Consider the following 142508-nt stretch of genomic DNA (forward strand, 5'->3'; position numbering starts at 1 on the left):
ACAAACAACGTGGGAATGCCACTCAAACGGCGTGGGTGGTGGGGGGTTGAAACCGCGGCACGGCTGGCGACCGGCGCGAGACGCCCGCTGGGAACGGCGCCAGGGTGGCAGCGCCTTCGCAGAAACCTCGTCGCCTGCGGTGAATACTGCGGGCGTATTGACGGGAGCATGCTCACACGCGCCACCCGCTTCACTCACGGGCGGACGCTAAAGGTCCCGCGACGCCGTTCGCCGAGCCTCAGGCCGTCGTGTGCCGTCCAGCAGACCCAGGCGCGCCAGACGTTCGTGGGGAAGGGCCCTCTCTATCCTAGATATGGCTCCTAGTTGAACTGCGATCGGACACCACGCGACCGCTGCGAATGCACGACTGCTCCCAAGGCACGGCCAGGCACCCCCCCCACCGCAAACTCACCGCGTCTCATCGGCTCCGCCGCTCCCCTCCTGGTCGCCCGCCCCCCATCCCCTCCCTCCCCCTTCACCCGGGCACCCATCTGTGGGCCCCGCCGGCCACCCCGCGGCTCGCGCTGGCCGCGGCCTGCACGTACGTGTCCAGGTCGACGTCCAGGAGGCCGCCGCCCTCTGTGAGCTCGTGCCGGATCATCGAGTCGAGGTCGCACTCGAGGCCTCCGCCGAACATGTCCGGGTCCAGGTCGCTGGGCAGCCTGGGCTGGGCCCCGCCGCAAGGCTGCTCCCCCAGCGGCGGCAGGAGGCCCGCGGAGGGGCCCCGGTCGGCCGGGCCGCACGGCAAGCGGCCGCGCTGGGGCGGCCCCGTGGCGGGGCCTCGTGGGCCCGCGGCCTCCGAGAACGCGGAAGGGAAGGCGGGCCGGTAGCGGATGGTGCGCGTCGGGTTGGCGAAATCGACGCCGCCACCGCCGCCCGGCAGCTGGAACGGTGGCTTGCCGAACACGGGGCCCCGCGTGAGCGCCGTCATATGGCGGTGCTGCTGTTGGTGGTGTCGGTGGTGGTCATGCGGGCCGTGGTACGGAGGCAGCGCCAGCTGCGTGCAGCTGTGGTGGTCCTGCCTGGCGCAGGCCGGGCCGTAGCCGGGTCCCAGGCACGGGCGGGTCGCGCTCAGGGCCTGCAAGCGCCGGCCGTCGAGAGCGCCGGCGTCCGCAGGCGGGGACTGCGTGAACAGCGCGTGGTGCTGCTGCTGGTGCTGCAGAGAACCGGGGCCGCCGCCGCCGCACCACGTGGGGTCTCCGGGGAGGAAGGCTGCGCCGTCGAAGCCGAAGGTGTAGCTGGCGCTGCGCTGCATCAGGCCAAAGGAGTGAGCGGAGTGCGCCGCGTCGGGCTGCGTCGTCATAACGTGAGGCCGCGCCGGCGGCGGCGGCGGCGGCTGCGTGCCCGGCGGCGAGGGCGAGTACACGCAGCCGTGCGGAGCCGGCGCGGACATCGCGATCTGCGCGAGCGGCACCGCGGTCGGCGCGGGGCCGAGGCGGCGGTGCGCGGCGAGGAACCGTGCCGCGTGGAGCTGCTGCTGCGCGTAGCCCGGCTGCGGCGACGCCAGCTCCTGTGGCGTCGCGGCCATGGCATGCCGGTGCTGCTGCCGGTGCTGCATCATCACGTCCTGCGACGCCGCCATGAGGTCGCGCGTCGGTGCCGGCGGCGCCACGTGCGCGTCCGCGAGGAGGCGCAGCGAGCCGCCGTCGGTCGAGGCGCCGTGGTCGGAGGGCGGCATATCCACGCTGAGGCTCTCGAGCAGCTCGTCCATGAGCTCCTCGCTCAGCTCGTCGTCGAAGCGCCGCTGCAGGCGCTCGTGCAGGCTCATCGAGTCGAGCGTCGGCACGAAGGAGGGGGTCCCCGCACCCCCGGGCCCCCCGTCCTCGCGTAGCTCCTCCGGCTCCTGGCTCGCCGGGATGGGCGACAGGCGGCCCCCGCCGCCGCCCAGCGAGCCGGCGCTGGCCGCGGAGCCGGCGCGAGACCGGAAGTCAGACCACGCGTCGAAGTCGTCGGGGCCCGGCGCGCCGGCCGGGCCGCCCCCCCAGCCGCCGGGGCTGCGGGTGCCCGGCTCCCCCGGCGGCCCCGCGGACGCCCCCCCGCAATTCCCCGTGGGGGCGGGGCCCCCCAGCGCCGCTTTCTTCTTGGCGACGGCGCGGGCGCGGCTGCGCGCCAGCTTGCTGCCGTTGGTCTCCATGGAGACGGCGCGGCGCCGAGGGGACTTGCCGCCCTTGCCGCCGTCGGGGTTGAGGACCCACCAGGAGCTTTTGCCGGTGCCCTCGTTCTGCACGCGGATGAACTTGCTGTGCAGAGAGAGGTTGTGCCGGATCGAGTTCTGCGGAGGGGGAGAAGGGGCCGGGGAGAGGCATTAGTCGGCTTGACGTGTCGCCGCCGGATGGAGGCGTCGCGAAATGGGTCGAGGGGTGCGGGGGACACCGGGAGACGCTTTGCCACCGTGTGAATGTGTCGCGTCGCTTGTGACGGCGCCATCGAGTGACGGCACCGACCTCCACCAGAGAGACGCGCGTCCTGATCAAGAGCAGTGCCTCACCGCAGCCTTGCACCCCTTTAAATAAGTAACATTAAAAAAACCTTTTTTTTAAACACGCTTTAATGAAATGTACCGTACTAGTAATGGAAGAAGTGGCCCCGAAGCTTGCTATAACATACGGGACCGTGGTGATTTACAGCCAACGTCAGTTTACAGTGGACAATTAGACCCAAGCCGAAACATAACATTTCAAAAATAATGTTTAAAAACATATTTTTTATGATAGAATATGGTATTGTCACCAGTAAGACATAAGTATACCAAGTTTGCAGTCGATACCACATTGGGAAGTGGGTTAAAATCGAGCTACATGATTTGAGGATACGACAACAAGAGTGAGTTAAATTAAAGCGTGTAAAAAGGTTAATAAAGACATCGGTTTGCTGAAACAAAGTATTTGTAGTAATGTGCCCGTGATGAACTTGTGTTTCGATGATAAAATCTGGCCGTGTCTCGCAACCCCATGGGGTGCGTGCACCCCAGGTGAAGCACCACTGATCTCGAGAGAGGGGTGGGTGGGGGGCTGCGGATTGAGTTCTGCATTGGGACATTGGATGAGGACACTCAATTAGGGACAACGCGGGGACACGGAGACACGGAGACAACGCGGGGACACGGAGAAACGTGGACACACGGAGAGACGTGGAGACACGGCCCTGCGAGAGAAAGTTCAAAATGCAGAGACAGAGAAGTGTGCTCTTGACAGGGGCAGTCGCACGTGTGTGTATGTGTGTGTATGTGTGTGGGTGTGTGTGTATGTGTGTGGGTGTGTGTGTGTATGTGTGTATGTGTGTGTATGTGTGTGTGTATGTGTGTGTGTGTATGTGTATGTGTGTATGTGTGTGTATGTGTGTGTGTATGTGTGTGTATGTGTGTGGGTGTGTGTGTATGTGTGTGGGTGTGTGGGTATGTGTGTGGGTGTGTGTGTATGTGTGTGTATGTGTGTATGTGTGTGTATGTGTGTGGGTGTGTATGTGTGTGTGTGTATGTGTGTGTATGTGTGTGGGTGTGTGTGTGTGGGTGTGTGTGTATGTGTGTGTATGTGTGTGTATGTGTGTGTGTGGGTGTGTGTATGTGTGTGTATGTGTGTGTATGTATGTGTATGTGTGTATGTGTATGTATGTATGTGTGCGGATGTATATGTGTGTATGTGTGTGCATGTGTGTATGTGTATGTATGTGTGCGGGTGTATATGTGTGTATGTATGTGTGTGTATGTGTGTGTGTATGTATGTGGTCCGGCAAAACAACCTCCTACCTCCTCGCGGTGCCGGACGGGCAACACTGTCGTGGGCAGTGCTGTGGGGGGAGGGCCAATGCCCATTGGCCTCTCCCCTCATGACGTCTGTGACCACCACAGTGGCTAAACGGGGGCTCTGGACGAGTGCGAGGGGCTGGTAACCCCTCCACCTTCAATTAACCACCACTAAACTACGAATTAAACATAAACCTGTAACTAATAAGCTTGTGCCGGAGGCCCCGGGGGGTCAGGCTTTTATGACGTCTCCTGGCCAAACCCCATTTGGCGGAGCCAGGAGATTGAATTTTCACCCTCGGGGCTCCTCCAGAAACAACGAAAAACCATTGCGGATGGCCACGTGGAATGTTCGAACGCTCAATGCGGAGGAGAGGCTGCCACTCCTCTGTCGGGAGCTGGACCGGTACCGCCTGGATCTCTGTGGCATTCAGGAGGTCCGGTGGACCGGTTCTGGATACTGCCACCATGAGGGGTGGACAGTCCTCTACTCGGGGCAGGAGACTGCCAAACAACAGGGTGTGGCTCTTCTTCTGAACAAAATAATGAAGGGGGCGTGGGAGCGTGGCGGTGAGGTGTGGGAAGCTGTAAGCCCCAGGATACTTTGGGCTCGCCTTCCCATCAATCAGAGACGAGGAGTGGTGGTCGTGGTTACTTATGCCCCCACCGAAGACGAACATCCGTGGAGGGATGCAGGCAAAGCCGATGAGTCAGACGCTTTCTATGACCTCCTGTCACAGGTGCTGGCTAAAGTGGCCACTCGGGACAGAGTCATCTTGTTGGGTGACTTCAATGCCCGAGTTGGTCATGATGCTGGCACCTGGTCTGGAGTGATTGGAAGGCATGGGCCAGATCAGCTCAATAATAACGGTAGGAGGCTGCTAGATTTTTGTGCAGCCCATGGGCTTGTAATTACCAACACGCTCTTCCGGCATCGGCGTATCCACACAACATCATGGATACATGCCGGGTCCAAGCAAGAACATCTGCTGGACTACATAGTGACGGACCAGCGGATGCGAGCCCATGTCCTTGACACCAGGACCTACCGTGGAGCTGATCTGCCCTCTGACCATCGACTAGTCATCTGTAAGATGCGCCTGCCATTCTTCCACTCCGGTGGTGGGTGTACACCCAGGATCCCATTCCAACCAAAAGTGGCCTGGTCTCAGTTAGCTGATGAAAGTTGCAAGCGAGAATTTCATCATCGCTTGCAGCTGGGGTTGGCATCGTCCCCCACTCCACCTGATGTCGAGGGTAAATGGGCGAGATTTAAGACTGTGACTCATGCAGCTGCAATGGCTGCTTTGGGTACGCGGTCCAGACCTCCCCAGAAACCCTGGCTGACAGAGGAGGTGTTCAGGTTAATTGAGAAAAAGCGACAGGCCCACTCTCATCGCCTACAGCATCCCACGTCAGAGAATGAGGAGGTTTACCGCAGCCTTCGCTCGGAGGTTCGGAGAGCCGTAAGGCGCTGTAAGGATGGGTGGTGGTCGCGGGTTGCTGAGGAGATGGAGTCTGCCTCAGTGGCCCGCGATCACAAATCACTATTTAACTCCATCAAAAAAGTAACCTGCAGCGCCACACCTATTACCATCATTAGAGGAAAAAAACGGTGATTCAATCTCCGACCCCCAGGAACAGGTTTGCAGATTTGCTGAGCATTTCTGTGAGGTCCTGGGGGAGGGAAAATCTCTCAGCCAGGAAAACATCATGGCACAAAGTGGGGATAACCCTGCTGAGGCTGCGGTGCCTCAAATATTGGAGGTCACCACGTGTGAGTGGCTGGCTGAGGTGCCAGCTGTTGAGGAAGTACTGAGGGCGATCCGGAGTCTGAGACCAGGGAAGAAACCGGGCAGAGATGATCTCCCAAGCGAAATGCTGAGGGAGGGTGGCGTTTGTGCACAGACTGCCCTATATGACATCATAACAACAGTCTGGACCACTGGACGGGTTCCGCAGGACTGGAAGGATACCCTGGTGGTCCCCCTCTTTAAGAAGGGGGACCGTACCGACTGTAACAACTACAGGGGCATCTCACTCCTCAGTGTGCCGGGTAAGGTCCTGGCAAGGATTATTCAACATCGCCTTGCTAGGCACGCTGAGGAGAGGCTTGCGGAGCCCCAATGCGGTTTCAGTAAAGGGCGGTCCTGCACAGATGCCATATTTTCTGTCCGTCTGCTACAGCAGAGGTGTAGGGAATTCCAAAAAGACCTACATCTCTGCTTTATTGACCTGGTCAAGGCATATGATACCATCAGTAGGACTGGGCTCTGGGTTGTTCTTCGTGCTTTCGGAGTCCCTGACCCTCTGCTCACGATCATTAAGGACCTTCATGATGGTGAGCGGGCCCGGGTAAAACTACGTGGCCGGGAGTCAGAGCCTTTCCCTGTACACCTTGGGGTGCGACAGGGATGTCCTCTGGCTCCCACATTATTTAACATCTATTTCGACTGCGTAGTTCGTGAAGCCTTCAATAGCTGTACCGGGGGGAATTTCCATTTGGTACAGATATAATGGGAGGCTGATCGACGCCCGGGTGCGATCAAGGGATGGCTCCCTATTGGTCAACCACGTTATGTATGCCGATGATTTGGTAATAGCTGCTCATTCAGAAGAGGAGTTGGAGACGCTGCTGCTGAGACTGGAGCGTGCCACTAAGAGGTGGGGCCTTACCATCAGCCCCACCAAAACTAAGCACCTGCCTGGGTATTTTGTACCATCGGACACTCCACCCCCACAACTCCCAATTGGTGATGGGGCAGTTGTGGAGAGAGTGGAGAGTTTCCCATACCTGGGCAGTGTGCTTATGACCGGCTCCAGTTTATCAGCAGAGGTCTCACTCCGAATCAGTCGAGCGGCAATATCTTTTCATCGGTTGCGTAACGCTGTGTGGAAGCTACCTGGTCTGTCGCTCCGCACGAAGCTTCAGGTCTTCTCGGCCACGATCATTCCCTCCCTTCTCTACGCTTGCGAAACGTGGACCCCCCTAGTGGAGCATCTTCGCCGGTTGGAAACATTTAGGCTGGCCTGCCTATGATCCATCCTGGGTTTAACCAGGCTGGATTGTGTGAGGAGCTCACAAGTCCTTGAAAGATCTGGGCAAAGTCCCATCAGTGAGCTCCTCCGGCAGGCAAGGCTGCGGTGGCTGGGTCATGTAGCCCGCATGCCCAGCCACCGCATGCCTAAACAGCTTTTGTTCGGCCGGATCGAGGGGGCTAAACGGGCGCGGCACGGGCTAGAGAAGAGATGGAGTGATGTGGTACAGGAGGACGTGGAGCTGAGTGGACTTGCCGATGACTGGTACCAGCGGTGTCAAGATCGGCCTCAGTGGAGGAGGTTCGTGAAGGACGCTACTGGGCAGTTGGAGGCAGTCGCCCTCCAACGACAACGGAGGGCGGAGGAGCGACGCTCACAACAACGAGCGGAGCGCCGGGTGGCTAAAGCACAGCAAGTTGGTACAGTAGGGGGCACAGGTGGTGCATCAGCCAGTCATCTCGGTCATCTCGGTCAGTCGACCCGTGGCACCTGGGTCTGCCCCGTGACCTCCTGCCAGCGGGCGTTCGACACTTCACGTGGCCTCAAGGTGCACATGGCCTGGCACAAGCGTCGTGGTGACGTCACCGCCACTTAGTGGCGAATGGCGGTTGTTGTTGTATGTATGTGTATGGGTGTGTGTGTACCGGGGGAATTTCCATTTGGTACAGATATAATGGGAGGCTGATCGACGCCCGGGTGCGATCAAGGGATGGCTCCCTATTGGTCAACCACGTTATGTATGCCGATGATTTGGTAATTGCTGCTCATTCAAAGGAAGAGTTGGAGACGCTGCTGCTGAGACTGGAGCGTGCCACCAAGAGGTGGGGCCTTACCATCAGCCCCACCAAAAATAAGCACCTGCCTGGGTATTTTGTACCATCGGACACTCCACCCTCGCAACTCCCAATCGGTGATGGGGCAGTAGTGGAGAGAGTGGAAAGTTTCCTATACCTGGGCAGTGTGTTTATGACCGGCTCCAGTTTAACAGCAGAGGTCTCACTCCGAATCAGTCGAGCGGCAATATCTTTTCATCGGTTGCGTAACGTTGTGTGGAAGCTACCTGGTCTGTCGCTCCGCACGAAGCTTCAGGTCTTCTCGGCCACAGTCATTCGCTCCCTTCTCTACGCTTGCGAAACATGGACCCCCCTAATGGAGCATCTCCACCAGTTGGAGACATTTAGGCTGGCCTGCCTACGATCCATCGTGGGTTTAACCAGGCTGGATTGTGTGAGCTCACAAATCCTTGAAAGATCTGGGCAAAGTCCCATCGGTGAGCTCCTCCGGCAGGCAAGGCTGCGGTGGCTGGGTCATGTAGCCCGCATGCCCAGCCACCGCATGCCTAAACAGCTTTTGTTCGACCGGATCGAGGGGGCTAAACGGGCGCGGCACGGGCTAGAGAAGAGATGGAGTGATGTGGTACAGGAGGACGTGGAGCTGAGTGGACTTGCCGATGACTGGTACCAGCGGTGTCAAGATCGGTCTCAGTGGAGGAGGCTCGTGAAGGACGCTACTGGGCAGTTGGAGGCAGTCGCCCTCCAACAACAACGGAGGGCGGAGGAGCGACGCTCACAACAACGAGCGGAGCGCCGGGTGGCTAAAGCACAGCAAGTTGGTACAGTAGGGGGCACAGGTGGTGCATCAGCCAGTCATCTCGGTCATTCGACCCGTGGCACCTGCTGGGTCTGCCCCGTGACCTCCTGCCAGCGGGCGTTCGACACTTCACGTGGCCTCAAGGTGCACTTGGCCTGGCACAAGCGTCGTGGTGACGTCACCGCCACTTAGTGGCGAATGGCGGTTGTTGTTGTATGTGTGTGTGGGTGTGTGTGTGGGTGTGTGAGAGATCCGGCTGCTATGCTTGGCACAGGGTCATGTCAGTGGTACATGCGGACCAACTCACGTGGTACACACTGTACAATGTACACACCACCCACGTGGTAAATGTACACACCACACACACGTGATATACACACGTGATATATAATTACACACACGTGATACAGTATATATATACACACACACACCGTGCCATGCACACGCCACCTTTCCCGTCATCGCCTACGGTCTATCCACCGCGAAACGCCCCGGGGCTCGGCAAACACCGGGGGGGGGGGGCTGCCCCCGTGCCCTGCCCGCACGATAAGTCCGTCTGGCTCAAGCCCTGAGCCTCCCTCTTCGTCTGCCGCAGCCGCCTTCGTGTTTCCTGCTCCGCCCACGCCGCCACAACAGCTGCCTCCGCCCTGCGCGGTCACAACACGGCGCGCCGAGAGGGAACACCCCGGGGGGTAACACGAGGGGGGGGGGGGGGGGGTAACACGAGGGGGGGGGGGGTAACACGAGGGGGGGGGGGGGCGGGTAACACGAGGGAGGGGGGGATAACACGGGGGGACTAAGGGGGCAACAGGGGGTCAGACATTTGTGACGATGTGTGACGAGGGGAGGGGGGGTTTAAGAAATGTGACGTCACATCAAAATGCGCAAATTTAAATATAGAATTGTTATAACAACACTAATTTTGATTAATTTTCATTATTTACTATTTGATTATTCTAATTTACTGAGGTCACCTTTTATTTATTCCATGAAGGAGCATTTTGCTTCTCCATGGGAGAATTGAGAAGCATACATTTAGAATTTTTTTAATGATTGTTATTAAACATTTTGATTATATTTATTCTACCAGGGCTTTTCATTCTGTGGAATGAATATGTGATTGTTATAATTGTACTCTCCATTTTGATCCGTTCTACTACAATGTTTCAAGTATTTTTTTTATAGTTATAATTACTTTTAATCTTTTATACTTAGAATATAATTTCAATATAATATTCTGAACATCTGCAGTTTTAGTTAGACGTTGAATATTTTCATGTGAATTTTATGCAAAATTTTAGCTTTCCAACGCCCCTTTTTTAATAAATGTGTTCTCCTACAACATCAGAGTGCAGCGCCACATTAAATACGCACTACAATGGCAATAGTTTAAAGCGATTTGAAGAATGTTTTATTTTCAAAATGTAAATATGGTTTTGGGGGGGAGGAGATCTTTGTGACGTCATATTTGAGGGGGGGTCTGACTTTTTGTGACACCCTATGACGTCATTTATGGACGGCCCCTACCACGGGGGGTAACAGGATGTACCCCACGAGGGACCAAGGGGGTAACAGGGGCTCCCTGGAGGATATCACGGGGACGTAGGGACTGGGCCGTAGGGGCTGGGACCCAGGGACTGGGCCGTAGGGGCTGGGACGTAGGGGCTGGGGCGTAGGGGCTGGGACCCAGGGGATGGGACGTAGGGGCTGGGCCGTATGGGCTGGGACCCAGGGGATGGGGCGTAGGGGCGGGGACCCAGGGGATGGGACGTAGGGGCTGGGACCCAGGGGCTGGGACGTAGGGGCTGGGACCCAGGGACTGGGCCGTAGGGGCTGGGGCGTAGGAGCTGGGACCCAGGGGATGGGACGTAGGGGCTGGGGCGTAGGGGCTGGGACCCAGGGGATGGGACGTAGGGGCTGGGACCCAGGGGCTGGGCAGGACACCTCGGGGTGAGCCCCCAGGGCCCCGAGGGGACTCCGCTCTCCGTCGTCCTCTTGGGGTCGCGGATGGGGGGCGGGGAGTTGCCCGGTGACGTCACAGGGGTGCGAGATCGGCTCAACGCGGCTGATTCGGGCCGGGTTGCCATGGGGACGGGGTATTTATAGGGGTATTTATGGCCGTAATTGGGGGTCACGAGGGCGAGGCACGTGCGGCGGTTCTGCTAAGTCGACTAGGCCTCAAATGAGCAGCACCCGGAAGAGCGGTAAGAAGACAAAGGCGGACAGGCGCGGAGCCTGCGAGCAGCACTTGCCCCCGACAGCCGGTGACGAAGCTTCCACTCGCGGAGCCGTCGTCGTCGTGTGCTGCGTGTGTCGGTGTCCCGCACGCTGTGTCGGTGTGTGCGTGTGTCGGTGTGGGCGTGTGTCGGTGTGTGTGTGTCGGTGTGTGCGTGTGTCGGTGCGTGCGTGTGTCGGTGTGTGCGTGTGTCGGTGTGTGTGTGTCGGCGTGTGCGCGTGTCGGTGTGCGTGTGTCGGTGTGTGCGTGTGTCGGTGTGCGTGTGTCGGTGTGTGCGTGTGTCGGTGTGGGCGTGTGTCGGTGTGTGTGTGTCGGTGTGTGTGTGTCGGTGTGTGCGTGTGTCGGTGTGTGCGTGTGTCGGTGTGTGCGTGTGTCGGTGTGGGCGTGTGTCGGTGTGTGTGTGTCGGTGTGTGCGTGTGTCGGTGTGGGCGTGTGTCGGTGTGTGCGTGTGTCGGTGTGGGCGTGTGTCGGTGTGTGTGTGTCGGTGTGTGCGTGTGTCGGTGTGTGCGTGTGTCGGTGTGTGCGTGTGTCGGTGTGGGCGTGTGTCGGTGTGTGTGTGTCGGTGTGTGCGTGTGTCGGTGTGTGCGTGTGTCGGTGTGTGCGTGTGTCGGTGTGGGCGTGTGTCGGTGTGTGTGTGTCGGCGTGTGCGCGTGTCGGTGTGCGTGTGTCGGTGTGTGCGTGTGTCGGTGTGTGCGTGTGTCGGTGTGTGCGTGTGTCGGTGCGTGCGTGTGTCGGTGTGTGCGTGTGTCGGTGTGTGCGTGTGTCGGCGTGTGCGCGTGTCGGTGTGCGTGTGTCGGTGTGTGCGTGTGTCGGTGTGTGTGTGTCGGCGTGTGCGCGTGTCGGTGTGCGTGTGTCGGTGTGTGCGTGTGTCGGTGTGTGCGTGTGTCGGTGTGTGTGTGTCGGCGTGTCGCACGCTCTGGCGGTGTGTTGTTCACTGTGTGGGGAGCGGTGGCGAAGTGGTTCGTGCACTTCGCTACTGCATCTGGCAATCCGAGTTCGATTGCCGTTAACGGACAAACTTTTGTGACAGATGCCAGAACCGGTCCTTCGGTCCCTGGTGCGGTGTACAGACATCAGTGTGTGGGAGACAAAGGCGGCCGGGCGCGTCTTGGCCCAACCGCCTGTTCAAGGCTGCACGGGGTATCTTTGTGTGATCACGTAATGTTTGCCGTGTATGGCACATGCACGTGTAGTAGTGGAGCCGTGGACACGTGCGTGTGTAATGAATGTAGCCGTGTGTTGTGTACGTCCAGCCACCACCGCATGCCCAAGTAGCTTCTGTTTGGCCGCATTGAGGGGGCGAAACGGGCGCGGCACGGGCTGGAGAAGAGATGGAGCTGATGTGGTACAGGAGGACGTGGAGCTGAGTGGACTTGTCCATGACTGGTACCAGCGGTGTCAAGATCGGCCTCTACAGAAGAGGCTCGTGAATAACGCCCATGGGCAGTCTGAGGCAGCCGCCCTCCAACAACAACGAGGGAGGAGCGTTGCTCACAAGGAGCGGAACGGGCGATAAAACGCAGCAAGTTGGCACCACTCAGGGCGGTACGGGTGGTGCATCTCAGTCAACCCACAGCACCTGGGTCTGTCCCGTGACTTGTCAGCAATGGTTCAAGTGATAGCCTCAGCGTGCACCTAGTCTGGCACAAGCGCCGTGGGGACGTCATCGGCAGTTGGTGGCGAATGGCGGCTGCTGCTGTTGTTGCGAGTCCTAACGCACGTGCTGTACTGTACACGCATGTGGCGTGGACACGCGTGTTGACAAGCAGCGCGCGCGCGTGCCAGTCACGAGTCGCCTTGACTCGTTCAGCCTGTGAGTCACCCCCCACACACCCCCACCAACACACCCCCACCAACACCCCCACCAACACACCCCCACCAACACACCCCCACCAACACACCCCCACCAACACACCCCCACCAACACACCCCCACCAACACACCCCCACAGACCCCGTGTCCCCCCCCACAGACCCCGTGTCCCCCCCCAGACCCCGTGTCCCCCCCCCAGACCCCGTGTCCCCCCCCCAGACCCCGTGTCCCCCCACAGACCCCGTGTCCCCCCCCCCAGACCCCGTGTCCCCCCCCCAGACCCCGTGTCCCCCCCCCAGACCCCGTGTCCCCCCCCCCCAGACCCCGTGTTCCCACACAGACCCCGTGCCCCCCCCCCAGACCCCGTGTCCCCCCCCCAGACCCCGTGTCCCCCCCCCAGACCCCGTGCCCCCCCCCCAGACCCCGTGTCCCCCCCCCAGACCCCGTGTCCCCCCCCCAGACCCCGTGTCCCCCCCCACAGACCCCGTGTCCCCCCCCCCAGACCCCGTGTCCCCCCCCAGACCCCGTGTCCCCCCCCCACAGACCCCGTGTCCCCCCCCCAGACCCCGTGTCCCCCCCCCAGACCCCGTGTCCCCCCACAGACCCCGTGTCCCCCCCCCAGACCCCGTGTCCCCCCCCCAGACCCCGTGTACCCCCCCACAGACCCCGTGTACCCCCACAGACCCCGTGTCCCCCCCCCAGACCCCGTGTCTCCCCCCAGACCCCGTGTCCCCCCCCACAGACCCCGTGTCCCCCCCCCAGACCCCGTGTCCCCCCCCCAGACCCCGTGTCCCCCCCCACAGACCCCGTGTACCCCCACAGACCCCGTGTCCCCCCCCCCAGACCCCGTGTCCCCCCTCACAGACCCCGTGTCCCCCCCCAGACCCCGTGTCCCCCCCCAGACCCCGTGTCCCCCCCCAGACCCCGTCTTCCCCCCCCAGACCCCGTCCCCCCCCCCCAGACCCCGTGTCCCCCCCCACAGACCCCGTGTCCCCCCCCCAGACCCCGTGTCCCCCCCCCCCAGACCCTGTGCCCCCCCCCACAGACCCCGTGTCCCCCCCCAGACCCCCGTATCCCCCCCACAGATCCCCCCGTGTCTCATTAAACTCATTCAGGCGGGGGGTGGGTGGTGAGTTTGGGAGGTGGGGGCAGGGGTGCGACTCTCCCCTCCCGCTCAGATCCCGGGAGAGTGATAATCTCCCCACGCTCTCCCCAAGCTCTCCCCACGCTCTCCCCACGCTCTCCCCACGCTCTCCCCAAGCTCTCTCCACGCTCTCTCCACGCTCTCCCCAAGCTCTCTCCACGCTCTCCCCACGCTCTCCCCACGCTCTCTCCAAGCTCTCTCCACGCTCTCCCCACGCTCTCACCCCAAGCTCTCTCCACGCTCTCCCCACGCTCTTCCCAAGCTCTCTCCACGCTCTCTCCACGCTCTCCCCAAGCTCTCTCCACGCTCTCCCCACGCTCTCCCCACGCTCTCCCCACGCTCTCTCCAAGCTCTCTCCACGCTCTCTCCACGATCTCCCCAAGCTCTCCCCACGCTCTCCCCACGCTCTCTCCACGCTCTCCCCACGCTCTCTCCAAGCTCTCTCCACGCTCTCTCCACGATCTCCCCAAGCTCTCCCCACGCTCTCCCCACGCTCTCTCCACGCTCTCCCCACGCTCTCTCCAAGCTCTCTCCACGCTCTCTCCACGATCTCCCCAAGCTCTCCCCACGCTCTCCCCAAGCTCTCTCCACGCTCTCCCCACGCTCTCCCCAAGCTCTCTCCAAGCTCTCCCCACGCTCTCCCCACGCTCTCTCCACGCTCTCCCCAAGCTCTCTCCACGCTCTCCCCACGCTCTCCCCAAGCTCTCTCCAAGCTCTCCCCAAGCTCTCTCCACGCTCTCTCCACGCTCTCCCCAAGCTCTCTCCACGCTCTCCCCACGCTCTCCCCACGCTCTCTCCAAGCTCTCTCCACGCTCTCCCCACGCTCTCCCCAAGCTCTCTCCACGCTCTCCCCACGCTCTTCCCAAGCTCTCTCCACGCTCTCTCCACGCTCTCCCCAAGCTCTCTCCACGCTCTCCCCACGCTCTCCCCACGCTCTCTCCAAGCTCTCTCCACGCTCTCTCCACGATCTCCCCAAGCTCTCCCCACGCTCTCCCCACGCTCTCTCCACGCTCTCCCCACGCTCTCTCCAAGCTCTCTCCACGCTCTCTCCACGATCTCCCCAAGCTCTCCCCACGCTCTCCCCACGCTCTCTCCAAGCTCTCTCCACGCTCTCTCCACGCTCTCCCCACGCTCTCTCCACGCTCTCCCCACGCTCTCTCCAAGCTCTCTCCACGCTCTCTCCACGATCTCCCCAAGCTCTCCCCACGCTCTCCCCACGCTCTCTCCAAGCTCTCTCCACGCTCTCTCCACGATCTCCCCAAGCTCTCCCCACGCTCTCCCCAAGCTCTCTCGGCGTCGTATCTTTGTTTATCGCGGCGCCCAGGCAGCCGGCTTCGCGTCACGGGGACCACGGAAGCGACACGGACTCCGGAGAGCTCCTCCCCCACACACAGAGACTCAGCCCCCCCGTGTGCTGTCCCCTCAGCGGCAGCTCCCCCACACACAGAGACTCAGACTCCCCGTGTGCTGATTTCAGCTGTGTGAGCCTTCTTCTTTCGTGTGGCTGTCGATGTCGATGCAGGGCAACAGGTACAATTTCACGTGCAGGTGGTCAAGCCAAAATAACCGTGTCAAGAGCAGCGGAGTGTATCACTGTGATGTCTCCATTTTCGTGGATCGGGGCATTGCGTCGTTATACATTGTACGGTCTATTCTGGATGACCAAGTCACACGAGTGATCATAGTTGAGTCGGAATTTGTGTCTAACCACCAGCGCTTCTCAACGTACGCCCCTCCCCCCAATACAGACCACTCGTCCCCGCGACTCCCACCCCCCACCATCACGTGTCCCACCTATGGAGAACTCCACTCACCACGTGCTCCACACACTGAGCTCCAGGCACCGCGCTCTGCAGGAGGGTGAATGTGTTTATCGGCACCGAGTGAACAAAGGGACCAGGAAGGGGACCCCCCCCCCCCGCAGCCCCCCAACGACCCCCCCTGCCAGACGCCGGCCACGCTCCGCCGCCAGGAAACGCTGCTGGCTGCTCAGCTATGCGGAGGAAGCCTGCGCGTTGAGATGGCAGTACAGAAAGTAGGTGCGTGAACACGTAATCTGTGTGGGTTTATTTCTATATAAAGACTGTTGCCGAGCAAAAGCTGAAAACGTAAAGCGGCCAGCAACGAGCAGCATTGTTAGAATTGTGATAAGTGCTCGCCCACTCAAACTCGCCCACCCACTCACTGGCACATTAACCCACTCACCCATTTACGCACCAAGCCACGTACACACCCATTCAACTCACCCACTCACATTTTCACTCACCCACTCACTCATCTGTCCACTTACACTCCCGCTCATTTAACGCACTCACCCTCTCACCACACTGCAGGTCACCTCAATTATCTTCCCTCGCACTTGGAATTCCCTCCTTCCATCATCACCACCATCGTCACCACCACCATCTCTTTCCACAACAATAATCTTGCTCAAGTCAAGAAACATCTCACGTTGTATAGACTACACCTTCAATAGCGCCAGTTGTTGCTGGCCGCATGGCGTTTTCTACCCTGTGTGCGGCAACGGTGTTTAAAATATAATTGCATCATCGCAAAAACCCGGTCGCCGGTTAGAAATGAAGAAAGCACAATTCAGTTTCTGGAGAAGCTTTCCAGAATGAAACGTCGGACACCACGCCGAATAACACGCGGTCGCGGCACTGAAAACAGGCAGCGCACGCGCGCACAGCAGGGAGCCAGACTAAAATATCCCTCGAGTGTTCCCGGTGGCCGGATAAAGAGCGGAAGGGGATCGATTGGAATTGATGCCGAGGCCCGGCCAAGCGGCCGGAGCCATGGGCATGGATGCGGAGAGTCGACAACAACAACAGCAACAACAACAACAGCAGCAACAGAGCGGCGGCGACACGGGACGGCACGCCGGGTCCCACGGGCATGAGCAGGACTCCGCAAGCCCGTCCCGGGCACGCACACGTGGGTACATTCTTCGTCATCGTCGTCAGCCATGGTCGATCCGCTGCTGGATGGACGCCTCTAATGGAGAATCTGCGCTGGTTTGAAATATTCAGGGTGGCCTGCCTACGATCCATCCTGGGTTTAACAGGGGTCATGAACTGGGGTCATGAGCAGGGGTCATGAACTGGGGTCATGAGCCAAGGGGTCAACAGGAAAAACAAAACCACGGACGGTGGATTACGCAACCAGGGCCAGGGGTTAGAGGTCAGTACAGGGGATGGGGAGAGATGAAACAAGCGTGATCCCTGAACCCTGACCCCAAACAGGGTTCAAACTCGCCAGCTCCCTCCCCCCGTATCAGTAGCGATGTCCAGGGCCCCCAAGGTTCCCTTTGCATCCCCTTTGTATACCCTCGTGCTCCCCCCCCCTGAATCGGCCAGTGGGGGTCAAAGTCCACGCGTGGCAGCAACATGGCGAGGGGGTGGGTGCTGGGGAGACGAGGTCGGAGGGGTGAGAGATGGGAGTGGTGAGGGAGGAAATAGGAGGGGGCCAGGTGAGGAGGGGTGCTCCACTCCGGAGGGAAAGGGGACCCCGAGAAAGTGGAGCCAGAGGGAGGAGACCCCAGCAGAGTGGCTGCCTGAGCCGTGAACAGTGAGCCGTGAACACTGCCACCGCGCCCTTCCCGAGGCGGGGACCCCAGGACCAGGGGAGGGGGGCAGGCGGGGGACCTCCCCGACCATTCTATCCCGATTGGCGGTGGGATGTCGACACCAAATGGAACAAAGACGAAGGTCCCCTGTATAGCCTGTAACGGACTGTTGGGGCACGCGCTGTCCGTGAGCACCTTTGAAAGCCAGCAAGGTACACGGCGGTGGGGCAGCATCACGCTCTGTCTGATGCCTTTGTCTCCCCAGTGGCGATCTTTACCACACACCGCACAGGTACTCATTTTGGGCTGAGGCGACCAAGGAGAAGCCCAGGACCGGTTCTGATAATCGTCACTAGTGTTAGCCATGAACGGGAATGGAACTCCAGCTGCCGTTCGCCACTAAGTGGCGGTGAGGTGACCACGGCGCTTGTGCCAGGCCAGGTGCACTTTGAGGCCACGTGAGGTGTCGAAGGTCGCTGACAACATATCCCGGAACAGACCCAGCAGGTGCCATGGGTTGACGGACTGAGATGACTGGCAGATGCACCACCTGTGCCCCCCTACTCTGACGTTTTATCCGTCCAGCGCTCCTCTGCCCTCCGCGGTTGTAGGAGGGCGACTGCCTCCAACTGCCCAGTAGCGTCCTTCACGAGCCTCCTCCACGGAGGCCGATCTTGAAACTGCTGGAACCAGTCTTCGGAATGTCCAATCAGCTCCACATCCTCCTGTACCACATCAGTCCATCTCTTCTCCAGCCCATACTAGCCCCGTCTATCCGGCCAAACAGAAGATGATTGGGCATGCGGTGGCTGGGCATGCAGGCTACATGGCCCAGCCAACGTAGCCTTGCTCTCCCGGAGGAGCTCACTGATCGGAATGTGTCCAGATCTTTCAAGGATGTGAGCTCCTCGCACAATCCCGCCTCAAACCGAGGATAGATTGTAAGCAGGCCAGCCTGAATGTTTCAAACTGACGCAGATGTTCCATTCGAGGGGTCCACATTTCGCAAACAATGAGAAGGGAAGGCATGACTGTGGCCAAGAAGACCCGGAGCTTCGTGTGGACTGACAGACCAGGGAGCTTCCATACAGTGCTATGCAGCTGACAAAAAGGCAATGCCGATAGACTGATTCGGAGTGAGACCTCTTCACTCTCCGCAACTATCACACCACTCATGGGGAGGGGGTGACGAGTTGGATATAAAATACCCAGGCAGGTACTTAGTTTGGTAGGTATAATGGTAAAGCCTAACCCCGTATTGGCATGCTCCAGGTTCAGCAGCAGAACCTCCAACTCCTCGGAGTGAGCAGCAACCACCTAGATCACAGTGTAGATCAATTACCGGGTTGACCAGTAGGGAGCATCCCTTTATCGCATCCGGGCACCGATCAGCCTCTCATCTATACCAGATCGAAATTCTTCTGGTACAGCCATTGGAAGGCTTCTCGAACTACATGGTCGAAGATTATGTTAAATAATATTACACACACACCTACTCACATACACTCACCTCCACAATGACAAAGATCCCTCGTATAGCCACTAACAGACTGTAGGGGCAAGTGCTGTTAGCGAGCACCTATGAAGGCCGGAACGGCACACGAGGGGGTGGGTGGTCAACACCACGCCCGACCGCCTTTGTCTCCCCAGTGACGATGTTCATATCGCACTAGGTACTCATTTAAGGCTGAGTCGACTTAGGGGAGGCCCATGACCGGTTCAGATAATCGTCACTGGTGTTGGTTGCTGGGTTCTGCACTGCTGCCTCCACAAACACACCTCACATCCAAAATAATGAAGACACCCTCCCCCCACCCCCTCCTTCACCCCCCCCCACCGCGGCCTCTGGGCGACACCACGTGGTGGAGACGCATCCCACCGACGCGCTTATGACTCCCGTGAGTCCCGTGTGAGTGATGGCGAGCGGTGGTGCAGTGGTTAGCGCTACGCTGCGCTACGAACCTGGCGACCCGAGTTCGATTCCCGCTCACGGCCAACACCAGTGACGATTATCTGAACCGGCCCTGGGCCTCCCCTAGGTCGACTCCGCCTCAAATTAGTACCTGGTGCGGTGGGTAAACATCGCCACTAGGGAGACAAAGGCGGCCGGGCGTGGGGCTGGCTACCCACCCCCTCGTGTGCCGTGCCTGCCTTTATAGGTGCTCGCTAACAGCACTTGCCCCGACAGTCTGTTCAGGATATACGGGGGATCTTCGTGCGTGTGTATGCGGGTGTGTGTGTATGCTGGTGTGTGTATGCGGGTGTGTGTGTGACGCGTGTGTGTGTATGCGGGTGTGTGCGTGTGTACACGTGCGTGTGTGCGTGTGTACACGTGCGTGGGAGGGAGGGGGGGTCAAGTTGCTGTTTGCGACTCGCGACCTGTATGACGGCCGGCCACATCACACCGAGGGGGTTGGGTGGTCAATCCCCCCCCAGTGTGTTTGTGGACGAGGGTCTGCGCTACGAACCCGGCGACCCGAGTTCGGTTCTCGCCCTCGGCAGACACCGGCGACGTCTCCTAGAAGCTGGTGCGGTGTGTCGTAAACATCAGCACTGGGGAGACAAAGGCGGCCGGGTGTGGTGCTGGCCAACCCACCCCCTCGTGTGCCGTTGCCGGCCTTCATTAGGTGTTGCTGCTCGCTAACAGCACTTGCCCCGACAGTCTGTGAAGGCTACACGGGGGAACTTTGTGTGTGGGCGTGTGTGCGAGTACAGGGGACCTTTGTTTTGACTGCGTGTGAGTGTGAGTGCTGTGTGTGTGAGTGTGTGCTGTGTGTTGTGTGTGAGTGCGTGTGTGTGCTGTGTGTGTGAGAGTGTGTGAGTGCTGCGTGTGTGTGAATGTGTGAGTGTGTGTGAGTGTGTGATGTGTGTGTTGTGTGTGAGTGCGTGTGTGTGCTGTGTGTGTGAGTGCTGCGTGTGTATAAGTATGTGTGCTGTGCGTGTGTGTATGCTGTGTGTGTGCTGCGTGAGTGTGTGAGTGCTGCGTGTGTGTGTGCTGTGCGTGTGCTGCGTGAGTGTGTGTGCTATGTGTGTGCTGTGTGTGTGCTGTGTGTGCGTGTGTGAGTGCTGCGTGTGTGTCCGTGTGTGTGTGTGTGCTGCGTGAGTGTGTGCTGTGTGCGTGCTGCGTGAGTGTGCTGTGTGTGTGTGCGTGTGTGTGCTGCGTGTGTGTGAGTGTGCGTGCTGTGTGTGTGAGTGTGCTGTGTGTGAGTGTGTGAGGGCGTATGTGTGTGTGCGCGTGTGTGCTGCGTGAGTGTGTGTGCTGTGTGTGAGTGCGTATGTGTGAGTGTGTGTGCGTGTGTGTGCTGTGTGTGAGTGTGTGCTATGTGTGTGTGTGCTGTGTGTGTGTTGTGTGTGAGTGTGTGTGTTGTGTGTGAGTGTGTTGTGAGTGTGCTGTGTGTGTGCTGTGAGTGTGTGTGCTGTGAGTGATGTGAGTGAGTGTGTGCTGCTGTGAGTGTGTGTGTGCTTGTGTGTGCTGCGTGTGAGTGTGTGTTGTGTGTGAGTGTGCTGTGAGTGTGTGTGCTGTGTGAGTGTGTGTGTGCTGTGTGTGTGCTGCGTGTGAGTGTGTGTATTGTGTGGGTGTGCTGTGTGTGTGCTGTGTGTGTGCTGCGTGAGTGTGCGCGTGTGTTTTAGTGTGTGCTGGGTGTGAGTGTGTGCGATTAAGCGTGTCTCTGCATTGTCTTTGATTGTGGTGTGCGTGTGAGTCTGTGTGTCTATGTAATTGTCTTTGTGTGTGCGTGTGATTACGTGTGATTATGTGTGTGCGTGTGATTACGTGTCTGTCATTCTTTGTGTCTGTGTGGAATTATAGTGTACAGAATGTACACTGTGTAAGCGGTACCACTGGGGAGACAAAGGCGGCCGGGCGTGGTGCTGGCCACCCACCCCCTCGTGTGCCGTGCCGGCCTTCATAGGCGCTCGCTGACAGCACTTGCCCCCAACAGTACATTGAGGTTATAGGGGGGATCTTTGTCTTTGGCGTGTACTCTATATAGAATGTGTGTAAACGTGTTGTGTGTACAGTGCGAGTAGTCTGTATACAGTGTGTACAGTGCGAGTAGTCTGTATACAGTGTGTACAGTGAGTCGTACAGTGAGCGCGAGTGGTGGTCTCGAATCGACTCGAGGAGTCAGAGCGAAACTCGAGCGCGTCTCCCTCTCACGCACCCCCATCACCCCCCATCACTCCTACACCACCCCCATCACTCCTACACCACTCCTACATCACCTCATCACTCCCCATCACACCTACACCACCCCCATCACTCCTACACCACTCCTACATCACCTCATCACTCCCCATCACACCTACACCACCCCCATCACTCCTACACCACTCATACATCACTCCTACATCACTCCCCATCACTCCTACATCACCCCCATCACTCCTACACCACTCATACATCTCTCCTACACCACTCATACATCACCCCCATCACCCCCATCACTCCTACACCACTCATACATCACCCCATCACTCCTACATCACCCCCATCACTCCTACACCACTCATACATCACTCCTACATCACTCCCCATCACTCCTACATCACTCCCCATCACTCATACATCACCCCCATCACCCCCATCACTCCTACATCACTCCCCATCACTCCTACATCACTCCCATCACTCCTACACCACTCATACATCACTCCTACACCACTCATACATCACTCCTACACCACTCATACATCACCCCCATCACTCCTACATCACTCCCCATCACTCCTACACCACCCCCATCACTCCTACATCACCCCCATCACTCCTACACCACCCCCATCACTCCTAAACCACTCATACATCACTCCTACACCACTCATACATCACTCCTACACCACTCATACATCTCTCCTACACCACTCCTACATCACCCCATCACTCCCCATCACACCTACACCACCCCCATCACTCCTACACCACTCATACATCACTCCTACACTACTCATACATCACCCCCATCACCCCCCATCACTCCTACACCACCCCCATCACTCCTACACCACCCCCATCACTCCTACACCACTCATACACCACTCATACATCACCCCATCACTCCTACATCACCCCCATCACTCCTACATCACCCCCATCACTCTTACATCACTCCCCATCACTCCTACATCACCCCCATCACTCCTACATCACCCCCATCACTCCTACATCACTCCCCATCACTCCTACATCACCCCCATCACTCCTACATCACCCCCATCACTCCTACACCACTCCCCATCACTCCTACATCACTCCCCATCACTCCTACACCACTCCCCAATCACCCCCATCACTCCTACATCACCCCCATCACTCCTACATCACCCCCATCACTCCTACATCACTCCCCATCACTCCTACACCACTCCCCATCACTCCTACACCACTCCCCAATCACCCCCATCACTCCTACATCACTCCCCATCACTCCTACATCACCCCCATCACTCATACATCACTCCCCAATCACCCCCATCACTCCTACATCACCCCCATCACTCCTACATCACCCCCATCACTCCTACATCACCCCCATCACTCCTACACCACTCCCCAATCACCCCCATCACTCCTACATCACCCCCATCACTCCTACACCACTCCCCATCACTCCTACACCACTCCCCAATCACCCCCATCACTCCTACATCACTCCCCATCACTCCTACATCACCCCCATCACTCATACATCACCCCCATCACTCCTACACCACTCCCCATCACTCCTACATCACTCCCCATCACTCCTACACCACTCCCCATCACTCCTACATCACCCCCATCACGCCTACAGCACTCCCCATCACTCCTACATCACCCCCATCACTCCTACATCACCCCCATCACTCCTACACCACTCCCCGTCACTCCTACATCACCCCCATCACTCCTACATCACCCCCATCACGCCTACATCACTCCCCATCACTCCTACATCACCCCCATCACTCCTACATCACCCCCATCACTCCTACATCACTCCCCGTCACTCCTACACCACTCCCCATCACTCCTACATCACCCCCATCACTCCTACATCACTCCTACATCACCCCCCATCACTCCCCATCACTCCTACATCACCCCCATCACTCCTACATCACTCTCCATCACTCCTACACCACCCCCATCACTCCTACACCACTCCCCATCACTCCTACACCACCCCCATCACTCCTACACCACCCCCCATCACTCCCCATCACTCCTACATCACCCCCATCACTCCTACATCACTCTCCATCACTCCTACATCACCCCCATCACTCCTACATCACTCCTACATCACCCCCCATCACTCCCCATCACTCCTACATCACCCCCATCACTCCTACATCACTCTCCATCACTCCTACATCACCCCCATCACTCCTACATCACTCCTACATCACTCTCCATCACTCCTACATCACTCCCCATCACTCCTACACCACCCCCATCACTCCTACATCACCCCCATCACTCCTACATCACTCCTACATCACCCCCCATCACTCCCCATCACTCCTACATCACCCCCATCACTCCTACATCACTCTCCATCACTCCTACATCACCCCCATCACTCCTACATCACTCCTACATCACTCTCCATCACTCCTACATCACTCCCCGTCACTCCTACACCACTCCCCATCACTCCTACATCACTCCTACATCACCCCCCATCACTCCCCATCACTCCCCATCACTCCTACATCACCCCCATCACTCCTACATCACTCTCCATCACTCCTACATCACCTCCATCACTCCTACATCACTCCCCATCACTCCTACATCACCCCCATCACTCCTATATCACTCCTACATCACCCCCATCACTCCCCATCACTCCCCATCACTCCTACATCACCCCCATCACTCCTACACCACTCCCCATCACTCCTACACCACTCCCCAATCACCCCCATCACTCCTACATCACTCCCCATCACTCCTACATCACCCCCATCACTCATACATCACTCATACATCACCCCCCATCACTCCCCATCACTCCTCATCACTCCTACATCGCCCCCATCACCCCGCATCACCACCCCTACAGACCCCCACTCCTACAGACCCCCACCCCACCCCTACAGACCCCCACCCCACCCCTACAGACCCCCACCCCACACCACCACACCTGCACACCTACAGACCCCCACACCTGCACACCCCACTGCGAGGGCAGTCCCCCGGTAGAAGAATCGAGACCCCTGAGACTAGCAACTCCTTTCGAAGCGAGACCCCTTCGAGTAGGGACGGCAGTGTGTGTGGGGGGGGGCGGTGAGTAATGGACGAGGAGTCGCTGGTCCTGGCAGGTTCCCGCGGTGACATCGACACGACCACGGTAGTGGTGGTGCTGGTGGTGATGGTGGTGATGGTGGTGGTGCTGGTGGTGGTGGTGCTGGTGGTGCTGGTGGTGGTGGTGCTGGTGGTGGTGCTGGTGGTGGTGGTGCTGGTGCTGGTGGTGCTGGTGGTGGTGGTGCTGGTGGTGCTGGTGGTGATGGTGGTGGTGCTGGTGGTGCTGGTGGTGGTGCTGGTGGTGCTGGTGGTGGTGCTGGTGGTGCTGGTGGTGCTGGTGGTGGTGCTGGTGGTGATGGTGGTGGTGGTGCTGGTGGTGCTGGTGGTGGTGGTGCTGGTGGTGGTGCTGGTGGTGATGCTGGTGGTGCTGGTGGTGGTGATGCTGGTGGTGGTGCTGGTGGTGCTGCTGGTGGTGGTGGTGCTGGTGGTGCTGCTGGTGGTGCTGGTGCTGGTGGTGGTGGTGCTGGTGGTGGTGCTGGTGGTGATGCTGGTGGTGCTGGTGGTGGTGGTGCTGGTGGTGGTGCTGGTGGTGCTGCTGGTGGTGCTGGTGGTGGTGGTGCTGGTGGTGGTGCTGGTGGTGCTGCTGGTGGTGCTGGTGGTGGTGGTGCTGGTGGTGCTGTTGGTGGTGCTGGTGGTGGTGGTGCTGGTGGTGGTGCTGGTGGTGGTAGTGCTGGTGGTGCTGCTGGTGGTGCTGGTGGTGGTGGTGCTGGTGGTGGTGGTGCTGGTGGTGGTGCTGGTGGTGATGCTGGTGGTGCTGGTGGTGGTGGTGCTGGTGGTGGTGCTGGTGGTGCTGCTGGTGGTGCTGGTGGTGGTGGTGCTGGTGGTGGTGCTGGTGGTGCTGCTGGTGGTGCTGGTGGTGGTGGTGCTGGTGGTGGTGCTGGTGGTGGTGGTGCTGGTGGTGGTGGTGATGCTGGTGGTGCTGCTGGTGGTGCTGCTTGTGGTGGTGCTGGTGGTGCTGCTGGTGGTGTTGGTGGTGGTGCTGGTGGTGCTGGTGGTGCTGCTGGTGCTGCTGGTGGTGATGGTGGTGCGGGTGGTGCTGGTGGTGGTGCTGGTGGTGCTGGTGCTGGTGGTGCTGGTGGTGCTGGTGGTGGTGGTGCTGCTGGTGCTGGTGGTGCTGGTGGTGATAGAGGCACGGGTGTTACCCTGCGACCCCCCCCACACCACCTCCCCTCGGGGTGGTGGTATGGGGGGGGGGCAAACATCTCTCTCGCTCTATCTCTTGTCTCCACCTACAATATACAACGTTGTTTTTTGACACATCCCATCAGCCCGGCGGGCGAGTGAATCATCTCACCCAAGCAGGAGCCACATCGTAAACAGACAGAGGGGGGGGGGGGGTCATTTACGGGGGGCAGTTCCCCAGCACCAGCGAACCCCTGCACTGCTGTCAGCCTCCCACCCCTCCACGTGCGCAGAGTTAACACCAAGTTGCTCACCCCCCCCCCATAGCCCCCCTCGGCTCCCCTCCTCTACCCCCCCCCCAGCCTCCGCTCGCCGCTCACCTTCCAGCCGGCGGAGCTGTTGCTGTCGCCCTTGTCCCTGAAGTAGGGCACGCTGCGCACCATCCACTCGTAGATCTGCGCCAGCGTGAGACGGTGCTCCGGAGCGCTCTCGATGGCGCTCGTGATGAGGTCCGCGTACGACAAATTGCCCCACGCGTTGCGTCGGGACGACCCCTTCTTGAGCCCCGCTCCCGCGCACGGCAGCGACGCGCCGCTGGGGCTCGCTCCGTCGATCCCCTCCTCGGTCCCCTCGGTCACGTCGACCCCCTCGACGGCTCCCTCCGAGCCCCGCTGGCCCGGGTCCCCATCCTTGATCGACAGGTCCGGGCGGCGCAGCGGCCACGTACACGAGCGTGGTCGACTCAGGGGCTCGAACTCGGGGTCGATGTCGATCGGGGGTTCGGCCATGGTGAAGAGAGAGAGAAAGGGAGGGACACAAGGGGGGTTCGTGGGGACCCCGTTGAGTCCCCCCCGAGTGGTCACACCAAAGTCCCCGCGGCGGTGCGAGGCGAGGATCAGCCGCTCCCCGCGGCTCCCATTGGGCCCCCGAGCGAGGCGACTCCGCCCAGGATGGGAGAGCGGAGTGAGACACGGGCGGAGAGACGGGACACGGGCGGAGAGAGACCTTGAGAGACACGGAGACTCCGAGAGAGACACGGAGACACGGGACTCTGAGAGAGAGAGAGAGACACGCAGGCACGGGGAGATGATACTCTTGAGAGACACGCGCAGAAACACGAGGCAGAGAGAGACGCGGAGGAGACACGAAGACGAACCCAGAGATACAGAAACGAGACTGCGAGAGAGAGGGACTCGGAGAGACACGGACACAGGCTGGACGCGAGAACACAGCGAGAGAGAGAGACAGAGATTCAGAGACAAACAGAGATCCCCCGGCCACCCCCACTGATCCCCCCCCCCCGACCTCCCCCCGGCCACGACGGGTCCCGTAAACACGAACCAAGTTGCGACACGCGGCCCCCTCCACGCGGGGGTGGCCGCCTCCTCCTCCTCCCCCCGTGTTTACCATCATAACCAACACCAGCAGCACCATCATCACCATCACCACCACCACTGCCAACACCATCACCAACAACACCACCACTGCCAACACCATCACCAACAACACGAAATAAAAATATAAAGATCCCCATGTAGCCTTAACAGGCTGTTGGGGCAAGTGCTGTTCGCGAGCTCCTATGAAGGCCGGCACGGCACACGAGGGGATGGGTGACAAGCACCACGCCCGGCCGCCTTTGTTACACACCGCACCAGGTATTCATTTGAGGCCGAGTCGACCTAGGGGAGGCCCAGGACCGGTTCAAGTATTCGTCACTGTTATTGGTCGTGAGCGGGAATCGAACTTGGGACGCCGGGTTCGTGGCGCAGTGCGCCAACCACGATACTACTGCTGCCATCATTATCACCACAAACACCACCACCATCATCATCACCACCACCATCATCATCACCACCACCATCATCATTCCACAAACACCACCACCATCATCATCACCACCACCACCATTATCATCATCACCACCACCATCATCATCACCACAAACACCACCACCATCATCACCACCACCACCATCATCATCACCACCACCATTATCATCACCACCCACACCATCAACACCACCGACACCACCTCCATCATCACCATCATCTACACCATCACCACCAACACCACCACCACCAACACCACCACCATCATCACCACCACCATCATCACCATTATCATCACCACCGACCCCACCATCATCACCACCACCATCATCACCACCACCACCGACACCACCACCATTATCACCACCCACACCACCATCACCACCACCGACACCACCATCATCATCACCACCGACACCACCACCACCATCATCACCACCACCACTGACACCACCACCGACACCACCACCACCACCACCAACACCATCACCACCACCATCATCACCACCGACACCACCCATACCGCCATGATCACCACCCACACCACCACAATCATCACCACCGCTAATTGGTAAACAGCGCGAGAGGCAAACCACGTGGCGGGTGGGGGGTGGTGGGAGGCCCCCTGCCTCTCCTTCCCTCCCCCCCGCAGTCACAACGTGTTGTTTGTAAGTGGCTTCACAAACACCCCACCCACACTGCTGTCCCATTTGTACTGCCCCCACCAGATTGCTGCCCCCCTCAGTGCTGCCCCCCCCACTGCTGCCCCCCCCTCACACTGCTGCCCCTCTCAGTACTTCCCCCCTCACACTGCTGCCCCCTCTGTACTGCCCCCCCCCCCACACTGCTGCCCCCCCCCCCACTACTGCCCTTTGCCCATCACCGTCACCGTCACGAGTCGAGGCAGAGCTGAGCTCCGTGTCACCCAGCACCGGTTCAAGCGAGAACCGGTTTCCACTTTCTGGGTCTCATCATCATCACTAATCCAGCCAGCTGCATCTCTCTGTCTGGCAAGTCTGACTCTACTGCTAATGAGACCCAGAACAGTGGAAACCTCGTGTTAAACACTTGCCGCCGGCTTACTAATTGTGTTGGCAAGCGCGCTCCATCCCACACGCAATGGGAGCCCACGGCTCAACGCAACTCGCACTCCGTGTGGGTCCCTTAAGAGCGCAGTTAAGTGGCGTGGGGCGTGAGTTGTCATCAGCCGTGCTCTATCCACTGATGGATGAAAGCCTCCCAAAGCCGTCTCCCACAATCCACGCGAGCTGTCATGTTTTACTGCTCCATCTCCACAGTGTTATGTGCTCTCGGACGCGTAACAAATAGAACAGTAACAATCACAACGATCGTCAGTCATCAGCAGTGATCATCAATCTTCGGTGAAAACAACTTAGCACCTGCACACGAGCTACATTCCATCGCTCCATCTCCTGTCGGGGGCGTTCCGTTCCTTGGCTTGCCGCTCCGCGATGATTCTCCACTGCGAGCACGTGAGTGCTGCTTTCGTGCCGGCACGGTGCGGAAAACCGGAGTCATCATTTTCCGACCGAAAAGTCCGGAAACTGGGCAGTGAGCGAGCGGAAGCTGAAGCTTTCCGGCTCGTGTCCGCCTGCCCAGACTGGGTGGTGTGAGGAGCGGTGGCGCAACGGTTAGCGCGCCGCGCTCACGAATACCGGTCACCCTAATTCGATTCCCCCGCTCACGGCCACCCCAAAACCGGTGACGATCGACTGAACAAGTCCTGCACCTCTCCCCCCCCCCCCAATCCGCGGCCGCCTAGGTCCACTCGGCCTCAAATGAGAAGCTGGTGCGGTGTGTCAAACATCGACGCTGGGGAGGCAAAGGCGGCCGGGCGTGGTGCTGGCAAACCCCACCCCCTCGTGGGCCACAGTGCCGGCCTTCACGACAGCGCTTGCAGCACGCGCCTGTCAAGGCGATACGGGGGGGGTCTTTGTGTGTGCGTGCGCCTGCTGTGTCAAGTCTGTGGTTAATTAATGAATTAATGCCAACAATCCCGATTGCTGCAATTCTCGCTCACGACTAACATCAGTGGCGAATATGCCAATGGGTTTTTGCGGGGCTTCCTCTAAGTCGACACAGCCCTAAATGACCCCCCAGGTGCAGTGTGTCTTCATCCACACCGCCACACCCCCCTGGGGAGACAAATGCGGCCGGCCGGGGGTGGTGTTAGCTACCTCCATGCACCGCGTGTGCCGTGCTGCTCTTTATCGCGTGCTCGCTCGCAGCACTTGCGCCTACAGCCTGAGAGGGCGACGCCGGCGGTACGGGGGGGGGGGTGTCCTTGTTTTGGTGATGGTGGCGGTGATCATGCGATCCAGCCCAGGGTTGGTGGATCACACGGAGATTTTGTGAAACTCAAAAGCCCCTTGTTCTGTGTGTGAGGTGGTGGCAATATACAGGTGGCAGTACAGCAAGTGGGTTCGCGAACCCGTCGATGTAGCGGAACTTCAAGTGTCTCCCCCCTCGTGAGCAGCAGCGGTGGCGTGGGGAGTTCTCCGGTGTCTTCTCTGAACCTGAACCAAACTCTCAGTGCTGACGAGATTCAAGGCCAAACATCTCCGTGTGTCAGGACCCTCCTGCTGAGAGCGAGTCTCGAGACTCGGCGAGGTGTTCCTGTCTTAAGAGACACGCAGACTCACGCAGACACCCAGAGTCTGACACAGTGACCTACAGACTCATATAGAGATCCATGGATTTAAATAGACCCACAGACACGTAGCGACCCATGGGTTATATAGATGCACACAGACTCCCATAGTGACACCTGGATTACATATCAACCAATGGATTTCCATAGACCCATAGACTCACATCGAGATCCATAGCCTCACATACTAACGGTAACTAACCCATGGATTTATATAGAGACCCATGCATTTCCATAGACATGGATTTAGATATCGACTCATTGGCCCACACGGAGATGGAAGGATTGCAAAGAAACCGATATAATTGAAGATATCTAAATTTACATAGAGACCCGATGACTCACACAGAGACCCACAGACCTCGCACGAAGATAAACTCTGAGTCATGAATTAGGCGACTCATAGACTCACAAAGAGACGCGTAGACGTCCATAGAAACCGATGGGGGTTTACTTCGAGCCCCATTGGTGTACAACAGCGTGACGCGGAGGTTACGCAGACACGACACAAAGACTCGCATGGACTCACCACGAAGTAAAAAGAAAACCTCACGAATGGGATTCGTGGCCAAGCAACCCCCCGCGTCGCATCAGCCTGGGGGCGAGTCAAAGTGCGAAACCCGCGACCACGACCCGCCTCGCGACTCTCTAGTTCACTGCTTGGCGGTTGTGGAGCCTCTCTCGTGGCTGCTGGTGAACTGCCAGATTGTTTATCGGCAAGGACAGGTTTCGAATGTTGGTGTCTCATCAGCAATTCTGCTGAAATCACGCGGCTGATGGGGAAGTGTGCGAAATTACGTTTAATTATTTGCGTGCAGGGTAACAGATTCGCGAAGGAATCGCAATTGTCGGCTTACTGCGAGTCTCGGCACTCGTTGCCAAGGAGGGTGCTGCCACGAGTCTGCGATGCTGCCTCTCGAGGAAGAGAGAGAGGGGGAGGGAGCATCGGGATGAGTCGAACCCAGGGGACCCAGGTCAGGGGGTTCGGGCACGCGACGGCCTCTTCCCCACTGCGTGCAGCGAGATCGCGGGAATTTCTCACGGGCCCGAACATTTAGGGGGGGGGGAGGTTATCGGGGTGAGCGGGGGACGAGCAACTGGGTTTGAACTCTGAGCACGTGGGGTGTGTGGAGGCCGGGAGAGGAGACGAGTCCCTGGAGCTGTCGATCAGCGCTGGGGAACCGTGCGAGCAGGACCCACGGGTCGCCGGCAGAAGAGGCCTGCTGAGCTGATGGGATGTGTCAACGGAATACCAACGACTTGTGTGTCGTAGGTGGAGGCAGAATTGAGACATTGCCCGAGCACTCGACGCCTGAGTAGGAGAGGTCCGCACGGCGCCTGTGAAGTGGTGAGAGCGGAGAGCGTTGGCGAGTTAGAGTACTAGTGGCTAGTTAGTAGGACGAGTACTACTGGCTGGTTAGTAGGGCTAGTTGCGAGTACTACTGGCTAGTTAGTAGGGTTAGTAGGGCTAGTACTACTGGCTAGTTAGTAGGGTGAGTACTAGTGGCTAGTTAGTAGGGCTAGTGGCTAGTTAGTAGGGCTAGTACTAGTGGCTAGTTAGTAGGGCTAGTGGCTAGTTAGTAGGGCTAGTACTAGTGGCTAGTTAGTAGGGCGAGTACTACTGGTTAGTTAGTAGGGCTAGTACTAGTGGCTAGTTAGTAGGGCGAGTACGAGTGGCTAGTTAGTAGGGCTAGTACTAGTGGCTAGTTAGTAGGGTTAGTACTAGTGGCGAGTTAGTAGGGCGAGTACTAGTGGATAGTTAGTAGGGCTAGTGGATAGTTAGTAGGGCGAGTACTAGTGGCTAGTTAGTAGGGCTAGTACTAGTGGCTAGTTAGTAGGGCTAGTGGCTAGTTAGTAGGGCGAGTACTAGTGGCTAGTTAGTAGGGCGAGTACTACTGGCGAGTTAGTAGGGTGAGTACTACTGGCTAGTTAGTAGGGCGAGTACTACTGGCTAGTTAGTAGGGCTAGTACTAGTGGCTAGTTAGTAGGGCTAGTACTAGTGGCTAGTTAGTAGGGCGAGTACTAGTGGCTAGTTAGTAGGGCGAGTACTACTGGCTAGTTAGTAGGGTGAGTACTAGTGGCTAGTTAGTAGGGCGAGTACTACTGGCTAGTTAGTAGGGCTAGTACTAGTGGCTAGTTAGTAGGGCGAGTACTAGTGGCTAGTTAGTAGGGCGAGTACTAGTGGCTAGTTAGTAGGGCGAGTACTAGTGGCTAGTTGATAGGGCTAATACCAGTGGCGAGTTAGTAGGGCTAGTACTAGTGGCTAGTTAGTAGGGCGAGTACTAGTGGCTTGTTAGTAGGGCGAGTACTGCTGGCTAGTTAGTAGGGCGAGTACTAGTGGCTAGTTAGTAGGGCGAGTACTAGTGGCTAGTTAGTAGGGCGAGTACTACTGGCGAGTTAGTAGGGTGAGTACTACTGGCTAGTTAGTAGGGCTAGTACTAGTGGCTAGTTAGTAGGGCGAGTACTAGTGGCTAGTTAGTAGGGCGAGTACTAGTGGCTAGTTAGTAGGGCGAGTACTAGTGGCTAGTTAGTAGGGCGAGTACTAGTGGCTAGTTAGTAGAGCGAGTACTAGTGGCTAGTTAGTAGGGCGAGTACTAGTGGCTAGTTAGTAGGGCGAGTACTACTGGCTAGTGAGGGCCAGCTCGTCCCGTCTGTGACCTCTCCCTGTGTATGTTTAACTCTCTGATGCCCCAAAACCTTTGACCCTCCTGGCCCCCCCTTGAAGCTTTGAACCCCCCCACTCCCCCCGCCCCCCGCGACCATCCCCATCGCCTCGCGCGTAACGAGGCCGCGCGTGCGACTCAATTCCCTTTAGGAACTCTGAAGCGAGCAGTGGACCACGTTGTGCCCGCGGTACATTTGTGCCCCAGGGATCGGGTGCCAGGAGTTGGTGATGGTGGGTTCAGCTCTTCCCCCACCCTCCCCCAGGCCCCCACCCTCCCCCAGGCCCCCACCCTCCCCCAGGCCCCCACCCTCCCTCCCACAGGCCCCCATCCTCCCTCCCACAGGCCCCCACCCTCCCTCCCACAGGCCCCCACCCTCCCTCCCACAGGCCCCCACCCTCCCTCCTACAGGCCCCCACCCTTCCCGGGGTCCCTGCCCTTGTTTACAACCCCGGCGTGAAGGGCGGACCCCGTCTCCGCCAATCACTGGTGGACCCGCCCATCCCCCACAGCCCCGCCCCTCCCCACAGCCCCGCCCCTCCCCACAGCCACGGGAACACAATTGCCTCGCGTCAAGGTGCAACGGAGCCTCTGGAGCTCTCTGGAGTCCCTTGCGGTTCCCAGAACCTACGAAGGTCTCTGGAGCCCCTTGGGGTCCTTGGAGGTCCCTAGGGCCCCTTGGGGGTCTCTGGAGCCCCTTGGGATTCCTGGAGATCCCAGACCTTAGAGCTCCTGTAGGTCTCTGGAGATCCCAGACCTCTTGTAGGTCTCTGGGGATCCCAGACCTGAGACCTCTTGTAGGTCTCTGGAGATCCCAGACCTCTTGTAGGTCTCTGGAGATCCCAGACCTGAGAGCTCTTGTAGGTCTCTGGAGATCCCAGACCTCTTGTAGGTCTCTGGGGATCCCAGACCTGAGACCTCTTGTAGGTCTCTGGAGATCCCAGACCTCTTGTAGGTCTCTGGAGGTCCCAGACCTGAGACATCTTGTAGGTCTCTGGAGATCCCAGATCTATTGTAGGTCTCTGGAGATCCCAGACCTGAGACCTCTTGTAGGTCTCTGGAGATCCCAGACCTCTTGTAGGTCTCTGGAGGTCCCAGACCTGAGACATCTTGTAGGTCTCTGGAGATCCCAGACCTCTTGTAGGTATCTGGGGATCCCAGACCTGAGACCTCTTGTTGGTCTCTGGAGATCCCAGACCTCTTGTAGGTCTCTGGAGGTCCCAGACCTGAGACCTCTTGTAGGTCTCTGGAGATCCCAGATCTATTGTAGGTCTCTGGAGATCCCAGACCTCTTGTAGGTCTCTGGAGATCCCAGACCTGAGAGCTCTTGGTCTCTGAAACCCCTGCAGGTTCCTGGAGGTCTCTGAAGCCCATGAAGGTCGCCGGAGGTCCCTGGAGCCCCCTGAAGATCCCTAAAGCCCATTCGAGCCACTTGAGATCCTGGAGGCTGTCAAGGTACCTGAATAATTATTGAACCTCCTGGGGTCTGTGGAGCCCATGGACGTTCCGTAGAGGTCCCTGAAGCCCCTTGAACCCCTGGGAAGCGTGGCACAGCCGGGGATTAATGGACCCCTCCCCATCCACCAGCCCCTCTGGGAGGTCCGTCTCGGGATCACGGGAAGAGCCCCGAGTGACCCCTGGTGGACAGAGACGGGAGCGGTCGGGGTGACCAGGTTTCTCAGTGGGAACTGCTCGCTCACCATCCACCACCCGTGGGCTATCCACTGCTAGATAAAGTACTTTTGCATTAACACCATCATCACCCATGGTCTATCCACTGCTTAAGCAGTTTAACATTACTACCATCATCCGTGGTCTATAACTGCTGGATGAAGTCATTAAGCATTACAACCACGACGGTCAACGACAGCGGTTAAACACCGGTCAACCACTGCGGTCCACCACGAGGGTCAACCACTGCGGTCCACCACGAGGGTCAACCACGGGGGTCAACCACGGCAGAGAGAGGACGGGAGAGTGCATCGCCCAACGCGTTCCTCAGTAACCCACCGTGTTAAAAACGGCGACGTTTCGGGAAAATGGCCCTTCGTGATGGCACATGGAGGCGGAGTGGAGACACGGGCGTGGATACCGGCTGGGGACCACGCGAGACGCCGCACACACCACGGGGGGCGCCAACGCACTGCCAGCAAATAATAGTTTTAATTGCGAGGACGCGCGGACAGCTATAATTTACAAAGTTGTGCACTTGAAATACATTCAGTCGACCTCCGCGCGAACGCCGAGCTCGGAAATGTTCGACCTCGTGACGAAAATTCGGAACCGAGGCGAGAAGCGTGCCAGGCCCGGCGGCCAAGCCGCACGGCCCCGGAGGGGTCCCTCACGATCCGTCGCCTGGCGCCGTGGGCTACGTGGCGACGGGGGTCTCAAGTCCGACGGCCGGGGGGTCGTAGCGAGATCGTGACTCGTGTCGCTCGCGTAAGAGCCAATCGGCTGTCAGGGAAGACCCCCCCTTCCCCCCGTGCAGTATGTCCGGCGTGACATCATCACTCCGTGTGCGCACTGCTATTGTTGTCACAGGAGAAGCCCTCTTCACGAGCGCCCCTGTTAACGACGAATCGCTTAACGACAGCCTCGAGAGCCAAATGTGTTCGACCATTCCCCTATTAACGGGCTGTTGTAGGTACGGTCAATATTAATGAATACGTTGATTAACCATGTTTCTTTGAATGTGTTTATATTGTTACATTTTTACGTAAAACTTTCGTGACTGCAGGAATTCATATTCTTTGGTTCTTTTAGTAAAGTCACGTAGGTAGAAAATATTAATTAGAAAATGTGAATAAAAATAATATAGATTTTTATTTACTTATTTAATCAATATCTACTTTACCGAAAAAAACAAATATGTTTATATTGTTGTTAGTATCTTTACGTATTCATATCCATTGTTTAAATATTATTGGGTGATTAAATGGTAACTTTCGATGCTATCGGAACGAATGAAACCTCTCGCGTGCATTTCCTCGACGAGCTTAACGACCAAATCCCTTAGCGACGGGTTTCGTCGCACCAATGAACGTCGCTGAGAGGTTCCGCTGCATTAATGTGTTTGTTGCCAATAACTTTTGTGATTAATTATGAAATGCAATTACCGGTTACGATGGGGTCACGGCCGGTCCTCGTAAACTCCACGACGCCTACAACGTCCGTAACTTATCGTATTCGCCCGGAGCTACGACAAATCTCAACTCCGACAAAACTTACGACATTAAAACGCCGCCGTGTACCAACTCTTTCCGTACCCTTGTCCCTGCCGAGGTCTCCTCTCACCCACGCCTCACCTTCTTACCAATTCCAGCGAAGCTAGCTTATGAATATGGAAATGTAGGGGATCTTTAAATAGTCAGATATACGCAGAGCCGGCACCGCTGAGATGCTGGGATCCGGTCCGGGTTTCCGTTCGCACAGCCACAGTGGATACATCGTGTGTTGATGGGCTCAGCCTGGTCAGCAATGACTTGCATAGATTCACATAGGGATCCATAGACTTGCATAGAGACCCGTAGACTCACACGTAGACCGAGTTGTCATTAAAAAGGCTGCTCAAGCGTTGTGAGTTGATGGTCTTGGCCCGCTCACCGTTGGCTGGAAACAATAACTATGATAATTGTATGCAGTTCGATTTTTCACTCAAGTTGGTTAAATTCCAGATCTGAAAATCATAACTAAAACATCGGTTCGATAACTTGAAACGGGCTACACTCTCCCGAGTCAAACACTACACGGCCTGACTGCAGCAGCGCGCACGAGCGTCGTGCTGCAGGGCGGGGGAGAGCCCTGCCCCCCCCCCCCCCCCAGAGGTCACCGCTTGACAGGATCTCGGATGTAGTTATGCAATGACCCCTTCCGCGGGCCGGTGGCAAGTAAGAGCCCGGCGTCTCGTGACGCCCCGAGAAGATCTGAAGTCACAAAAACTAAGATTGGAATCGCGTGCGGGTCCCACAAAGGGGACGGTGGTTCAAGTCTAAACTTGTTCCACAAACCCCCCCCCCCAACACCGTGGCTCTTCACCACCCAGCGCACCGTGCCACCCCCCGCCCTCCGCCCCCCGCCCACACTCCACCTTCCCCTCCATGCGAGTCGCTCTCCTAGGGGCTTGGCCAAGGGGTTCCGTAAAGGGGGCTCGCTGAGATGGCCCCCCACAGAGAGGGGGCTGGGAGCCGGTCTCAGCTGTGCCCCATACCGGCGGTGGCGGTGTCTGTATTGGTGGTGGCGGTGGTGGTGTCTGTAATAGTGGTGGTAGTGGTTTTGGCACCGGTGGTGGTGGTGCGGTTGTCTGTAATGGTGGTGGCGGTAGAGGTGTTGGCACTGGTGGTGGTGTTGGCGGCTCCACTCCAGTAGGCGTGGGTGTGCATCTCCGTGAGACGCGAGGTGGTTCGTGCAAATGCAAATGTCTCCTCTTGTCCCCCAAACACGGAGAGAGACGCCGCAGAGGCCTACGAGGGGGGGCAGGGGGAACGCACGCGTGTTGGCAGTTACACGTACGCACAGGTACACACACACGCAAACACACACAAGTATACACACACGTGGGCCGGTTAAAGTATTTGTTACGAGTGTTGGCCGTGGGCGGGAATCGAACCCGGTTAGCCGGGTCCGTAGTGCAGTGCGCTAACCGCTGCACGACTGCTTCACACACACAAAGACAAAGATGCCCCGTATAGCCTTAACAGACTTTAGGGTTAAATGCTGTTAGCGAGCAAACATCCAATAACAACAACAACTGCCATTCGCCACTAAGTGGCGGTGACGTCACCACAGCGCTTGTGCCAGGCTATGTGCATGTTAAGGCCACGTGAATAATGCACCACCTGTGCCCCCTACTGTACCAACTTGCTGTGTTTTAGCCACCCGGCGCTCTGCTCGTTGTTGTGAGTGTCGCTCTTCTAACCTAAGTTGTTGTTGAGTCTCCTCCATAGAGGCCGATCTTGACATCGCTGGTAGCAGTCAGTGGCAAGTCCACTCAGCTCCACATCCTCCTGTACCACATCACTCCATCTCTTCTCTAGCCTGCGCCATGCCCATTTAGCCCCCTCTATCCGGCCAAAAAGCTGTTTAGGCATGCGGTGCCTGGGCATCCGGGCTACATGACCTAACCTCTACACACACGCACGTGCACCACCCCCCACCTCAGCGATGCCCAGCTCATCCATGAGCTCACGATCCATCGATGCGTCCGGCTCACTTGCAAATAGCAGCGACAGCGGCACCTCGGCCGAGATCACCACGCGCACCTACACACGAACCCACGTGTACACACACGGACAAACAGAGACAAAGATCTCCCATGTAGCCTTTAACAGACTGTTGGGGAAAGTGCTGTTAGCGAGCACCTACGAAGACCAGAACAGAGACGTGGAGGAGAGACCGTGGCGTCGTACAGCACACGCCTGTGCAAGTGGTGTAGCGGTGGTGTAGCGGTGTAGTGGTGGTGTAGTGGTGGTGTGGCGGTGGTGTCGCGGTGGTGTAGTGGTGGTGTAGTGGTGTAGTGGTGGTGTCGTGGTTAGTGGTGGTGTAGTGGTGGTGTAGTGGTGGTGTAGTGGTGTAGAGGTGGTGTAGCGGTGGTGTCGTGATGGTGTAGTGGTGGTCAAGTGGTGGTGTAGCGGTGGTGTCGTGATGGTGTAGCGGTGGTGTAGCGGTGGTGTAGTGGTGGTGTCGTGGTGGTGTAGTGGTGGTGTAGTGGTGGTGTCGTGATGGTGTAGTGGTGGTGTAGCAGTGGTGTAGTGGTGGGGTAGCGGTGGTGTAGCGGTGGTGTAGTGGTGGTGTCGTGATGGTGTAGTGGTGGTGTAGTGGTGGTGTAGCGGTGGTGTAGTGATGGTGTAGCGGTGGTGTGGCGGTGGTGTAGCGGTGGTATAGCGGTGGTGCTGTGGTGTTGTAGTGGTGCTGTGGTGGTGTAGCGGTGGTGTGGCGGTGGTGTGGCGGTGGTGTGGCGGTGGTGTGGCGGTGGTGTAGAGGTCGAGTGGTGGTGTAGCGGTGGTGCTGTGGTGGTGTAGTGGTGGTGTAGTGGTGGTGCTGTGGTGGTGTAGTGGTGGTGTAGTGGTGGTGTAGTGGTGGTATAGCGGTGGTGCTGTGGTGTTGTAGTGGTGCTGTGGTGGTGTAGCGGTGGTGTGGCGGTGGTGTGGCGGTGGTGTGGCGGTGGTGTGGCGGTGGTGTAGAGGTTGAGTGGTGGTGTAGCGGTGGTGCTGTGGTGGTGTAGTGGTGGTGTAGTGGTGGTGCTGTGGTGGTGTAGTGGTGGTGTAGTGGTGGTGTAGTGGTGTAGTGGTGGTGTAGTGGTGGGGTAGCCGTGGTGTGGCGGTGGTGTAGCGGTGGTGTGGTGGTGGTGTGGCGGTGTAGTGGTGGTGTAGTGGTGGTGCTGTGGTGGTGTAATGGTGGTGTAGTGGTGGTGTAGCAGTGGTGTGGCGGTGGTGTGGCGGTGTAGTGGTGGTGTAGTGGTGGTGTAGTGGTGGTGTAGCGGTGGTGTGGCGGTGGTGTAGTGGTGTAGTGGTGGTGTAGTGGTGGTGTAGTGGTGGTGTGGCGGTGGTGTAGCGGTGGTGTGGCGGTGGTGTAGTGGTGGTGTGGCGGTGGTGTAGCGGTGGTGTGGCGGTGTAGTGGTGGTGTAGCGGTGGTGTAGCGGTGGTGTGGCGGTGGTGTGGCGGTGGTGTAGCGGTGTAGTGGTGGTGTAGTGGTGGTGTGGCAGTGGTGTAGCGGTGGTGTGGCGGTGGTGTAGTGGTGTAGTGGTGGTGTAGTGGTGGTGTGGCGGTGGTGTAGCGGTGGTGTGGTGGTGGTGTAGTGGTGTAGTGGTGGTGTGGTGGTGGTGTGGCGGTGGTGTAGCGGTGGTGTGGCGGTGTAGTGGTGGTGTAGTGGTGGTGTAGTGGTGGTGTAGCGGTGGTGTAGTGGTGGTGGTGTGGTGGTGTAGTGGTGGTGTCGTGATGGTGTAGTGGTGGTGTAGTGGTGGTGCTGTGGTGGTGCTGTGGTGGTGCTGTGGTGGTGCTGTGGTGGTGTGGTGGTGTAGTGGTGGTGTAGTGGTGGTGTAGCGGTGGTGTAGTGGTGGTGTAGCGGTGGTGTGGCGGTGGTGTGGCGGTGGTGTGGCGGTGGTGAAGCGGTAGTGTGGTGGTAGTGTGGTGGTGGTGTGGCGGTGGTGTAGAGGTCTAGTGGTGGTGTAGCGGTGGTGCTGTGGTGGTGTAGTGGTGGTGTAGTGGTGGTGTAGCGGTGGTGTAGTGGTGGGGTAGCAGTGGTGTGGCGGTGGTGTGGCGGTGTAGTGGTGTAGTGGTGGTGTAGTGGTGGTGCTGTGGTGGTGCTGTGGTGGTGTAGTGGTGGTGTAGCGGTGGTGTAGTAGTGGTGTAGTGGTGGTGTAGCGGTGGTGTGGCCATGGTGCTGTGGTGGTGTAGTGGTGGTGTAGTGGTGGTGTAGTGGTGTAGTGGTGGTGTAGTGGTGGGGTAGCAGTGGTGTGGCGGTGGTGTGGCGGTGGTGTGGCGGTGTAGTGGTGGTGTAGTGGTGGTGTGCCGGTGGTGTAGCGGTGGTGTGGCGGTGTAGTGGTGGTGTAGCGGTGGTGTAGCGGTGGTGTAGCGGTGGTGTGGCGGTGGTGTAGCGGTGTAGTGGTGGTGTAGTGGTGGTGTGGCAGTGGTGTAGCGGTGGTGTGGCGGTGGTGTAGTGGTGTAGTGGTGGTGTAGTGGTGGTGTGGCGGTGGTGTAGCGGTGGTGTGGCGGTGGTGTGGTGGTGTAGTGGTAGTGTAGTGGTGGTGTGGCGGTGGTGTAGCGGTGGTGTGGCGGTGTAGTGGTGGTGTAGTGGTGGTGTAGCGGTGGTGTAGCGGTGGTGTGGCGGTGGTGTGGTGTAGTGGTGGTGTAGTGGTGGGGTAGTGGTGGTGTAGCGGTGGTGTGGCGGTGGTGTAGCGGTGTAGTGGTGGTGTCGTGGTGGTGTAGCGGTGGTGTGGCGGTGGTGTAGTGGTGGTGTAGTGGTGGTGTAGTGGTGGTGTGGCGGTGGTGTAGCGGTGGTGTGGCGGTGGTGTGGTGGTGTAGTGGTGGTGTGGCGGTGGTGTGGCGGTGGTGTAGCGGTGGTGTGGCGGTGTAGTGGTGGTGTAGCGGTGGTGTAGCGGTGGTGTGGCGGTGGTGTGGCGGTGGTGTAGCGGTGTAGTGGTGGTGTAGTGGTGGTGTGGCAGTGGAGTAGCGGTGGTGTGGCGGTGGTGTAGTGGTGTAGTGGTGGTGTAGTGGTGGTGTGGCGGTGGTGTAGCGGTGGTGTGGCGGTGGTGTGGTGGTGTAGTGGTGGTGTAGCGGTGGTGTAGCGGTGGTGTAGCGGTGGTGTGGCGGTGGTGTAGCGGTGGTGTGGCGGTGTAGTGGTGGTGTAGTGGTGGTGTAGTGGTGGTGTAGCGGTGGTGTAGCGGTGGTGTGGCGGTGGTGTGGTGGTGTAGTGGTGGTGTAGTGGTGGGGTAGTGGTGGTATGGCGGTGGTGTGGCGGTGAAGTGGTGGTGTAGCGGTGGTGTAGCGGTGGTGTAGCGGTGGTGTGGCGGTGGTGTAGCGGTGTAGCGGTGTAGTGGTGGTGTAGTGGTGGTGTGGCAGTGGTGTAGCGGTGGTGTGGCGGTGGTGTAGTGGTGTAGTGGTGGTGTAGTGGTGGTGTGGCGGTGGTGTAGCGGTGGTATGGCGGTGGTGTGGTGGTGTAGTGGTGGTGTAGTGGTGGTGTGGCGGTGGTGTAGCGGTGGTGTGGCGGTGTAGTGGTGGTGTAGTGGTGGTGTAGCGGTGGTGTAGCGGTGGTGTGGCGGTGGTGTGGTGGTGTAGTGGTGGGGTAGTGGTGGTGTAGCGGTGGTGTGGCGGTGGTGTAGCGGTGTAGTGGTGGTGTAGTGGTGGTGTAGCGGTGGTGTGGCGGTGGTGTGGTGGTGTAGTGGTGGTGTGGTGGTGTCGTGATGGTGTAGTGGTGGTGTAGTGGCAGTGGTGTGGTGGTGTAGTGGTGGTGTAGTGGTGGTGTCGCGATGGTGTAGTGGTGGTGTAGCGGTGGTGTAGCGGTGGTGTAGTGGTGGTGTAGCGGTGGTGTAGCGGTGGTGGTGTGGTGGTGTAGTGGTGGTGCTGTGGTGGTGCTGTGGTGGTGCTGTGGTGGTGCTGTGGTGGTGCTGTGGTGGTGTGGTTGTGTAGTGGTGGTGTAGTGGTGGTGTAGCGGTGGTGTAGTAGTGGTGTAGTGGTGGGGTAGCAGTGGTGTGGCGGTGGTGTGGCAGTGGTGTGGCGGTGTAGTGGTGTAGTGGTGGTGTAGTGGTGGTGTGGCGGTGGTGTGGCGGTGGTGTGGCGGTGTAGTGGTGTAGTGGTGGTGTAGTGGTGGTGTAGCGGTGGTGTAGCGGTGGTGTGGCGGTGTAGTGGTGGTGTAGCGGTGGTGTAGCGGTGGTGTAGCGGTGGTGTGGCGGTGGTGTAGCGGTGTAGTGGTGGTGTAGTGGTGGTGTGGCAGTGGTGTGGCGGTGGTGTAGTGGTGTAGTGGTGGTGTAGTGGTGGTGTGGCGGTGGTGTAGCGGTGGTGTGGCGGTGGTGTAGCGGTGGTGTGGCGGTGGTGTAGCGGTGGTGTGGCGGTGTAGTGGTGGTGTAGTGGTGGTGTAGTGGTGGTGTAGCGGTGGTGTAGCGGTGGTGTGGCGGTGGTGTGGTGGTGTAGTGGTGGTGTAGTGGTGGGGTAGTGGTGGTGTAGCGGTGGTGTGGCGGTGGTGTAGCGGTGTAGTGGTGGTGTAGTGGTGGAGTAGCGGTGGTGTGGCGGTGGTGTAGTGGTGTAGTGGTGGTGTAGTGGTGGTGTGGCGGTGGTGTAGCGGTGGTGTGGCGGTGGTGTGGTGGTGTAGTGGTGGTGTAGCGGTGGTGTGGCGGTGGTGTAGCGGTGGTGTGGCGGTGTAGTGGTGGTGTAGCGGTGGTGTAGCGGTGGTGTGGCGGTGGTGTGGCGGTGGTGTAGCGGTGTAGTGGTGGTGTAGTGGTGGTGTGACAGTGGTGTAGCGGTGGTGTGGCGGTGGTGTAGTGGTGTAGTGGTGGTGTAGTGGTGGTGTGGCGGTGGTGTAGCGGTGGTGTGGTGGTGGTGTGGTGGTATAGTGGTGGTGTAGTGGTGGTGTGGCGGTGGTGTAGCGGTGGTGTGGCGGTGTAGTGGTGGTGTAGTGGTGGTGTAGTGGTGGTGTAGCGGTGGTGTAGCGGTGGTGTGGCGGTGGTGTGGTGGTGTAGTGGTGGTGTAGTGGTGGGGTAGTGGTGGTGTAGCGGTGGTGTGGCGGTGGTGTAGCGGTGTAGTGGTGGTGTAGTGGTGGTGTAGCGGTGGTGTGGCGGTGGTGTGGTGGTGTAGTGGTGGTGTAGTGGTGGTGTCGTGATGGTGTAGTGGTGGTGTAGTGGCAGTGGTGTGGTGGTGTAGTGGTGGTGTAGTGGTGGTGTCGTGATGGTGTAGTGGTGGTGTAGCGGTGGTGTAGCGGTGGTGTAGTGGTGGTGTCGTGATGGTGTAGCGGTGGTGTAGTGGTGGTGGTGTGGTGGTGTAGTGGTGGTGTAGTGGTGGTGTCGTGATGGTGTAGTGGTGGTGCTGTGGTGGTCCTGTGGTGGTGCTGTGGTGGTGTGGTGGTGTAGTGGTGGTGTAGTGGTGGTGTAGCGGTGGTGTGGCGGTGGTGTGGCGGTGGTGTAGCGGTGGTGAAGCGGTAGTGTGGTGGTAGTGTGGTGGTGGTGTGGCGGTGGTGTAGAGGTCTAGTGGTGGTGTAGCGGTGGTGCTGTGGTGGTGTAGTGGTGGTGTAGTGGTGGTGTAGTGGTGTAGTGGTGGTGTAGTGGTGGGGTAGCAGTGGTGTGGCGGTGGTGTGGTGGTGGTGTGGCGGTGTAGTGGTGTAGTGGTGGTGTAGTGGTGGTGTAGTGGTGGTGCTGTGGTGGTGCTGTGGTGGTGTAGTGGTGGTGTAGCGGTGGTGTAGTAGTGGTGTAGTGGTGGTGTAGCGGTGGTGTGGCCATGGTGCTGTGGTGGTGTAGTGGTGGTGTAGTGGTGTAGTGGTGGTGTAGTGGTGGGGTAGCAGTGGTGTGGCGGTGGTGTGGCGGTGGTGTGGCGATGTAGTGGTGTAGTGGTGGTGTAGTGGTGGTGTGGCGGTGGTGTAGCGGTGGTGTGGCGGTGTAGTGGTGGTGTAGCAGTGGTGTAGCGGTGGTGTAGCGGTGGTGTGGCGGTGGTGTAGCGGTGTAGTGGTGGTGTAGTGGTGGTGTGGCAGTGGTGTAGCGGTGGTGTGGCGGTGGTGTAGTGGTGTAGTGGTGGTGTAGCGGTGGTGTGGCGGTGGTGTGGTGGTGTAGTGGTGGTGTAGTGGTGGTGTGGCGGTGGTGTAGCGGTGGTGTGGCGGTGGTGTGGTGGTATAGTGGTGGGGTAGTGGTGGTGTAGCGGTGGTGTGGCGGTGGTGTAGCGGTGTAGTGGTGGTGTAGTGGTGGTGTAGCGGTGGTGTGGTGGTGTAGTGGTGGTGTAGTGGTGGTGTCGTGATGGTGTAGTGGTGGTGTAGTGGCAGTGGTGTGGTGGTGTAGTGGTGGTGTAGTGGTGGTGTCGTGATGGTGTAGTGGTGGTGTAGCGGTGGTGTAGCGGTGGTGTAGTGGTGGTGTCGTGATGGTGTAGCGGTGGTGTAGTGGTGGTGGTGTGGTGGTGTAGTGGTGGTGTAGTGGTGGTGTCGTGATGGTGTAGTGGTGGTGTAGTGGTGGTGCTGTGGTGGTGCTGTGGTGGTGCTGTGGTGGTGCTGTGGTTGTGTGGTGGTGTAGTGGTGGTGTAGCGGTGGTGTAGCGGTGGTGTGGCGGTGGTGTGGCGGTGGTGTGGCGGTGGTGTAGCGGGGGTGAAGCGGTAGTGTGGTGGTAGTGTGGCGGTGGTGTAGAGGTCTAGTGGTGGTGTAGCGGTGGTGCTGTGGTGGTGTAGTGGTGGTGTAGTGGTGTAGTGGTGGTGTAGTGGTGGGGTAGCAGTGGTGTGGCGGTGGTGTGGCGGTGGTGTGACGGTGTAGTGGTGTAGTGGTGGTGTAGTGGTGGTGTAGTGGTGGTGCTGTGGTGGTGCTGTGGTGGTGTAGTGGTGGTGTAGCGGTGGTGTAGCGGTGGTGTGGCCATGGTGCTGTGGTGGTGTAGTGGTGGTGTAGTGGTGGTGTAGTGGTGGTGTAGTGGTGTAGTGGTGGTGTAGTGGTGGGGTAGCAGTGGTGTGGTGGTGGTGTGGCGGTGGTGTGGCGGTGGTGTGGCGGTGTAGTGGTGTAGTGGTGGTGTAGTGGTGGTGTGGCGGTGGTGTAGCGGTGGTGTGGCGGTGTAGTGGTGGTGTAGCGGTGGTGTAGCGGTGGTGTAGCGGTGGTGTAGCGGTGGTGTGGCGGTGGTGTAGCGGTGTAGTGGTGGTGTAGTGGTGGTGTGGCAGTGGTGTAGCGGTGGTGTGGCAGTGGTGTAGTGGTGTAGTGGTGGTGTAGTGGTGGTGTGGCGGTGGTGTAGCGGTGGTATGGCGGTGGTGTGGTGGTGTAGTGGTGGTGTAGTGGTGGTGTGGCGGTGGTGTAGCGGTGGTGTGGCGGTGTAGTGGTGGTGTAGTGGTGGTGTAGTGGTGGTGTAGCGGTGGTGTAGCGGTGGTGTGGCGGTGGTGTGGTGGTGTAGTGGTGGTGTAGTGGTGGGGTAGTGGTGGTGTAGCGGTGGTGTGGCGGTGGTGTAGCGGTGTAGTGGTGGTGTAGTGGTGGTGTAGCGGTGGTGTGGCGGTGGTGTGGTGGTGTAGTGGTGGTGTAGTGGTGGTGTCGTGATGGTGTAGTGGTGGTGTAGTGGCAGTGGTGTGGTGGTGTAGTGGTGGTGTAGTGGTGGTGTCGTGATGGTGTAATGGTGGTGTAGCGGTGGTGTAGCGGTGGTGTAGTGGTGGTGTCGTGATGGTGTAGCGGTGGTGTAGTGGTGGTGGTGTGGTGGTGTAGTGGTGGTGTAGTGGTGGTGTCGTGATGGTGTAGTGGTGGTGCTGTGGTGGTCCTGTGGTGGTGCTGTGGTGGTGTGGTGGTGTAGTGGTGGTGTAGTGGTGGTGTAGCGGTGGTGTGGCGGTGGTGTGGCGGTGGTGTGGCGGTGGTGTAGCGGTGGTGAAGCGGTAGTGTGGTGGTAGTGTGGTGGTGGGGTGGCGGTGGTGTAGAGGTCTAGTCGTGGTGTAGCGGTGGTGCTGTGGTGGTGTAGTGGTGGTGTAGTGGTGGTGTAGTGGTGTAGTGGTGGTGTAGTGGTGGGGTAGCAGTGGTGTGGCGGTGGTGTGGTGGTGGTGTGGCGGTGTAGTGGTGTAGTGGTGGTGTAGTGGTGGTGTAGTGGTGGTGCTGTGGTGGTGCTGTGGTGGTGTAGTGGTGGTGTAGCGGTGGTGTAGTAGTGGTGTAGTGGTGGTGTAGCGGTGGTGTGGCCATGGTGCTGTGGTGGTGTAGTGGTGGTGTAGTGGTGTAGTGGTGGTGTAGTGGTGGGGTAGCAGTGGTGTGGCGGTGGTGTGGCGGTGGTGTGGCGGTGTAGTGGTGTAGTGGTGGTGTAGTGGTGGTGTGGCGGTGGTGTAGCGGTGGTGTGGCGGTGTAGTGGTGGTGTAGCGGTGGTGTAGCGGTGGTGTAGCGGTGGTGTGGCGGTGGTGTAGCGGTGTAGTGGTGGTGTAGTGGTGTAGTGGTGGTGTGGCAGTGGTGTAGCGGTGGTGTGGCGGTGGTGTAGTGGTGTAGTGGTGGGGTAGTGGTGGTGTAGCGGTGGTGTGGCGGTGGTGTAGCGGTGTAGTGGTGGTGTAGTGGTGGTGTAGCGGTGGTGTGGTGGTGTAGTGGTGGTGTAGTGGTGGTGTCGTGATGGTGTAGTGGTGGTGTAGTGGCAGTGGTGTGGTGGTGTAGTGGTGGTGTAGTGGTGGTGTCGTGATGGTGTAGTGGTGGTGTAGCGGTGGTGTAGCGGTGGTGTAGTGGTGGTGTCGTGATGGTGTAGCGGTGGTGTAGTGGTGGTGGTGTGGTGGTGTAGTGGTGGTGTAGTGGTGGTGTCGTGATGGTGTAGTGGTGGTGTAGTGGTGGTGCTGTGGTGGTGCTGTGGTGGTGCTGTGGTGGTGCTGTGGTTGTGTGGTGGTGTAGTGGTGGTGTAGCGGTGGTGTAGCGGTGGTGTGGCGGTGGTGTGGCGGTGGTGTGGCGGTGGTGTAGCGGGGGTGAAGCGGTAGTGTGGTGGTAGTGTGGTGGTGGTGTGGCGGTGGTGTAGAGGTCTAGTGGTGGTGTAGCGGTGGTGCTGTGGTGGTGTAGTGGTGGTGTAGTGGTGGTGTAGTGGTGTAGTGGTGGTGTAGTGGTGGGGTAGCAGTGGTGTGGCGGTGGTGTGGCGGTGGTGTGACGGTGTAGTGGTGTAGTGGTGGTGTAGCGGTGGTGTAGCGGTGGTGTGGCCATGGTGCTGTGGTGGTGTAGTGGTGGTGTAGTGGTGGTGTAGTGGTGTAGTGGTGGTGTAGTGGTGGGGTAGCGGTGGTGTGGTGGTGGTGTGGCGGTGGTGTGGCGGTGGTGTGGCGGTGTAGTGGTGTAGTGGTGGTGTGGCGGTGGTGTAGCGGTGGTGTGGCGGTGTAGCGGTGGTGTAGCGGTGGTGTAGCGGTGGTGTGGCGGTGGTGTGGTGGTGTAGTGGTGGTGTGGCAGTGGTGTAGCGGTGGTGTGGCAGTGGTGTAGTGGTGTAGTGGTGGTGTAGTGGTGGTGTGGCGGTGGTGTAGCGGTGGTATGGCGGTGGTGTGGTGGTGTAGTGGTGGTGTAGTGGTGGTGTGGCGGTGGTGTAGCGGTGGTGTGGCGGTGTAGTGGTGGTGTAGTGGTGGTGTAGTGGTGGTGTAGCGGTGGTGTAGCGGTGGTGTGGCGGTGGTGTGGTGGTGTAGTGGTGGTGTAGTGGTGGGGTAGTGGTGGTGTAGCGGTGGTGTGGCGGTGGTGTAGCGGTGTAGTGGTGGTGTAGTGGTGGTGTAGCGGTGGTGTGGCGGTGGTGTGGTGGTGTAGTGGTGGTGTGGTGGTGTCGTGATGGTGTAGTGGTGGTGTAGTGGCAGTGGTGTGGTGGTGTAGTGGTGGTGTAGTGGTGGTGTCGTGATGGTGTAGTGGTGGTGTAGCGGTGGTGTAGCGGTGGTGTAGTGGTGGTGTCGTGGTGGTGTAGCGGTGGTGTAGCGGTGGTGGTGTGGTGGTGTAGTGGTGGTGTAGCGGTGGTGTCGTGATGGTGTAGTGGTGGTGTAGTGGTGGTGCTGTGGTGGTGCTGTGGTGGTGCTGTGGTGGTGCTGTGGTGGTGTGGTGGTGTAGTGGTGGTGTAGTGGTGGTGTAGCGGTGGTGTAGTAGTGGTGTAGTGGTGGGGTAGCAGTGGTGTGGCGGTGGTGTGGCGGTGGTGTGGCGGTGTAGTGGTGTAGTGGTGGTGTAGTGGTGGTGTGGCGGTGGTGTAGCGGTGGTGTGGCGGTGTAGTGGTGGTGTAGCGGTGGTGTAGCGGTGGTGTGGCGGTGGTGTAGCGGTGTAGTGGTGGTGTAGTGGTGGTGTGGGAGTGGTGTAGCGGTGGTGTGGCGGTGGTGTAGTGGTGTAGTGGTGGTGTAGTGGTGGTGTGGCGGTGGTGTAGCGGTGGTGTGGCGGTGGTGTGGTGGTGTAGTGGTGGTGTAGTGGTGGTGTGGCGGTGGTGTAGCGGTGGTGTGGCGGTGTAGTGGTGGTGTAGTGGTGGTGTAGTGGTGGTGTAGCGGTGGTGTAGCGGTGGTGTGGCGGTGGTGTGGTGGTGTAGTGGTGGTGTAGTGGTGGGGTAGTGGTGGTGTAGCGGTGGTGTGGCGGTGGTGTAGCGGTGTAGTGGTGGTGTAGTGGTGGTGTAGCGGTGGTGTGGCGGTGGTGTGGTGGTGTAGTGGTGGTGTGGTGGTGTCGTGATGGTGTAGTGGTGGTGTAGTGGCAGTGGTGTGGTGGTGTAGTGGTGGTGTAGTGGTGGTGTCGTGATGGTGTAGTGGTGGTGTAGTGGCAGTGGTGTGGTGGTGTAGTGGTGGTGTAGTGGTGGTGTCGTGATGGTGTAGTGGTGGTGTCGTGATGGTGTAGTGGTGGTGTAGCGGTGGTGTAGCGGTGGTGTAGTGGTGGTGTCGTGATGGTGTAGCGGTGGTGTAGTGGTGGTGGTGTGGTGGTGTAGTGGTGGTGTAGTGGTGGTGTCGTGATGGTGTAGTGGTGGTGCTGTGGTGGTGCTGTGGTGGTGCTGTGGTGGTGCTGTGGTGTAGTGGTGGTGTAGTGGTGGTGTAGCGGTGGTGTAGTAGTGGTGTAGTGGTGGGGTAGCAGTGGTGTGGCGGTGGTGTGGCGGTGGTGTGGCGGTGTAGTGGTGTAGTGGTGGTGTAGTGGTGGTGTGGCGGTGGTGTAGCGGTGGTGTGGCGGTGTAGTGGTGGTGTAGCGGTGGTGTAGCGGTGGTGTAGCGGTGGTGTGGCGGTGGTGTAGCGGTGTAGTGGTGGTGTAGTGGTGGTGTGGCAGTGGTGTAGCGGTGGTGTGGCGGTGGTGTAGTGGTGTAGTGGTGGTGTAGTGGTGGTGTGGCGGTGGTGTAGCGGTGGTGTGGCGGTGGTGTAGCGGTGGTGTGGCGGTGGTGTAGCGGTGGTGTGGCGGTGTAGTGGTGGTGTAGTGGTGGTGTAGTGGTGGTGTAGCGGTGGTGTAGCGGTGGTGTGGTGGTGTAGTGGTGGTGTAGTGGTGGGGTAGTGGTGGTGTAGCGGTGGTGTGGCGGTGGTGTAGCGGTGTAGTGGTGGTGTAGTGGTGGAGTAGCGGTGGTGTGGCGGTGGTGTAGTGGTGTAGTGGTGGTGTAGTGGTGGTGTAGTGGTGCTGTGGCGGTGGTGTAGCGGTGGTGTGGCGGTGGTGTGGTGGTGTAGTGGTGGTGTAGCGGTGGTGTGGCGGTGGTGTAGCGGTGGTGTGGCGGTGTAGTGGTGGTGTAGCGGTGGTGTAGCGGTGGTGTGGCGGTGGGGTGGTGGTGTAGTGGTGGTGTAGTGGTGGGGTAGTGGTGGTGTAGCGGTGGTGTGGCGGTGGTGTAGCGGTGTAGTGGTGGTGTAGTGGTGGTGTAGCGGTGGTGTGGCGGTGGTGTGGTGGTGTAGTGGTGGTGTAGTGGTGGTGTCGTGATGGTGTAGTGGTGGTGTAGTGGCAGTGGTGTGGTGGTGTAGTGGTGGTGTAGTGGTGGTGTCGTGATGGTGTAGTGGTGGTGTAGCGGTGGTGTAGCGGTGGTGTAGTGGTGGTGTCGTGATGGTGTAGCGGTGGTGTAGTGGTGGTGGTGTGGTGGTGTAGTGGTGGTGTAGCGGTGGTGTAGTAGTGGTGTAGTGGTGGGGTAGCAGTGGTGTGGCGGTGGTGTGGCGGTGGTGTGGCGGTGTAGTGGTGTAGTGGTGGTGTTGTGGTGGTGTGGCGGTGGTGTAGCGGTGGTGTGGCGGTGTAGTGGTGGTGTAGCGGTGGTGTAGCGGTGGTGTGGCGGTGGTGTAGCGGTGTAGTGGTGGTGTAGTGGTGGTGTGGCAGTGGTGTAGCGGTGGTGTGGCGGTGGTGTAGTGGTGTAGTGGTGGTGTAGTGGTGGTGTGGCGGTGGTGTAGCGGTGGTGTGGCGGTGGTGTAGCGGTGGTGTGGCGGTGGTGTAGCGGTGGTGTAGCGGTGGTGTGGCGGTGGTGTAGCGGTGTAGTGGTGGTGTAGTGGTGGTGTGGCAGTGGTGTAGCGGTGGTGTGGCGGTGGAGTAGTGGTGTAGTGGTGGTGTAGTGGTGGTGTGGCGGTGGTGTAGCGGTGGTGTGGCGGTGGTGTAGCGGTGGTGTGGCGGTGGTGTGGCGGTGGTGTGGCGGTGTAGTGGTGGTGTAGTGGTGGTGTAGTGGTGGTGTAGCGGTGGTGTAGCGGTGGTGTGGCGGTGGTGTGGTGGTGTAGTGGTGGTGTAGTGGTGGGGTAGTGGTGGTGTAGCGGTGGTGTGGCGGTGGTGTAGCGGTGTAGTGGTGGTGTAGTGGTGGAGTAGCGGTGGTGTGGCGGTGGTGTAGTGGTGTAGTGGTGGTGTTGTGGTGGTGTAGTGGTGGTGTGGCGGTGGTGTAGCGGTGGTGTGGCGGTGGTGTGGTGGTGTAGTGGTGGTGTAGCGGTGGTGTGGCGGTGGTGTAGCGGTGGTGTGGCGGTGTAGTGGTGGTGTAGCGGTGGTGTAGCGGTGGTGTGGCGGTGTAGTGGTGGTGTAGTGGTGGGGTAGTGGTGGTGTAGCGGTGGTGTGGCGGTGGTGTAGCGGTGTAGTGGTGGTGTAGTGGTGGTGTAGCGGTGGTGTGGCGGTGGTGTGGTGGTGTAGTGGTGGTGTAGTGGTGGTGTCGTGATGGTGTAGTGGTGGTGTAGTGGCAGTGGTGTGGTGGTGTAGTGGTGGTGTAGTGGTGGTGTCGTGATGGTGTAGTGGTGGTGTAGCGGTGGTGTAGCGGTGGTGTAGTGGTGGTGTCGTGATGGTGTAGCGGTGGTGTAGTGGTGGTGGTGTGGTGGTGTAGTGGTGGTGTAGTGGTGGTGTCGTGATGGTGTAGTGGTGGTGTAGTGGTGGTGTAGTGGTGGTGTGGCGGTGGTGTAGCGGTGGTGTGGCGGTGTAGTGGTGGTGTAGCGGTGGTGTAGCGGTGGTGTAGCGGTGGTGTGCCGGTGGTGTAGCGGTGTAGTGGTGGTGTAGTGGTGGTGTGGCAGTGGTGTAGCGGTGGTGTGGCGGTGGTGTAGTGGTGTAGTGGTGGTGTAGTGGTGGTGTGGCGGTGGTGTAGCGGTGGTGTGGCGGTGGTGTAGCGGTGGTGTGGCGGTGGTGTAGCGGTGGTGTGGCGGTGTAGTGGTGGTGTAGTGGTGGTGTAGTGGTGGTGTAGCGGTGGTGTAGCGGTGGTGTGGCGGTGGTGTGGTGGTGTAGTGGTGGTGTAGTGGTGGGGTAGTAGTGGTGTAGCGGTGGTGTGGCGGTGGTGTAGCGGTGTAGTGGTGGTGTAGTGGTGGAGTAGCGGTGGTGTGGCGGTGGTGTAGTGGTGTAGTGGTGGTGTAGTGGTGGTGTAGTGGTGGTGTGGCGGTGGTGTAGCGGTGGTGTGGCGGTGGTGTGGCGGTGTAGTGGTGGTGTAGCGGTGGTGTGGCGGTGGTGTAGCGGTGGTGTGGCGGTGTAGTGGTGGTGTAGCGGTGGTGTAGCGGTGGTGTGGCGGTGGGGTGGTGGTGTAGTGGTGGTGTAGTGGTGGGGTAGTGGTGGTGTAGCGGTGGTGTGGCGGTGGTGTAGCGGTGTAGTGGTGGTGTAGTGGTGGTGTAGCGGTGGTGTGGCGGTGGTGTGGTGGTGTAGTGGTGGTGTAGTGGTGGTGTCGTGATGGTGTAGTGGTGGTGTAGTGGCAGTGGTGTGGTGGTGTAGTGGTGGTGTAGTGGTGGTGTCGTGATGGTGTAGTGGTGGTGTAGCGGTGGTGTAGCGGTGGTGTAGTGGTGGTGTCGTGATGGTGTAGCGGTGGTGTAGTGGTGGTGGTGTGGTGGTGTAGTGGTGGTGTAGTGGTGGTGTCGTGATGGTGTAGTGGTGGTGTAGTGGTGGTGCTGTGGTGGTGCTGTGGTGGTGCTGTGGTGGTGCTGTGGTTGTGTGGTGGTGTAGTGGTGGTGTAGCGGTGGTGTAGCGGTGGTGTGGCGGTGGTGTGGCGGTGGTGTGGCGGTGGTGTAGCGGTGGTGAAGCGGTAGTGTGGTGGTAGTGTGGTGGTGGTGTGGCGGTGGTGTAGAGGTCTAGTGGTGGTGTAGCGGTGGTGCTGTGGTGGTGTAGTGGTGGTGTAGTGGTGGTGTAGTGGTGGTGTAGTGGTGGGGTAGCAGTGGTGTGGCGGTGGTGTGGCGGTGGTGTGGCGGTGTAGTGGTGTAGTGGTGGTGTAGTGGTGGTGTAGTGGTGGTGCTGTGGTGGTGTAGTGGTGGTGTAGCGGTGGTGTAGTAGTGGTGTAGTGGTGGTGTAGCGGTGGTGTGGCCATGGTGCTGTGGTGGTGTAGTGGTGGTGTAGCGGTGGTGTAGCGGTGGTGTGGCGGTGGTGTAGTGGTGTAGTCGTGGTGTAGTGGTGGTGTAGCGGTGGTGTAGTGGTGTTGTGGCGGTGGTGTGGTGGTGTAGTGGTGGTGTAGTGGTGGTGTCGTGATGGTGTAGTGGTGGTGTAGTGGTGGTGTAGTGGCGGTGGTGTGGTGGTGTAGTGGTGGTGTAGTGGTGGTGTCGTGATGGTGTAGTGGTGGTGTAGCGGTGGTGTAGTGGTGGTGTAGTGGTGGTGTAGAGGTCTAGTGGTGGTGTAGTGGTGGTGTAGCGGTGGTGTAGCGGTAGTGAAGCGGTAGTGTGGTGGTGGTGTGGCGGTGGTGTAGTGGTGGTGTAGTGGTGGTGTAGAGGTCTAGTGGTGGTGTCGCGGTGGTGTAGCGGTGGTGCTGTGGTGGTGTAGTGGTGGTGTAGTGGTGGTGCTGTGGTGGTGTAGTGGTGGTGTAGTGGTGGTGCTGTGGTGGTGTAGTGGTGGTGCTGTGGTGGTGTAGTGGTGGTGTAGTGGTGGTGCTGTGGTGGTGTAGTGGTGGTGGTGTAGTGGTGGTGCTGTGGTGGTGTAGTGGTGGTGTAGTGGTGGTGCTGTGGTGGTGCTGTGGTGGTGTGGCGGTGGTGTGGCGGTGTAGTGGTGGTGTAGTGGTGGTGCTGTGGTGGTGTAGTGGTGGTGTGGCGGTGGTGTGGCGGTGGTGTGGTGGTGTAGTGGTGGTGTAGTGGTGGTGCTGTGGTGGTGCTGTGGTGGTGTAGTGGTGGTGTAGCGGTGGTGTAGTAGTGGTGTAGCGGTGGTATAGCGGTGGTGCTGTGGTGGTGTAGTGGTGGTGTAGTGGTGGTGCTGTGGTGGTGTAGTGGTGGTGCAGTGGTGTAGTGGTGGTGTAGTGGTGGGGTAGCCGTGGTGTGGCGGTGGTGTGGCGGTGGTGTGGCGGTGTAGTGGTGTAGTGGTGGTGTAGTGGTGGTCCTGTAGTGGTGCTGTGGTGGTGTAGTGGTGGTGTAGCGGTGGTGTAGTAGTGGTGTAGTGGTGGAGTAGCGGTGATGTAGTGGTGGTGTGGCCGTGGTGCTGTGGTGGTGTAGTGGTGGTGTAGCGGTGGTGTGGCGGTGGTGTAGTGGTGTAGTGGTGGTGTAGTGGTGGTGTAGCGGTGGTGTAGTGGTGGTGTGGCGGTGGTGTGGTGGTGTAGCGGTGGTGTAGCGGTGGTGTAGCGATGGTGTAGCGATGGTGTAGCGGTGGTGTAGTGGTGGTGTAGGAGACCTTGGCGTCGTAAAGCGTGTCCACGAGGGTGATGAATCGCCGCGCCTGCGTGCGCTGCGCCAGCGTGAGTCGCGGGACGCGCCGCACGAACACCGTGCGGAAGTGGCGACACAGCTCCAGGTAATCGCTCGCTCCCAGGGGCTGAGACGGGGACACACGCCAGGGCACTCGCTCACTCACTCACCACTCGCTCAAGGGGCACTTACCACTCACTCACCCACTCACTCACTCACAGGGCACTCACCTGTCACTCACCACTCACTCACCACTCACAGGGCACTCACCACTTGCTCGCTCACTCACCCACTCACTCACAGGGCACTCACCACTCACAGGGCACTCACCACTCACTCACCACTCACCACTCACTCACAAGGCACTCACCACTCACTCACTCACCACTCACTCACCACTCACTCACAGGGCACTCACCACTCACAGGGCACTCACCACTCACTCACCACTTACTCACCACTCACAGGGCACTCACCACTCACTCACCACTCACTCACAGGGCACTCACCACTCACTCACAGGGCACTCACCACTCACTCACCACTCACTCACAAGGCACTCACCACTCACTCACCACTCACTCACTCACAGGGCACTCACCACTCACTCACCACTCACAAGGCACTCACCACTCACTCACCACTCACCCACCACTCACTCACAGGGCACTCACCACTCACTCACCACTCACTCACCACTCACTCACTCACTCACAAGGCACTCACCACTCACTCACTCACTCACTCACAGGGCACTCACCACTCACTCACCACTCACTCACCACTCACTCACTCACAGGGCACTCACCACTCACTCACTCACAGGGCACTCACCACTCACAGGGCACTCACCACTCACAGGGCACTCACCACTCACTCACTCACCACTCGGTCAATCAATCACGGGGCACTCACCACTCACTCAGCACTCACAGGGCACTCACCACTCACTCACCACTCACTCACCACTCGGTCAATCAATCACGGGGCACTCACCACTCACTCACTCACAGGGCACTCACCACTCACTCACTCACCACTCACAGGCCACTCAACACTTGCTCACTCGCTCGCTCGCTCACTCACTCACTCACCACACGGTCAATCAATCACAGGGCACTCACCGCTCACTCACCGCTCACTCACCGCTCACTCACCCGGTCGCACAGCTCGGAGAAGGTGCAGTCGGCAACGTCACCGCAAGCGCGTCTCAAGCGCAGCTCCCTGCAGCCCACGCGGAGGAGACGCGGACGCGGGACTGCACACGGCACGTCACGGCGAAACCATGGCGACAGCATGGTGACATCACGGACAAATACCACGGTGAAATAGCAATTTTTTTTTTGCAAAATTACGTCACGTGCCCACGCAAATCAGAATAAATCACAGGGAAATCATGAAGATCATGTCAATCATGGCGCACGGCACAAGACACTCCGGCATAATCCCGGCACGACAGCAGAGGTCACGGCACGAGGCGCACGCCGCGGCCGTGCATCGCAGTGGCGCAGGCGGGATTGCATGGGGGGGCGGCGCTCACTGTCGTTCTGCGAGTAGGCGAGCTCGTCGAACAGCGAGTCCAGCCGCTCGTCCGCGTCCGCGTCGCCCGTCCTGCACGTGGCGAGAGACGCGGCGGTCAGCATGCGGGCGGTGACCGGAGCCGACGCGGGCTCCCTTCCAACCCAATACCGGTGAACTGCCGGACGCGTTTATTTGGAAAGCTCGTATAAACGTGGAACACGCCGTGCCGTGCGGTGTGCTGTGGCTGGAGGCCTCACAGGAAGTAGAGCTTCCCGGTGGCAGGCTGGCCGTGCTGGCGGTAGTCGATGCCCGAGTCCAGCTGTATGCACTCACAGTGAGCCTGCGCACGCGCACACAGACATCCCCCGTGTAGCCCCTGACAGGCTTCTTGAGGCAAATGTTGTTCGCGAGCAGCACCTCTGGCGTACGAGGGGTGGTGTGGCCAGGCCACACCCGGCCGCCTTTGTCCATGTTTATACACGCACACGCACACAGTGCCGGGTATTAATTTAAGGCCGATTCTAACTAGGGGAGGCCCAGGACAGGTTAATTTACTCATCACCGACGTTAACCGGAGAGCAGTGCGCTAACCACTGTGCCACTGCTCCCCACCACAAACACTGAGCCTGCACACACACAACCCACATACAGCCCATGTCAGAGAGTTCACCGAGTCACCCTGTGGAGTTGACCGAGTCACCCTCTGGAGTTGACCGCATCAGAGTCTCTCGGCACGCAGGAGGCCGGCGCTGCCCCTCACCTTGAGGACGCCGATGAAGGGGAGGAAGTTGACCCTCTGCAGGCCGTGCTTGTACAGGTCTGGGACAAACACACGGCGCCAACTCCAGCAACCACTCCGGGCCGGTAGGACCCCCACCACCACCACCGCTCTCCCCACCACCACCACCACCACTACCACTCTTCCCACCACCACCACCACCGCTCTCCCCACCACCACCATCGCTCTCCACCACCACCACCGCTCTCCCCACCACCATCACCACCACCACCACCACCACCACCACTCTCCCCACCACCACCACTACCACTCTCCCCACCACCACCACCACCGCTCTCCCCACCACCACCACCACCACCACTCTCCCCACCACCACCACTACCACTCTCCCCACCACCACCACCACCGCTCTCCCCACCACCACCACCACCACTCTCCCCACCACCACCACCACTACCACTCTCCCCACAACCACCACCACCGCTCTCCCCACCACCACCACCACCACTCTCCCCACCACCACCACTACCACTCTCCCCACCACCACCACCACCGCACTCCCCACCACCACCACCACCGCTCTCCCCACCACCACCGCCACCGCTCTCCCCACCACCACCGCCACCGCTCTCCCCACCACCACCGCTCTCCCCACCACCACCACCACCACTCTCCCCACCACCACCGCCACCGCTCTCCCCACCACCACCACTACCACTCTCCCCACCACCACCACCACCGCTCTCCCCACCACCACCGCCACCGCTCTCCCCACCACCACCGCCACCGCTCTCCCCACCACCACCGCCACCGCTCTCCCCACCACCACCACCACCGCTCTCCCCACCACCACCGCCACCGCTCTCCCCACCACCACTACCACCGCTCTCCCCACCACCAACCACCAGCACCACCACTGCTCTCCCCACCACCACCTCCACCACCGCCGCTCTCCCCACCACCATCACCGCTCTCCCCACCACCACTGCTATCCCCACTACCGAGTAAATCAGCGAGTGCTGGATCATCCGTCGACCTGACCGTCGATTTACCCCGACCTCTATCCGGTGGTTGAGTGAGGTGGGAGCCGGGTGCTCCACCCCAGTTCTGAGAGCACCAGCAGCAGGAGGATTCCAGCTGTTGCCGAATCTGTACTGCGCGTAGCAGCAGTGATAAGTTATAAGGCCTTGGTACGGAGAATAAAAGCAGACTTCTCCATAGCCAGATGAGTGACACCGCCGCTCCACGGCAAGCTCAAAAGAGATTACTGTGCCAAGCCGAGTCGTGGTTTATCTGTTGATAAGACTATCAAAGCATCAGACGATTCAGGAGGAGCTGTGGATTGGCCAGCCCTACGTGGTTATGGTCATCGCTGAATGCGCGCAGAGGTTGTTATGGAGTACGATGCCACGAAGGGCGCCGTCATCTGCCAAGGAAGTGGCTCCCATTGTGAGTGGGAGACGAGTTGGTAATGTATGTATAATTTATTTCGCATCGTACGTAGCCAACTGTGCTAATCGGAGGTGTGGGGGAAGGACAACAACCTAAACACATAAAGCAGTTCTAAAGAAATTAGTTTTCAATATAGATAATTTAAAGTGCATAGCTCCAGTGGCTTCATAATATCTGCAGGGAAGAGAGTTACAGACGGCTGTTGAAGCTCATCTGAAAGCACACGATGCAGTGACCGTCTTTGTTCGATGGTAACAAGGCGGAGGAGTAACGTTGGGAGACGACGCAGAGATCTTGCGGAAGGCCAGAGCAAACGGTGAAGGTACCAGCCTGGCCACTGTCTAATACCACGTCTATAGACCTATCAGTTGTTAGGAAGCTGAAATTTAGGCTTGCAGATTAGAGATGAGAGTGTTGTGCCAAGCAGATTAATGCTTTCATCACAGTAATTACCAACATGTATAAAAGCACACGATGTTTCACGGGCACAAGCGACTGTAACCCTGTGGCGCGGAGCCGAGCTCGGTGTCGCTCAAAAACCGGGCGAGAGAGGTGCGGCTTTCAGGAGAGAGGTGGGGCCTTCAAGACAGAGGTGGGGCCTTCAGGAGAGGGGTGGGGCCTTCAAGAGAGGGGTGGGGCCTTCAGGAGAGGGTGGGGCTGTTAACAGAAGGGTGGGAGACTTTAAATGTCAGCGTAGATTGAACGCTGCTGCGAATGTGCAGCATGATGGCTGCGTTCCAAACACATTGGTGGTGGGGATGATAGTGGTGGGGATGATAGTGGTGGGGATGATAGTGGTGGGGATGATAGTGGTGGTGGTAGTGGTGCCGGTGGTAGTTGTAGCAGAGTGCTCGTGCGCTCGCGGCCGGTGCCGGTGGGGTGTGCGCTACCGTCGGGCGGGCGGTTGGAGGTGGCCACCATCACCACGCCGAGGCGGAACAGGTTCTCAAACAGCTGCTTCAGGATCATGGCATCCGCAATGTCGGTCACCTGCAGCATAGTGGCATCCACGTAAGTCTGTGGGTCTCTGTGTGAGACTACGGGTCTCTGTGCAAGTCCGTGGGTCTCTGTGAGTCCATTGGCCTCTGGGTCTCTGTGAGTCCATTGGCCTCTGTGCGAGTCCGTGGGTCTCGGGTGAGACTGCATATTTCTGTGTGAGTCGTGGGTCTCTGTGAGCTTGCGGGTGGTCTGTGCGAGTCTGGAAAAGTTTGAAAAAGCAAGGAGTAGCTTGCAGGAGTATGGAGGAGTCAGGAGAAGTGAGGAGGAGGGTGGAGACGCTGCAAGGAGGAGCAATGAAGGGGCGAGGAGAAGGAGGGGCACCTGAAACTCGTCGAAGCACAGCAGGTGCGTGTCTTGGCTGATGAGCGCCGCCACGGGCGCAATGGGGTCGTACGCAGTCGCCATGCGGCCCACGCGCCGCACTGGCAGAGTGCGCTTCAGCCGGTGTATCCCTGCAATGGGGGTATGGGAGTGGGGGGGTGGGGGGTGGTAGGTGGCACGGGGGAACCCGGGGGGAGGCACAGGGACGCGGGGGGAGACACGGGTAAAGTACACAACAGAAATAGCGTTTGCTGCCCTGCCCTCGACTGCGCACAACTCCGACAGGGCCTGCATCACTGTACGTAGCGATTGCCCTTCCATATACTTACTCTGTACCTACACACATGCGGGCAAGTGGAGGGGGGAGCCCGGGGAGCGTGCGGGCGAGCGGGGAGAATTCAGGGAGCGTGGGGGTGAGTGGGGGAAAGTGCAGGGAGCGTGCGGGCGAGCGGGGGCGGAGGTGCATGGAGAGCGCGTGGGCGAGCGGGGAGCTCACGGCTGTGGATGTCGAGCATGAACGAGTGGAAGTGGACGCGGCACTTCCTCTCCACCTCCACGTGCGAGAAGAAGAGGTCCATGAGCATCGTCTTGCCTGTGCCTGCCACCACGCAGCACACGCATCGCAAGCTCGGCACGGCCCAAGCATGGCTCAATTGTGCAGTGGAAAAAGGGAATTATTTTGCCTTCACACAATCGGGAACCCAGCTAACGGTGTGGTGCTGTGCGGTGGGGTGCAGTATGGAACAGCCCGGTGTGGTGCGAGGGGGAACCCACCGACGTCACCGTGAATGTAAATCCCTTTCACGGGCGGAGTTGGAGCCGACATCAGCTGAGACAAACCCCCAAAGACAAACACAATCACACCCACAACTTGTTAGGGATAGTGAGCAAGTGCGCAGTGAGAGTGTGTGCACACCTATGTGATGCTGTGTGACACCTGTGTGACGTCGTCACAGGTGACACAGGTGTGACACCTGTGTGATGCTGGGTCACACCGACACCTGTGTGACACCTGCGCCGACGCTACGCGGCCCTGAGGACCGCCCCCCACCCCACCCCCACTACCTGTGCCCACATCCCCGGCTGTGGGGGACTGTACCCCCTCAGTGCGTCGTGCAGCCCCTGCAGCCGGCCCACCACCGCCCGCTGCTGCTCGTCGGCCCTCAGCTCCCCGCGCTCCACCAGCTCGGCGTAGGCGGCCACGGGCCCCCCCCGCGTGTGCACGCATGAGGCTGCAGCCCACGGCACGCACCACCCGGACACAACGCCATGAGTCCGCCACTCGGAAAGGAACATCAGCGTCATCGTCATAATAACAATACGTTACTATTTGTAAAGTGGCGCATTTCATCCGTAGATCCCACCAATGGAAAGCCAGGAAATAAAATAGAACCTGCACAGGGTAAACGGCCAGAACTACGCAGGGGGTAAAAGACACGATTAAATAAATATATAACGACTCCGATTGTCTTATTAGCAGAAGAAAATAGTTCCAAAGCTTGGGGGCTGCATTGGCAAAAGCCGATCACCCCAGAAAATGAGCCTTGACCTCGGAGTCCTTAGAAGGCGGTGATCCGATAGCCCTCAGGGAGCTCGTTGGAGAGTAAACACGGATCGGTTCCTGTAAATATTGCAGGGCGAACCCAGAGTTCCTTGTAGGTCAGCAGCAGCGTCTCACAGTCCACTCGGGACTTGACTGGTAGCCAGCTATAAGGACAAACGAGCAGGTGCGTGATGAGCTCCTGAAACGTGCTCGCTTCAAGGCTCTAGCAGCTGCATTCTCAACGAGCTGGAGTCTACCCAGCACCTTACTCGGAATTCCGAACATCATTGGCCGTGGTCAATCCACTGCTGGATGAACGTCTCCTGCCCAAGCCGCTGCCTCTCACGATCCCTGCCCTGGAACGATCCACACACATCAGTGGCAGCCTGCTCCACCGCCGTCTCCTCCACGGCGGTGGTAACTCCTCTTGGACGCGTTCCCCGTCCCTGTGGCTGCTGCCATTCCGTTCTTAAGCCTCGACCATCGTCGTCCGCCACGCTCCCTTCGCGCCATGACGCGTCCTGCCCAAGCCCCGCTCACCAAAATCCAGGGTTAAGGATGGGTTCGGAGTTCGGGGGTTCGTGTTAGGTTTGAGGAAAGGGGTTAAGGTTAGGCCAGGATGTTAAGGTGTAGTATGAGTGAGGGTTCGAGGGATAATGTGCGGGTTTTAGGGGCCATGGTTCGGCATTGGGACCAGAAACAATATCTCCACAAGGGCCCCAGTGAGGGATAAGGGTGAATGTGAGGGCAGTTTAGGGGCTCGTAGTTAGTGTTCGGCACTTAAAGGGACACCCCCCCGCCCCCCAAGGGCATGAGCGAGGGCGTCTGGGGCCCCGTCCCCACCTGGTACACGGCAGGAGAGGAGTCGCAGGGCCCGCAGCCGCGTCCAGGGGGCCCCGGGGGCCATGGCGACCCAAGGGGTCCCGGGGGGTCCCGGGGGGAGCCGAGGGGGTCAGGGGTGGAACGCACAGGGGCCCGGTGCCGGCAAGGGCACGGGCGCCGCCATTACCGGAAGTGACGCGATCGCAGTGGGCGGAGTCGCGCGCGTCGTGCCCGGGGAGAGTTTAGGGAGAGATTAGAGAGAGTTTAGAGAGAGGGAGGGGAGAGATTATGGAGAGTGTTTAGAGAGAAAGTTTAGAGAGAGATTAGAGAGAGTTTAGAGAGAGGGAGGGGAGAGATTAGAGAGTGTTGGGAGATGGAGCGGGGAGGTTAAGAGAGGGAAGAGTTAAGAAAGAGAGGGGAGCGCGGAGAGAGAGAGAGAGGGGGGAGAGGGCGCCACCTGGCGGCGTCTTCCTCGTCACTTCCTCCCCCCACCCAGAACCCCCCGCTCCGTCAACATCCTCCTCGCCAGCAGGGCCCAGCACCACCATGGCCACCAAGCGCCGCCTCGCTCCCTTCCTCCTCCTCCCCTTCCTCGTCTTCCCCGCGGGGGCCTGGGGTCCCGGCGGGACGCCGCCGCACGCCTGGCTAGAGCCCGCGATGCGGGGGGGAGGGGAGGTCCCCCTGTACCCCGTGTACCCCGTGGAGCCCCTGGGGCCCACCCCGGGCGAGTCTCCGTGCGCGCCGCTGCTCGTGGAGTTCGCGAGGAGGAGCGCCGAGTTGGCGCTCTGCTCCCTGCGCAACGCGCGGCCCCTGCGCCTCTGCGGCAGCTGCGTCATCCAGCAGTGGAGCGCCAACCGGACCTACGGGCAGATCCTCACCACGGTGCGGGGGGGGGGGGCACGGGGGTCTAAAGGGGTTCAGGGGAGACTGGAGGGGGACCCGGAAGGACGCGGGACTAAAGGGGCTCGCGGGGACACGGGACTAATGGGGGGGGGGGGGGTTAGAAGGGACCGCGAGGGAGACCGGCGACTCAAGGGGATCGGGCGGGAAACAGGGGGCCACGGGGGAGGCGTGGGGGGGGCCAAGGGGGAGGCGTGGGGGGGGCCACGGGAGGCGTGGGGGGGGGGGCCACGGGGGAGGCGTGGGGGGGGGCCACGGGAGGCGTGGGGGGGCCACGGGGGAGGCGTGGGGGGGGCCACGGGAGGCGTGGGGGGGGGCCACGGGGGAGGCGTGGGGGGGGCCACGGGAGGCGTGGGGGGGGCCACGGGGGAGGCGTGGGGGGGGGCCACGGGGGAGGCGTGGGGGGGGCCACGGGAGGCGTGGGGGGGCCACGGGGGAGGCGTGGGGGGGGCCCAAGGGGGAGGCGTGGGGGGGGGCCACGGGAGGCGTGGGGGGGGCCAAGGGGGAGGCGTGGGGGGGGGCCACGGGAGGCGTGGGGGGGGCCACGGGGGAGGCGTGGGGGGGGGGGCCACGGGGGAGGCGTGGGGGGGGGCCACGGGGGAGGCGTGGGGGGGGCCACGGGGGAGGCGTGGGGGGGGGCCACGGGGGAGGCGTGGGGGGGTGCACGTGGGAGGCGTGGGGGGGGCGTGGAGGGGGGCACGGGGGAGGCGTGGGGGGGGGGGGGGAGCACGGGGGAGGCGTGGGGGGGGGGCGTGGGGGGGGGGCCACGGGGGAGGCGTGGGGGGGGGCCACGGGGGAGGCGTGGGGGGGGGGCACGGGGGAGGCGTGGGGGGGTGGCACGGGGGAGGCGTGGGGGGGTGGCACGGGGGAGGCGTGGGGGGGGGGCACGGGGGGAGGCGTGGGGGGGGGGCACGGGGGAGGCGTGGGGGGGGGCACGGGGGAGGCGTGGGGGGGCCACGGACGGACCGCGTTGGTTTCGTGTGGCCAGGCCGCCAGGGCGAGAACTCGAGAGGAGGCTGTGCGCCTTCGGGGCTGCGCTCGGCAGCGCGACGGTGTCAAATCGCACAACATGTGTGAGAATTCCTCCAGTGGAATAATACAGATCGGGTTCCTCGCCCGCCCGCCCTGCTGCTCACCGCCCGCCACCTCGCTCGGCCTCTCTCCCCGTCCCCTCCAGGTGCAGGGTGACAACGAGACGTGCGAGAGGAGCCTGCTGCGCTCGGACCGCCTGCAGCTCGTCTACCAGCAGCACTCCTTCTCGCAGGGCCTCTGGGACGCCGCCGCCTGCGAAGGTCGGGCCCGCCCAGAGAGCCCTCCCAGTGGGCCCCCCAGAGGGCCCGCCCAGAGGGCCTTCCCAGTGGGCCCTCCCTGTGGGCCCCCCAGAGGGCCCGCCCCGTGGGCCCGCCCAGAGAGCCCTCCCAGTGGGCCCCCCAGAGGGCCCGCCCAGAGGGCCTTCCCAGTGGGCCCTCCTAGTGGGCCCCCCAGAGGGCCCGCCCCGTGGGCCCGCCCAGAGGGCCTTTCCAGTGGGCCCTCCCAGTGGGCCCGCCCCGTGGGGCCGCTCAAGAGGGTCGCCCCTGGTTCGGCTTCTTGCGAGCGCCGTCCCGGGTTTGACGCTGAATAAGAATTAATAGTAATTACATTTATAGAGCGCTTTTCGTCAAGGGTCATAGAGTGCTGTACAGGACAGCAGCAGACAATCGGCATAAAACATAATAAATATACATTTTATAAATCATTTACTAAAATCACTAAACACTAATAAGCGGGCGGTCCGGGTATCAGCGTCGTCTGTGTTTGGGTGGCGGCAGGGATCGGTTTCTTACCGAGATCAGGTGACTGGTTGGAACTTACGGGAGACTGCACAGGTTCGATAGTCGAGATGTGTTAGGGGCTTGGCCTCTACAGTGAAAAAAGTGGCAGCCCTGCCACTCAGTCAACCCTGCCACTCAGTAAACCCATCTACTCATTAATTTTCCAAGTCACTCATCAACTCACCTGCTCACTTAACCACCCACGCACTTGCTCACTCATCCACTCGCATTTTCACTCACCTGACTCAGTCGCTCATCAGCCGACTTGGGTCACCACCACCTTCTCCGGGTTTGACGATGGGACGGTTTCACTCACCCACTCGCTCGCTCATTCACTCACCCACTCACTCACTCACCCACTCACTCGCTTATCCACCGACGAGGATCAACCACCACCACCTCCGGGTTTGATGCTGGGACGGTCCGAGAATTGGCCTCGTCTGTGTTCGGGTGACGTCGCCAGGAGGCGATTTGTACCGACATTTGCCACCGGTGAACTTTAAGACCGTTACTTTCACAGTGACAGTGTTGACGGACTGAGGCAGGGTTCGCTCTGTGGAAAAGGTGGCAAACCTCAGTCATCGGTTGTAGCCAATAGAGGCCCTTGTGTTATAATTTATCGTCGATAAGACGACTCTTCCGAAAAATCATCCCAGCTGCAGTCCCCATCTCCTAAGCAGTCCTGGCTATCCCTAAGTCAACTCGGCCATAAAAAAGAGTACCTGGTGCATTGTAATCATAAGTGGCAAGACAAAGTCGGGCAGGCATGGCTCTGGCCACACCACCACCCCCTTGTGTGCCGTTGCCGGCCTTCAAAGGTGCTTGCTAACAGCCTGTGTAGACTACACGTGGGATGTGTGCGTGGGATGTGTGTGCGTGGGATGTGTGTGCGTGGGATGTGTGTGCGTGGGATGTGTGTGCGTGGGATGTGTGTGTGTGTGTGTGGGATGTGTGTGGGATGTGTGTGGGCCACAGCCTGCCTGGTGAACGGAACGAACGGCACGCGGGAGGTGGCTTCGTGGATGATCAGCTTCATGCACCAGCTCAACGAGACACGCACCTGCTTTCACGAGAACTCGCTGGTGAGGGCCACTCACCCCTCTCCACCACTCGCTCACCCCTCTCCACCACACCTACCATGGGAGTTCAGTTTTACCATGGAGGCCCAATTTTACCATGGGAGTCCAGTTTTACTATTAGGGGTTACATTTTACCACAGGGGTCCAGTTTTACTACGGGGGTGCAGTTTTACCCTGGGAGTCCAATTTACCCACCACTCCACACAACACATGCAACCCCTCACTACTTATGAGGTTGTGTTAGTGCTGACTTCATGTTTCTACTTTGTTTCCTCATACTGGTGACACAGGTCAGTCACTGTGGCAAGTGAGGCTGTATCCTAGCCCTCTTTAGTTCTCACCTGGCTAGACAAACCCAAGACTTTAACCTCTTTGTGTGTGTCTCTGTCTGCCGCTCACCACCACCGTTTCCGTGACCTCGTGCAGGTGCCGCGGTACGACCTGGGAGGCAACGTGAATTACTCGGCCGTGTGCAACAATTGCAGGACCGCGTACAACACCCTGGGGAGCATGTATGCCAAGCTGCAGAAGAACGGCAGCTTGTGTATCGACCTGGAGGACGCGGTACTGTGTGTGCACGTGTGTGCACGTGTGTGCACGTGTGTGCACGTGTGTGCACGTGTGTGCACGTGTGTGCACGTGTGTGCACGTGTGTGCACGTGTGTGCACGTGTGTGTGTGTCGGGTTTGTTTGGGGAACGGTGGCGTAGCGGTCAGCGCGTTGCTTTACGAACCCCGGCGACTCGAGTTTGATTCCCGCTCGCAGCCAACACCAGTGACTGATCTGAACTGGTCCTGGGCCTCAAATGATTACCTGGTGCGGTGTGTGAACATCGCCACTGGCGAGACAAAGGTGGCAGGGTTGTGGAATAAACCACCCGCCCCCTCGTGCCGTTCCAGCCTTCATAGGTGCTCACGAACAGCACTTGCCCCAACAGCAGTCTGCCGTTTTATACGGCACGGTGTGTGCACGTGCGCGTTAGTGGTGTCTGTGTGCCGTCACATCGCCGCACCGTGCGCATGATGCGCCATCGCACGCGCGTGATGCAGCGCCGTGCGCATCCGCACAGATGAACACTACGCGGCAGCTCTGGAGCACGCGGTTCAAATGCGTGGAGTACTGCAGGGACACGCCCTCCGTGCTGGCCGTCTCCATCTTCATGTGCATGCTGCCCATCTTCTTCTACATGAGCAGCGTGATACACTCACGGCAGCGCAAGCGGCGTCTCGTCACGTGTGAGTATGATGCACGGCCAAGATTTTTGCAGGGGGGGGGTAGGTGGTTTGCAGGCCGTTGTGGCCATGTTGCGAAGGGCACGTCACGCCGGCAATGTTGCAAGGGGAAATGTTGTCTTTCTGTCAGCTGATTGGCAACGATGTTACCACCAGCGCTAACCACTCTTAGAAGAGCGAGAGTTATGATCTCGCTACGTCGGCCAAAATGTACGTTGACTTATAACCGGGCTTTAAAAGATTCGCGGTCGTGCGAACCATCACGTAGCCTGCGGGACTTGACGACAGATCGTAATGGAGGGCACGTAATGCAATAAAATCGGACACCAGATGAAATCACCGACCTGCAATCTGCCTATATATGGAAAAAAGGTGTGACGTTGCCCGTAGGGGCATGTCTCTGCCCATATATGGTCTTGTGGAACCCACAGCACGGTATCGTGTATCGATTCTGCTCGTAGTCTATCCGACAGCCATGTTAGAGTATCGAATCGAGCGTTAATCACTGCGTTGATTAATTGGCAAGCGATGCACAGATCGAGTAATCCCATTGGTGAGTATGGCGTCACGTGACATGCCCCCTTTCGATTGGCCAACATCCGTACGATCGGTGATTTGCTCGCAGTCAGTCTCTGTCGCGCGTCGTCACAGCGTCTGGCCGGCCGCTGTTTTGCAGCCAAGCGCATGAAGTCGACAAACAGCTCGGCAAGCCTGCACCGAGCGCAGTGACACGTGCGCCGGTGGGACGGGGACCGGGAGCTTCTCCGCCACGATCCCCTCCCCGCCAAACCTCCCGCCCCCCACCCCCTGCGCTCACCCACACGGAGACGCACATGGCGTTGGCGCTGGACTCTCCACCTCGGGTATTAGACAAGTGACAAAACCTCAACACATATGTCGGTAACACTGGGGCCCCGAAAGCAATGCAATGATTTGTATTTACTTCGGCGGCGTTTTGGGCATTGGTCCCTTGTTCTTCAAAGAACACGTCTCGATTACTTCAGCAATGGAACACTTTGTCGATTGTCGGCTCTTTACCTGAAGTGCCGGGCAGATGTATAAATAAAATGTCACGTGTGCCGCTGGACGGGAGCTGGTGTTGGGCATTGGCCATGTCGCGCTGGGCGTGGCTTGCAGTGAGTTTCCCATCTTCAGGAGGCAGGATGTGGGGGAGGCCGCCATTTTTATAAAGAGCTCCAAATAATGGGGCATGAATACACCACCACCACTACTTCCACCAACATCCCTTCCATCACATCTACACCAGCGTGACACCCCCCCCCCCCGAGAGGAAGCGGGTCATGTCTTCACAGAGCAGCGAAGTGAGTCAAGCATGGCTGTAAATGCCCTGGTTTATTGACATCACAACAATAACAGCGCTCACAGATTCCAACCTGGCACCACAGCCCCCCTTTTCCCTCAATGGAGAGGGGGGGGGTGGCACCTATGTAGATTCTGCAGACAAACCAAGCAACGCAGCTTTCAGAAAATAAAATATCTCTAGCTTAGCTCTCTTCATATTTCATAGGAATTGCACTCATATTAACCTACAGTACGATAATCGATTAAATAAGGATTAGTTTGACAGGTAGATTACCTTCCCCCCCCCCTTTTCACTCCGCACGCAAACTGCTCAGTCCATGGGCCCCAGCAACCTCGAGTTCAGCCCCACCGAGGGTGGCAAACCTCCAGCTGCGACTTTCCTATTCGTTTACATGGCAAATTGGAGGTGGGTATTTAACCACCAGCTCTGGTCAGATGGTCACTGCTTGATGAGGGCGGCAATGCCATCTGTTGCAGAGGATTCGTGGTTCAAATTCCTTGGGCCACCTTGGTTATTGCTATGGTGTGCGTTAACCGTAAAAATGCAACGAGGCACCCTCGGCCACGGAGTGGACTTCAACGATCCCGTGCCATTGTTCTCAATGAGTAGCAGGCTGTTCCGCCCTGGCGGTCCAAATTGGAACTTTTACCTGCAAGTTACTGGATTGGGATTGCTCAGCAGCAGTAATCATTGCCCCCCCCCTCCCCAACGTACTGCAATAGGACTGCCGGCTGTCTGTGGACAGCATCAACAGCGCCTGAATGGCAATTGCCGTGCGGCGCCATGAGAAATACAGCGCCCGTAGCACATGCACTCAAGTCGCTGCTGTTGGCCGCATACAGAAGCTGGAACCCACTGAAGTGATGCCCCCCATGGTGGTACAGACCAAATTAAACTTCTTGTCTGGACTTGCGGATCAAGTGGAGGTTTTGGGGCTTTGCAACTTTTCCCACATTGACCAACGGCGGCCCTTGAACCTCCACTCTTTTCACGACACGCCAGCTACTCTGGGTGCAGCTGGCGACCCCGAAGCCCGCGGCGGTACACATCACGTCGGTTCGCGAGCGTGCTTGATTAAGGACTTTTCACAATGCGGGCGCGTTTCTGTGAGTTATCTCAACCCCTGCCAAGAATTGGGGTGCAAGAGTTATTCTGTTGGTACGACTCTTTAAGCTGATGGCACGATGATTAAAAGTATTTTTTACCATTTGTGTAATGGTTCATGTTTCGTGGGTTCCTTAAAGACGCCTAGCGCGGTTTAAAGCGAAAGGTGGCATCTCTCATCGCCACCGAATCTGGCCTGTGAGAAGTTCTCCTTTACTTGCCGCTGGGTGAGAGTGGACATGAGTGAGCAGGTGGGCGAGGAGGTGATTGTGCGGGTGGGTGAAAGCGTTTGACTGCATTGGTGAGCTCGCCAAAACAAAGACCTCCCCGTGTAGCCTTAACAGACTGTTGGGGCAAGTGCTGTTAGCGAGCACCTATGAAGGCTGGCATGGTACACGAGGGGGTGGGTGGCCAGCACCACGCCCGACCGCCTTTGTCTCCCTAGTGTCGATGTTTACACACCGCACTCGGTACTCATTTGAGGCCGAGTCGACCTAGGGGAGGCCCAGGACCGGTTCAGATAATCGTCACCGGTGTTGGCCGTAAGCGGGAATCGAATTTGGGTCACCGGGTTCGTAGCGCAGCGTGCTAACCACTGCACCACCGCTCATGCACCCTGTGGACAATTGAATTTATCTGCGTCGGGTGATGGGTTTCGCGACACGAAATTTGACCGAATCATGACTACGTGGTGGCCTAACGCAGTCAACTACGAATCGTTCAGCGACAATCTCGTACAACGAAAGGGTTCAATTGGAACAATTCGCTGGTGGAGGGAGGGGCATTGGGGTCCCCGCAGAGGCCTCTGGAAAGTCTGGGGGTGGTAGGAGTCCCGCAATCAACTCGCACATTGCACGTCGACGATGTAAAGCATGAGAATGTGGTGTGGGCGAGATGCGACGACGCTGCAGCCGGGAGGGTGGGTGGGGGACGCTATAAGCGCAATGCACTTACTGGTAATAATTTAGGTAATTTTACAATCTAGTAAATATGAGTAATTTGCGGGCATTACGCTGGGGGGGTTGAACGCGTGGCCTTCACACGTTACGCAACGGCACAAGCTCGACCCCACGGCCACAGCGCCCGACAGGTTTTCAGCCTTGGCTGGGAACCGTGACGTCACATTTCACCCCTCGGGGCCCCCCCCCCTACTCGCCCCTTCATACCCCCCCCTCCCCCGACAACATTTAGAAAGCCACCTAATAATGAATAATCATGGGAGGCTCGTTATGACAGTAATGATCGAGGGCTTTGGGGAACGTGACCCTGAATGGTGGCAAGATTGGCTGGGTCCACTCCATACCGGGATTTGAACTTGCAATGTTCCAACTGCGAGCCGCCCTACAGAGCACAATTGCACGTCTGGCACGAGCCGATCTTCGTTCTACCGCCTTGCATGCCGCACGCTCTTGCCGATTGCTCAGCACGATCCTCGTGACCCGAAGTGCGGTGATTAATTTGAATCGGCGCCCCACATCCCGCTGTATGCAAGCACGTGCTCTCTCACCCGAGGGCCGCACACCTTCCTCTGAATTGGCACGGAGCTTTCAGTGCCCCTGCAGGGTCCCAGAGCTCTTCGCCGTGCAGAACCTGGGAACGGAGTTGCCCGCGGGAAACTAAAGTTGCCCACGAAACGATCTGGCCAAATCTGTGATGTTCCAACAACTCTTTAACACCCTTCCCCTATCTATTGGCCTAAATACATCGTGAGCCTAAATGCATCATTAGCGTGTCGTCTGCGTGAACTGTGAATAACCGATGGTCACACATGCTATTAGATGGGTACATCCCGCTTCCCAGTCCAGCTGATACACGTACTCGTCACTACCCGACCTGGGTGAACAATTGTGGACACTGAAGAATGATCATGGACACGGAAGAGTGATCATAAACACTAAAGCGTAATCATGGACATTGAAGAATGATCATGGACATTGAAGTCTGATCATAGCCACTGAAGAGTTATCACAGACACTAAAAAGAGTTATCGTGGACACTGAAGAGTGATTATAGACACTAAAGCGTAATCATGGACACTCAAGAGTGATCGTGGACATTGAAGAGTGATCATGGACACGGACGAGTGATTGTGGAAGTTGCAGACACCCCCGGAGAGGAATCCCGCTCGGTGTGAGAGAAGCTCTGGCCCGGAAACCGTGGCCATTTTTCACAAATAAATAGACGGACGATATGTACAGAGACATGGCACACGCTCGCACACGTGTACACAGACACACACGCACAAAGCACACTTGACACCGACACCACGGCTCAACTCAAACCCAGTTCACGAGTCCGGTGTGACCCTGCTCCCTCCCTCGGCTGTGCCGCAGGGGTGTGGGTTGCCCGGCACCGTCCCCGTGGCTCCTAGCACCGTCTCTCCGTGCGGCACCGTCCCACACGAGCCCTGGGCCGTGGGCCATGACCTCTGTGGGGCACCGGGGAGTCTGCTGGCCAGACCCCCCCAGACAGCCAGACCCCCTAGCTAGTCCTAACAAGTCCTCCATCCGCTTCCCTCAGCCGTATCCCCCCTAGAGCCACGCAGATTTCCCGGTCGGCGGTGGAGTTTGAGCCGCCAGTGCCCCGACACGCGGTCCCCCCTAGGGCCTCTATCAACCGGTGGGGCCGCAAACGGCTCACCAGGGGGTAGATGGCCAGCACCACGCTCGGTCGCCTTTGTCTCCACATTACTGATATTTGCACACTGCGCCAGGTATTCAATAGAGTCAACCTAGGCGAGGCCTTGGAACGGTTAAAATATTCGCCACCGGCGTTGGTGGCCATTAGCAGAAATCGGAACTTGGGCCGCTGGGTTCGTAGCGCAGCGCGCCAACCGCCTCTCCACCCGACACGCGCACGCACGACAGGAGGCGTGACGACGGAAGTGACTACAACGATCGTGATGATGACGATGATATTTACAAGATCCTAGGAGGGCGGGAGGACGAGTGGCTGGGAGTTTGATGTGGAGGAGGTGCGATGGGGAGGGGAGTGGCGGTTGTGTGGCGTGGTCGGCTAGCTCGCGCCGCCCCCCCTGGGCAGGTGTGCCAGGGGCTGGCCGTGCTGGCCGGCACCGCTGCTGGTGCTCTCCTCGATGCTGCTGTACACGGGCTCCCCGTTGTCGTACATGGTGGACGAGGGCTCCGAGCGCACGGCATCTGCGATGCACGGTGGCGTGCGGGGGGACGGAGACAGCGGCGTCAGCGGTCGGAGTTACACGCGTGTGTTATACATGTGCGTTCGTGTCTGTTTTTGTCATACTTGTTAGCGTGTGTGTTGGGCGTGTTGGTTCGTGTGTGTGTGTGTTCGCGTGCGTGTGTTGGCATGACGCACTGCTCTTGCGGCGTGGCACCACGAGGCAGCTCTGCGAGGAGCTGCTGGGCCCCGTGGACACCTGGCTCGAGTTGGTCGAGTTGCTGGACATCGACTTGGTCACCTGGTTGCCTCCCGGCTTCTTCGTGTAGTTCGTTCCCGTGCGGCTCCAGTCTGCATGCAGCGGGAGGGAGGAAAGACAGGCAATCGGCGAATTGTGGCCACTTTACTCACTTTTCATTCATTCACTCACTCACTCTCCATTCAGTCACTCACCTTTTATGCTCTGTCAATCATTAGCTAGGCATTCACCGTTTCCATTCATTTAATGGAATTCATTACTTTCTTCTCCACCATTCACTCTCAATAATGAATTCAGTCTCATTCATTCTTCTTTGTTCTGGCGCCTTCAATTGTTTACTGCATGCGAGGCTCAGCTTAGCGCTATCAGCGACACCTGGCGATCATCTCACCGGAGTTGTCGGGCAGACGGCAGCGGCCGCAGCACAGGTAGCGGCGCCAGTGCTTGCGCACATTCTCCTTCATGGCGCAGTGGAACACGAAGATGAATGTTCCTGTCCGGGGTACACACACACATTCAAAGATCACTCGTGTGGCCTTAACGCTCTGTTGGGGCAAGTGTTGTTTAGCAAGCAGCACCTATGCAGGCCAGCACGTCACGCGAGGGGGTGGGTGGCCAGCGCCACCCCCCCCCATTCCACCTTTATCTTAGCCCCAGTGCTCCGGTTAGCATGGTTGGCTACAGGCGGTGCGAAATAATTTTGACGTACAGTGCTGATGTTGGCCTCACATCACACCAGATACTAATTTTAAGGCTGAATCAACCTAGGGGAGGCCGCGCCGGCTGCAAGTCCACCGGCTTTGAAGCACAGCACGCCAACCGGGGGGGGGGGGGGGGGGGTGGGTAGAGGCACCCGCATCTCGCGCCAGCGACGCACCTTGCAGGGTGTTGAGGATGCAGAAGAGGTACATGAAGGGCAGGTTCGCGGGGCCCCACGCAAAGAAGGCGAAGACCCAGGTGAGGCCCAGCAGGAAGGTGAGCGACACGGAGCCCTTGAGGTCGCGCAGCACGTCGGAGCGCCAGTCGCCGGCGGCGCCGCGCGAGCTCTTCATGCTGCAGATCTGCACGAGCACCACGACGAACATGGCCATGTTGATGCAGAGCACCACGCCCAGGAAGGCCACCACCGTCGCGTAGAACGCTGCATCGCCGTTGTGCCGGAACCAGCAGCTGCGGGGGGTGGGGAGGGGGTGGGAGGAGGGGAGACGCCGGCCGGGGCGGGGGGGGCGAAAGGGGGGTATTAGGAGGCGAAAGCTCCATCCGGATATAGGACCGCACACGTCGTCCGAATCCAATCTGCACGGATGACGCTGCCATACACAGAAAGGCTATCGCTTATCCCATTTTAATCATTTGGGAAAGTGGACAGGGGCTAGGGGAATGGGAATAATAGGTTTTCGTGGATAGGGATTAAAGAATAAGGGTTAGGAAACGGGTTGGAGATAGGGTTTGGGGATAGAGGGTTATGGGGTAGGGGTTAGTGTTAAGAGTAAGAGATAGGGTAAGGGGTTAATGTAAGGGAAAGGGGTTAGGAGTTAGGGTTTAGCGATTGGGGTTAGGGGTTATGGACTCGGGATTAGGGTTAGCGAGGAGTTCACGGGTTAACGGTGATGGGTTAGGTATTCGGGCTTAGCAATAGAAATAGGTGTTCAGTGATAGGGGTTATGGGTTTGGGGTTAGCGACAGGGTTTGGGTTATTGATAGGTTTAGAAGTTATGGGTTGGTGATTAGGGGTTAGTGTTAAGGGTTATGAGTTTGGGGTTAGCGATAGGGTTAGAGGTTATGGGTTCAGGATGTGCGATAGGGTTAGTGGCTCGGGGTCACAGACTGCCCCACGTGGGACTCACAATGAGTCCTGTGTGGAGTTGGCGGAGCGCGAGTACGCTACGAGTCCGTATACATCCATCTGTATCGCGAGCACCAGACCGACGACCACCGCCGGGATCCCTGAACACACACACGGTGAACACACGCACACATACGGTGAAGATACGCACACACACGGTGAACACTCACACAGTGAACACATGCACACACACGGTGAACACACGCACACACACTGTGAACACTCACACACAGTGAACACACGTACACACACGGTGACCACGTGCATGGTGAACACACCCTGCACCCTGTACTCTCACCCTGCACCCTGCACCCTCACCCCACCCCCCCGTGCACCCTCACCCCACCCCCCCGTGCACCCTCACCCCATCCGGCGATGCAGAACTTGAGGATGTATCTGCGGATATAGGTGTTGAACACTTTGACGAGGGCGATGTACATGTGCAGCGCCTCGAGGCCCATCCACGTGAAGGAGGCGAGCAGCGCGTAGTGCAGCAGCGCCGCCACAGCCACGCACAGGCCTGGTATGGCCAGCGAGGCCAGCCACGGGTCCAGCAGGAACACCAGGTTCAGCAGCAGGAGCGCCGCGCACAGGTTCATGAGGATGCGCGACGGGAAGTCTCGCCGCAACTTCCTGTTGGCCGAGACGATGGGTTTCGGTGGGGGTAGTGGGGGGGCAGGAGGTGAGGGCACGGTGTGTGTGGGTGTAGTACCTGGGCAGTGTAATTATGACCAGCTCCAGTTTTGCCAATACAGTTCTCACCCCGAATTAATCGAATGGCGTTATCTTTAAATCGGCTGTGTAACGCTGTGTGGAAACTATGTGGCCAGTTGTTCCACACGAACCTTCGGGTCTTCTCGGCCACAGTAAAGCCCTCGTTGCTCTATGATTGCGAGATGTGGACCCCTCTAATGGAGAAACATCTGAGCCAGTTTAAAAAATGCAGGTTGGCCTGCCTACGATCCATCCTGGGTTGAACCAAGCTTGTGTAAGGAGCACACAGATCCTTGAAAGATCTGGACACAGTCCCATCAGTGAACTCCTCCTGCAGGCAAGGCTGCATCCGCTGGGTAATGTTTCCCGCATGCCCAGCCACCTCATGCCCAAGCAGCTTTTTGGCCGGATAGATGGGGATAGATAACAGTGGCACGGGCTGGAGAAGGGATGGAACTGATGCAGTACAGGAGGATGTGGAGCTGAGTGAACTTGCCGAAAACTGATTCCAGCAGTGTCAAGATCGGCCTCTTTGGAAGAAGGCTCATGAAGGACGCTACTGGCAGCTGGATGCAGTCGCCCTCCAACAACAGCGATGGTGTGTGTGTGTTGCGTGATGCGAGTATATGATGTGTGTGTGTGTGTACGTGTCAATGCGTGATGGTCTGTATATGATGTGTGTACATGTGCGTGATGGGGGCCTCACTCGAAGGCGATGTGCGTGAGCAGGGTGATGGCGAGCAGGATGGAGGACACTCCGCAGCCGATGTAGGTGATGAACGTCAGTGCCATCTCGTGCTCTTTAGGTGTTGGGTCGTCGTTGAGTTGCTGCGTCACACGCGGCAAAGACAAAGATCCCGCGTATCGCGTTATCAGACTGTTGGGGCAAATGCTGTTTGCGAGCAGCGCCTATGAAGGCCGTCACTCGAGGCACACACAGTGTCACAAACAGCAGCAACGGAAACCGCGTCCAAGGTAAAGGCGTGGCCCTGCAATGGCGTCACTGCTGGTTGAAGGGCTGTTGACTGCGCTGCGCGACATCAGTGTTCTATACAATGTACAGTGTACAGGCAGCGTCCGCTCATTGCCCTAACGAGCACTCAAACCGCCCGCGTGGCTGCTCGGAGCGAGAGCGAGCGGCTCATAGCAAGCGGAATTTCGCGAAGTTTACATCTTGGTTGGGGGTGGGGGTGGGTTGGCTCAGCCTACACAATGTAATCCAAGTCCCTTCCTCTCTCCGGGGTCGATAAAATCAGGACTGTCAAGAAGATCAAAAGTGCTTGTCCTATGGACAATAGACTCGCCCCTGTCACCGGAATGAGGAATTTCCACCACTGGCTCTGCAGGGCTTCAAGCGGGGGCGATGAGCACCAAAACTTCGATGCCCATTTGAGCAGTGGGAACTCACTACAAATTGGATTACATTGTGTGGGGGGGGGCTCATAATCCCAGGCTCCGCAAACCCCCGTCCCCCCTCCACCCCCAAACTGCTGACCCCGAAGCCTTGCCCCCCCCCCCCCGCGTGACCCCGGTGCCGCCCCTAAGACCTCGCACACGCGGACAGGGTAACGGCTTTCTCCAGCGCAGACCAATCGCGGGCAGGTTGCTCGGTGGGCACTCGCGGACCCCCCTGGCGCTCGTGCGAGCGGACGGGCACCTGCTCACCAGCAGGATGCCGAAGTGGGTGAGGTGGTTGCAGCTGCACGTGGTCTGGCTGGCGTTAGAACTGATGACCTCACATCCATCCTGGCTCCACCCAGGACCTCCTAGAGGGCGGGGGAGTAGAGGATGGTGGGGGGCAGTTGTGTGAGCTATGTGGAGTGGGACCTTTTTGCCAATATCAAAGTATAAAAACATCAGAGCAGAGACAACCAGATCGAGATCAGAGTAGACACAGACAGATAAGATCAGAGCAGAGACAGGCAGATAGAGATCAGAGTAGAGACAGACAGATAGAGATCAGAGCAGAGACAACCAAATAGAGATCAGAGCAGAGACAACCAGATAGAGATCAGAGAGAGACAGACAGAGATCAGAGCAGAGACAGACAGACCGAGATCAGAGCAGAGACAGACAAACCGAGATCAGAGCAGAGACAGACAGATAGAGATCAGAGCAGAGACAGACAGATAGAGATCAGAGCAGAGACAGACAGATAGAGATCAGAGCAGAGACAGACAGACAGAGATCAGAGCAGAGACAGACAGACCGAGATCAGAGCAGAGACAGACAGATAGAGATCAGAGCAGAGACAGACAGACAGAGATCAGAGCAGAGACAGACAGACCGAGATCAGAGCAGAGACAGACAGATAGAGATCAGAGCAGAGACAGATAGATAGAGATCAGAGCAGAGACAGACAGATAGAGATCAGAGCAGAGACAGACAGATAGAGATCAGAGCAGAGACAGACAGATAGAGATCAGAGCAGAGACAGATAGATAGAGATCAGAGCAGAGACAGACAGATAGAGATCAGAGCAGAGACAGACAGACCGAGATCAGAGCAGAGACAGACAGAGATCAGAGCAGAGACAGCCAGGTAGAGATCAGAGCAGAGACAGACAGGTAGAGATCAGATCAGAGAGAGACAGACAGAGATCAGATCAGAGAGAGACAGATAGAGATCAGATCAGAGAGAGACAGATAGAGATCAGAGGAGATATTTTGCGAATGCCTCTCGTACAGTGCGGTGGTGAAGGTGTTTGCCCCCGCCCACCCCACTCACCGTTCTTGTTGAAGTTCCAGAAGACACACTTGTATGACATCTGTGGGGGGCAGGGGCACAGTGAGGAGAGGGGGACAGAGCGAGTGAGTGTTGTTATTGCTCTGCAAGTGTTGCGTGAGTGTTGCGAGCGAGTGATGCGTGAGTGTTTGGAGCGGGTGTTGCGAGTGAGTGATGCGTGGGTGTTGCGAGCGAGTGTTGCGAGCAGGTGTTGCGAGTGAGTGTTGCGTGGGTGTTGCGAGTGAGTGATGCGTGGGTGTTGTGAGCGAGTGTTGCGTGGGTGTTGTGAGTGAGTGTTGCGTGGGTGTTGCGAGTGAGTGATGCGTGGGTGTTGTGAGCGAGTGTTGCGTGGGTGTTGTGAGTGAGTGTTGCGTGGGTGTTGCGAGTGAGTGATGCGTGGGTGTTGCGAGTGAGTGTTGCGTGGGTGTTGCGAGTGAGTGTTGCGTGGGTGTTGCGAGTGAGTGATGCGTGGGTGTTGCGATTGAGTGTTGCGTGGGTGTTGCGATTGAGTGTTGCGTGGGTGTTGCGAGTGAGTGATGCATGGGTGTTGCGAGTGAGTGTTGCGAGCAGGTGTTGCGAGTGAGTGATGCGTGGGTGTTGCGAGTGAGTGATGCGTGGGTGTTGCGAGTGAGTGTTGCGAGCAGGTGTTGCGAGTGAGTGATGCGTGGGTGTTGCGAGCGAGTGTTGCGTGGATGTTGCGAGTGAGTGATGCGTGGGTGTTGTGAGCGAGTGTTGCGTGGGTGTTGCGAGTGAGTGATGCGTGGGTGTTGTGAGCGAGTGTTGCGTGGGTGTTGCGAGTGAGTGATGCGTGGGTGTTGCGAGTGAGTGATGCGTGGGTGTTGCGAGTGAGTGATGTGTGGGTGTTGTGAGCGAGTGTTGCGTGGGTGTTGTGAGTGAGTGATGCGTGGGTGTTGCAAGCGAGTGATGCGTGGGTGTTGTGAGCGAGTGTTGCGTGGGTGTTGTGAGTGAGTGATGCGTGGGTGTTGCAAGCGAGTGATGCGTGGGTGTTGCGAGTGAGTGATGCGTGGGTGTTGCGAGTGAGTGTTGCGTGGGTGTTGCGAGTGAGTGATGCGTGGGTGTTGCAAGCGAGTGATGCGTGGGTGTTGCGAGTGAGTGTTGCGAGCAGGTGTTGCGAGTGAGTGATGCGTGGGTGTTGCGAGCGAGTGTTGCGTGGGTGTTGTGAGTGAGTGATGCGTGGGTGTTGTGAGCGAGTGTTGCGTGGGTGTTGCGAGTGAGTGATGCGTGGGTGTTGTGAGCGAGTGTTGCGTGGGTGTTGCGAGTGAGTGATGCGTGGGTGTTGTGAGCGAGTGTTGCGTGGGTGTTGCGAGTGAATGATGCGTGGGTGTTGTGAGCGAGTGTTGCGTGGGTGTTGCGAGTGAGTGATGCGTGGGTGTTGCGAGCGAGTGTTGCGTGGGTGTTGCGAGTGAGTGATGCGTGGGTGTTGTGAGCGAGTGTTGCGTGGGTGTTGCGAGTGAGTGATGCGTGGGTGTTGTGAGCGAGTGTTGTGTGGGTGTTGCGAGTGAGTGATGCGTGGGTGTTGTGAGCGAGTGTTGCGTGGGTGTTGCGAGTGAGTGATGCGTGGGTGTTGCGAGTGAGTGATGCGTGGGTGTTGCGAGTGAGTGATGCGTGGGTGTTGTGAGCGAGTGTTGCGTGGGTGTTGTGAGCGAGTGTTGCGTGGGTGTTGCGAGTGAGTGATGCGTGGGTGTTGCGAGTGAGTGATGCGTGGGTGTTGCGAGTGAGTGATGCGTGGGTGTTGCGAGCGAGTGTTGCGTGGGTGTTGCGAGCGAGTGATGCGTGGGTGTTGCGAGTGAGTGATGCGTGGGTGTTGTGAGCGAGTGTTACATGGGTGTTGCGAGTGAGTGATGCGTGGGTGTTGCGAGTGAGTGTTGCGTGGGTGTTGCGAGTGAGTGATGCGTGGGTGTTGCGAGCGAGTGTTGCGTGGGTGTTGCGAGTGAGTGATGCGTGGGTGTTGCGAGCGAGTGTTGCGTGGGTGTTGCGAGTGAGTGTTGCGAGCAGGTGTTGCGAGTGAGTGATGCGTGGGTGTTGCGAGCGAGTGTTGCGTGGGTGTTGTGAGTGAGTGATGCGTGGGTGTTGTGAGCGAGTGTTGCGTGGGTGTTGCGAGTGAGTGATGCGTGGGTGTTGTGAGCGAGTGTTGCGTGGGTGTTGCGAGTGAGTGATGCGTGGGTGTTGTGAGCGAGTGTTGCGTGGGTGTTGCGAGTGAGTGATGCGTGGGTGTTGTGAGCGAGTGTTGCGTGGGTGTTGCGAGTGAGTGATGCGTGGGTGTTGCGAGCGAGTGTTGCGTGGGTGTTGCGAGTGAGTGATGCGTGGGTGTTGTGAGCGAGTGTTGCGTGGGTGTTGCGAGTGAGTGATGCGTGGGTGTTGTGAGCGAGTGTTGCGTGGGTGTTGCGAGTGAGTGATGCGTGGGTGTTGTGAGCGAGTGTTGTGTGGGTGTTGTGAGCGAGTGTTGCGTGGGTGTTGCGAGTGAGTGATGCGTGGGTGTTGCGAGTGAGTGATGCGTGGGTGTTGCGAGTGAGTGATGCGTGGGTGTTGCGAGTGAGTGATGTGTGGGTGTTGTGAGCGAGTGTTGCGTGGGTGTTGCGAGCGAGTGTTGCGTGGGTGTTGCGAGCGAGTGATGCGTGGGTGTTGCGAGTGAGTGATGCGTGGGTGTTGTGAGCGAGTGTTACATGGGTGTTGCGAGTGAGTGATGCGTGGGTGTTGCGAGCGAGTGATGCGTGGGTGTTGCGAGTGAGTGATGCGTGGGTGTTGCGAGTGAGTGTTGCGTGGGTGTTGCGAGTGAGTGATGCGTGGGTGTTGTGAGCGAGTGTTGCGTGGGTGTTGCGAGTGAGTGATGCGTGGGTGTTGCGAGTGAGTGATGCGTGGGTGTTGCGAGTGAGTGATGTGTGGGTGTTGTGAGCGAGTGTTGCGTGGGTGTTGTGAGTGAGTGATGCGTGGGTGTTGCAAGCGAGTGATGCGTGGGTGTTGCGAGTGAGTGATGCGTGGGTGTTGCGAGTGAGTGTTGCGTGGGTGTTGCGAGTGAGTGATGCGTGGGTGTTGCAAGCGAGTGATGCGTGGGTGTTGCGAGTGAGTGATGCGTGGGTGTTGTGAGCGAGTGTTACATGGGTGTTGCGAGTGAGTGATGCGTGGGTGTTGCGAGCGAGTGATGCGTGGGTGTTGCGAGTGAGTGATGCGTGGGTGTTGCGAGTGAGTGTTGCGTGGGTGTTGCGAGTGAGTGATGCGTGGGTGTTGTGAGCGAGTGTTGCGTGGGTGTTGCGAGTGAGTGATGCGTGGGTGTTGCGAGTGAGTGATGCGTGGGTGTTGCGAGTGAGTGATGTGTGGGTGTTGTGAGCGAGTGTTGCGTGGGTGTTGCGAGTGAGTGATGCGTGGGTGTTGCGAGTGAGTGTTGTGTGGGTGTTGCGAGTGAGTGATGCGTGGGTGTTGTGAGTGAGTGTTGCGTGGGTGTTGCGAGTGAGTGATGCGTGGGTGTTGCGAGTGAGTGATGCGTGGGTGTTGCGAGTGAGTGATGTGTGGGTGTTGTGAGCGAGTGTTGCGTGGGTGTTGCGAGCGAGTGTTGCGTGGGTGTTGCGAGCGAGTGATGCGTGGGTGTTGCGAGTGAGTGATGCGTGGGTGTTGTGAGCGAGTGTTACATGGGTGTTGCGAGTGAGTGATGCGTGGGTGTTGCGAGCGAGTGATGCGTGGGTGTTGCGAGTGAGTGATGCGTGGGTGTTGCGAGTGAGTGTTGCGTGGGTGTTGCGAGTGAGTGATGCGTGGGTGTTGTGAGCGAGTGTTGCGTGGGTGTTGCGAGTGAGTGATGCGTGGGTGTTGCGAGCGAGTGTTGTGTGGGTGTTGCGAGTGAGTGATGCGTGGGTGTTGCGAGCGAGTGTTGCGACCAAGTGTTGCTCTGCGCCTGTTGTTGCGGGGGTGCTCACCCCAGTGGCTGTGCTGACGTTGTAGGAGAGTGAGATGGTGACATTCTCCGTGAGGTTCACCAGACTCTCGTTGCCGATCGTCGCCGCTATCACGGGGCTCACCAGGCCCGGGGCCTGCACGGGATCACAGCGGGCACAGGGCAAGGGTGGTCACGTGGGTCACAGCGACATAAGGGTCAGGGGTCATAGGATCATAAGGGTCACGGGGGTCATCGTGGCAGTATGGGGTCATGATTGGGCATGGGGTCGTGAGGTTGAGTCGGCCATTGTGAGCCTGAGTAAACGTGTGTATGGATTAATTTGTCTGTGTGTACGTGTGCCGGTGACCGTGTGAGTATGAGAGTGAGTGAGAGTGGGAGACTTACGTGGAAGAGGCCGCCCGTCTTGCTGTACAGGTTGAAGTGAGCTCGGCTGCTGTTGTGTCTCTGCAGCAGTGCGGCCGGTAGCTGCACCCACATCTGCAAGTTGCTCGACAGCTCATGGCTGATCACATCCTACAAAAACAAAGATCCCCCGTGTAGCCTTGAACAGATCGTTGGAGGCAAGTGCTGTTAGCGAGCACCCGTGAAGATCGCTACGGCATACGAGCGAGTGGGTGACCAGCACCGTGCCTGGCCACCTTTGTCTCCTGAGCGCTGACGTTTACACACCTCACCAGGTACTAATTTAAGGCTGAGTCGACCTAGGGGAGATCCAGGGCCAGTTCAGATATTCGTCACCGATGTTGGCCGTGAGCGTGAATCGAACTTGGGTTCCTGGGTCCGTAGCGTAGTCCACTAATCACTGCACCACCACTCCCAACACAAACCAATACAAAGACAAAGATTCCCCACACAGCCTTAACAGACTGTTGGCGCAAGTGCTGTTAGCAAGCACATATGAAGGCCGGCACGGCACATGAGGGGGTGGGTGGCCAGCAACATACCCGGCCGCCTTTGTCTTCCCAGTGGCGATGTTTACACATTGCACCAGGTACTCGTTTGAGTTTACCTAGAGATTTCCAGCACCATTGAGGGTACTCCTGCCTGTTCTAAGTCGTCTGGCCAGTGAGGAAGAGGAGGCCAAATACAGTCTAGAGGGGTGCTCTAGTGGAAGCCATTCCGCCAGCAGTGACAAACACAGGATACACACAGCACACACACAAAACACAGCATACACACAGCAAAGACACATGGCACTGATACACGGCACACACACGGCACACACACAGTACACACACACAGACCACACACGCACAGTACACACGTACACACATACACACGCACAGTACACACGTACACACATACACACGCACAGTACACACATACACACGCACAGTACACACGTACACACATACACACACACACAGTACACACGTACACACATACACACGCACAGTACACACATACACACGCACAGTACACACGTACACACATACACACGCACAGTACACACGTACACACATACACACGCACAGTACACACGTACACACATACACACGCACAGTACACACATACGGACCTGGCTCTGCTGGTTCTGGGGCCCCACTCCAAAGACGAGAGGCCGTGGGGGCCCCACGGGCTGCGACTCGGCGACCGCCAGCAGCAGGTGCGTGGCCCACACGCTCGTGTTCCCCGACACATTCAGACTCAGACTCAACGAGTCCACCGTGTGAAGCGTCCTGGTGGGGGAGGGGGGGGGCACGGGGGATGGAGGGGGGGGGGTCATTAGCACTGGGAACATCCGAGGTCCCTACAAAGAGAATGAAGATCTCCCCTGTAGCCTTACTAGTGTTCGGGTTAGGGCCGACAGCGAGAACCTATGAAAGGCCATGCACGGCACAAGGGGGGGGGGGGGGATGGTGTGGCCAGTAGCACACCAGGCCGTCTTTGTCTCCCCAGTGCTGACCTTTAAACACCGCACACAGTACTAATTTAAGGCTGAGTCAGTTGTAGGAAAGGCTCAGCAGAACTTTTAATTCGTCTCTCCAGCGTGGAAGAGTAGGCCAAATACGCACGTTAGCAATGGCCGGCATCATCAGGTGATTTCTTGATGATGCTGGTCATTACTAACGGTGCCGGTTTTAACGACCGTTGTAACAACCAGTGGAACATCCGCACCCAATCGTTAAACGTTGGAATTGACCCTGCTGCAACATTATCATCATCATTCTAGAAATCCCACTGCACCACTGCTCCCCATGCCTGCTGATATGTCCCCCAACATTGCTCCCCCCCCACTACCACTTCTCGCCGCTCGCTCACTTGGTTGCCACGGCAGCGAGCTCGCTGTCCTGTGCGTCCATCATGTTACTGATGACTCCCAACATAGTCGAGGCCAAGTTCGACTGCACGAGGCCAACCTGAGCACACACACACAGACACACTCCATTATACACACACCTACACACATCAACATTTGCCATTCGCAACAAAGTGGCAGTGAAGTCAGCACGGCGCTTTTGCAAGGCGAGGTCATGCGCACAGACAAAGGTGTTATGAGTTTACTGACTGAAATGACTGGAAAATGCACTACTTGTGCTCCCCACTGTGCCACCTTTCTACGTTTTAGCCACCCGGCGCTCTGCTCATTATTGTGAGCGTTGCTCCTGAAGGCCTCCAACTGGCCAGTAGCATCCTTTACGAGCCTACTTCACAGAGGGTGATCTTGACACCGCTGGGACCAGTCATCGACAAGTATACTCAGTTCCACATCCTCCCGTACCACATCCGTCCATCTCTTCTCTACCCCGTGCTGCACCAGTTGACCCAGCTAACGCAGCTACGAATGCCAGGGGAGCTCATGAGATGGGACTATGTCCACATCTTTCAAGGATCTGTGAGCTCCTCACACAATCCAGCCTGGTTAAACTCAGAATGGAGCGTAGTCAGGCCAGCCTGAATGTTTCAAACCGGCGAATATGTTCCTTTAGAAGTCTCCACAGTACGCAAATATACAAAAACCTGGAACTTTGTGTGGAGTGACAGACCAGGTAGCTTGCACAAGTGTTACGCAACCGTTATACTTACAACAAAACAAGATGAAGATCCCCCGTATAGCCTAATCAGTGTTTTGGAGCAAGTGCTGCTAGCGAGCACCTATGAAGGCCGGCACTGTGCATGAGGCGGTGGGTAGCAAGCACCACACCCGGCCACCCAGTGACAATCTTTACACACAGCACCAGGTACACATTTTAGGCTAAGTCAACCTAGGAGAGGCCCAGGACCGGTTGAGATAATTTTCACCGGCGTTGGCCGTCAGCGGGAATCGAACTCATGTCGCCGGGGTTCGTAGAACATTGCGCTAACTGCTGCGCCACCCCCCCGCGTGACGGTGAGCTGCGACGAGACGATGCGCACCTGCAAGGCGCGCTGCAGGGTGTCCACTGTGATGTGCAGCTGCTCCTGGTTGAACTGGGCACCCGTCTTCTGCGTGCGAGCGTAGAGCGCCTGGGCGACGTTATACACGTTGTCTGCACGCAGCACACCGTCATGCGTTACACGCGTCGTGTGCCCACGGCGCACCGTCACGCGTCACTCACGTCGCCTATAAGTAGCACACCGACACATGTCAAGATTACTCGCTACTCACAAGTTAATTGTGGGTGAGTCGGTGCGTGAGCGAGCGAGTGGGTAAATTAGTAGGTAGGGGAGTGAGTGGGGGAATGCCTAAGTGAGTAGGTGATTGAGTGGGTTGGAGGGTAAGCGAGTAAGAAAGTGAGTGGATGCATGGGTGGGTGAGGACGTGAGTGATTAAGTGGGTGGGCCTTGATCTTGGTGATGGAGTTGTTGGTGAGGAGGTCCAGATCTGGATCCAGACCCATCAGTAAGGCGAGGCTGCGTTGGCTGAGTCATGTAGCCCACATGCCCAGCCATCGCATGCCCAAGCAACTTCTGTTTGACCAGATAGAGGGTGCTAAATGGGCGTGGCATGGGCTGGAGAAGAGATTAATTGATGTGGTACAGGAAGATGTGGAGCTGAGTGGATTTGCTGAAGATTGGTTCCAGTGGTGTCAAGATCGGCCTCTTTGGAAGGAGGCTTGTGAAGGATACTACTGGGCAGTTGGAGGCAGTCACCCTTCAACAACAGAGAAGAACAGAGAAGCGACGCTCACAACAAGAGCGGAGTGCCGGGCGAATAAAATTCAGCAAGTTGGCACAACTGGTGCATCTGCCACTCACTCTCAGTCAACCCATGGCACCTGGGTCTGTCCTGTGACCTCGTCAGCGAGCTTTGGTCACTTCACGTGGCCTTAAAGTGCACCTGGCCTGGCACAAGCGCCATGGTGACATCCCTGCCACTTCGTGGAGAATTGAAAGACTGCCCAATCAGATTATTCAACGGCGATCTGAAACAAATTAACGTGGCTCCTCCTGAAGCAGTCGAATGGATATCAAATCTCGACATCAATTAGTAATGTGTTCCAATCCCAAAAATGCCATATGAAAGAAAAGAAGAGTGGCGAATGACAGCTGCTGTTGCTGTTGTTGTTGGTGAGGTGAGGAGACGTATGGGTGAGGATACTCACCAGCTGTGATGTTCATGTTCTTGATCTCCTCGAAAGTCGGGATGTAGGCTGTAGGACCTGGAGAGCACAGACAGCGTAATCATGATGATGGCGCTGATGGTCCTGATGATGGTGTTTGTCATGGAGAGCGATAATCGTGATGGTGGCGGTAGTGTTGGTGGTGATGGTGATGGGCCTGTGATCCTGCATTGTGGAGGCAAGCGTTGATGGATTAGGTAGAGATCTGTGGAGGAAACTATAACAGCGGAGGGCGGAGGAGCAACGCTCACAAAGAGTGTAGCGCCGGGCGGCTAAAACTTAGCGAGTTGGCACAGTGGTGAGCACAGGTGGTGCATCTGGCAGTCATCTCAGTCAGTCAACCCATGGCACTTGGGTCTGCTCCATGACCTCCTGCTAGCAGCCAGCCTCCGACACTTCACATGATGGTCTCAAAGGTGCACCCTAGCCGGGGTGTTGATCTGTGATACTCACAAACTCTAACCTTGGCAAAAAAACGGAAGGGAAATCGGTTAAACTGTTTTCGGTATTTAACTCTGGGCCATTGGAAGTGTGACCCTTGACGGTACTGAAGGATGCTCGAGGGGTCAAAGTTCAGGGGACTCACGAGTGATGCACCCATTGATGTCTTCGCAATGGGTGTGCGATGTCGTCGTTTGTGCAGATCCTGCACACACGGACACATGTGCGTACGTCACTTAGCAGCAGGGCCTCGCATGTGTACACACACACCATGAGTACAGTAAAAAACGATCCCCCTTGTAGCCTTAACTGTTAGGGAAAAAGTGTTATTAGCGAGTAGCACCTATGAAGGTTAACATGGGACACGACGGGGTGGGTGGCCAGCACCACGACAGACCGCTTTTGTCTCCCTAGTGGCGATGTTTACACACCGCACCGGGTACTTATTTGAGGGTGAGACCACCTAGGGGAGGTCCAGGACCGGTTCAGATAACCGTCACTGGTGTTGGCCATGAGCGGAAATTGAACCCGAGTTGGCGGGTTCGTGACGCAACGCACTAACCGCTACACTTTCGCTCCACACAAGACAAGACACAAACACACAAAGACACTACGTGCAGACAGCCGCCGTCATTGGCGACCGTGCTCGAGTGGAGACACTGCGTGGTGTGTTCACAATGGCCGTGTCTCACTCACCTGTCGGTTTGGGCTGGGAGCCGTTGCCACTCATGTTCCCTGCGCGACATTGAGGAGAGGTTAATGTTGCGCAAGCAGCTTACATGGTGACTCACAGACTTATATGGAGACCCACAGAATTACATGGAGACCCACCAACTTACATAGAGACCCACAGACTTACATGGACACCCACAGGCTTACATGGAGACCCACAAACTTACATGGAGACCTACAGACTTACATGAAAACCCACAGACTTACATGGAGACCCACAGACTTACATGGAGAACCACAGACTTACATGGAGACCCACAGACTTACATGGAGACCCACAGACTTACATGGAAACCCACAGACTTACATGGACACCCACAGACTTACATGGAGACCCACAAACTTACATGGAGACCTACAGACTTACATGGAGACCTATAGACTTACATGGAGACCCACAGACTTACATGGAGACCCACAGACTTACATGGAGACCCACAGACTTACATGGAGACCCACAGACTTACATGGACACCCACAGACTTACATGGAGACCCATAGACTTACATGGAGACCCACAGACTTACGTGGAGACCCACAGACTTACATGGAGACCAACAGACTTACATGGAGACCCACAGACTTACATGGAGACCCACAGTCTTACATGGAGGCCCACAGACTTACATGGAGACCCACAGACTTACATGGAGACCCACAGACTTACATGGAGACCCACAGACTTACTTGGAGACCCATAGACTTACATGGAGACCCACAGACTTACATGGAGACCCACAGACTTACATGGAGACCCACAGACTTACATGGAGACCCACAGACTTACATGGAGACCCAAAGACTTACATGGAGACACTCAGACTTACATGGAGACCCACAGACTTACATGGAGACCCACAGACTTACGTGGAGACCCACAGACTTACATGGTGACCCACAGACTTACATGGAGACCCACAGACTTACATGAAGACCCACAAACTTACACGGAGACCCACAGACTTACATGAAGACTCACAGACTTACATGGAGACCCACAGAGTTACATGGAGACCCACAGAGTTACATGGAGACCCACAGACTTACATGGAGACCCACAGACTTACATGGAGACCCACAGACTTACATGGAGACCCACAGACTTACATGGAGACCCACAGACTTACTTGGAGACCCATAGACTTACATGGAGACCCACAGACTTACATGGAGACCCACAGACTTACATGGAGACCCACAGACTTACATGGAGACCCACAGACTTACATGGAGACCCAAAGACTTACATGGAGACACTCAGACTTACATGGAGACCCACAGACTTACATGGAGACCCACAGACTTACGTGGAGACCCACAGACTTACATGGTGACCCACAGACTTACATGGAGACCCACAGACTTACATGAAGACCCACAAACTTACACGGAGACCCACAGACTTACATGAAGACTCACAGACTTACATGGAGACCCACAGAGTTACATGGAGACCCACAGAGTTACATGGAGACCCACAGACTTACATGGAGACCCACAGACTTACATGGAGACCCACAAACTTACATGGAGACCCACAGACTTACATGGAAATCAAAAGACTTACATGGAGACCCACAGAGTTAAATGGAGACCCACAGACTTACATGGAGACCCACAGACTTACATGGAGACCCACAAACTTACACGGAGACCCACAGTCTTACACGGAGACCCACAGACTTATATGGAGACCCACAGACTTACATGGAGACCCACAGACTTACATGGAGACCCACAGACTTACATGGAGACCCACAGACTTACATGGAGACCCACAGACTTACATGGAGACCCACAGACTTACATGGAGACCCACAGACTTACATGGAGACCCACAGACTTACATGGAGACCCACAAACTTACATGGAGACCCACAGACTTACATAGAAATCAACAGACTTACATGGAGACCCACAGAGTTACATGGAGACGCACAGACTTACATGGAGACCCATAGACTTACATGGAAATCAACAGACTTACATGGAGACCCACAGACTTACATGGAAATCAACAGACTTACATGCAGACCCACAGAGTTACATGGAGACCCACAGACTTACATGGAGACCCACAGACTTACATGGAGACCCACAGACTTACATGGTGACCCACAGACTTACATGGAGACCCACAGAGTTTAATGGAGACCCACAGACTTACATGGAGACCCACAGACTTACATGAAGACCCACAAACTTACACGGAGACCCACAGACTTACATGGAGACTCACAGACTTACATGGAGACCCACAGAGTTACATGGAGACCCACAGAGTTACATGGAGACCCACAGACTTACATGGAAATCAACAGACTTACATGCAGACCCACAGAGTTACATGGAGACCCACAGACTTACATGGAGACCCACAGACTTACATGGAGACCCACAGACTTACATGGAGACCCACAGACTTACATGGAGACCCACAGACTTACGTGGAGACCCACAGACTTACATGGAGACCCACAGACTTACATGGAGACCCACAGACATACATGGAGACCCACAGACTTACATGGAGACCCACAGTCTTACATGGAGACCCACAGACTTACATGGAGACCCACAGACTTACATGGAGACTCACAGACTTACATGGAGACCCACAGAGTTACATGGAGACCCACAGACTTACATGGAGACCCACAGACTTACATGGAAATCAACAGACTTACATGCAGACCCACAGAGTTACATAGAGACCCACAGACTTACATGGAGACCCACAGACTTACATGGAGACCCACAGACTTACATGGAGACCCACAGACTTACATGGAGACCCACAGACTTACATGGAGACCCACAGACTTACGTGGAGACCCACAGACTTACATGGAGACCCACAGACTTACATGGAGACCCACAGACATACATGGAGACCCACAGACTTACATGGAGACCCACAGTCTCACATGGAGACCCAGAGACTTACATGGACACCCACAGACTTACATGGAGACCCACCGACTTACATGGACACCCACAGACTTACATGGAGACCCACAGACTTACATGGAGACCCACAGACTTACATGGAGACCCACAGACTTACATGGAGACCCACAGTCTTACATGGACACCCACAGACTTACATGGAGACCCACAGACTTACATGGAGACCCACAGTCTTACATGGAGACCCACAGACTTACATGGACACCCACAGACTTACATGGAGACCCACAGACTTACATGGAGACCCACAGACTTACATGGAGACCCACAGACTTACATGGAGACCCACAGTCTTATATGGAGACCCACAGTCTTACATGGAGACCCAGAGACGTACATGGACACCCACAGACTTACATGGAGACCCACAGACTTACATGGAGACCCACAGACTTACATGGAGACCCAAAAACTTACATGGAGACCCACAGACTTACAAGGAGACCCACAGACTTACATGGAGACCCACAGACTTACATGGAGACCCACAGACTTACATGGAGACCCACAGACTTACATGGAGACCCACAGACTTACATGGAAATCAACAGACTTACATGCAGACCCACAGAGTTACATGGAGACCCACAGACTTACATGGAGACCCACAGACTTACATGGAGACCCACAGACTTACATGGAAATCAACAGACTTACATGCAGACCCACAGAGTTACATGGAGACCCACAGACTTACATGGAGACCCACAGACTTACATGGAGACCCACAGACTTACATGGAGACCCACAGTCTTACATGGAGACCCACAGTCTTACATGGAGACCCAGAGACGTACATGGACACCCACAGACTTACATGGAGACCCACAGACTTACATGGAGACCCACAGACTTACATGGAGACCCAAAAACGTACATGGAGACCCACAGACTTACAAGGAGACCCACAGACTTACATGGAGACCCACAGACTTACATGGAGACCCACAGACTTACATGGAGACCCACAGACTTACATGGAAACCCACAGACCGACATGGAAATCAACAGACTTACATGCAGACCCACAGAGTTACATGGAGACCCACAGACTTACATGGAAATCAACAGACTTACATGCAGACCCACAGAGTTACATGGAGACCCACAGACTTACATGGAGACCCACAGACTTACATGGAGACCCACAGAGTTAAATAGAGACCCACAGACTTACATGGAGACCCACAGACTTACATGGAGACCCACAAACTTACACGGAGACCCACAGACTTACATGGAGACCCACAGACTTACATGGAGACCCACAGACTTACATGGTGACCCACAGACTTACATGGAGACCCACATAGTTTAATGGAGACCCACAGACTTACATGGAGACCCACAGACTTACATGAAGACCCACAAACTTACACGGAGACCCACAGACTTACATGGAGACTCACAGACTTACATGGAGACCCACAGAGTTACATGGAGACCCACAGACTTACATGGAGACCCACAGACTTACATGGAAATCAACAGACTTACATGCAGACCCACAGAGTTACATAGAGACCCACAGACTTACATGGAGACCCACAGACTTACATGGAGACCCACAGACTTACATGGAGACCCACAGACTTACATGGAGACCCACAGACTTACATGGAGACCCACAGACTTACGTGGAGACCCACAGACTTACATGGAGACCCACAGACTTACATGGAGACCCACAGACATACATGGAGACCCACAGACTTACATGGAGACCCACAGTCTTACATGGAGACCCAGAGACTTACATGGACACCCACAGACTTACATGGAGACCCACCGACTTACATGGACACCCACAGACTTACATGGAGACCCACAGACTTACATGGAGACCCACAGACTTACATGGAGACCCACAGACTTACATGGAGACCCACAGTCTTACATGGACACCCACAGACTTACATGGAGACCCACAGACTTACATGGAGACCCACAGTCTTACATGGAGACCCACAGACTTACATGGACACCCACAGACTTACATGGAGACCCACAGACTTACATGGAGACCCACAGACTTACATGGAGACCCACAGACTTACATGGAGACCCACAGTCTTACATGGAGACCCACAGTCTTACATGGAGACCCAGAGACGTACATGGACACCCACAGACTTACATGGAGACCCACAGACTTACATGGAGACCCACAGACTTACATGGAGACCCAAAAACTTACATGGAGACCCACAGACTTACAAGGAGACCCACAGACTTACATGGAGACCCACAGACTTACATGGAGACCCACAGACTTACATGGAGACCCACAGACTTACATGGAGACCCACAGACTTACATGGAAATCAACAGACTTACATGCAGACCCACAGAGTTACATGGAGACCCACAGACTTACATGGAGACCCACAGACTTACATGGAGACCCACAGAGTTACATGGAGACCCACAAACTTACATGGAGACCCACAGACTTACATGGAGACCCACAGACTTACATGGAGACCCACAGACTTACATGGAGACCCACAAACTTACATGGAGACCCACAGACTTACATGGAAATCAACAGACTTACATGCAGACCCACAGAGTTACATGGAGACCCACAGACTTACATGGAGACCCATAGACTTACATGGAGACCCACAGACTTACATGGAAATCAACAGACTTACATGCAGACCCACAGAGTTACATGGAGACCCACAGACTTACATGGAGACCCACAGACTTACATGGAGACCCACAGAGTTAAATGGAGACCCACAGACTTACATGGAGACCCACAGACTTACATGGAGACCCACAAACTTACACGGAGACCCACAGACTTACATGGAGACCCACAGACTTACATGGAGACCCACAGACTTACATGGTGACCCACAGACTTACATGGAGACCCACATAGTTTAATGGAGACCCACAGACTTACATGGAGACCCACAGACTTACATGAAGACCCACAAACTTACACGGAGACCCACAGACTTACATGGAGACTCACAGACTTACATGGAGACCCACAGAGTTACATGGAGACCCACAGACTTACATGGAGACCCACAGACTTACATGGAAATCAACAGACTTACATGCAGTCCCACAGAGTTACATAGAGACCCACAGACTTACATGGAGACCCACAGACTTACATGGAGACCCACAGACTTACATGGAGACCCACAGACTTACATGGAGACCCACAGACTTACGTGGAGACCCACAGACTTACATGGAGACCCACAGACTTACATGGAGACCCACAGACATACATAGAGACCCACAGCCTTACATGGAGACCCACAGTCTTACATGGAGACCCAGAGACTTACATGGACACCCACAGACTTACATGGAGACCCACCGACTTACATGGACACCCACAGACTTACATGGAGACCCACAGACTTACATGGAGACCCACAGACTTACATGGAGACCCACAGACTTACATGGAGACCCACAGTCTTACATGGACACCCACAGACTTACATGGAGACCCACAGACTTACATGGAGACCCACAGTCTTACATGGAGACCCACAGACTTACATGGACACCCACAGACTTACATGGAGACCCACAGACTTACATGGAGACCCACAGACTTACATGGAGACCCACAGACTTACATGGAGACCCACAGTCTTACATGGAGACCCACAGTCTTACATGGAGACCCAGAGACGTACATGGACACCCACAGACTTACATGGAGACCCACAGACTTACATGGAGACCCACAAACTTACATGGAGACCCACAGACTTACATGGAGACCCACAGACTTACATGGAGACCCACATACTTACATGGAGACCTACAGACTTACATGGAAACCCACAGACTTACATGGAGACCTACAGACTTACATGGAGACCCACAAACTTACATGGAGACCCACAGACTTACATGGAGACCTACAGACTTACATGGAGACCCACAGACTTACATGGAAACCTATAGACTTACATGGAGACCCACAGACTTGCATGGAGACCTACAGACTTACATGGAGACCCACAGACTTATATGGAGACCCACAGACTTACATGGACACCCACAGACTTACATGGAGACCCATAGTCTTACATGGAGACCCACAGACTTACATGGAGACCCACAGACTTACATGGAGACCTATAAACTTACATGGAGACCCACAGACTTACATGGAGACCTACAGACTTACATGGAGACCCACAGACTTACGTGGAGACCCACAGACTTACATGGAGACCCACAGACTTACATGGAGACCCACAGACTTACATGGAGACCCACAGACTTACATGGAGACCCACAAACTTACATGGAGACCCACAAACTTACATGGATACCCACAGACTTACATGGAGACCCACAGACTTACATGGAGACCTACAGACTTACATGGAAACCCACAGACTTACATGGAAACCCACAGACTTACATGGAGACCTACAGACTTACATGGAGACCTACAGACTTACATGGAGACCCACAGACTTACATGGAGACCTATAGACTTACATGGAGACCCACAGACTTGCATGGAGACCTACAGACTTACATGGAGACCCACAGACTTACATGGAGACCCACAGACTTATATGGAGACCCACATACTTACATGGACACCCACAGACTTACATGGAGATCCATAGACTTACATGGAGACCCACAGACTTCCATGGAGACCTATAAACTTACATGGAGACCCATAGACTTACATGGATACCCATAGACTCACATGGAAACCCACAGACTTACATGGAGACCTATAGACTTACATGGAGACCCACAGACTTACATGGAGACCCACAGACTTACATGGAGACCTAAAAACTTACATGGATACCCACAGACTTACATGGAGACCTACAGACTTACATGGAGACCCACAGACTTACATGCAGACCCACAGAGTTACATGGAGACCCACAGAGTTACATGGAGACGCACAGACTTACATGGAGACCCATAGACTTACATGGAGACCCACAGACTTACATGGAAATCAACAGACTTACATGCAGACCCACAGAGTTACATGGAGACCCACAGACTTACATGGAGACCCACAGACTTACATGGAGACCCACAGAGTTAAATGGAGACCCACAGACTTACATGGAGACCCACAGACTTACATGGAGACCCACAAACTTACACGGAGACCCACAGACTTACATGGAGACCCACAGACTTACATGGAGACCCACAGACTTACATGGTGACCCACAGACTTACATGGAGACCCACATAGTTTAATGGAGACCCACAGACTTACATGGAGACCCACAGACTTACATGAAGACCCACAAACTTACACGGAGACCCACAGACTTACATGGAGACTCACAGACTTACATGGAGACCCACAGAGTTACATGGAGACCCACAGACTTACATGGAGACCCACAGACTTACATGGAAATCAACAGACTTACATGCAGACCCACAGAGTTACATAGAGACCCACAGACTTACATGGAGACCCACAGACTTACATGGAGACCCACAGACTTACATGGAGACCCACAGACTTACATGGAGACCCACAGACTTACGTGGAGACCCACAGTCTTACATGGAGACCCAGAGACTTACATGGACACCCACAGACTTACATGGAGACCCACCGACTTACATGGACACCCACAGACTTACATGGAGACCCACAGACTTACATGGAGACCCACAGACTTACATGGAGACCCACAGACTTACATGGAGACCCACAGTCTTACATGGACACCCACAGACTTACATGGAGACCCACAGACTTACATGGAGACCCACAGTCTTACATGGAGACCCACAGACTTACATGGACACCCACAGACTTACATGGAGACCCACAGACTTACATGGAGACCCACAGACTTACATGGAGACCCACAGACTTACATGGAGACCCACAGTCTTACATGGAGACCCACAGTCTTACATGGAGACCCAGAGACGTACATGGACACCCACAGACTTACATGGAGACCCACATACTTACATGGAGACCCACAAACTTACATGGAGACCCACAGACTTACATGGAGACCCACATACTTACATGGAGACCTACAGACTTACATGGAAACCCACAGACTTACATGGAGACCTACAGACTTACATGGAGACCCACAAACTTACATGGAGACCCACAGACTTACATGGAGACCTACAGACTTACATGGAGACCCACAGACTTACATGGAAACCTATAGACTTACATGGAGACCCACAGACTTGCATGGAGACCTACAGACTTACATGGAGACCCACAGACTTATATGGAGACCCACAGACTTACATGGACACCCACAGACTTACATGGAGACCCATAGTCTTACATGGAGACCCACAGACTTACATGGAGACCCACAGACTTACATGGAGACCTATAAACTTACATGGAGACCCACAGACTTACATGGAGACCTACAGACTTACATGGAGACCCACAGACTTACGTGGAGACCCACAGACTTACATGGAGACCCACAGACTTACATGGAGACCCACAGACTTACATGGAGACCCACAGACTTACATGGAGACCCACAAACTTACATGGAGACCCACAAACTTACATGGATACCCACAGACTTACATGGAGACCCACAGACTTACATGGAGACCTACAGACTTACATGGAAACCCACAGACTTACATGGAAACCCACAGACTTACATGGAGACCTACAGACTTACATGGAGACCTACAGACTTACATGGAGACCCACAGACTTACATGGAGACCTATAGACTTACATGGAGACCCACAGACTTGCATGGAGACCTACAGACTTACATGGAGACCCACAGACTTACATGGAGACCCACAGACTTATATGGAGACCCACATACTTACATGGACACCCACAGACTTACATGGAGATCCATAGACTTACATGGAGACCCACAGACTTCCATGGAGACCTATAAACTTACATGGAGACCCATAGACTTACATGGAGACCCATAGACTCACATGGAAACCCACAGACTTACATGGAGACCTATAGACTTACATGGAGACCCACAGACTTACATGGAGACCCACAGACTTACATGGAGACCTATAGACTTACATGGATACCCACAGACTTACATGGAGACCTACAGACTTACATGGAGACCCACAGACTTACGTGGAGACCCACAGACTTACATGGAGACCCACAGACTTACATGGAGACCCATAGACTTACATGGACACCCATAGACTTACATGGAGACCCACAGAGTTAAATGGAGACCCACAGACTTACATGGAGACCCATTGACTTACATGGAGACCCAGAATGACATGGAGACCCACAGACTCACATGGAGACCCACAGACTTACATGGAGACCCACAGACTTACATGGAGACCCACAGACTAACATGGAGACCCACAAACTTCCATGGAGACCCACAGACTTTCATGGAGACCCACAGACTTACACGGAGACCCACAGACTTACATGGAGACCCACAAACTTCCATGGAGACCCACAGACTTACATGGAGACCCACAGACTTACATGGAGACCCACAGACTTACATGGAGACCCACAGACATACATGGAGACCCATAGACTTACATGGAGACCTACAGACTTACATGGCGACCCACAGACTTACGTGGAGACCCACAGACTTACATGGACACCCATAGACTTACATGGAGACCCACAGAGTTAAATGGAGACCCACAGAATTACATGGAGACCCATAGACTTACATGGAGACCCAGAATTACATGGAGACCCACAGACTTACATGGAGACCCACAGACTTACATGGACACCTATAGACTTACATGGAGACCCACAGACTTACATGGAGACCTACAGACTTACATGGAGACCCACAGACTTACGTGGAGACCCACAGACTCACATGGAGACCCACAGACTTACATGGAGACCCACAGAGTTGCATGGAGACCCACAAACTTACATGGAGACACACAGACTTACAAGGAGACCCACAGACTTACATGGAGACCCACAAACTTACATGGAGACCCACAGACTTACATGGAGACCCACAGACTTACATGGAGACCTACAGACATACATGGAAACCCACAGACTTACATGAAGACCTACAGACATACATGGAAACCCACAGACTTACATGGAGACCCACAGACTTATATGGAGACCCACAGACTTACATGGACACCCACAGACTTACATGGAGATCCATAGACTTACATGGAGACCCACAGACTTACATGGAGACCTATAAACTTACATGGAGACCCACAGACTTACATGGAGACCCATAAACTCACATGGAAACCCACAGACTTACATGGAGACCTATAGACTTACATGGAGACCCACAGACTTACATGGCGACCCACAGACTTACATGGAGACCTATAGACTTACATGGAGACCCACAGACTTACATGGAGACCTACAGACTTACATGGAGACCCACAGACTTATGTGGAGACCCACAGACTTACATGGAGACCTATAGACTTACATGGAGACCCACAGACTTGCATGGAGACCTACAGACTTACATGGAGACCCACAGACTTACATGGAGACCCACAGACTTATATGGAGACCCACAGACTTACATGTACACCCACAGACTTACATGGAGATCCATAGACTTACATGGAGACCCACAGACTTACATGGAGACCTATAAACTTACATGGAGACCCACAGACTTACATGGAGACCCATAGACTCACATGGAAACCCACAGACTTACATGGAGACCCATAGACTCACATGGAAACCCACAGACTTACATGGAGACCTATAGACTTACATGGAGACCCACAGACTTACATGGCGACCCACAGACTTACATGGAGACCTATAGACTTACATGGAGACCCACAGACTTACATGGAGACCTACAGACTTACATGGAGACCCACAGACTTATGTGGAGACCCACAGACTTACATGGAGACCCACAGACTTACATGGAGACCCATAGACTTACATGGAGACCCACAGAGTTAAATGGAGACCCACAGACTTACATGGAGACCCATAGACTTACATGGAGACCCAGAATTACATGGAGACCCACAGACTTACATGGATACCCACAAACTTCCATGGAGACCCACAGACTTACATGGAGACCTACAGACATACATGGAAACCCACAGACTTACATGGATACCTACAGACTTACATGGAGACCTACAGACTTACATGGAGACCCACAGACTTACATGGAGACCTATAGACTTACATGGAGACCCACAGACTTGCATAGAGACCTACAGACTTACATGGAGACCCACAGACTTACATGGAGACCCACAGACTTATATGGAGACCCACAGACTTACATGGACACCCACAGACTTACATGGAGATCCATAGACTTACATGGAGACCCACAGACTTACATGGAGACCTATAAACTTACATGGAGACCCACAGACTTACATGGAGACCCATAGACTCACATGGAAACCCACAGACTTACGTGGAGACCCACAGACTTACATGGAGACCCACAGACTTACATGGAGACCCATAGACTTACATGGACACCCATAGACTTACATGGAGACCCACAGAGTTAAATGGAGACCCACAGACTTACATGGAGACCCATAGACTTACATGGAGACCCAGAATTACATGGAGACCCACAGACTTACATGGAGACCCACAAACTTCCATGGAGACCCACAGACTTACATGGAGACCCATAGACTTACATGGACACCCATAGACTTACATGGAGACCCACAGAGTTAAATGGAGACCCACAGACGTACATGGAGACCCATAGACTTACATGGAGACCCAGAATTACATGGAGACCCACATACTCACATGGAGACCCACAGACTTACATGGAGACCCACAGACTTACATGGAGACCCACAGACTTACATGGAGACCCACAGACTTACATGGAGACCCACAAACTTCCATGGAGACCCACAAACTTCCATGGAGACCCACAGACTTACATGGAGACCCACAGAGTTACATGGAGACCCACATACTTACATGGAGACCCATAGACTTACATGGAGACCCAGAATTACATGGAGACCCACAGACTCACATGGAGACCCACAGACTTACATGGAGACCCACAGACTTACATGGAGACCCACAGACTTACATGGAGACCCACAAACTTCCATGGAGACCCACAGACTTACATGGAGACCCACAGACTTACATGGAGACCCACAGACTTACATGGAGACCCATAGACTTACATGGAGACCTACAGACTTACATGGAGACCCACAGACTTACGTGGAGACCCACAGACTTACATGGACACCCATAGACTTACATGGAGACCCACAGAGTTAAATGGAGACCTACAGACTTACATGGAGACCCACAGACTTACGTGGAGACCCACAGACTTACATGGACACCCATAGACTTACATGGAGACCCACAGACTTACATGGAGACCCACAGACTTACATGGAGACCCACAGACTTACATGGAGACCCACAGACTTACATGGAGACCCACAGACTTACATGGAGACCCACAAACTTCCATGGAGACCCACAGACTTACATGGAGACCCACAGAGTTACATGGAGACCCACAGACTTACATGGAGACCCACAGACTTACATGGAGACCCACAGACTTACATGGAGACCCACAAACTTACATGGAGACCTACAGACTTACATGGAGACCCACAGACTTACATGGAGACCTACAGACTTACATGGAGACCCACAGACTTACATGGAGACCCACAGACTTACATGGAGACCCACAGACTTACATGGAGACCCACAAACTTCCATGGAGACCCACAGACTTACATGGAGACCCACAGAGTTACATGGAGACCCACAGACTTACATGGAGACCCATAGACTTACATGGAGACCCACAAACTTACATGGAGACCTATAGACTTACATGGAGACCCACAGACTTACATGGAGACCCACAGACTTACATGGAGACCCACCGACTTACATGGAGACCCACAAACTTCCATGGAGACCCACAGTCTTACATGGAGACCCACAAACTTCCATGGAGACCCAGAGAGTTACATGAAGACCCACAAACTTACACGGAGACCCAGAGACTTAAAAAGACAAACAATACCCACAACACAAACCATAACATAAATTGCAACATGAACACAAACCACAATACAAACCCTAACCACAAGCCCCAACCATAACACCCGACAGTGTCCCTCTCTGTGGTGAGAGCTAAGTCACTGCACAGCCCGCCCCACGCTCTGTGGTGAGGAAGAGTTCACCTCACCGAGTTCAAGCTGCTCTCAAATTCAAACGTTTACCCCCCACTCCCCCGGCCCCCCTGGGTGGGTCCACCGGCCCGCCCTGGGTCGGGTCGCTGCCCCAGCAAATGCAACCTCCTCACCGCACGGGAGGTTGTGGTCCTCGATGAGGAGGCCCTGCGAGTAGCTCCAGTGCGCGTCCACCCAGTCCACCAGCGCGCCACCCGGAGACTCGCAGTCGGCGCTTTCCACGGCGCTCTCGTTGAAAGCCTCGCCCCACAGGCGGAACGCATACAGCTCCCCCTTGAAGGCCTCGTCTCCCGTCAACGTGCCGTCCATGTTCTGACCACGGCCCAGGGACAGGAGGCCTTCGTCTCGCGAATGCAGCGCGGACGCGTTGTTGTTGTTGACGGCGGCAGCGGAGGAGGAGGTGTTGGAAGCGGTGGTGATGCCCGAGATGGTGTTAGCGATGCCGGTGTCGGCCCCGGGTTGTGTTTTTTTTATTTGACCGGGCGCGTTCGTGTTACCGTTGTTGGTCTTGATTTTGGCCGCTGTGGTCGTTGCCGGCGCACCGCCGCCTCCCCCGGGAACTTGAGAGGTGGTCGCGGCTTCAGCGGCGCCGATGCTTCCATTCCCACTCAATGGACTTCTCGGATTAATTCGGGAATTATTAACGTACGTTCCATTGAGGAACAGATTAACAAAGCTCGTGTTGGCTGTCACGCACAGCTTGTGCCAGTGGTCTCCGCTCAATTGCTTCTCTCCTGGAAGCGAAAAGGCATAAGCAGTCCCTCTAAGGTGAAAATGCACAGAGGAAGGAGGGGACAAAACCACCTTCAAGCCCAGTGCATAATTTCCATCTGTTCGTTTTTTCTGGTAGGAGAACACCGTAGAATACTTGTATGGCATCATGTCCGCTGCGGCGATGCGAAGTTTGACGCAGACCGTCAACGCCTCCGGGATTATTTTCAGGATCCCCTGCGACGTCGCATTTTCATCCACGCTTTTATTCTGGAACACCGCCTTCCCACTCAGCATGTCGCTAGCCACTGTGGGGACGGGTGGGGACACGCGAGGACAGGTGGGGACACGTGGGGACATGAGAACACGCAGGGACACACAGGGAAGGGGAGAAACAAGGACACGCGGAGACACGCGAACACATGGAAATGCGTGGACACGCGAGGAAGAGGAGGCACAGGACACGAGGAACACGTGGGGGGCCATGGGGGACACATTGACGCACATGGACACAGAGGCGGGACACATGGGGAGAAGGGTGTTTGTGGATTGTTTTCCATGTGGAGAAACTGATATGGGAAGGAGGTGTATGGTCTGCTCATTTCTTTAGTTTACTCATGTGAATAACGATTGATGAATTGGACGGTTGGGACATCCGCATATTGACGCGCCCATCGCCGATATGGGCGCCCCATCCCATGCGTCGGCCGCACCGTAACACGCGGCGGGAGATGGGGAAGAAGGAGCGGCAGCAGAAGAATCCGAATCGCCCCAGTGATCCGTGGGATACCTTGGCGGTAGACGGCACTGAACCCCCGTTTGAAGACCGTGAAGTCGGAATGGAAGAGCACGGTGAGCGAGCTGCCCGTCGAGTTCACGCTCAGGTGGTTGGCCGTGATGCCGCAGAACGTGCCGAGGGCGCGCCCGTCGCTGTCGAGCAGCGTCATGTTGTCGTAGAGGCAGCCGCCCTGCGACTCCAGCTCGAAGTCGCTGAACGTGAGTTGCACCACGAAGCCCCGCGGCGCGCGCAGCTCCCAGCGGCAGCGCGCGCTGGCCGGGTACGCCGACGGGTAGCCGGGGGATGTGAACCCCCCGCTTGGGGCCCGCAGGACGTTCCGGCACCCCCCCGGTGAGCCACGGGACCCCTGCCCTGACCGGACGGCTGAGTCCGGAGACGACGACGAGGAGGTGGTGGTAGTAACAGGGAGGTGGTGGGGACGAGGTGGAGGAGGAAGAGATGTGGGTGGGGGGGAACGCGGGAGCGAAGTCGGTTGCGGGGCGGATGGCCCGTGGGGGGGGGGGGGGGGCCCGAGGGAGGCTGAGGGCTGTGCACGTTGGAGGGTCAGGGGTGAGGAGCGGGGCAGGCAGGTCACGAGGCACGGCCGTACAGGCAGGAGGGGGAGCCATTCTTGGGATCAGCAGGAGGGGAGGAGGAAGAGCAGAGTGGGGAGAAGGGAGAGGAGGAAGTTGATGATGCATCGTTAGTAGTAGGTTGAGATGAAGAAAAGGTAGTTGGAGTAGTATGATGATGATAAGGTTGAAATAGTAGCTGTTGGTTGATGATATTCATGAGGTGAACATAGTATTAGTAGCAGTTGGGGAAGCACGATTGATCTCGGGGTTAAGCAGAGCCCCTCAATTCTTCTCATCCTCGGTCTTGTTAGTCTCTCTCTCGCTCGCTCGCTCCCTCCCTCCTAACTCGGGGGCAGGGCAGGCGTGCAGCAGGCAGGGTCATTGTCCAGGCAGGGCGGCATGCAGGAGGCAGGGTCATCCTCCAGGGTGCAGGGATAGGGCCGCTATGCATGAAGCATAGATCGGGTCAAAGTGCAGGGATAGGGTTACAGTGCAGGATGCAGAAATAGGGTCGTAGTTCCAGCAGGATCATTGTGCAGGGCGCAGGGATGGTCGTAATTGTGCAGAGCGAGTTACGGTGAGTACAGGGAGGTGGAGGGGAGTTAATTGCCTGTCAGGCAATAGATTCGATGTTAGGGCATGTGGTCACGTGCTGTTAGTGGTGGACGCAAGCAGCTCATGCACACAAGGACACGTGTACACATAGACACGTGTACACACACAGACACATGTACATATAGCCATGTGTATAGAGACACGTGCACATACAAGGACATGTGTATGCATAGACACATGTATACAGACACGGTGACATGCAAACATGTGACGCAATGATGTAAACATGATGCGATGATTATGTGATGTTGGTAATGATTATGGTGATAGTGTTCCTGACGATGGTAGTGATGGTGTTGTTAAAGATGATAATGTTGAAGTGATGATGTGATGTTGATGTGTTGGTACCTGTAAAGGAGAGTTCCTGCGTGAACGCGAGTACCACGAGGAAGAGAAACGGAGATCGGATAGGCAGCAGAGACATCATCCTGCAATACACAAGACAAAGGATCCCCCATTAAAACCTTAACAGACTGTTGTGGCAAGTGCTGTTAGCAAGCACCTATGAAGTCTGGAACAGCACACGAGGGGGTGGGTGGCTAGCACCACGCCCGGCCGCCTTTGTCTCCCGAGTGGCGATGTTTACCAACCGCACCAGACACTTATTTGAGGCTGAGTCTACCTAGAGGAGGCCCAGGACTGGTTCAGATAATCATAACTGGTGTTGGCCTTGAGCGGGAATCGAACTCGGATGACCAGATTTGTATCGCAGCGCCCTCACCGCTACACTACCGCTCCCCACAAATACACAAAAAGACGAATACATGAACACACCTTCCCACACATGCACAAAAGATACCCCGTAGAGCCTGCACATGCAGTTGGGGCAAGTGCTGAAAGTAATCAATACCAATACCTGCTATTCACTACTAAGTGACGGCGACGTCACCATGGCGACTGTACCAGGCCAGGTAGACTTTGAGGCCACGTTAAGTGTCGGAGGCTCGCTGACAGGTCACGTGACAGACCCAGGTGCCATGTGTTGACTGACTGAGATGACCGGCTGATGCAATAGCTGGGCCCCCAGAGGGCTGAAATGAATGGCAGATGTACTACCTGCGCTCCCCACTGTGCCAACTTTCTGCGTTTTAGCTGCCCGGTGCACCGGTCATTGTTGTGAGCATCGTTCATCCGCCCTCCGCGATTGCTGGAGGGCGACTGATTGCCTCCAACTGCCTAGTAGCGTTCTTCACAAGGCTCCTTCCAAAGATGATGATCCTAAAATCATTGGAATCAGTCTTTGGAAAAGTAAACTCAGCTCATCTCTCGCCCATGAAACCTACCCACCTGTTCATCCACTCATACAAATACTCAAAGAGCCCCATATATTCTTCAACAATCAACAGGATGTTATTGAGCACCTACGAAAACTGGTACGACAACAAAAACGGTGGCATCGTCAGAACCATGCAGCACTGGTCCAGCTCCCGACAGATTAATGGCAGCTTCTCCTCAGCTGGCATTCGGACACTTCCCACCCTTGCTCCACCAATCGAGGTTTAGAGAGGTGACTTCATAGCTGCCTGCCTGCACAAGGGGCCTCTGGTACAAGCTTATTTCGATTTCCTCTCTGTGGTCCTTTGTGAATTACGTTTGAGTGGGAGGCGTCATCAGCCCCTCGCACCAGCCCAGCGCCCGCGTTGGTGGACGTGAGTGTGTGCGCCGCAATAATAAGAGTTTCGTACATTGAACGCCATCATTGTTACAATGCAAGGCGATCGTCACGAGGCGCTGCTTTGTTCTCGGGAGCGATGCTGCCGTGTGTATACACAACTGAGCAGCGATTTGCGGAGTAATGTTTCACATTTGGCAAATTCGGACCGTGACACCGGCACACAATGGCCTACTCTCTTAAAATAATGGCAAGGGGAACTTTAGCGATCACCATTTGCACGTAGTAGTGCAATAGTATTTTACGGTCAACACGCAGCACGACCACAATATTAACCAGGGCGGCCCGCCAAATTCGACCCGCGAAACTTCTGAAACAAGCGGCGAACTCGCTGCCGCGGTCCGCGTCACCGTCAAGTGGGGGGCGGGGGGGGTCATTAGCCGACTGACGTCAGCCTGTTGCCAAACACCATTACTCACAATACACCAGTGTTGCCATGTGACATCACTCACTCACTCACAGTGCAGGGCCTGCACTTACACAGAGCCCACCGATGAACCGAGTAATTTGCCTACCCGGTACACGCAGGTTATGCACGCGTACAAGGATGCTCTTGTACAGCGTGTATAAGTGTTGCTAGCTGATGAGTAGCACTGTGGGTAGATCTGTTCTGTTACATACTCGTTTTTATTTTACCAGGTAAGGACCACTGAGCTATATCGCTCTTTTCAGAAGCGACCTGGCAACCGAGAGCTCGACTTGGTGGCTTGTGGAATTGTATAGCAGCCAAATACTCTAAATCAGGGGTGTCCAAACTCTTTGCAAAGAGGGCCAAATTTGATAAAGTGAAGATGCCCGGGGGCCAATAGTTACTTCCGACATGTTTTAAACACACACTGTTATAAAACAATTTTCAGTGTCACAATTACCTTTATTTTTCAAATGACAATGTAACCAAATATAAGTAACTCAGGCAGACGTGAACAACTCAAAAACACACAATTCTGCCTTTCATTCAGTCAGATAACATTGAACAAACTGTATAGAATACCTTACATTTCCATGAGTTAAATATCTTTACCTCATGAACATTTTAAACAGGAGTTATAAGTAATGCAAAGTGGTCTGTTATCATTAAACTTTTAAATGAGTGAATTTTGCCCTTGCCCTTTACAAGATCTTTCAGAAAGCAATAATGTGTGTCACATCTACAGGTACATAACATCAACAGTTATAACCAAATCTTATTCAAGAGTTTAATAAAACAAGTGCCATAAGTCCAAGTGCATTAGTGTGCTTTAGGCTATTCACTGTTAATAGTGACATGTTACCGTTCAAAACACTCAATTTCAGATTGATCAAGGAACAGATAACTTGCTGATACTAATGAGAAGGGTGATACTGAGATCTAGATTTCAGTAAAGAGACCAGGTCTGGCTTGAGGGCAGTGGTTGAGAAGCGTAAAATGCCACGCAAGTGGGAGTCACTCATTCTTGACCTCAATCGGTTCTTATTTAAGTTCATGACTGAGAATGTTTGCTCACACAAATGTGGAGCCGAATAAGCTCAGCATTTTCTTAGCGAATGACCGCATTTCTCGACACCTGCTTTTGTCCAGCTGCCGGTAAAAGTCAACAAGATAACACTGCTGGTGTTTCCCGCGGCACTCATCGTCACACTGCAGCTCAATGAGCTCCAGCTGCAGCTGTGGAAGAGCATCATCAGGGTCCACGGAGATGGGAGAAGAGAAAGCAACATGTCCTTTTCAATAACTGCAAAGTCCCGAAAGCGTTTGTTAAATTTCACAGAAAGAGATGCGATAGCTGTTGCATAACTCTTCATTTGCGCACCGATGTTGTCCTGTGGGAAACTGTCAATGACCTCTTTCAAAGCTGGGAAGTGCGCGGTGCAGGGCTCTGTTTGGGACAAGTGTCTTTGGAAAAGTTGCAGTTTGGTTCCAAAGGCCTTGATGTGAGCATATAGCTGGCTCACCACTGCATCTTTTCCTTGAAGATTAACATTCAGCGCATTAAGATGCTTCGTTATGTCAACCAAAAAAGCCAGATTTGCCAACAATACAGGATCGGACAGTTCTTCCATTGGTTGTCCCTTCTCACCCAAAAAATGTCCAATTTCCTCTTTGAGAGAGAAAAATGGCTGCAGTGCGGACCGACTTAGCCACCTCACATCGTTGTGATATATTACGTCACCGTATTCAGCCTGGATGTCACGCAAGAACTGCTGAAACTGTCGGTGGTATAGAGCTTTAGAGCGAATATATTTGATTGCCTTTGCCACTGGTTTCATAACATCGTCAAATTTGAGATGTTTGGCGCAGAGAGCCTGCTGGTGAATGATACAGTGAAGTTTAAAAGCGTTGCCTGCTTCTTCGCTGACTTTATTGCAGATCAGTGTGGACAATCCACTTCGCTCACCAGCCATGGCAGGCGCACCATCGGTAATGATCCCAGAAACTTTACTCCATGGTAGTTTCATATCAACAGCTTCACAAACAGAAACGAAAAAATCTGTTCCTCTGGTTTGCCCATTAAGGCTTTTGAGGTCAAGCAGCTCCTTTGTCACGTTCATGTTGTCATCAACTCCTCTTAAAAAAATAAGTAGTTGTGCAGTGTCAGATGCATTGGTGCTTTCATCGCAGGCTGATGAGAAACACTCAAAAGCCACTCCCCTGTCCCCCAGTTGTCTCTGAATATCTGACGATATGTCCTCAACTCTCCGTTCCACAGTGTTGCGTGCCAGGCAAACATTCATAAATTCTTGCTTATTCTCGGGGCAAATGTTCTCCACCATTTTCATGACACAGTCTTTGATAAATGCACCTTCAGTAAAAGGTTTGCCATGTTTAGCTATTAACATGGCCACTTCGTAGCTGGCTTTGGTGATGTTTTCCTTTGACTCACAGGCCCGCGTGAAGAATCGCTGTTGCGATGCCAGAGCAGGCCGGAGTTGCTTCACTTTTTCAGCGCGGTCACTCCCTATTAGCTTGTCGTATGTTGTAGCATGTTTAGTTTTGTAGTGTCTCTTTATGTTGAAATCTTTAAACAAGGCATCCGTCTCTTTACAAATTAGACAAGCACAATTGCCTCGATTTTCAGTGAAGAAGTATTGTAATTTCCACCGCTCCTGAAAGCGGCGGCCCTCACTGTCAACTTTTCTCTTTTTTTGCAGTCGCCATGGCAGAAATAATTCGAGAAGGGTTCGCGGCACGTATGCGAAGCCAGAGGGCATTAGAATGGTGCTGCCACCGTGTGGCGGAAGGAGGAAGTTTTATGATGTATTTATTCTGACAGAGCTAGCGAGCCATAAATAACACATTATAAGACCGAAGCTGCGGGCCGTATGAAATCTGACCGCGGGTCGTGATTGGCCCGCGGGCCGGACTTTGGACATGCCTGCTCTAAACGCACGTTTCTAAATGCGAAAGGACCCGAAGAAAAATCCACGCGACCACAGCGAGAGCGACACGCAAGCTACAAATCTACAGCAGCAGCAGGCGTCAAGGGTTGCGATCGCACCCAGGACCTCCTCCACACCAGGCGAGGTAGCTAACATTTCTCCACCCATGAATGTGGAATTTCCACCACCGCCTCAGCTGGGCTGCTATACACAGATGTGCACCAACGCCTCAATGCTTACTTGAGCAGGAATTCTTGAACATGTAACAAAGACAAAGATCCTCGTTTAGCCTCCAAACAGGCCGTTGCTGTGTGGGTCAGCGAGAAGCACTTCGCGAAGGGCGGCACGGCACACGAGGGGGGGGGGGCTAGCAGCAGCAGCCTTACCCAGCACAATACCAGAGGCTCCTCCAGCTGCAGATCGGCGCTCTTCTGCCGAGAGGAGGCAGCAGGGACGAGCGAGGAGACACGCGAGAGGGAGTTTTCACTCCACCGTAGAGGCCTCTCACCCACCCACCCGAGGAAAGAGTCTGAAAATCGTGCCCCTGTTTTTCGGATTAAACGTGCGGGGAAATGGCCAAAGGCTCTAGCCCCCGACGCGACACTTTCTGACGACCTCGTGTTCTTGTTGTCGTTGTTGTTTTGAGTTTACCCGAAAACGCGGAGTGGAGTCGTCCGGGAACGTGGTGTGAGGAGACTTCCGAAACGCGCTTTTCCCACCAAAAAGTAGTGGGGGGGGGGGGTCACGTGGCACGTAGGGTGACGTCACTCATATATATTTTTTCATATTTAAACGATCCGAACGTGTCCTTAAAACTACGAACATCCGATATATATTTTTAAACTTAGCCCTGCAGCATACATTTAAAATAAAACAACGAGTGATTTATGCTGAAGATGTTTCAAGTTGATTTTGTAAAAAAAACAACGGAGCAGTGTCTGTTTTCAAAGGGGGCGGCGGGGAAAGGGGAGTCACGTGATTTGCTGGAGGCTTAAGCCGGGTTCCAGAATGACATCGTCCAAACTGCAAAGAAAGGAAGATACGCAATGTCTCCTTCACATATCCCTCGCTCCACGTACAAAATAAGAGTTTTATTTTGTAACACATCACATCAACCGCCAGCGCATTCTGGAAGTGAATCATTTCCACAGAATGTCAGTAGAAGCAAACCTCTGGACCAGGTTCGACATTCGGTGTCTCCCCAGCAGAGCAAGGTTCGCTTGAATCAATGCTGGTGAACTACCACGTGGCTATCGCACGCCTGTCAACCCCTTACCAGTGCCCTACCTTATTACTGACCAATTCCGACCTTATTGGTCACCCCGTGCCCCTTATAGATCTCAACGTTCATCCTACAAAGCCCCATCACAAGGGAGAAACACAAATAGACAAAACATTGTTTTTGTCCGTATTGAAACGGCTGTTCGCCATATGGACCTGAAAACTCAATCTGCCTGTACAATAATACTGGTAAACCGTAAGCCTACGTGTTAAACTAAACCGTATGAGTTGACAGGTATGGGGCAGTACATAAAACACATTCCTGCGGAGGGAGCTGGTAGGAACGTTGGGTTGCTCGGTCAAGGGCCAGGGTCAATGGCGGCGTGGTGAATTCCGCAAATATGCCCGACTGTGAGGGCGGGCACAAGCCGGCGTGAGTAGGTTAAACGTTGAGTTTTATAAGGGCACCACGGGGTGACCAGCCCCTCCCCACCCAGCCCCACCCAGCCCCACCCTCCCCACCCTCCCCTCCTCACCCAGCCCCACCCCACCCTCCCCTCCCCACCCAGCCCCTCCCCACCCTCCCCTCTCCACCCAGCCCCACCCCTCCCATGCACGACGGACACAATAATCCCGTGGGCTGGTGTAACCAGGAGGTTCCAACCAGTATGACGTCACGCACCTAGGGGAGGGGGGGTCAGACATTTGTGACGATGTGTGACGAGGGGGGGTGGGGTTTGAGAAATGTGACGTCACATCAAAATGCGCAACTTTAAATAAATATAGACAACACGTTCTACTTAACTAAATAGACTTTTTAATAAATGTTTTCTCCTACAACATCAGAGTGCAGCGCCACATTAAATACGCACTACAATCACAATAGTTTAAAGCATGTCTTATTTTGGGGGGGGTCTGACTTTTTGTGACGCCGTGTGACGAGGGGGGGGGGTCAAAAATCGCCCAAAATCGCGTGACGTCATTTATGGACGGCCCCTATGTTATAGGCAAGGACCCCTCTCTGTCTTCGGTGTGAGGCCCAAGTTGAGCACGAAACTCCGCAATACACAGCGCAGAATCATCACTCGCGTCATTCTGGAAATTATAAATCGTATATCAAAATATAAATCGCATGTAAATAACGAAGAGATAATTGTTTTGTGTCACGGCCGGAAGGGAGCGTGGGGGACAAGACGTCATCATCACATCGGTGTTCATCCAACAGTGGGTCGACCATAACCGTAGCGATAGAAGAATTGTGAAATGCGTGAATGGAATTACCCTGAGAGACGGAGACAGGAACACAAGCAGATTATTGGCATCATCCAGCAGTGGATAGTCCGTGACGATGAACGCACGGAGATATGCGTGTCTGGCATGACGCCCACAGAGGAAGGAGCACGTGGTTTGTAGAGCACACACAGTGTGATGACATCGTCACCACCACCATCATCATCATAATCCAGACTGTTAATGAGAGAGAGGCGAGTGGGGCTTGGGGCAGGAGACGTCACGGCGAGAAGGGAGCGTGCTGACGGACGACGATGATCGCAACGGGAATGGTGGCAGCCACGCGAATGGGGAACGCAGCCCCCCACCCCACCGTGGAGGAGACGGAGCGATGGTTCTGGGTGACGTCGTCTCGTGGTGTGGATGGAGCAGCAAGATGATGTGTGGGTGGATCGTTACGTCGCGAGCGGTGGTGGCGGCGGCGACTTTGGGGGAGGAAAGAGATGGCCATCATCCAGCGGTGGATTGACCATGGCTGTCGATGATGACGATATCGTAATTCCCCGACAACATGTTCCTGAGCTGAGTCCTGCGAGTTAGAATGCCGCACGGTTCAGCCAAGTGTGGCTTTTGGGAGCAATTGACGGCATGGCAATTATCCGACGTCATCGAGTTGGTTGGTACATCGTTGACGCGACTTTTTATTTATTTATCATTTCGCTCTAACCAGTAACACGTGCGGAGTACGGACATCATCGCCGTCGTGATGTTCGATCGGAGTGATTGGTTGTTGAGGCGCGTGTTGCCGAGTGGGACCGCAGCCTTACAAAATGTAACGTTTTGCAAACAACTCAGCGTGGATTCTGCTACAGGGTGTGGCCACAGTCGCTTTGCAATGGGGGGGGGCGAGGAAAACCCCAAGATAATGATTAATTGTGCACCTCCATTGGAACAGCCTCGCGTTGCTGCCCTACAACCTCAAGCACGCGCCTGGATTCGTGCCCAGGATCTCCTCGGCTGATTCTTTCCAGTGTATTGCTGCGCACTGTATCAGCAGTTTCCGGACAGCAGCTGTCTTGAGTTCCACACTATTTGCCAAACTTAAGAAATGTTAAGTACTACAGAACTGTCTTCATGCGTTGTTGTTGTTGTTGACTGGTCTGGGGTTCAGGGGCAGCCACATCAGAGACCAAACCCTCTTCCAATCCACCACCGTTCACGTAGTTCCTGATGCTACGATCAATTCCCACGCGTGGTGGTGGTGGTGATGGTATCAGCCACTCCATGATGAGCTATCATCATCACGAGCTTCGTGGCCTTTACCTGCTGGTGATGAAAATACGCGAAGTTGTTGAAACAATACTGGGCAGGACAAAATGATGTGGTAATATTCTGCTGCTGCTGCTGCGTTAGCGGCGGTGCACAAGCACAACCAATAACAACTAAACTCGTTCCGACGTTTCGGGAAATGACCCTTCTTTATAGCAGATACATAAGACGCGGTGAATACTTTCCTAGATAAATAATACATGTGAATAATATTAATAATTATATTGAATATGATAATGCAACGCTGGACATTGCAGCGGACTACAAACAATGCAATCAAACTGCAGGAAAAAATGACATCATCATGGGGAAACTGATATAGCAATTACAGTTATATTGTGAATATTAAGATATCGTATCGTGAAGAATTACTTCGCGGCAAGCCTACTTGACACGCACGCGTATACATACATACACACATGTATAACATAGGATAATCACTCAAGTCGCTATAGAGAATATAAGTAACACTGAATAATTAATACAGGTATGTATTTACACATCCCATCATCCACACGGACCAGTCTCAAACAGGAAGCCCGCCCTTGCCTGTAACCACCACCAACTATGTTCACGAGCATTGCTTCGAGCGAGCCTGACTGCTGGTGGCGAGACGCCGACTGTCGAAGCCAGCCCTTGCCAGTAACCATCTGGCAGTCCACCATCTCTGGTTCAGTCGCTGCCAACGGCATTGGGCTGTGATCGTCCCTGTAACAGAGCTGCTCAGTTCAATGGGGCCCTACCAGCTGAAATAATAAAGCCTTAAGTCTGTACGCAACTCTACAGATCTCTATACAATCCCAAATACAGTAGCTGTGTGTAATTACAGCAAGGCCGTAGCCACGGAGTCAACATTGGGGGGGACCAAATCTTCCAGGGGGTCTGGGGGTGTCCCCCCCCCCCCAGAAAAAAAATCTAAATTTGAAAACGAATTTCCTGCCTAAAATATAAAAAATTCACTAACACATGCGATTAACTTTTTATTTACTTTTTACAATAATGTCTAATAGTGATTTGTATTACATTGCTCTGTTTTTTTCTTTTTTTTACCTTTCCTTGTTTCATTGTATGTAATGGCAGAGATTAGGGATTAATAAAGTACAACCATAACCACAATCATATAAACAGAAATCTATTTTATAGCAATATATTGGGGGGGGGACATTTTGAGCATATTTGAATATTGGGGGTGATGTGTCCCCCCCAATATATTAATATTACGGCCTTGCATTGCAGTATATGCATCTCTGTATAACTCTCTGGATATCTGTGTCGGTGTATGACTATGTAACTATGGTGCTCTGTGCAACTCTATGGGTCGCTATGTAAGTATGAGTGGCTATGTAACTATTTGGGTCTCTATGGCTCTCGATGAACTCTGTGAGTCTCTATGTAACTCTGTAGCTCTCGATGTCACTATATGGCTCTGTATGTAACTCGATGGGTCGCTATCTAACTATATGGGTCGCTATGTAACTCTATGGCTCTCTATGAACTCTGTGAGTCTCTATGCAACTCTATGGCTTTCTATGTACCTCTATGGCTCTCTTTATAACTACAGTGTCCTGTAAACTGACGGTCTTGATCTGGCGTCTTCCTTGTAACAGAGATGTTCAACTCCTTGGGCCTCACAGCTGGAATAAAGTCTGAATCATCATAATCATTGAACCATGTAAATTCGCCCCCCCTCCCCCCATCCCTTGTTGCGCGTGAGACTCGAGCTGATGGGAGAGGAGTTCGGACCCCATGCCAGATACCAGCTGCCTGCATAGCTGAGCGGTTAGAGCACCGGTCTCGTAAATCCAGAGGTCGCGAGTTCAAATCTCACCGGGGCCTTAACAATATATTACTTGCCACATCACTCAAATAACACAACCCTTCCACTGGCGCCAGGCCAGTCCCAACTCAACACACACACAGCCTCACAAACCTCCCTCCTCCTTGCCATATCCGTTCCTCCACACAGGAACCACTCGCCAGATATCACTGAAAATATATTCCCGTGGCCAGGAATCGAAGTCAATAAGTATGTGCGCTAACCGTTGCGCCACCGCTCCCCAAACTGATGTTTACAACACACAAACAAGTACAAATGTTGGGAATGTTATTTCTGGGGTTCTTGGCTGACCAGGCAGCGAAGCTGCGTATCGCCACTGAACCAGCGTGGTGAAGTATGGCTTGGGGTGAAAGTGACCAGCAGAGGGCAGCAGCAGCAGGAAACGCGTACTTGGGGTCCTCGCACGCAAGTCGAGAAAAAATATTCAGGATGGGCTGGCTGGTGATTGATTTCTCATAATTACAAAGTCATACAATATATCAGCACAATTGCCTATTGTTCCAGCACCTCCGATTAGCACTGTTGGCTCCCTACAATACGTTAAACAAACATACACAGGCCCAACATACATCGCGTGTTGGAAGTGAGCGGGTATCCAACTCTGGAGCCGGCGTGCTAACTACACACTCACAAATACAATAACACACATACAATGATACATAAACACACGCACTCAAAAACGATCGCTCTGTATAACCTCAATAGACTGTTGAAGACCGGTACACATACGAACACACGCGTACACGCACACTATGTATATAATTGTTAATCATCACAGCGCTTTGTTATTCCACTGCTGGATGAAATCAAGGCCACTATACCCACGTTAGTTAACTCCACCGCGCTGTCAAGAGCCGCAGGCTGGGGTCACCACTCGCCACTGACGTCAGCCGTGGTCAGTCATCGAACCCGGGTTGTCAGGTTTACAGAACAATGCACATTGCCACAGGCACACAATGCACGCAATCTCATACAAGTACAAAGGCAAATATGCCCCGTATAGCCTTAAATAGACTGTTGGGGAAAGTGCTGTGCGGGCGTGGTGTGTCATTGTATTACATATTGCACCAGGTACTGCATCAAGGCTGAGTCGACCAAAGGGAGGCCAAGGACCGGCTCACCACTGATGTTGATGAATCGCACTCTGAAGCAGCGGGGTTCGTAGCGCAGTGCGATAAGCATTGCACCACCGCTCCGTGTCAGTGATTATTTATAACTCGATAATGGAGGTTTTTTGGGGGGTATGCATTTAGTACGTACGCATAGGGAACGGGCGGGGGGGGGGGTGTGAGGCCTCGATAGTAATGTGTCTACATTGGCCTTGAAATGAGTGTTAGATAGTCCGGCGGTGGACTGTTTGCTTAAACACGTTAATAGTATTAATTCTTGATCGTTTCTGCGTGGATTGAATATCGGCCGTTCTATAGGATTCGGGGGGAGGTGGGGGTGTAAAAAGGGCGCATGCGTACAGGGAGGGGGTCAGGTTTTGAGAGATTTTTGCGGACGAACTAAATGGATGGCCCCTAATAGCAACAGTGACGAATGATTCCTGAACCAGTTTCTGTCCCCCCTAATCCACCCCTCCCCCCACCGCCTCGCCACGTATTCATTCACAAACCAGCAGTGACCAGTGTGGCGATGTATGGTCAAACAACTATCGGACTGACAAAGGCCTGCACGTTGTTATTATTCGTGTAACTCGTTCAGTGTTTTATCGGGTACGTGGTCTATGCTCTGGGTACAATGTATGTCATTGCGTGTTGAGTTCCGTGTGCGTTCAGGGTTTGTTATGGACGCACCTGGAATTTGCATCGAAAAGCAGAAACAAGAACACGCTGATTAGAGAACACACGCAGTGGATAGATTAGGACTCAGAGACAGAAACAAGAACACGTGGATTAGAGAACACACGCAGGCGAGAGAGATATATTCACATCGATCTACATCCAGCAGTGGATGGACCACGGCTGATGATAGCCATGATAATGAGGAATGTACGTGTGTGTACGTGTGTAAATAGTAAGTGTGTGTGTGTTGATGCGTTCTGCGTGTCTATGTGTGTGTGTATAGGCCTTTATAAGTGCTCGCCAACAGCGCTTTCCCCAACAGTCTGTTAATGCCATACTGGGGGATATTATTGTATTAGTGTAGGTATCAATGCGAGTATGTTAGTGAGTTTATAATGTGTGTATTGAGACGGTGTGTGTGTGTGTGAGAGGTCGTCTCGTGGTTAGCGCTACGCTGCGCTACGAACCCCGCGACTCGAGTTCGATTCCCGCTAACGGCCAACGCCAGTGAAGGATTATCTGATCCGGTCCTGGGGCCTCCCCTAGGCCGACTCAGCCTCAAATGAGTACCTGGTGCGGTGTGTAAACATCGCCACTAGGGAGACAAACACGGCCGGGCGTGGAGCTAACAGCACTTGCCCCAACAGTCTCTTAAGGCTACTCGGTGGATCGTTATCTTTGTTTTATGTGGGTAATGTGCTTGTCTTTTTGTGGGAATATGGTCCTGGGTCTCTCCGAGGTCGACTCAACCTCAAATGAGTGCCTGGTGCGATGTGTCAACATCGCCACTAGGGAGACAAAGGCGGCCGGGCGTGGAGCTAAGCCACCCACGCCGTCGTGGGCCGTGCCAGCATTCATAGGTGCCACTAACAGCACTTGCCCTTGTCGCCATGTGTAGGCTACACGGGGAACCTTTCTCTTATGTTTGGGACGTACTTGTTCAGAGTATAAGCGCGCGCGCGTGTGACTTGTGAACGCCGCGCTGCCCACCATCACAAAATTAACCTGCACCCCCTCTCTCTCTTTGTTGGGGGGGGGAGAGGGAGTCGCGGTCCCCTGTTCTCACCTCCCAGCGGCGAGGGGGTCGCGGGACCCCCGGGTCGATGCGGGGTCAGGACCCTGTTCCGGACCCCGAAGTCTCCACGCAGCACTGGGTTCCCGCAAGTCGGAGTCCCGGGGTCTCCGCTCACCCCCCGCTCCCCCCCTCCACTTGCAGCTGTCTTGAAGTGAAGGGTCCCTTTCCGGCAGGGGTCCGGTAGGGGTCCGGCAGGGGTCCGAGAGAGGCACCTTCGGCTGTCCTTCCCTAGCAGGGGTCCGAGAGAGTCGTCCCCGCTCCCCGAGAGTCGAGATCAGTCCTAAAAGGGGTTCTTAGAGAGGGTATCCGAGACTAGGGGGGGGGTCTCTTCTACAGGGGTCCTGTACTAGATGAGGCCGATGCGGGTCGAGGGGATGTCCGCGTACCCCCTTCGACTCGAGCGGAGCCGCGAGCGAGGGGGTGATGATGAAGTCGCGACTTCGCTCCCTCTCTGCTGCCCTCCCTCCCGAGTGTGCGCGACTCGGCGCGTCAGCGGGGAGTGACGCCACAGGACCCCTCTCGAGCCGGGGGAGGGGTGAGGGGGTGAGGGGCGGGGTGAGGGGTGGGGGAGTGATGGGAGGGAGGGGTGCGGAGATGCGTGGAGTTAAAGCGACTTTAGTGATGTGAGGGTGAGTGAAGGAGTGATGGGAGCGAGGCTAATGGGAGGGAGTGATGGGGTGGGGGTGGAGTGATGGGAGGGAGTGATGGGGTGGGGGTGGAGTGATGGGAGGAAGTGATGGGGTGGGGAGGAGTGATGGGAGGGAGTGATGGGGTGGGGAGGAGTGATGGGAGGGAGTGATGGGGTGGGGAGGAGTGATGGGAGGGAGTGATGGGGTGGGGGGGAGTGATGGGAAGGAGTGATGGAGTGGGGGGGGAGTGATGGGGTGGGGAGGAGTGATGGGAGGGAGTGATGGGAGGGAGTGATGGGGTGGGGGGGAGTGATGGAGTGGGGAGGGGAGTGATGGGAGGAAGTGATGGGGTGGGGGGGGAGTGATGGGGTGGGGAGGAGTGATGGGAGGGAGTGATGGGGTGGGGAGGAGTGATGGGAGGGAGTGATGGGGTGGGGGTGGAGTGATGGGAGGAAGTGATGGGGTGGGGAGGAGTGATGGGAGGGAGTGATGGGGTGGGGAGGAGTGATGGGAGGGAGTGATGGGGTGGGGGGGAGTGATGGGGGGGAGTGATGGGAGGGAGTGATGGGGTGGGGGGGGAGTGATGGGGTGGGGATGAGTGATGGGAGGGAGTGATGGGAGGGAGTGATGGGGTGGGGGGGAGTGATGGAGTGGGGAGGGGAGTGATGGGAGGAAGTGATGGGGTGGGGGGGGAGTGATGGGGTGGGGAGGAGTGATGGGAGGGAGTGATGGGGTGGGGAGGAGTGATGGGAGGGAGTGATGGGGTGGGGGGGAGTGATGGGAGGGAGTGATGGGGTGGGGAGGAGTGATGGGAGGGAGTGATGGAGTGGGGAGGGGAGTGATGGGGTGGGGGGTGATGGGGTGGGGAGGAGAGATGGGAGGGAGTGATGGGGTGGGGAGGGGAGTGATGGAGTGGGGAGGGGAGTTGTTGGTGGGAGTGATGGGGTGTGGAGGGGAGTGATGGGGTGGGGTGGAGCCTTAGGTGAAATGGCGCCGTGTGCGAACTTCGCACTTGCCCCATCAGTCGTGTCAAGGCTATATGGGCGACCTGTGTCTGTCTGTCTGTCCGCTTTACGAATCCGGAACCCCGAGTTCGATTCCCGCTCACGGCCAGCACCAGTGACGATGATCTGAACCGATTCGAGGGCCCTCCCCAAGGTCAACTCGGCCTTAAATGGCTACCTGGAGCGGTGTGTAAACTGGGGAGCCAAAGACGGCCGGGCGTGGTGCTGGCCACCCACCCCCACGCGTGCCGTGCAGGCCTTCATGAGTGTTTGCTAACAGCACTTGCCCCAACAGTCTGTTAAGGTTGTACGGGGGATATTTGTCTTTGTATGTGCATGCATGGGTCTATATGTGGACAGTATATGTCTGCGTATATATGTTTGAGGCGGTTGTGGAGAGAGTGGAGGAGTTTCCGTACCTGGGCAGTGTGCTTATGACCAGCTCTGGATTGGCAGCGGAGGTCTCACTCCGAGTGAATCGAGCGGCACCGCTGAGTCAGTGGCGTGCCGAGCCTGTCGCTCCACACGAAGCTCCCGGGTCTTCTCGGCCACAGTTAGGCCGCCCTTCGCTACGCTTGCGAAACAACCGGCCTACGATCCATCCTGGGTTTAATGAGACTGGATTTTGTGAGGAGCTCAAAGACCACTGAAAGATCAGAACACAGTCCCATCATAGGTGAGCTCCTTCGGCAGGCGAGGCTGCGTTGGCAGAGCCATGAAGCCTGCATGCGCAGCCACCGCATGCCCAAGCAGCTTCTGTTTGGCCGGACAGAGGGGGATAAACGGGCGCGGTACGGGCTGCAGAAGAGATGGAGTGATGTGGTTCAGGAGGATACGGAGCTGAGTGGCAGAGGAGCGACAACGAGCGGAGCGCCGGGCGGATAAATCGCTGCGAGGTGGCGTCGTGAGGAGCACAGGTGGTGCATTTGTCAGCCATCTCAGTCGGTCAATCCATGGCACCTGGGCCTGTCCCGTGACCAGCAGCGAGACGTCCACACTTCACGTTATGTGATGATGGGAGGTGATGGGGGGGGAGTGATAGGGCGGAAGGGAGTAACTCCCAGTTGCTTGTACCAGGGAACAGCTGGGAGCGGGGTTGGCGCTGTGGGTGGGAGAGGGGCGGGGGTGGGGGGTGATTAAGGGGGGGGGGGGGGGGGGTCGGGGTGAGCCCAGGTGATCGCGGCTGAGGTTGCCAATCTCAGGGCGATGACGTCGCCCACTCCGAGTCGCCCGCTCCGCCAATAACGCCGCTGTAGAGCCCCCCCCCCCCCATCTCCTCTCCCATCACTCTCCCTCCCCGTCTCCCTCCCTCCACTCTTCCTCCCTCCTATTCCCCCCCCCCACTCTCCCTCCTCTCTCCCTCCACTCTCCCTCCCTCTCTCCATGTTCTTGTTGCTGTTATTTGAAGGAGAAAAGATCTGTACCGGGTATCCTCCTCCACCCCCATCTCCACCCTCCCCCCTGTCCCCCACCCTGCCCCCCCCCCCTCTGGAGGAGCCGCGACTTTTGGACTCTGTGTTTAGGGCCCAGTCACTGCTTGGGTTTTGGAACTCAGAGACCCCCACTATAGCCCCAATCACAGAGGAGTCACTCATTTACCCGGCACAGCATCGCCGAGTCTCAAGCCCCCTGCTCAAGAGGGTGCTGCCACACAACTGGGATGCTTGGTGAATTGCTCTGCAGCTTGGCACCGTTTGGCTGCCATGTGGGAAGGAACCGGAGACCCCTGAGAAAGCCAGAGAACGTTCCTGCGTGTGCGATTGAATCCATCTGTGCGGTGCTTTGAGTGTCTCCCCCCCCCCCTTTCCTCGTGTGCAGCAGCTTGGGGCGGAGTGCTCTCCGGGGTCTCCGCTTTCCTCCGGCAAGGAGCCAAACTCACACTGCTGACGGGATTCACGGCCAAACATCACCGTGTGGCAGGACCCTCCTGAGGGCGAGTCTCGAGACTCGGTGACGTTCTGTGTTAAAGACTCACAAAATCACACAGAGACCAATAGACTCACATAAAGGCCCATAGATTATATAGAGGCCCACAGACTCGCATCGAAACCCATGGGTTATATAGACCCACAGATTCGCATATATACCCACAGACTCACATAGATACCCATGGACTCACATAGGAACCTACAGACTCACACAGATACCCATGGACTCACACAGATACCCATGGACTCGCATAGAAACCTATGGATTATGTAGAGGCCCATATACTCGCATAGAGACCCGTGAATTTACATAGAAACCCATAGGCACACAGAGACACCGATAGGCTCACACGAATAGGATTAATGGCTGAACAACTCCGTGTAAGGAGCACCTCCTGAGAGCGAGTCTTGAGATTCGGTGGCGCTCTTCTGTGCCAATAAAAGACATGGTGGCCGTCCATAAATGACGTCACGCACCTGGGGGGGGTCAGAGATTTGTGACGATGTGTGACGAGTGGGGGGGGGGTTGAGAAATTTGACGTCACATCAAAATGCGCAACTTTAAATAAATATAGACAACACGTTCTACTTAATTAAATCTTTTTTTATATAAATGTTTTCTCCTACAACATCAGAGTGCAGCGCCACACTACAATGACAACAGTTTAAAGCGATTTGAAGCATGTTTAATTTTTTTTTGGGGGGGGCAGAGCTTTGTGACGTCATATTTCAGGGGGGGGTCTGATTTTTTGTGACGTCGTGTGACGTCGGGGGGGGGGGGGTTCAAAATTGTCCAAAATCGCGTGACGTCATATTTATGGACGGCCCCATGACTCACATTGTTGTTTGTTGTTGTGTATGATGAGATGTTTGTTTATGACAGATGGAAAATCATCGCCACTGTTGTTGGCCCCGGAATCGCGGATCTCGGGTTGCCGGGTTCTTAGCAGCGCAGTGTGCGAACCACAGCGCCACCCACAATGAATAACGACTATTACATTAATACATATTATTACATTAATAACTATTATTACATTAATAACTATTATTACATTAATAAATATTATTACATTAATAACTATTATTACATTAATAAATATTATTACATTAATACATATTATTACATTAATAACTATTATTACATTAATAACTATTATTACATTAATTTATATTATTACATTAATAACTATTATTACATTAATAACTATTATTACATTAATAACTATTATTACATTAATAAATATTATTACATTAATAACTATTATTACATTAATAACTATTATTACATTAATGAAATGCGCGTAATTTAGTGGCCAGGTAGGTGTGCCCGTGTGGACAGTCGCGGATATAAAACGAGCGCATTAAACCACGAGTCACATAAAAACAAACTCATCAAGAGTAGACGTTTACCGTAGGCGGGTGCATGTAATCAAGTTATTTGTGTTTAATCTTAATTGTAAAATACTGAAAATAAATTATAAAAGGCGTTAAGTTTGGGGGAACGTTGTTTCCCCTCTCCTTCCCAAACTCCGCCAAATAGTAAAGATGATCATCGATTAACCAGCTGCTTCCCACGTTAACCGGCTGCTGCTTCCCACGTTCACCGGCTGCTGCTTCCCACGTTCACCGGCTGCTGCTTCCCACGTTCACCGGCTGCTGCTTCCCACGTTCACCGGCTACTGCTTCCCACGTTCACCGGCTACTGCTTCCCACGTTAACCGGCTGCTGCTTCCCACGTTCACCGGCTGCTGCTTCCCACGTTCACCGGCTACTGCTTCCCACGTTAACCGGCTGCTGCTTCCCACGTTCACCGGCTGCTGCTTCCCACGTTAACCGGCTGCTGCTTCCCACGTTAACCGGCTACTGCTTCCCACGTTAACCGGCCGCTGCTTCCCACGTTAACCGGCTGCTGCTTCCCACGTTAACCGGCCGCTGCTTCCCACGTTAACCGGCCGCTGCTTCCCACGTTAACCGGCCGCTGCTTCCCACGTTAACCGGCTGCTGCTTCCCACGTTAACCGGTTCCGGCGAAACCGGCGCAGCGCTGCGGCTGTCGGCAGCCCAGGCGCGTGGCTTCAGTGTTCAACATTTACACAGGGTACATTATACACTACATACATCGTAAACAATGGAAACACTGCGCGTATACACATCGCCCCGTGATGCAGTCTTCCACATTGGAGTGGTAAGTACGGTACAGCAAATACAGTAACTTTTTTTACAGTAGCGTATTTTGTCTTTGTATTTTTATTCATGCCAATGGCATATAGTTCAACAAAACAACATACACAACACCTCAAACACAGCAGGATTGTGTCAAAATAAGCTATTTTAAATAATGATGTCGTGTCATGGGACTTTTTGCCAGTCTCAACGCATGAAAAATAAGAATGGGCGTTCACCTCTCTGGCAATAAAATAGGAGTTAAGATGTCCAAAACACCAAATCGATCACCTATTATGGGTTTTTTTTTATCCGAAGCCGCCGAATCATAACTATGGATGATCTACGTTAGACACCTGCGCAGGCATTCATCGTGCAATAACCACGCGTGCTCGTGGTCAAACACGCTTCGATGATATAATACACGCATTGTCCGTGCAATTGTTTGGGCCCTACACCACAGACGGGCTCCGTGTGGCTTTCGACACAAACATTACACAAGCGCATTCTTTGGGTCTTTCGATAAAGTCACGTAGATAGAAAAAATAATAACAATAAAATAAGAAAAACATAATAAATTAAAATAAAATGAATAAAAAAAATAGTAAATTTTAATTTTCATTTGAATTATTATTTTATTACTTTTTCTATCTACGTGACTTTACCGAAAGGCCCAAAGAGTATGAATTCCTGCAGTCACGAAAGCTTCAAGCCAAGATTGCACAAGCAGCAGCACAAGCAGCAGCAGGAATAATTGTTCGGTGAGAAAAAACTCTTTCGACCGGTTTTCTACATTTCTGGGTTTGATCAGCAGCAGTTTAGGTGAGCGGGGAGACTGGCCCCGTGAGTTTGCTACAGGGTAAACTAAGCATAAACAAAGTCCAACTTCACCCCCCGGCCCCCCCTCCTCTCTCACCGCCAGCAGGGCGACCACACCTCTGGTCCAACCTGTTTGCTTGTCCCCTGCAAATGATGTCTCGGTTTCCGCCTCCCCCACCCCGCGGGGTTAGCCGTGCCCACTGGGGATGGAGAGGCGACCCCCTAGTGCCCCGGGCACGCCAGCGGCATTCGTCTAAGAGGCCAGATCACCGCTGATGAGACCCAGAAAGTTGGAGCTGGTGCAGACAAATGTGCTTAACAACCGCACGGACTGTTTGAGGCGAGTGTGCAGGCTGGTACGTCAACATGAAGGGCTGGTGGCCAGTACACATCACCTACGATGAGCACACATGCATCAGACACTCGTTTAAGGCTGGGTCGACCTAGGGTGAGGCCCAACTATTAATAATAATTAAAATGTATAAAGTGCCCTTAATAGTTCTCCGGGCGCGAGGCCCATGACAGATTTAGATTTTCGTCCCTGACGTTGGCCGCGAGCGGGAATCGAACTCGGTTCAGCGGGTTCGGAGCAGAGACAACCGAACAGAAACCGGAGCCAAACCCAACCGCGTGTTACAGAGGACATCTAAAGCGGGTCACAAACAAACCGATTCACTTTTTCTGTAACAAAAGTGATCTCTGACATTTACTGTACTTGTTTAAAAGAAAGTAATATTAAAAAAATACTTTTTTTAACACGCTTTAATGAATTGTACCGTACGAGTAATGGCAAAACTCCACGACTCCAGGAAGTGGCCCGAAGCTTGCCATAACGTAAGGGACCGTGGTGATTTACAGCCAACGTCAGTTGAGCGTGGAGAATTAGACCCAAGCTCAAACATAACATATAAAAAAGATGGTTTAATTTACTTTATTTTTAATGATAAAATATAGTATTGTCATCAGTTTGACATAAGTATAGCAAGTTTGCAGTTGATACCAGTGGCGGCTCCTGCAAAATCTCTCAGGGGGGGCAAATGTCTGGATGATTGATAAGGATAAGGTCCACCCATGCAAAGGATACATTAACAGCTTAAGCATGTAAAGGCAACTTCACTTCTTTAATATTAATGAAAAATAAAGTGACTCTTACAATACATCTTGTTTGTTTCTATACTCACTATTAAAACAAACCACTCAAGTTACTTTTATTAAAGATTCCACTAGGTGGCGACAAATAATTTTGTTGGATGAAACGTGCTTACGTATGATGACGTAAGCACGTATGATGACGTAAGCACGTTAGGGCGAGCCCTCCCGGAAGCCATAGAGAATGCATTGCAGCGCCCCCGTTCGAAAAAAAACATCTTTGAATGTAAGTCTATGGGACCACTCGGGGCGATTCTCAGCTGGAGGGAAATCGCCCAAAACGAGGCGGTACTCCACAGAACGTAGCATGACGCTGATTGGACTATATCCAGAGGCACAGTGACGGCTAGCGTGACTCTGTGGTTGAATGACATTGGTGGTGCGTCGCCCAATCGCCCTAATGAAGAAACCGCCCCTGGTTGATACTACATTGGGAAGTGGGTTAAGATTGAGTTACAAGATTTGAGGATACGACAACAACAACAGACAGAGTGAGTGAAATAAAAGCGTGTCATAGCAACATTAATGGTAACCCGACTTGAGGGAAACCCCGCAGTGGATCCGGAGTGACGGCTGCGCTCGGCTGGAGGGGGGGGGGTGTGTGAACACGGGTGGAGGGGGGGGTGTGAACACGGGTGGGGGGGGTGTGAACACGGGTGGAGGGGGGGTGAACATGGGTGGAGGGGGGGGGGTGTGAACACGGGTGGAGGGGGGGGGGTGTGAATACGGGTGGAGGGGGGGTGAACATGGGTGGAGGGGGGGGGGTGAACACGGGTGGAGGGGGGGGTGTGGACACGGGTGGAGGGGGGGTGAACACGGGTGGAGGGGGGGTGAACACGGGTGGAGGGGGGGGGGTGTGGACACGGGTGGAGGGGGGGTGAACACGGGTGGAGGGGGGGTGAACACGGGTGGAGGGGGGGGGTGAACACGGGTGGAGGGGGGGTGTGAACACGGGTGGAGGGGGGGTGAACACGGGTGGAGGGGGGGGTGAACACGGGTGGAGGGGGGGGGTGTGAACACGGGTGGAGGGGGGGGGGTGTGAACACGGGTGGAGGGGGGGTGAACACGGGTGGAGGGGGGGGGTGTGAACACGGGTGGAGGGGGGGGGGTGAACACGGGTGGAGGGGGGGGTGTGAACACGGGTGGAGGGGGATGTGAACACGGGTGGAGGGGGGGGGGTGAACACGGGTGGAGGGGGGGTGTGAACACGGGTGGAGGGGGGGGTGAACACGGGTGGAGGGGGGGGTGTGAACACGGGTGGAGGGGGGGTGAACACGGGTGGAGGGGGGGGGGTGAACACGGGTGGAGGGGGGGTGTGAACACGGGTGGAGGGGGGGTGAACACGGGTGGAGGGGGGGTGAACACGGGTGGAGGGGGGGTGTGAACACGGGTGGAGGGGGGGGGTGTGAACACGGGTGGAGGGGGGGGGTGTGAACACGGGTGGAGGGGGGGTGTGAACACGAGTGGAGGGGGGGGACACGGGTGGAGGGGGTGAACACGAGTGGAGGGGGGGGTGTGAACACGGGTGGAGGGGGGGGTGTGAACACGGGTGGAGGGGGGGGGGGCACGGGTGGAGGGGGGGGGGGGGCACGGGTGGAGGGGGGGGACACGGGTGGAGGGGGGGGGGGAACACGGCTCCACGTGGAGCTGTCGCCACGAGCCCACAGCTCGGCATCAACGAATTCTATTATAATAAAAATGCCATTTTATAGAGCGGCATTCATGCAATTGCATCCCACAACGCTGCACCTCAATTAGGTCCTTACACAGATAATACAAAAACAAAACTCTGCCACTTAGCAAATCGAAAAGTAAAAAATATGGGGATAAAAAAACTCATCATCACCACCATCGGCTCGGCTGTTCGTGCTCTGATTTACCTACCCGAGCGTTTCACGCTTAGCCCGACTCACGTTAGCAAAACGCTCATCGCACTCTGGGTGATGATGGCTGAAGAGGTGGACAAGGTGTTCAGGATGAAGGAGCGCTTTGTGTGTATGATGTGGTTGGCCACCACTCTCACGAGGAACGTGTTCTCGAGTTTGGTTTTGCTTCCCCGATCAGCGGTAACGTCGTGTCCAAAAAACAAGCACGAAACCAGCTCAAGCCTCCCGTGTACCACGTGACTCCTGTGCGAGGCCACCCCCACTCTGGATCCCGCCCAGTCAAAACACACGCCGCTCCTTCTCCTGCCGCTCCTTCTCCTGCTGCTGCTGCTCCGTGCAGCTCCCTTCTGTGCCCGCTCCGTCCTTCTCTCCGCTCCCTCTCCTCTCTCTTCCCCTCTCTTTTTTTTACGATCAGAGGAAACAAGAAGATGCTCGGTGTAGTGGGCACTTTGCTTCGTTCATAATTTCGTTTTTTTTCAATGCTTTGCTTTATGTGCCCCCCCCCCTTTTTAAATGAAAGATTTCACAAAATATTTCATGCTCTGCTCTCCTCCTTCTTACCCCTTCCCTCTCTCTCTCTCTACCCCCTCTCTCTACCCCCCCCCCCTCTCTACCCCCCCCCCCCTCTCTCTAATCCCTCTCTTCCTACTCTATGTCTATGTTCCCCCTGTTTTCTATGTAATATTTTTAAATGTTTTATTTTATTTTATACTACAAGTGGTGCATCTGCACCCAGCCCTTCTCGCAGTCCTACGGCCTCCGACGGTAGCTCATATCTGTGTAGTATAGTAAACTACGGCGGGAGACCACTTGACGGGTAGCACACTTTATTAACACTTGGTTTGCCACAATAACACGTGTGGTCACTACAGCTCACGCTACACGTTCCACCCGACACGTGTGGTTACTACAGCTCACGCTACACGTTCCACCCGGCTACACACACACATGGGCATTCCAGCCCCATAGCATCCGGGGGAACCTCTAGACCCACCCCAGCTTGGGGTATGGGGTACGACCACTGGGTCCTGCGGCCCGGTCCTCACACGGACGTCCGGCCCCCGGGTCCCAAGGTCCCGCCTCTGAGCCACACAGGGCCCCGGTCCTTACAAGGACAGCGGGACTAGGTGTCTCAGGGCCCTATCTCTTCCTCCTCCGTCTTCTGTCTTCACTGGTCACCAACAACTCCCCGAGCGCCCGCGCGCATCGCCTTATATAGCCCTCCGTTCCGAGGAGACTGAGCCTATGCGGACCGCGATGTGAGCACCCACCCTAGTTGACCAATCACCACGCGCTGCCACACGATCCCTTCTTCCAGCTTGTGTCAGCGCACATAACCAATCACCACGCGCTGCCACACGATCCATCACTGTCAGCGCGCGTCACTAACACACAGCCAATCACCATCACATAACCCATGACCCCGCGCTGACCTACGATCCCTCACCGTCAGCGCGCGTCACCAACACACAGCCAATCACCACGCGCTACCCCACGATCCCTACTGCCAGCGCATATCACCACTACATCACCCCCCCCACATAGCTCGCAGCCGGCCCGGCTGCTAAACAACAACAAAAACAACAACAAAAAAACCCCACTCCCCAAGTGTGCCCCGTAACACAACAACAACGCAACACAACGACACAACACAACACAACAACAACCTATGTACAACCGGACGAGCAACACAATAAAAGTTATTCCGAATAAAAAACGTGTCCAGTGTCTCCTTGACTACCGATCCCCCTTCCGCACGCTCCTTGAACGGGTGATAGAGCGGTCGAGCGGACGGGGAATGTAGTGACGAGACGCTCCGGCCGCGTCGGCCCGCATCCCCACCCCATTTATTCGGTCAGGAAAAGTTGCGCGACCTAGCGCGAGTCCGCCTGGCCGGTCCGTCGTACGGGACGAGACGCTGTCGACCGTCCGGTGGCTCCGGCAGCCCAGGAAGGCACGGTTCGGGCCTGGAAGAACCGGCCGTGCCGCGGGGATCCGGTCGCCGGTGGTTGGCAGCCGTCAGTTCCAAGACACCTGGGAGCGGATCAGGCGAAAACATGTGAGGATCAGGCGAAGAAATTTCCCTCCCCGGGTCGTCGGTCACATCACATGCTCGGTCATCACGACACAAAGGAAGGCCATACAGTGGCGAGAATGGTTTCAGCCAGGAGGGGTGAACGTACCACCGGCGCTTTCCCCATTTTATCTGAACACACTGGGGGCGTGCAACCCGCACGACCTCCACGGGTCCCCGCCATGGCCTCAACAATTTAGGCGACGTAGCCAAAGGTGCATGAGGGCAGTGCAGCCAGGCCCTATCGCCCGGTTTCCAATCGTGCACGGACACCTTCCGTGCACGCAAGCGCTCGTTGGCAACTTGCCAAGATCTCGAATTAAGCCGTGCGGCCTCCCGTGCCTCGGCGAGTTTAGCAATGTTAAATTTAATATGGTCGGCCAATTTGGAATTAGGCCGTGGCACGGAAAGTCCCAGCTGAGTCTCCATGGGCGGATCGGCCTCCCGACCATACATCAGATAAAATGGGGAAAACCCCGTAGCTGCATGGGGGGCCATTCTATACGTGGCGAGGACCCCCGGGACCTGCAAGTCCCAGTCAACCTGTGCCTCGCACACCTGCTGGCACAACATGGAGGTTAAAGTCCTGTGGAGTCGCTCCACCATCCCGTCAGTCTGTGGGTGGTATGGGGAGGTACGCACCTTTTTAGTACCCAAAAGGTCGCACACCTCTTGCAGCAATTTACTCGAAAAATGATTTCCCTGGTCGGTCAGCAAGCGTTCGGGAGCCCCCTTGTCCAAGACGTAGCCTTGGACAAAAGCGTCCGCCACGGCCGCCGCTGACTGGTTGGCGAGTGGCCACGCCATAGGCCATCGGGTAAAGTATTCCACACCAACCAACAGGTACTTGTTACCCCTAGGCGTGACAGGAAAAGGCCCCAAAATATCCAGCGCAACGAGCTCGTTGGTGCGCGAGACCTGAATAGACTGCAGCGGTGGATTTCGCGCAACGGGCGGTGGTTTCCGTTTGGCGCAATCCACACACCCCTTCAGTATATTGACCACATCGCTCCCCATCCCCGGCCAATAATAGTCACGCTGGAGCAGAGCAAGCGTTTTGTTTACCCCCAGATGCAAGAGGCGTTCGTGTGCGGCCAAAACAACTTTGCCCCGCATAGCGGAAGGCACGACGAGTGCGTGCCGCCGGGACATATTGTCCCACCTCATTAGCAGGCCCTGTTTGAGCAGCCAGGAGCCAGCCAGTGTTCGACCCTCCTCGGGACCCCCCGCCCTACGACACAACGCGAGCAGGGAGCTGTCAGCCATCTGGAGTCGGCCCCACTCAACGAGAGACAGTGAGAGTAGCGAGTCCCATCCGCAGGGGTAGCGGGAACGTCAACCATCGGCGCATTCGCGGCCGCGACCAACTCACTCTCGGGCACAGCACCTGGCGGTTTACAGCACGCCGACCCCATCAAGCACTCACATTCAGGACTAGGCGACAACCGCGACAGGGCATCCGCGTTGGTGTGGCGCAACCCCTTACGGTAAGTGGTCGTAAATTGATAGTCCTGGAGGACTTCCAACCACCGTGACAATTGGCCCGAGGGTTGGGCGACCCTCAATGAATACTGAAGCGCCGCGTGGTCCGTCCGGACAGTAAAATGACGGCCATATAGATAAGGTCGAAATTGCTGCACAAAAAAAACAATAGCCAGCAACTCGCGACAGGTGATGCAGTAGCAGTGTTCCGCAGGCGACAAAACCCTGCTACCATAGGCGACTACCCGTTCAACTCCCCCAACGACCGGTGAGAGCACCCCCCCAATGCCCATGTTACTAGCATCAGTATCCAGCAAGAAGGGACTCGTAAAGTCAGGGTAACGTAAGGGCGGGGCACCCACCAAGGCGTCCCGAAGGGAGCAGAACGCGGCCTCCTCCTCTGGCCCCCATCGAAACCTGACTCCTTTGGCTGTTAGAGCGTGCAAGGGTTTGGCAATGGTGGCGAAATGCTCCACGAATCGGCGGTAGTAGGACGCAAAACCAATGAAGCTGCGGACCTCAGAAAACGACGTGGGCGTTGGCCATGAACTGACACAGTTCGTCTTCGCGGGATCGGTGGAGATCCCCGAAGAATCGACAATGTGGCCCAAGTACCTTACGGATTTCCGCAGAAGGTGGCATTTCGCCGGTTTAAACTTTAACTTAGCCGAACACATCCGCAAGAACACCCCTCTTAATCGCTGGAGGTGTTCCTCAAAAGTTTTACTGAAAACAATGACATCGTCAAGATAAATTAAGCAAGTATCCCATTGCAGACCCGACAAAACCAATTCCATAAGGCGCTGAAACGTCGCGGGAGCGGAGTGGAGTCCCATGGGCAACCGATTAGACTGGAACAGGCCCCCTGGGGTCCGGAATGCTGTCTTAGGTTTAGACTCATCGTCGAGTGGCAGCTGCCAGAATCCCGACAGTAAGTCAAGTGTCGAAAAATAACGCGCCCCGGACAATGCGTCCAGGGACTCGTCCATTCTGGGGAGCGGATACGCGTCAGCCACGGAGATTTTATTCAGGCGACGGAAATCTACACAAAACCGCAAGGACCCGTCTTGCTTTTTAACCAGAACGATAGGTGCTCCCCACGGACTGGATGAGGGAGAAATGATGTCGGCCGTCAGCATGTCATTGACGGCCGATTGAACGTGTTCCTTCTCGGCAGGACTCAGCCGGAAGGGATTCTGCCGGACTGGTGCTGCATCGCCTGTTTCAATGTGGTGGCGTAACAGGTCCGTGCACCCAATATCATATTTGTGCGTGCTGAACACATCGGAGAATTCGATTAGCAGAGCGCGCAGCGCACCCAATTGCACCCTTGACAAATCACTGGAGTCCGCACACAGCGAATCGACCCATTCAAGGTCATCACCCGATATAATTTTCTGCGCCGGGACGGGATCAACATGTGCAACAAGGCGCTCTTTTCTGCGCCGGGACGGGATCAACATGTGCAACAAGGCGCTCTTTTCTGCGCCGGGACGGGATCAACATGTGCAACAAGGCGCTCTTCCGCAGGGACCCGTGCCGCGTGAGCAAGCACGGTGCCCTGCGGAATAATGGCCGGCCGCGAACCAGCGTTTAACACCATAACGAACGGGTCCCCGTCAGCCCGAACCAACGTTTGAGCCACCGCCAAATCCAGACCCCCGACAGCTCTATTCGATGGACCCAACAGCACGCCTTGTCCCGCAGTCTCCCCACCCAATGGCTTCCGCAACCGGAGGGGTATCAACATCTGCGAACCCGGGGGCACGTGCACCGTCTGTGTCACTAGCGCTTGGATCGTCGCGCACGCCGTCCGTATTTCAGTAGGGTTAGATAAAAATGAAATACGGCGACCCGATGGCAGCTCAATACAACGTTGATCCACGAGAATTTTAATGGGCATCTTAGCCAAAAAATCTGTGCCCAACAGACAAGGAACCGCTAGGGAAGAGGAGACGAAAACAGGTCCCGCCAATTTAATATCCCCTATGCAAATGGTCGCCCGAATCTGACCGATAATACCCAATGAGCCCCCATTTGCCGCGTAAAATGGCACGTCCACCGGAAGCAGAGGTCGACATTGGACCGGGAGAATGTTATAAATGAGGTCTGAAATTATAGTCGCCGACGCTCCCGTGTCCACCAACACCCTGACCTCGACCCCGTCTATGAATCCCGTAACGACCGACGAACCGGCCGCCGCGGCCACTATTCTGTGGCCCAACTCGGACCATTTAATGTCCCCCCGGCCCCGTACGAACCCCCCTCTCCGAACCGAATCCCCGACCCCCAATCGCACATCCTCCACCGCAAAGCGACGGCCCATGTGTGTCGTGTATGTAGGCCGAGCATTTGAAGTGCCGCGACTTGCCGGGGGTAGTTGGGACGACTTGGGGCCTTGGTCGTCGTCCAGCCGAGGTTCCGTGGCGCGCTGACGTGGAGCGCGGCACCCGGACGCCACGTGGCCCCGAAGGCCGCAGTTGTAGCACGTGATGAGGGACGTCGGAGGTCCAGCTTGCGGGTCGATCGCAGAGGCGACCGACCCCCCGACCTCCAATCGCCCGGTCGTGCAGCCGCGAACGCCTCCTCCCGTGGGCGAACGACCTGGGGCTCGGTGACCACCGGGCCCGGAGCTGAGACCGCGGCAGCAGTGCAGACGACCACCTGTTTCCGCTGCAGGACCTCGTGCGCCTGAATACTCGTTGCAACACGCAACGAACATATATCCACTTCGTCGGCTGTGTTGATGGGGACCCCCAGGTCCTGCGCCAACTTGAGCAGTTGTTCCAAAACCATAGTGTCCTGCCCCTCCTCGTCCATACGAGGGAACGCGGCGTCGGCGAGAGCCAACAACGCCGTGTGGTAGGTGAGCGCGGTCTCCGTGTCCGCCTTCCATCGGTCGTAAAATTGGTGGCGGCAGGCCGAAGGTGGTCCATACACTATGGCCATGAGGCCCAGCGCAGCCTTGAGCGTGGAGCGGGCCGATCTCGGTGCGGACCTGAAGGCCGCGAGCGCGTTGTCGTCCAACATGGCAGGCAGTGCCCGCAGCGCCGTAGCGTCGGACCAGGCCGACATCTCTTGATGGGCGCGAAATCTTCTTTGGAATGCGCCCAAGTCCCCACCGTCTGCCTTGAAGGCTGTCAATGCGGGAAGACGCTGCTGGAAAATGATGTCGTCCTCTGGCTCGTGACTCTCCCGCGCCGCCCCGTCGACCTGCAAAATGGCGGCCCCTATGGCGGGTGGCTGATGGCGGCCCGTAGCGCGCGCTGATGACGTAAGCGGCAGGGATTGGAGGACTCCCGCCACGTGTTGCTCGCAGTTCCCGCCAAAATATGGCCGCTCAGCAGAAATGGCGGGAATTTCAAAGTCATTTTGGCGGGAATCAGCAACGCGAGCCCTTTCAATGTCCGTCGACGTTCTCGCTCCTCCAGACGTGGTGATCTCCGCTAGGATGGACGCCGCGGCGAGTAGTAGCTCCGCCAGGCGGGAGTGCGCGTCGCGGAGTCCGGCGTCAGCCCCCAGCCGCTCGTTGGGCGCCCATGAAGGGTCTTGTGGCGCCGGCGTCTCTTCCTCTTCTCCCCCTGATGCCTGCTGGCCCGAGTCGTCGTGGTTTTCCTCCCGGTCACACTCGTGAGTCCGATGAGTCTTCCTGGTATCCATGGCAGGAAGACTGTTTCACTCCTGACGCCAGTTGTAGTATAGTAAACTACGGCGGGAGACCACTTGACGGGTAGCACACTTTATTAACACTTGGTTTGCCACAATAACACGTGTGGTCACTACAGCTCACGCTACACATTCCACCCGACACGTGTGGTTACTACAGCTCACGCTACATGTTCCACCCGGCTACACACACACGGGCATTCCAGCCCCGTAGCATCCGGGGGAACCTCTAGACCCACCCCAGCTTGGGGTATGGGTTACGACCACTGGGTCCCACGGCCCGGTCCTCACACGGACGTCCGGCCCCCGGGTCCCAAGGTCCCGCCTCTGAGCCACACAGGGCACCGGTCCTTACAAGGACAGCGGGACTAGGTTTCTCAGGGCCCTATCTCTTCCTCCTCCGTCTTCCGTCTTCACTGGTCACCAACAACTCCCCGAGCGCCCGCGCGCACCGCCTTATATAGCCCTCCGTTCCGAGGAGACGGAGCCTATGCGGACCGCGATGTGAGCACCCACCCTAGTTGACCAATCACCACGCGCTGCCACACGATCCCTTCTTCCAGCTTGTGTCAGCGCACATAACCAATCACCACGCGCTGCCACACGATCCATCACTGTCAGCGCGCGTCACCAACACACAGCCAATCACCATCACATAACCCATGACCCCGCGCTGACCTACGATCCCTCACCGTCAGCGCGCGTCACCATCACACAGCCAATCACCACGCGCTACCCCACGATCCCTACTGCCAGCGCGTATCACCACTACATCTGCATGCAGAGCTCTCCGTCATCTGCCACCGAGCACACGGCCTCCTCCAGTGCCCATTGCTCCTTGAAGGCCGGCACGGCGTGGGTCAGCCGCACATGGCGGAACTCCAGCCCACACACCCTGGCTCCGACCAGAGCGCGGAAGATGCCCAGGCTGCTGGCCGGACATTTCCCCTCCATGACCACCTTCCTCACCCTGTATATGGCGAGCTTGGCGTAGCCGACGAGCACATTGACCAGCCCCTGAAGATGTTGGGATTCGTCGCTCTTTGGGTATCCAAAGATGAGGACCGTCGGGGAGAAGTGGAGGTTGAACCTTAGGAGGATGCTTCCCCTCTCATCATCATCATCATCATTGCCCTATTGCCATCATCACCATCGCCCTATCACCATCATCATCGCCCGATCATCATCATCGCCCGAATGGCCCGGTCATTCCTTCTCCCCCTCCTTCTCCCCTTCCTGCACCAGCGCCGCTCTCTCTTCCTTCCCATTGCTCATCTCGAGCCGTGCCCCCCCCCCCTTCACTCTATCTCAGGGAATTCCCTCCCGGCCTCCCTCCCCTCGTCCATCGTGATGCCCGTGCAGCCCCTCCCTCTCTCTCCCTCCCTGCCCCCCCCCTCTCTCTCTCTCCCTGCCCCCCTCTCTCTCCCTGCCCCCCCTCTCTCTCCCTGCTCCCCCTCTCTCTCTCCTGCCCTCTCCTCATAGCTCTGACCCCACGCTCCCGTTCATCTCTTCCTTTCCCATCCTCTGCCGCTCACTCCCAATGATCTCTCCTCTGTCTCGTTCGATCCTCAGTTTCCATCCATGACTCCACTCCCCTTCCCGTGGTCAACAGTTTAAAGATGTCCATTTAACAAACAATCACGTTATTTAACAAGGGGAGGTGGGGGGTGCGCCCGGATTAGGGATAACGCCGTCAATCATCGTGAGTTGCTTGTTAAGTCACATGGTTGAGGAAAACATTCTACGTTGGAACAGGAAATGGAAAGTTCGCAAAAGGAATGTGGAATGGCGCGCACGTGCTTGGAACTCCACCGGGAGGCTGGGCGGGAGACCAAGACTCGGAGTAGAGAACGCACGCCGGTTCGAGACACCGCCACCACCACCGCTACCGCTACCGCCACCACCACCACCGCCACCACCGCCACACCCGCCGCCACCACCACCGCCGCCGCCACCACCACCGCCACCGCCGCCACCACCACCGCCGCCGCCATCACCACCGCCACCGCCGCCATCACCGCCACCACCACCACCGCCGCCATCACCACCACCGCCGCCGCCACCACCGCCGCCATCACCACCACCACCACCACCGCCACCACCACCGCCGCCACCACCGCCGCCACCACCGCCGCCACCACCGCCGCCATCACCACCACCGCCGCCGCCACCACCACCGTTACCACCACCAACGCCAACACCACCACCACGGTGGTTTGGGCGGGACGCATCACGGCGAGGAGGGATGACGATTGATGGCCGGCGGTCGAGACCAAGAACGGAGCGGCAGTCTAAGGGACCGTCCATAAATGACGTCACGCACCTGGGGGGGGGGGGGCGGTCAGACATTTGTGACGTTGTGTGACGAGGGGGGGGATGAGAAATGTGACGTCACATCAAAATGCGCAACTTTAAATAAATATAGACAACACGTTCTACTTAATTAAATTTACTTTTTAATAAAAACATTCTCCTACAACATCAGAGTGCAGCGCCACATTAAATACGCACTACAATGACAATAGCTTAAAGCGATTTGAAGCATGTTTTATTTTTTTGAGGGGGGGGCAAAGCTTTGTGACGTCATATTCGAGGGGTTTTGGACTTTTTGTGACGCCGTGTAACGACGGGGGGGGGGGGGGGGGGGGTAAAAAAATCGTCCAAAATCGCGTGACGTCATTTATGGACGGCCCCTAAGGAGTGGAACGCGTCCAGAGCGGCCGGCCACCGCCGTGGAGGAGATGGAGCGACGGAATCGGCTCCTCGCGTGTCGCGAAGTGCTGGGGCAGATTTGGTCGCATCGTGGCATCGTGACGGCTTATTCGAAACTCACGGTGTGCGGTATATCACACGCACACGTGCATTGTATCTCATGTTGTCGTATTTTACACATTCATTGTAGAGGCCTGTAAAATACACTTCACATTTCTATATCGAGGATTTACATTCCTTGGTATGTTCGTATATGGGCGGAGCGGTGGCGCAGTGGTTGGCGCACTGCTTCGTCCTGGACCCGGGGGATGGGACGTCTGCTCCGACGCTTGCGTTCCAGACAGCGCCTCATAACGCGAGAGGCGACTGGTGATGAAATTAAGACAAAGACAAAGACCCCCCCCCCCCCGTATCGCCTGCGGCAGACTGTTGGGTCAAGTGCTGTTCGCGAGGAGCACCAATAAAGGATGGCACGTTACACGTGCGGGGTGGGTGGCCAACACCACGCCCGGTCCGCCTTTGTCTCCCCAGTTCAGGATGAACACCAGGTTCTTATTTGAGGTTGAGTCGACCTAGGAGAGACCCAAGACCGGTTCGAATATTCGCCACTGTTATTGGGCGTGAGCGGGAAATCAAACTCGGATGGCCGGGCTCGTAGCGCAGTGCGCTAACCACTGCCCCACCGCTCCCCACCATTCCGCTCCCGCGAGTCGAGCGGTGGCGCAGCGGTCAGCACTCTGCTGCGCTACGAACCCGGCAACCCGAGTTCGATTCCCGCTGACGGCCAACACCAGTGACGACGATCTGAACTGGTCTTGGGCCTCCCCTAGGTCGACTCAGCCTCAAATGAGTACCTGGTGCGGTGTGTAAAACATCGCTACCCGGGGAGACAAAGGCGACCGGGCGTGGTTGCTGTCCACCCACCCCCTCGTGTGCCACAGTGCCGGCCTTCATTGGTGCTCGCTAACAGCACTTGCCCCAACAGTCTGTTAAGGCCACACGGGGGATCTTTGTCTTTGTGCACGTTCGGGAAGCTGCAGTGCAATGATGGTTCGCGTGTCACTCAACCGGCCATCCGAGTTCAGTTCCCAGCCAAATGCGGCCGGGCGGGGCTGGTGGCCACCCCGCCCCCCGCTCGAGGCGGCCTTCGTCGGCACTGCGACTCGCCCCAACAGTCTGTGGAGGCTACACGGGGAGATGGGGGGGGCATCTCTGTTCCTTGTAAGGACACCCATCCATCTGAGACACGCACGCGGCTGACAACAACAACGCCACTCCACCATTGCTGGAGCTGCCCGCTGCTGCACGCGTTGGTGTGGAGCTCACTCGGACTGAGTTGGGGGGGGGGCAGGCGTGAGTGAGTGTGTCACCTGCGAATCAAATTTCATTCACCGACGCCGAATCGTTCGTTTATTATTATTATGAATGGGTAGTCATATTGCCTGTTCGTGGTGCAATGTGCACCGATGATAGACTCTGTTCGTATGGTTGCTGACGGTTGTCTAAGTTTTGTGTACCTTCAGTGCGTTCCATTCTGATGGAAAATTATTTACAATTAAAACATATACGGTAAATATACATTACAGAAAATATAGAACATTGATAGTATATGTGTAGTGGTGGTATTGACGTGCGCCGACTGTGACAGTGATGGATCACGGGGCGGCGCGGGGTGCGGGGTTGGGCACGCGTTGTGGGCGTGGTGTGGACGCGCGCGCCGGGAGTGACAGATGACGAGGCGGCGCGGAGTGAGTGGTGAGGCACGATGAGATGTGGGAAAAGAGGATCGTAGCCAGCGCCCGGCGATTGGTCGAATAAGTGGGTGCTCGCAGCGACGTCCGCAGGTGGGGTATAAAGGGGGACGCGCGAGAGCACTCGGGGAGAGTTACCCAGTTGAAGACCCGAAGACGGAGCTGAAGACCTAGTGAAGCCGAGTAGCTCAGTGGCGTTAGTCGCCGAGTAGCTAAGTGGATGTTGGTCATCCGAGTAGCTCAGTGGCGTTAGTCGCCGAGTAGCTAAGTGGATGTTGGTCATCCGAGTAGCTCAGTGGGCGTTAGTCGCCAAGTAGCTAAGTGGGTGTTTGTCACCCGAGTACTAAGTGGATGTTGGTCATCCGAGTAGCTCAGTGGCGTTAGTCGCCAAGTAGCTAAGAGGATGTTGGTCATCCGAGTAACTCAGTGGGCGTTAGTCGCCAAGTAGCTAAGTGGGTGTTTGTCACCCGAGTACTAAGTGGATGTTGGTCATCCGAGTAGCTCAGTGGGCGTTAGTCGCCAAGTAGCTAGGTGGGTGTTTGTCACCCGAGATACAAAGTAGGTGTTAGTCACCTGTAACCAAGTTTGATAAAATAAAGAGTGTGTTACCCGTGAAGTCGTCTCCCGTGGAGTTACTACATTACAACTGGCGTCAGAAGTAAACCTGTCTTCAAGAAGTATGGACACAAGGAAGACTACCCGTACCCACGAGCGAGGTCGGGATGACGACGGCGTACCGGGGACACCGACCTCGGGAGTAGAGGACGAGGAGTTGCCGCCGATGCAGCACTTCGCGGTGATGGCCGACGCTCCGCTTGCCTCCGACACCGGCCTCCAGGACGCGCACGCCCGCTTGGCGGAGTTGCTACTCGCCGCCGCCGCTGTCTTGGCCGACATCTCCGTTCCGGCGAGCGGAAAAACGGCTGCGGGGGTCGTGGAGGAAGCGACGGTGGAGGATTCCCGCCAAAGGGCGCTTCGCGCCAAAAGCCTGGAAGTTGCCGCCGTTTTTGGGGGGCCGCCACCGATTGGCGGGAAAGACGGACGCCACGTGGCCGGACACCTCCGCGCAGCGCAGCCCACGTCATCGGCGCGCGCCGGAGCCCTCCATTTTGCGCCTGACAACCGAGCCGACATTTTACACAACTCCAGCGGAGCGCGGGAAAATCTCTCCGACGTCGACGACGATCGGGTCCTCCAGCAAAGATTGCCCGCGCTGTCGGCGTTCAAGGCGGATGGGGGCGACTGGGGAGCCTTCCAACGAAGGTTCCTCGCTCATCAGGAGATGTCGGGGTGGTCCGACACCACTGCCCTGCGTGCGTTGCCAGCGATGCTTGACGACGACGCGCTTGCAGCCTTCACATCTGCTGCAAGGTCGTCCCGCTCTACGCTCCAGGCCGCACTACACCTGATGGCGAAGGTGTTCGGGCCGCCCTCCACGTGCCGCCACCAGTTCTACGATCGGCGGAAGGTGGCTGGGGAAACGACGCTAGCCTACCGCACGGCACTGCTCGCCTTGGCGGACGCGGCTTTTCCCCGCATGGATAAGGAGGGGAAGGACGCCATGGTGACGGAGCAGCTGCTGGTGTTGGCCCACGAGTTGGGGGTCCCCATCAACGTGGCAGACGAGATGGAGATCTGCTCCCTGGCGATCGCCACGAGCATTCACGCGTACGAGGTCCTCAAACGCAAGCCGGGGGTCGTCTGCAAATGGCCGGGGAATGCGGCACTGGCCGCCACGATCGCCGAACCTCAGCCAGCTGCGGTGCAGGAGCGGGGCTTCGCTGCATCGTGTCCTCGGGAGTGGAGAACGGGAGGTCGTTCGCCCACACGTTCGCCCCGCAAGCTGGAGCAACCGAAACCTACGACGTCCGTCGTCTGCTACAACTGCGGCCTTCGGGGTCACGTCGCAGCCGGGTGCCGGGCCCCGCGTCCGCGCGCCGCAGGACCACGTCGGGACGACGACCAGGGCCACAAGTCATCCCAACAAAACCCGGCAAGTCGCGGCACCTCACACGTTCGGTCCACAAACACGGCACATTCGGGTCGCCGCTTCGCGGTGGGGGGTTCGCGGCTGGGTGCCGGGGGTTCAATTCGGCGAGGGGGGTCCGTACGCGGCCCGCAAGCAGTCGAGTGGTCCGAATTGGCCCACAGGATCGTGGCTGCGTCAGCCGGGTCGTCCGTGGTAACGGGGTTCATTGACGGGGTTGAGGTCCGGGTGCTTGTTGACATGGGTGCGTCGGCCACCATCATCTCGGACCTTATTTATAACATTCTTCCCGTCCAAAGTAGACCCCTTCTGCCGGTAGACGTGCCATTTTATGCGGCGAATGGGGGATCCCTGGGGATCATCGGCCAGATTCGGGCGACTATTTGCATTGGGGACATTAAATGAGCGGGCCCTATTTTTGTATCATCATCGCTGGCCGTTCCCTGTTTGCTAGGTACGGACTTTTTGTCAAAAATGCCCATCAAAATTCTTATTGATCAGGCCTGCATAGAGCTTCCGTCAGGTCGGCGGGTTGCCTTCTTGTCGAGCCCTATCAAAGTGCGCACGGTTTGTGCGACGGTGCAGGCGCTGGCGACTCACACTGTACGGGTACCCCCGGGATCGCAAATGTTAGTACCCCTTCGGTTCAGGAAGCCACTCGAGGTGGGTGCGGAGGCACAGGGGGTGCTGTTGGGGCCGTCAAACAGAGCCAGTAAGGGCCTCGACTTAGCGGTTGCTCAAACCGTGGTGAGAGGGGACAGTGAGCCGTTCGTAATGGTCCTGAATACGGGGTCGCGGCCGGCCGTAATTGCGCAGGGAACGGTGCTGGCTCACGCCGCGCCGCTGCCCGTTGAGGAACGGCTCGTGGCTCAAGCAGATTTTACTGTCGAGTCGCATCCTCAAAGTGATGAGGGGACTGAGTGGTTGGACTCGCTGTGTGCGGGTTCTGCTAACTTGTCCGGGGTGCAATTGGGAGCATTGAGGGGTTTGCTCATCGAGTTTGCTGACGTGTTCAGCAAACATAAGTACGATATCGGCTGCACTGACCTGTTGCGCCACCACATAGCTACAGGGGACGCGGCCCCTATTCGTCAGAATCCCTTCCGGCTCAGCCCGGCCGAGAAGGAACATGTGCAATCGGCGGTTAATGATATGTTGGCGGCCGATATCATTTCGCCCTCTTCTAGTCCGTGGGGTGCTCCTATTGTCCTAGTAAAGAAACAGGACGGGTCCTTGCGGTTTTGTGTCGATTTCCGCCGCTTAAACAAAATCTCGATGGCGGATGCGTATTCGCTCCCCAGGATGGATGAGTCGCTGGATGCCTTGGCGGGAGCGCAGTTTTTTTCCACACTCGATCTGCTTTCTGGATTTTGGCAATTGCCACTCGATAACGAGTCTAAACCTAAAACTGCTTTCCGGACACCTGGGGGCCTTTTTGAATTCAACCGTTTGCCCATGGGCTTACATTCCGCTCCCGCCACGTTCCAGAGACTCATGGAATTGGTTTTGTCGGGCCTCCAATGGGATACCTGTTTGATTTATCTTGACGATATTATCGTCTTTAGTCGGACTTTCGAGGAGCACCTCCAGCGACTGAGAGCGGTGTTCCTCAGGATGCGTTCCGCTAAGCTAAAATTTAAACCGGCTAAATGTTTTCTGCTTCGGGAATCGGTCAGGTATTTGGGCCATATCGTGAGTCGTTCAGGGATCTCGACGGACCCTGCTAAGACGCATTGCGTCAGCTCATGGCCAACGCCAACCTCGGTCACGGAGGTTCGTAGTTTCATTGGTTTTGCCTCCTATTACCGTCGTTTTGTCAAGCAATTTGCCACCATAGCCAAGCCCCTGCACGCTTTGACGGCTAAGGGTGTGAGGTTTCACTGGGGGGCAGAGGAGGAGGATGCGTTCTGCTCCCTCCGTGACGCTTTGGTGCAGGCTCCCCCCTT

At 56.2% G+C, this 142508-nt stretch overlaps 4 protein-coding genes across 7 annotated transcripts; 1 reads left to right on the plus strand and 3 right to left on the minus strand.

Moving 5' to 3' along the window:
* Positions 1 to 447: 447 nt before the first annotated feature.
* On the minus strand, positions 448 to 26810 carry LOC144950235 (uncharacterized). The gene is made up of 2 exons (XM_078880285.1): positions 25922 to 26810; positions 448 to 2272 (listed from the first exon to the last, which is right to left on the minus strand). Exons 1-2 carry the CDS (start codon positions 26327 to 26329, stop codon positions 476 to 478), a joined length of 2205 nt encoding a protein of 734 aa, XP_078736411.1. The 5' UTR covers positions 26330 to 26810; the 3' UTR covers positions 448 to 475.
* A 7811-nt stretch (positions 26811 to 34621) lies between these two features.
* Positions 34622 to 61493, minus strand: AFG1L (AFG1 like ATPase). Of its 3 annotated transcripts, none has more exons than XM_078880289.1 (13): positions 61363 to 61493; positions 59876 to 60042; positions 59585 to 59639; positions 59307 to 59408; positions 58811 to 58941; positions 58381 to 58480; positions 56060 to 56118; positions 55557 to 55639; positions 55319 to 55389; positions 54936 to 55036; positions 53765 to 53905; positions 37858 to 37962; positions 34623 to 37164 (listed from the first exon to the last, which is right to left on the minus strand). In XM_078880289.1, exons 2-13 carry the CDS (start codon positions 59885 to 59887, stop codon positions 36895 to 36897), a joined length of 1230 nt encoding a protein of 409 aa, XP_078736415.1. In that variant the 5' UTR covers positions 59888 to 60042; positions 61363 to 61493; the 3' UTR covers positions 34623 to 36894. The 3 variants fall into 3 exon arrangements, with proteins under 3 accessions (XP_078736412.1, XP_078736415.1, XP_078736413.1); XM_078880287.1 differs by having other exon boundaries at positions 61197 to 61461; XM_078880286.1 differs by lacking the exon at positions 61363 to 61493 and having other exon boundaries at positions 34622 to 37164; positions 59876 to 60188.
* A 106-nt stretch (positions 61494 to 61599) lies between these two features.
* OSTM1 (osteoclastogenesis associated transmembrane protein 1) lies at positions 61600 to 68730 on the plus strand. Its single transcript, XM_078880290.1, has 6 exons — positions 61600 to 62057; positions 63253 to 63367; positions 64862 to 64968; positions 65392 to 65529; positions 66035 to 66200; positions 66874 to 68730. The coding sequence occupies exons 1-6, from the start codon at positions 61722 to 61724 to the stop codon at positions 66924 to 66926; spliced, it is 915 nt and encodes a 304-aa protein (XP_078736416.1). The 5' UTR covers positions 61600 to 61721; the 3' UTR covers positions 66927 to 68730.
* Positions 68731 to 69809: 1079 nt separating this feature from the next.
* On the minus strand, positions 69810 to 117776 carry LOC144950239 (adhesion G-protein coupled receptor G2-like). 2 transcript variants are annotated; one of them, XM_078880291.1, is made up of 21 exons: positions 117305 to 117776; positions 104154 to 104233; positions 102628 to 102999; positions 101240 to 102145; positions 86892 to 86930; positions 86341 to 86400; positions 85737 to 85793; positions 84568 to 84680; positions 83473 to 83570; positions 82730 to 82889; positions 81595 to 81723; positions 81230 to 81343; positions 77307 to 77346; positions 76245 to 76345; positions 75286 to 75407; positions 74230 to 74498; positions 73867 to 73966; positions 72897 to 73189; positions 72411 to 72512; positions 71959 to 72111; positions 69810 to 71783 (listed from the first exon to the last, which is right to left on the minus strand). In XM_078880291.1, the coding sequence occupies exons 2-21, from the start codon at positions 104230 to 104232 to the stop codon at positions 71641 to 71643; spliced, it is 3450 nt and encodes a 1149-aa protein (XP_078736417.1). In that variant the 5' UTR covers position 104233; positions 117305 to 117776; the 3' UTR covers positions 69810 to 71640. The 2 variants fall into 2 exon arrangements, with proteins under 2 accessions (XP_078736417.1, XP_078736418.1); XM_078880292.1 differs by lacking the exon at positions 102628 to 102999.
* Positions 117777 to 142508: the final 24732 nt, after the last annotated feature.

This window comes from Lampetra fluviatilis, chromosome 57 (genome assembly GCF_964198595.1).
Source record: "Lampetra fluviatilis chromosome 57, kcLamFluv1.1, whole genome shotgun sequence".
Lineage (NCBI taxonomy): Eukaryota > Metazoa > Chordata > Hyperoartia > Petromyzontiformes > Petromyzontidae > Lampetra > Lampetra fluviatilis.

Bases quoted from the DNA above. Each gene is read 5' to 3' on its own strand.
- AFG1L (XM_078880286.1), bottom strand. From the start codon at position 60,121: ATGACGATGACGCTGATGTTCCTTTCCGAGTGGCGGACTCATGGCGTT. The intron at 58,942-59,306 runs GTGAGCTCCCCG...CCCCCATTGCAG, and splicing joins CATGCTCGACATCCACAGCC to GGATACACCGGCTGAAGCGC. The intron at 37,165-37,857 runs GTGGGGGGTGGT...CCCCCCTCGTAG, and splicing joins ATGAGCTGGGCATCGCTGAG to GCCTCTGCGGCGTCTCTCTC.
- LOC144950239 (XM_078880291.1), bottom strand. From the start codon at position 104,232: ATGATGTCTCTGCTGCCTATCCGATCTCCGTTTCTCTTCCTCGTGGTA. The intron at 81,724-82,729 runs GTCCGTATGTGT...TTGTTTTTGTAG, and splicing joins CCCAGAACCAGCAGAGCCAG to GATGTGATCAGCCATGAGCT. The intron at 73,190-73,866 runs GTGAGTCCCACG...CACCCCCCGCAG, and splicing joins AACTCCACACAGGACTCATT to CTGCTGGTTCCGGCACAACG.
- LOC144950235 (XM_078880285.1), bottom strand. From the start codon at position 26,329: ATGGCCGAACCCCCGATCGACATCGACCCCGAGTTCGAGCCCCTGAGT. The intron at 2,273-25,921 runs GTGAGCGGCGAG...CCCCCTCCGCAG, and splicing joins ACAGCTCCGCCGGCTGGAAG to AACTCGATCCGGCACAACCT.
- OSTM1 (XM_078880290.1), top strand. From the start codon at position 61,722: ATGGCCACCAAGCGCCGCCTCGCTCCCTTCCTCCTCCTCCCCTTCCTC. The intron at 63,368-64,861 runs GTCGGGCCCGCC...TGTGGGCCACAG, and splicing joins GGACGCCGCCGCCTGCGAAG to CCTGCCTGGTGAACGGAACG. The intron at 65,530-66,034 runs GTACTGTGTGTG...GCATCCGCACAG, and splicing joins GTATCGACCTGGAGGACGCG to ATGAACACTACGCGGCAGCT.